At 33.4% G+C, this 144,179-nt stretch overlaps 4 protein-coding genes and 3 long non-coding RNA genes across 26 annotated transcripts in view; 5 read left to right on the plus strand and 2 right to left on the minus strand.

The window, feature by feature from the left end:
- Window positions 1–284: 284 nt before the first annotated feature.
- On the plus strand, window positions 285–14,869 carry LOC145305938 (uncharacterized). Of its 3 annotated transcripts, none has more exons than XM_080147835.1 (20): window positions 285–340; window positions 721–863; window positions 2,188–2,305; window positions 2,857–3,076; window positions 3,470–3,594; window positions 4,081–4,336; window positions 5,286–5,369; window positions 5,744–5,803; window positions 6,780–6,903; window positions 7,086–7,175; window positions 8,075–8,147; window positions 8,586–8,648; window positions 8,907–9,007; window positions 9,287–9,346; window positions 9,748–9,857; window positions 10,639–10,705; window positions 12,362–12,398; window positions 13,181–13,277; window positions 13,854–13,937; window positions 14,470–14,869. In XM_080147835.1, exons 2-20 carry the CDS (start codon window positions 735–737, stop codon window positions 14,504–14,506), a joined length of 1,935 nt encoding a protein of 644 aa, XP_080003961.1. In that variant the 5' UTR covers window positions 285–340; window positions 721–734; the 3' UTR covers window positions 14,507–14,869. The 3 variants fall into 3 exon arrangements, with proteins under 3 accessions (XP_080003961.1, XP_080003962.1, XP_080003963.1); XM_080147836.1 differs by having other exon boundaries at window positions 294–340; window positions 745–863; XM_080147837.1 differs by lacking the exons at window positions 2,188–2,305; window positions 2,857–3,076; window positions 3,470–3,594; window positions 4,081–4,336 and having other exon boundaries at window positions 294–340.
- Window positions 14,862–44,038, plus strand: LOC145305935 (uncharacterized). 3 transcript variants are annotated; one of them, XM_080147817.1, is made up of 28 exons: window positions 14,862–14,920; window positions 15,571–15,658; window positions 16,127–16,220; window positions 17,943–18,059; window positions 18,294–18,363; window positions 18,752–18,803; window positions 19,071–19,172; window positions 19,521–19,628; window positions 20,545–20,638; window positions 21,147–21,274; window positions 21,645–21,799; window positions 21,996–22,079; window positions 22,580–22,725; window positions 24,356–24,513; window positions 25,430–25,547; window positions 26,055–26,136; window positions 27,233–28,185; window positions 28,493–28,622; window positions 29,283–29,336; window positions 30,105–30,213; window positions 30,564–30,626; window positions 31,510–31,664; window positions 32,045–32,084; window positions 37,756–37,898; window positions 38,745–38,781; window positions 39,512–39,608; window positions 40,043–40,126; window positions 41,195–44,038. In XM_080147817.1, the coding sequence occupies exons 2-28, from the start codon at window positions 15,631–15,633 to the stop codon at window positions 41,232–41,234; spliced, it is 3,441 nt and encodes a 1,146-aa protein (XP_080003943.1). In that variant the 5' UTR covers window positions 14,862–14,920; window positions 15,571–15,630; the 3' UTR covers window positions 41,235–44,038. The 3 variants fall into 3 exon arrangements, with proteins under 3 accessions (XP_080003943.1, XP_080003945.1, XP_080003944.1); XM_080147819.1 differs by having other exon boundaries at window positions 24,368–24,513; XM_080147818.1 differs by having other exon boundaries at window positions 20,548–20,638.
- Window positions 44,039–44,605: 567 nt separating this feature from the next.
- On the plus strand, window positions 44,606–83,625 carry LOC145305937 (uncharacterized). 13 transcript variants are annotated; one of them, XM_080147831.1, is made up of 35 exons: window positions 44,606–44,724; window positions 46,057–46,153; window positions 57,334–57,397; window positions 57,755–57,801; window positions 58,532–58,628; window positions 59,408–59,500; window positions 59,898–59,929; window positions 60,885–60,984; window positions 61,275–61,370; window positions 61,808–61,895; window positions 62,364–62,438; window positions 62,820–62,863; window positions 64,245–64,282; window positions 64,675–64,705; window positions 64,966–65,005; window positions 65,636–65,678; window positions 66,077–66,120; window positions 66,296–66,361; window positions 67,433–67,525; window positions 67,711–67,762; window positions 69,177–69,271; window positions 69,928–69,994; window positions 70,785–70,861; window positions 71,362–71,455; window positions 72,015–72,099; window positions 72,570–72,626; window positions 73,028–73,078; window positions 76,605–76,710; window positions 77,067–77,112; window positions 77,838–78,040; window positions 78,679–78,793; window positions 79,137–79,213; window positions 79,800–79,840; window positions 81,828–81,899; window positions 82,177–83,625. In XM_080147831.1, exons 1-31 carry the CDS (start codon window positions 44,679–44,681, stop codon window positions 78,762–78,764), a joined length of 2,253 nt encoding a protein of 750 aa, XP_080003957.1. In that variant the 5' UTR covers window positions 44,606–44,678; the 3' UTR covers window positions 78,765–78,793; window positions 79,137–79,213; window positions 79,800–79,840; window positions 81,828–81,899; window positions 82,177–83,625. The 13 variants fall into 13 exon arrangements, with proteins under 13 accessions (XP_080003957.1, XP_080003946.1, XP_080003950.1 ...); XM_080147820.1 differs by having other exon boundaries at window positions 77,838–77,958; window positions 78,679–78,804; XM_080147824.1 differs by having other exon boundaries at window positions 77,838–77,958; window positions 78,679–78,796.
- LOC145305941 (uncharacterized) lies at window positions 46,238–47,729 on the minus strand. Its single transcript, XR_013874840.1, has 5 exons — window positions 46,949–47,729; window positions 46,826–46,878; window positions 46,687–46,745; window positions 46,549–46,607; window positions 46,238–46,379 (listed from the first exon to the last, which is right to left on the minus strand). It is a non-coding gene; the product is annotated as an uncharacterized LOC145305941 (long non-coding RNA).
- On the minus strand, window positions 54,604–56,584 carry LOC145305940 (uncharacterized). The gene is made up of 5 exons (XR_013874839.1): window positions 55,804–56,584; window positions 55,681–55,733; window positions 55,542–55,600; window positions 55,404–55,462; window positions 54,604–55,233 (listed from the first exon to the last, which is right to left on the minus strand). It is a non-coding gene; the product is annotated as an uncharacterized LOC145305940 (long non-coding RNA).
- On the plus strand, window positions 83,617–92,152 carry LOC145305939 (uncharacterized). Of its 3 annotated transcripts, XR_013874837.1 has the most exons (6): window positions 83,617–83,657; window positions 84,154–84,210; window positions 88,136–88,178; window positions 89,147–89,230; window positions 89,971–90,001; window positions 91,480–92,152. It is a non-coding gene; the product is annotated as an uncharacterized LOC145305939 (long non-coding RNA). The 3 variants fall into 3 exon arrangements; XR_013874838.1 differs by lacking the exon at window positions 88,136–88,178 and having other exon boundaries at window positions 83,623–83,657; XR_013874836.1 differs by lacking the exons at window positions 83,617–83,657; window positions 84,154–84,210 and adding an exon at window positions 87,327–87,471.
- A 7,953-nt stretch (window positions 92,153–100,105) lies between these two features.
- Window positions 100,106–144,179, plus strand: part of LOC145305942 (uncharacterized) — a 46,712-nt gene continuing 2,638 nt past the window's right edge. The window contains exons 1-25 of one of the 2 annotated variants that reach the window (XM_080147839.1): window positions 100,106–100,216; window positions 101,051–101,123; window positions 111,455–111,537; window positions 111,990–112,040; window positions 112,377–112,472; window positions 114,507–114,549; window positions 115,123–115,196; window positions 118,447–118,522; window positions 119,870–119,974; window positions 120,525–120,571; window positions 121,819–121,884; window positions 122,711–122,794; window positions 123,828–123,897; window positions 125,323–125,392; window positions 126,354–126,441; window positions 127,218–127,310; window positions 128,841–128,956; window positions 131,862–131,923; window positions 134,289–134,370; window positions 135,911–135,990; window positions 136,297–136,397; window positions 137,222–137,333; window positions 137,865–137,981; window positions 138,450–138,524; window positions 139,112–139,209. In XM_080147839.1, the coding sequence (XP_080003965.1) occupies window positions 100,116–100,216; window positions 101,051–101,123; window positions 111,455–111,537; window positions 111,990–112,040; window positions 112,377–112,472; window positions 114,507–114,549; window positions 115,123–115,196; window positions 118,447–118,522; window positions 119,870–119,974; window positions 120,525–120,571; window positions 121,819–121,884; window positions 122,711–122,794; window positions 123,828–123,897; window positions 125,323–125,392; window positions 126,354–126,441; window positions 127,218–127,310; window positions 128,841–128,956; window positions 131,862–131,923; window positions 134,289–134,370; window positions 135,911–135,990; window positions 136,297–136,397; window positions 137,222–137,333; window positions 137,865–137,981; window positions 138,450–138,524; window positions 139,112–139,209 (2,063 nt within the window). In that variant the 5' untranslated portion in view covers window positions 100,106–100,115. The remainder of the gene's footprint in view (window positions 100,217–101,050; window positions 101,124–111,454; window positions 111,538–111,989; window positions 112,041–112,376; window positions 112,473–114,506; window positions 114,550–115,122; window positions 115,197–118,446; window positions 118,523–119,869; window positions 119,975–120,524; window positions 120,572–121,818; window positions 121,885–122,710; window positions 122,795–123,827; window positions 123,898–125,322; window positions 125,393–126,353; window positions 126,442–127,217; window positions 127,311–128,840; window positions 128,957–131,861; window positions 131,924–134,288; window positions 134,371–135,910; window positions 135,991–136,296; window positions 136,398–137,221; window positions 137,334–137,864; window positions 137,982–138,449; window positions 138,525–139,111; window positions 139,210–144,179) is intronic. The other variant, XM_080147840.1, reaches the window with a different exon arrangement.

Consider the following 144,179-nt stretch of genomic DNA (forward strand, 5'->3'; position numbering starts at 1 on the left):
CAGTCATATAAGAGCTTTTACAAAAAGAATTAGGTCGATAACTATAAACACAAGCCCACACGTCCCTCCCAAAATTTGATACTGAATTTCATTTCCTATAAGTGTACAAACTTCCCCCCCCCTTATACATATAAACTAGTAAGGATATTTTGTTTAGCTTAATATTTTATGAATAACTAAACCTATTGAAATCTCTTTACATAGCTTAGGTTCAGGGATTGTTTAGGTTATTTAGTTTTTATACAATTGTCGCATTTGATTTTTTAAAGATTAAACAAAAATTTTTTTATTTCAGAAAACATGACATTTACATAGCAACAAATCAGAATTACGAATTAAAGTGAGTTTTATTTTTCTTAAAGAAGTTGGGATAGCCTATTAGACAGAAAACAGCACAAGATCTTATTATCTGAACCAAATCTTATTCAATGATGAGGATGGTTATACGCCAAATATCCTTTAGATAACCATAACCAACTCTTTGATTGCAGGACGTTTGTACCAAAAAGTTTTTCTGTGATTTAAATTGTCCCTACGTTTTTATGTTCGTCAAAAACTCTTAGAGTTAAATATTTAATTAAATTTAATTACAAATTAGGATAAATAATAGGATTTCTAGAGGGATTATTTTTTAATCTGTTATTTCCAATATTTCCAAGATACTCTTAAAGATACCTCACATGAAATGTTCTGGTTTTTTTTATAAATTCTTTATCCTAGTTACCTTCTCGAAAATGTCTGTAGAAGATACTCTGAACTGCCTCAGCGCTGAGAAGGCAATGTTTCCTGTTAATTCACCTGAGACACCCTTGAGTGTGATTAGCCAGAGTACTGAAGGTTGTGATAGCTGCTCTGAAAACCAGGTAAACATTTTCCAATACGGATTCGGTGGGTATATGATAAGAATAAATCATTACCCCTGCTTAATTAGAAAATTGGTGCAAATAAAAAGGTAGTTTTACGAAATGCATTAGAACTTAATTTAGTGAACCGCATATTTTTTGCTAGTTAATGGGTTAAACTACATTTATATGGCAAATATTTGAAAGAATTTAATTTTTCTACTACGTAGTTTTTAAAATATCAAGACTTGAAATCGTCTTTTTAATTGCATATATCACAAAAAGACGATTTTCAAAATTAAGTTCAAATGCATTTCGTGAAACTACCAATTCATCAAACTTAGATCAATAAATCTACCAGCCCCAAGTGGTAAAGACACTTTTCGAATACTAGCAAATTGCTTTCTGTTCTTATGTAGGGACTCGGCTGTGTTTTATTTCCCATTACAAAATAGGGATAGGGTCCCCGATCTGTGGGCTGAGTTTCATTTAGCTCACTCATGCCCAGGGGCGTCCAAGCTTTTTATTTTGGGGGGGGGTAAAATTTTTTAAAGGGGGGTTAATTCGTTTTTGGGGGGTTAAAATGGCGCGCGAAGCGCGCCGCAAATTTTTTTTACCCCCCCCCAAAATTTTTACCCTGGGGGTAAAATTTGCTTGGGGGGGGGTAATTACCCCCCCTGAAATCTGTTGGCAGGGGTAAAATTTGTTTACCCCCCCCAAAATTTACCCCCGGGGTAAAACTTTTGGGGGGGGTAATTTAAATTTTTTTAAAAATTTAGTATTAAAAATGCGCGCGAAGCGCGCAAAAATTTTTTTTGTTAGAGATTTTTTATTTTGGGGGGGGTATTTACCTTCCCAAAAATGTTTTGGGGGGGTAAAATTTTTACCCCGGGGGAAAAAATTTGCTTGGGGGGGGGGGGTAATTACCCCCCCTGAAATCTGTTGGCAGGGGTAAAATTTGTTTACCCCCCCCCAAAATTTACCACCGGGGTAAAACTTTGGGGGGGTGAATTTAAATTTCATTAAAAATTTAGTATTAAAAATGCGCAAAAATTTTTTTTGTTAGAGATTTTTTATTTTGGGGGGGGGGTATTTACCTTCCCAAAATTGTTTGGGGGGGGTAAATACCCCCTCCTTAATGGTTGGGGGACCCTACGGCACCCCCAGGGTAGGGATAAATTTTAAATGGGGGGGGGGGGTAAAATGAAAAAAATTTTGGGGATAGGCACCCCAAATTCGTTTGGGGGGGGTAATCGCCCCATTATCCCCCCCCCCCCCTTGGACGTCTATGCTCATGCCCCCTCTGTTCTTTTGCTTTAATCTACAAACATCCTTTTTTCATTAGGCAAACCATAAGACTGAAAAAAGCAACAGGGACTATTTTGACCTACTTGTCCAACAAAATGAAATAATAAAACAACAAGAAAGACTTATTCAACAACAAAAACAACAAATTGAACTTCAGGAACACAGATTTCATAAATTTTTTTATTACTTAGCAATTATCTTCTTTTGATAATTTGCAAATGGGCCCTGGGATCGATTATCTATAAAACTGTATAAACTTTGTTTATCCTGTACATCCTTATTAGTTTAAGGCCTATATAAACTGGACTAGCCAAGATCCAATGATGTACAAGGAAAGGATTAACTTAAGAAAACGCGCGCAAAATAAGTGTTTTTTGTTATTATGTGTGTTGTGAGTTAATTGTGCATTATACTATTTCATTATTTGTAAACTCTCTTTTGTTAGTTATGTACAAGCATCGTATAGGTATACTTTGAACCGTCTGGCCATTAAAGTTTATTGATTTTCGGAGTTAATCGATATCAGCAATTTTTTTCCTTATTTTGTTTCTTAAAATTGCAAATAAAAAACTAAATGCATGATTTTACAATTATAATTCAATAACTAAAAAAAAAAGTGATTTAAAATTTTTATAAACCACCCCTCAAGACTCTTATATTAAATTCTCTACAAAACCTGTTAATGAAATGTGTGTTCAAATATTCTAGTTTTCATTTATGAAGCAAAATTTTCATAAAAACATTACCCAGACCAACCAAGAAACTTCAAAACTTGCCCCATACAATTGTACAGATACTGAAAATTCTTCTTTCGTTGGTGATCACTTGCAATCTGAAGAAACCAATAAAAGCAATGATTTTATGCACAATCAAATTAAAGAAGCTGAGATTTTATATAGTCCAGCATGTAGTGACCAATATCAAAGGTATTGTTTCATCAAGAGGATTGCATAAAAAATCAGTGTTCCTGAGCATAATGTTGTTTAATTATATATTTTAATATATGACGTTTTTGAGATACCTTGGTCTAAAGTTGTACCCATTTATTCTTATACGTACATTATACTCATTGTTTCATGCAATTTAAAAATAATACTAGCCTAAAACCATCCCAGAACTTTTGTGAAGTGAGAAGAGAAACAACAAAAAGAAACCTTTTCTTCAAGTTCTATATCATATATGTAAACAAGTTCTCAAATTAGTTGGCTTTAAAACTACTTTTATTGAGTTTACACTTTTCCACCAATAATCGTAAATTTTGAACATCAATTTAAATAGCAAAACTCTTGAATAACCTCAATGAAACTATATCGTACCAGCAATCAACAAGTGAACCAAAGTTATGATATCCATCCTGTAATCCAACAGACATGTCTATCTGATTCAACAAACCCATCTAATTTGCCTTTTCAAGAAAGATGTTCACTAAAAGTATCTTCACATGAGGGATGAAAATTAGAATTATAGAAATTTTAAAGAATTGCAAATTATTAGGAGATAAGTTAAGTAAAATATTTTTTGGCCAGTTAAAATATTGTTTTTTTTTTGTTAGGATATACCTAGATAGTCAATTTTCAGGAACTAAGTGGAGTGCCTAATATCCTTCAGGGCTTTATTTCTTTTCTTACTAAACATAACTTTAAAAAGAGGCTTTTAAAAAAAATCAAATGGGTAGTGGTTGGGGGAGTTATTGGTTATTCACCCACTGGTTCTAAAGCTATGAAAGTTCTTGAATTCTTTCTTTTGGTATATAGAAGATACTCTACAACTCATCTGTCCTTCTGTTCCCATTTCCTCCTTAATGCTGGTTTCTATTCGGTTCTTCAATTGTCAATGTATGCTCTTATAATCAGCTGATCATTTTAAGTAAGCATCAATACTATTGGACATAATTGAACTTGTTAATAATTCTAATACTGTCTTCAACCTTAGTACAATGAATATGCCGAACAAGCACAAATAAATGTACAGCTACACCCAGCCAACAATGATTATGCCCTCCAGAAATCCCAAATTATTGCAGCTAGCACTTACCATAATGAAACTCCAAATAAAAGCCTTTACTGTGAAACAGAAATAGTTCCTAATGCTGCTACTAATTTATCTGAACTAGATATAGAAATATTTTCACCAATGGAAAACATGTTAACTGAAGATTTCTCTGATACTTATCCCAAAAAAAGAAGGTAATAAATTTTTTTGTACAAAAACTGAATTTATGGATACCTAGATTTTGACATAATCAATAATTTTAATTTTGAAACATTTTTAAATGGCTTATATTAAACCATATTACGTCTCAAATGTATTTTAGTTTCAACTACCTCTATCTTTCTTTTTACTCCCTTATTTTGCAAATTCTGTTTTTCTTCTTGCTTTACTCTAAAGGGGGAGGGGGATGTGCCACTTTTTAAAACCAAAAGTAAAGCGCGCATGATCTCAACCCCTAAAAGAGTTACAGCTCTAAAATTCGGCACTATAGTATTTTTTTTGCCTTTTTTTCGCCAAATTAGACTGTTCTGTGATAAATTTTTTTTTCTCATAATATTTCCCTTAGGTATATTTTCACGTGACACTTGTAATATTTCAAACATGTCAATAAAAAAATTGCCTTGGCCCAAAAACAGGCGCAACTCACTACCATGCACAGTTAGGACCTCTCAGACAAAGGTCATGCAATCAAAGGGTTTGTTGTCAGATGGGTGTTGATACCCTAGGCGATTGAGCGTGTTACATTGCAATTTAAAACGCAGAGTATGTTCAAAGTTGACGTGGAGAGGACCACGCCCCTAGAGTCAATAGTCAAGGAGTAGCGCCTATTTTGGGCCTTGGCATTCCCCCTACTCTGACTATTAATTTTGCGTACCTGATTCGAACCTATCACCTCCCCGACGACGAGCGAATGCGCTACGTGTTTAGCCACGGTCGCGGATAATTTACATTGTTATCCTCCCATTTGCAAATATCAGTTTAAAAATCTACTGATAATAGTTTTTTTTGTTACAACCAGCAGAAATTTAGTCTGTTTTCAGCAGAATCTTGCGGATATGCTGACAAATAATACTCCTACCATTGATAAAATATTTATACATTCAATCACCATTAGTTTTAGTTTTTACAGAAACTTTTTTTCAGGATGGAGAATATAGAAAGTGTGGACACTGACAGGTTGGATCTAGATGAGATTCCTGTATCAAATTTGATCACAAATATTAGCTGGTACAAGAATCAGGATTACAAACAAAAAATCCATAAAATTAAAGCCCATTCTTGCTTAATGCTCAATTGTTAAGCATATGCAATTGCAAGCTTTATGAAAAATTCCAGAATATGGTAATGAATTTTTTACTAGTTTTTACTTTTTAGGAACATAGATTTCAGTATTTGTCTATTATTATTATTCCTTGAAAATGGATTTATTATTACTTGGAGCTAACACCAGATTATCATGTAATCTAATAAAGTGAAACATGTAGCTTGCTAAAATAACGACCCCCCCCCCTTTTACCACATGCCTTTCTCTCCTTCTGGATGAACGATTTGACCAATAAGTTATGTCCATGTCATGTAAATCCTGATCCTGTTTTATTCAGTACAAATACATTTGAACCCCAAGCCTATATCTTTACTGAGACAAGTGACAAGGAGGCAAAAGGGATAGTTCTATTGAGAGCTTTTGACACAATGCATATTTTAACAAGGATGACAACATTCATAAAAGCGGAGCTTCACAAATCAGAAAGTCAGATAAACGAATCTTAAGAAATATAGAGTAACAACGAACTTATTTAGAATTAATCTATCCAATTGTACAATTCATTATGCTTAATATGAACATATTTACATTTTTAAGACTTGATAATAGAGAAACTTAAAGGGGACTATGCACGAACGAGAGCAAGTGATTCTAAGCACCTTTCAGCAGAGATACTTAATAATTTTTTTATGTGAATTTACTAGGGTTATGTTTTGTATAAAAAAATTATGTTTCACTGGTTTTCAATGAATAAAACTTTGAAAAGTTAAGCATTGAAATATCATCAAATGTTTTGTCGAGTTCAAAGATTAAAATAGATAATAATTAAATGCTGTAAATTATGAAAGAACACTTAAAAAATGTTTTACTATATTACAAGTTACTACCCCTTTTTTAAATTAACATTTTTTATCGCAAAAGTTTATATACTTTTGTGTCATAGCAGTTTGAACTCAATAAAACATTCGATGATATATAGCCCATAAATGCCTAATATTTCAAAAAAATTTCATACAAAACCATTGTGAAACTTAAATTTTTAAAATTGATATAACGATATTAAACTTTTACTTAACCCTATTATATTCACAAAAAAAAACATTTAGAATCACTGCTATAATGTGCTTAGAATCATTTGCTCTCGTTCGTGCATACTCCTCTTTAATATTAATATAAAATTTTAATATTTTTTTAAAGGAAATAATCATCATGTTTAAATAAACATATAAACTTTCTGGTATTTATTATAGAGTTGCTATGCTTTCTTAACTTACGGACCGACCTAAATTTTAGTAAAGCTTTGCTGTTAAAAATTGGAAATGATACCTAGGTAACATCCTGTTAACTAAATTATCTTAATGGAACTATCTATTAGAGAAAAATTCAGCTCAAACTTCAAAAAGTGATAAAAAATGCTCGAAAAAACAAAGTTCAGAGTTGGTCGCCGTAAGATCCAAGAAAAGACCGTTTAGTATGACCTGCATAAAAACTATGAAGGTCAGTTTTAATTTTTAAATCAAAGTAAGAGTATGTCATGTTTGGCTCTGTATCTGAATAGCTTAGAAATCACGTAATTTTAATAGCTACATATTATGATTTAGCAGGGGAACTTGTGAAGAATAAACACCCCCTTTTTGATTTTTTAAACCTGACAGACAATAATGATGCGTATGTTATAGGGACCATACCTGGAGTTTAATGTGGAGGAAGAATTTCTGTTGACCCAGCTCACCTTGGTCAAGGATCAGCTCAGCAATGATGTCGTCAAGGTCAGGGCTGGCGTGCATGATAAGGGCCCAGTGGATATTGCAATTTATGTAAGGATCTAATATAAAGGGATAAGAGAATTGCAGATGATGCACAAAATTACGCCTTCTGTAGATTACAATTAGTGGTTAAAAACGTTTGAACATTTAACTTAATAAACCAACTAATCTAAATGCACTAAAGCTTCCAAAGTTATTAAGCTAACGAATAAGAATACACTTTTATAAACTTATGGGGACTAGTGTAATAAACAGCTCATTGTCGCCTCTCTCTATGAATTTATATCATACATAAAAATAACAGGATGTCTGTAATTTTTATGTATCTGAAGATCTCGCTAACCACCTAAACCAACGTGGTTTTCCTTTAAAGTAAAGCTTCTTTTTAGTCCAGGGAAGGTTTATAAATATTTTGTTAGAGGGCTGGACCTCCAAGTGCCCAAGAGAAATCGCCACTGGAAAAAATATATCTCCTCTCTCCCACCTAAAAAGTGTGTTTTTTTTAAACTAAACTGGAAAATTGAGCGTAGACCTATTTGGAATCAACCAGTCAAATTCTTCTCTCAAAGTAGGACCTGAATTTCTATATTTAAAAAAAAACAGGGAGGGAAGGGACATTGTGCTGTTTATTACTTTGATCCCCAAAGTCTTATAATTGCGTTTTCTTATTCGTAGACTTACCAACCATGGGGACTTTTATTGAATTTTGATTGGTTGGTTTATTTATTAGATTGTCCAAACGTTCCAATCACTATTTATAATGTACAGAAGGGGTAATTTTGTGTATCATCATTGGGTTATGGTATGTACATCAAATTGTATCGGCCATTGTCTTATCCATTTAGGTCCCTGAACAAAACCCCTTTTATTTGGTTAATGTGCACGCTCTACTCATGATCTAGGAGATGAGGGTCAACGAAGAAGACAAATATTTCAAATATTGCGATGTTTTTCTGGATATTGTTGAAGGAAAAGGTAAGTTTCTGCGTTTAGAACATTCCGCTGGACATTAAATAGCCTGAAACCGACGTTTTCAGTCTCAATGATTATAAAGGATAAATTTCAATATCAGGGTTAATAAAAAGTGGAAACATTTTTGATAAAAATAACATGGTCTCAAATGATTCCAAATCGTCTAATTTGGAGATAAATGCAAAAAATTGGGGCAATTACCTTTTGACTCACCCAAAAAGATTTTACCCAATTATCTCTAAATCTAAGGGAGTAGCACCAAAATTAAATATTTTGTTGGCGTAGAATTGGCGTAAAACTTGTTTTTTGATATAGCTGAAGGGAAGTGAGTAAGAAGGGTAGAAATAAGAGAAGATGGCTGTGGGGAAATGTTCACTTAGAAATGTTTGTCTGAATCACATTCCCTAGTCCCTGATGATATCCTTCTTACTCTTTCCTTAGAAAGTTCGTGGAGGAAGTATAAGGGACCTCCCGACGAAGGAAAAGAAGTGCTCATGAAGATTGGTAAGTTCATTAAGTTTATAAATTCAATAAGTTATGTTTTCGACATGTTTTAAATGGACGTACGTCGTACATACTTTCTGGTAACGATTATAGAGTTTGTAATTCATAGGACAATTCTAACATGCCCAATTTAGATAGACGGCTGCAATATGGTTATGCACTAGGTTATCATGACTTCTTAGGGGTATGATTTTTGACGTCGCTACTTATTGATGTTGTCATCCTTGTTTGATTATTTCTAACAGACATACTTTTTAGTGAAAGGTTATGGCAACAGTTTAATCCCAACAAGATTTGGAAGATTTCCAGAAAATTTTCTAGTCAAAGTCTTGGAATACTCATATGATATAGCGTGTCAGGTATTGAAATTGAACTGGTAGGTGCCCAAAGTTTATTAATTTTTTATAGATGGCTTTAAAAACTTTGGATACTTTTATTTAATCGTAATTGGTTGTTTCAAACTTGCTATGCTCAAATTTTTCAACCAATTTTTTTTTCTGCTGAAGGGGTAATTTGCATCATCATTCTTAATTGTACAATAAAGAAACTTATATTATTAAATTATGAACTCTTTATTTTGAATTTATTATTACTTACAGGCTACAGTTTATTAAGTTAAAATTATTTTTATTTATTAGATTGATCAAGCGGTATTTTTCTCCATGGATACCAAAGGATACGCTGACCTTTATTCCCAGGCAACAATTAAAAACTTATTTTGGGACATCTGTCAATTTTAACAACAAAGGATAACTAAGAGAAGCCAATATCTCATTTTCTGTTTCAACACCCTATGTATAAGATTAAGTAACACCCAACAAAGACATTTGTCTGTCAGTCCTAACTGTGGATGTTAATGAGTTTTGCATCTTTTGGCCCAAGGCATTTATCCTACTTTAACTAGAATGATGCATATATGAAGGAGCAGCAATAGGAATCACATGTGACGGCTTTAGTTATAACATCAAACATCACCGCCTCAACGACGAGCAGATGCACTAAATGTTAAGCCACAGTCAGGGTTAAAATAATAAGTTTTTTAGAATATTTTACAGGTTGTTTTATTTGAAGTTTAATTGTTTTCTTTTTAAATGCACAGAACATGGATAACATTTGTTGGAGCGAGGAGAATAAAGAATTTATTGAAGAAAAACTGAGTCATTTCAAGAATTATCCTCCAGTTGAACCAGAAAGTCTAGTTTGCTTCAAGTAAGTAATATATCTAGGATTTGGGGAGTGGGGGGGGGGGGGAGGAATAAGCCATGTTTCTGTCCTTGCACTTATTAGCCAATGGAAATTAAAAGTCTTGTCCATTATATAGTCCCTCTTTAACCATAAATTTTTCAATTAAGTTTTAAATTTGGGGTAGGGAGGCTGGTATCTGCCAGGGTTTAAGATTAACAAAATCGGAATTTATCCCATAATTTTTAATTCTTGTGTCTGATTACAATTGAATTACAATCAGGGCCATGGAATGATATTCTGACAAACAATTATAAAGGAAAATTTCCCCACAACCCCATTCCCCTTTCCTCTCCTTCTTACCCACCCCTCTTCACTTACATGAGAAAACAAATTATGCTTCTAAATACTTTAGAAGGTTTCGTGATTTTTTTTGTAGAGTTTATTGTTACAATAGCTACCCCTGATTACTAGAATCTCGTCCTTTCTTATATTATAAAGTAGTAAGCATTTTTTGTCTGTTGCGAAGGTTCTCGCTAACCTCTGAACCGATATGGTTATCTTTTACAATGAAGCTTTTTATAGGCTTAGAGATGGTTTTTATCTATTGTTGGGGAGGGTATCTCCACCCTCCCAATAATGATTCAACCCTCCAAAATTTTTGTTTTTGTTTTAATTTTTAAAACTTAAATTGAAAATGTAGGGTGGGAGGTCGACTGCTCCTTATCTTAAGTGCTCCTAGAGGCCTCTAGGGGCGTAGCCTCTAGTATTTAAAAACTACATCATGATAACATATTTAATTATTAAGATCCCCGTGGTGTTCTTCCTATGATGATGAAATATTTTACATGGACACAATGAGATCTTTAGGACAGGTAGATTTTTTTTGCAGCCAAACTTCAAAATCGTATTTGGGTCGGTTCTTGTCCCCTCTGTTGAAATAATGATGCATTAGAATTATCTTTCCCAATTCATATGTTTTTATACAGGGTGTTTCAAATAAAACTGCGTTTTCCGGTTTTGGGAAACAACTAGTAGGAGTATGAAAAAATAATAATAATAATAATAATGTTTATTTGGTGCTGCCAAGTACCCCCTAGCTTAGGAGATAGCACATACAATACTCTAAATTGCTGCTATCTATCGACAATTTAGAGTTTACATTATGATGTTTAGTCTCATACAAAATAAAATAATATATACTAAGAGATTAATTATTAACTAAATATAAATTGGTGGAAAAGAAGTAAAATTTTCAGGATATGCACCAGGAGCTACAGGAGTACTATCTTGACCAAAATGGGGATAGTGTATTTGATTCCTGAAGCCCCTTTTTAAAGAAGACGAAAAGAAAAAAAAGAATATAAAACAAATTAAATATGGATCAATTTTATAAAAGGTGTTTTTTAATATCTCTTAAAACAATAGTACTTTTTAGAGCTTCAAGAATTCAAAATGTATGTGTGTTGCTTTATTCTTGCAGAATTTAGGGCTATAACGTCCAATTAAATTCTTTTTTACTTGAAAACGACATTATAGCATGCTCAACCAAATATAATTATTCTAATAATTACATTTAAATTTAATTCAATAATGCTTTTTTTAAGAATAAATAACCAAGTTTATTTTTGCTTTAGTTACAATTCAATTATGATCATACAATTATGATCTCATAACCGCTCCTCTTGCCCCTTCCCTTTTAATCTCTTAATCCCTTTTGATTTGACAATTGTGACATATTAACCTAACATAATATAATTAGAAGCACTTTTAACGACATTTTCAAACTAAGATAGCTTGCTTTTTTTTTTGAAGATATTGAAATGAATTAAAAAGTTACTTGTTTTATTTTTAAATGCGCATGGAATTAAAAGAGATTTTTTATGAAAAATGCCTTTGCAATAGAGAAATAGAAAAAACTAAATTCTGAAGAACCTAAAAAGCACTTTGCATGTAGCCAAAAAAAGAAAATATGTAAAAAATCTCAAATGGGGACATTGATTTAACCTTTGATTAATTAAATATTGTACTTTTCAACCTATATGTTGCAAAAAAATAAATTAATTGAATTTAATTGTTGTCACAGATTTAGGATCAGGCATTTTTAACCTACATGTACCTATCAGTACAGCCACATTTTTAGAGATATCGAAAAACACCTTAAGTAAATCAAAATGTTATGTACATTTTTACAGAGAATATGGACCTATAATTTATTTTTTCATGCTCCTTCTGGTTGATTCCCAAAATTGGAAAACGCAGTTTTTTCTGAAACACATTGTATATATTTTTTTCTCTTCACGTTTTCTGTATAATTTTCACCTTTTTGTGTTAGATAACATTAGGGACCTTTATTACATCTTGAAGAGTTGCTTGAAACTGTGTCCAAACTTATCAACGAATATTTAAGTTAAAGAAGGGGTAATTTTTATTGTCCATTGTCTTGTACCTTACGATTATGGTATGGACAAATTATAATTTTAGATTAGGTTCAATTTTTATATTGTCTCAATTAAAATATTTTTTTTCAGAAATATAGGAAGTATCCTAAACTCATCGGAATTACAAGTAAGATTTTTTATAACAAGGATAACAACGTCTGTAAAAGCGAAGCCTATGAAATTTAAAAATCCAAAAAGCAATAACAGATACTTACCTAATAGTGCTTTTAATATTTTATTTTAAACAATAAAATGATAAATTAATATTATGTTGTGACCTATCAGAAAATTGATTGTAAAAAGAATCATATCTGTCCAGCGGATAGCGACATCACATAGACAGAAAGTTATTATATTACTTTTATATCAATTTATTGTTAGTTTGACTTTCTCAAAGCCTTTGATTGTATTTATTTCAATGTAAACAAAGTGTGTAAATCTATGTCAAAATAATTGGATCAACTGCAGTTCACGGTAAAATATTCCTGGTAACGAATATTTTTAAAGGCTGCTAGCTGCCAAACGACTGAACGTACAGATCATACCCGCACATTATTTTAAGCGGCATAAGAAGGCCTACAAATAATCTGGAATAGCCAAGATCCAATGATGCACAGGAAAGGCTTCACTGAAGAACAAACGCGTAAACTAGGTCTTTTTCGCGCATTTCTCTGCACTGCGAGTTAATCATGCATTATTTATTTATGGCTATTCCAGATTATTTGTAGGCCTTCTTATGCCGCTTATAACAGTGTGCGGGCATGATCGGTACTTTCAGCCGTTTCGCAGCTAGTAGCCATTAAAATTCATAGATTTTTGGAAATATTCGTTACCAGGAATATTTTACCGTGAACTGCAGTTGATCCAAATAATTATATACAAAATGCTTGACGTATCCCTTTAATTAAGTGATGATGTGTTGTATTCTGCAGCCAGAGAATTCTCCATTTGCCAAGAACAAAAATCTGCAAAGATTCATGAAAGAACTTGCCACCCTCATGAACAGGTTAATATAATGACAACATCCATAAATCCGAAGCTCTAAAATCAACCGGTAGAACAAACGAACACTAATAAATTGTACGAACTTAATAAACACAATATTGATGTCTTTGGAATCATTATTCCAAAACTCAGATGAATAGAATATTTATATCATAAATTAATGAAAATCAGTATGTTTTGATTAGACGTAAGACTTCCTGGAAATGATTATACAGTTGCTATGCTTTCTAAATTGCACCTTGACAAGAATCGATTTGATATCGAAAAATTAACGAAAGAGCTAACCTTTACGTATGGACGGAGGTATAGACCCAAATTAAAGAACACCTTCGCAACTTGAGGTATAAGAAACCCCGTGACTTCAGTATGCGTAATATTTTGACAATTACCAAGTCAAGTAATGACAAAGCTTTTTGAATATGCAATAGCACATAAACTTGTTCAAGTATGGCTTCGTAACTTGTAAATATCCACTGGATTAAAACCGATTCTGAGCAATATCAAACAATTATGTATCATATACAATTACAGTCAATACGTTGTCATAAAGAACTATTACAAGATTTTTTTTTTTTAGATATATAACATCAGTAAATCCTGATCCAGCTGAGGCCAGTCAAGAAACAGAGGAGATTATCAGTCTTGTAATGAACATGGGAAGGTAAATGGATGGTAAAACAGATCTACAGACGGACGGACAGACATACAGATAAAAAGCATATTGTATAATGATAAACATGAAGAGACTAGCATGTAGGTCGACGGATGACCAGACGTAATAACGGTCTACAAAACAGATTAACAGAAAGTTTGGGGATAAATAGCTAGAAAGACTCTCACAGATAGGCAGGCATAGAGACATACAGACAAATGACCATTGAACATAGACATACAGATAGACAGCCAGATATACAGAAATATATTTAAGCAAATATTGCTAAATCAACATGACCGACAAACAGATAAAATGAGTCAATAATTTAGACAGCCATAATTCAAATTACAGAGCTAAATATACACATAAATAAATACAGAAAACAGGTACAGTAAAACGGCCAGATAGATCCACAAGCAGACACTCAGTTTCAATACAAAAAAAGTATTAGGCATAGCTACTGGCAAATTGAATAGAAAACACACAAACTAACTTAAAGACATAAAAACATATTGTTTTAAATCATTTTTCTTTTTAGGTGTGCCGATATATTTATTAACAAGACACTTGAATAAGTAGAAAGGTTACATTAAAGATTATCATGAAAATGTTAAACGCCAAAGCGGGAATAAAAATAATGATAATCAAATTAATTCTTTTGTAGATTAAAAACATTTTAAAGCAACATAACAACTAATTTCTACTTTTTTTTCTCTTAAATCATCTTGGTCAAAGATTTATTAAATAGTTACCTTAAGAACAAAAAAATAAACTTCTGTAATTTCTTTTAGCATGTTCTATACCTATATTTTAAGTATTATAGGTATTTTTATTTATATTTGTTAGGTATGATAAATAATATAATTTCTATGTATTATATATGTATTAAATTGATTAACTACAGTACAAAAAGACCTCTTTAAACATTTCAGACAAAATGTCCTGAAATCTTTGGATCTAGAAATTTTAGATAAGAATTTAGAATTATGGTAAGTCTTTTTTCTCACCAAAAAATCAGCATAAAAACTTATTTGAGACCATTTTGTCCTTAATTTCTTAGTTATTAAAACAATTGGTAATCATTTCCACATTGTATCTATAATATAAACTATTAAAGCAACTGCTATGCCACATTCCAGTGTTGTTACTCCTTTAAAATTCGAGTTCACTAAAAAGCACTTACACCCTTTCCTTTCCTTTTATGGGAATCAGGGTTGTATATATTCTGCACAAGATTTATTTTTTTCCCTGGCTACAATTTATTTTTATTTTTTTCCCCTCCTAGTTTTTTCTAGCAAGGAAGGGGATAAAATGGAAAAATATTTTCAGAACTCTTTAGGTATTTTATTCATATTATGCCCCCTTCCACATATTTTTTAGTTTTTTTTCACCAAAGAGGGGAGAAAAATAGAAAAAAATGCTTTCAGTCCTCTTAATTTTTACATTTTTTCCCCCCAAACCACATATTTTTTATTTCACCCCCCCCCCCCCCCCCCCTTCATCCGGGTCAAATTTGAAAATATACACCCCTGATGGGAATTGAAAGCATTTTGAATATTTTGACAAGAGCTTTTTTTGAATGAATTATAAACAAACTTTCATCTTTTGACGCATTTTTAATTGAATTTTTTATTTCTAGAACTCAAGTTTGGTTGTACGACAATTTTTATAAATCTGAAATTCACTGTTGCCTAGCGAAATGCCACGAGATTCTAAAATTAACGAAGGTAAAATAAACAATATATGTAAACAAAAGTCTACACTTAAATTTTGAAAAGAAATAAAGCTGAAGAAATTGTAAGTTGGATTATGGAAAATAACATTTTAAATGGTTTTTGAAATTTAATCATAATAACAACAGAATATATTCAAAAACATAAAAAAAAATGTTTTTAAAAATTAAGATTGTCAATTTGTTGAAGATCTTTTCCAGTACGGCTTTGAAACCGATTATTATCCCCTGGAATAGAACCGGTTCTCAGCCATACTTAAAATTCATGTATAGCATCGTATTACAGACGTTTTCCCACAAATATTAAATTAAAAATCAAAGAATTAATACCAGTTTTGTTAGCCCTGGTCTTCGGCCTCTCGGTGCCAACAAAGCTGGTTTTAATCATATAATTTTTCATTATAATACCATCGTAAAGCTGTCAATAATACGATGAGACAAATATATCTTTAATTTAGTTTAGCTCGGCGGCTGCAGCTAACAAGGTCATGCTTGGTTTGTGGAAGTCCGGCCAGACCTCATCAACACTACGGGGCCATCTGCTGTTATTCTTGCAGGTTAATACTATACCTATAGCTATTAGTTAGGGTTTTAGAACAAATGGGACTATGCACGAACGAGATCAATTGCTTTTAAGCACCTTCCAGCATTGAACCTGAGTATTTTTGAGAAATACACTAGGTTTATGCTTAATATAGTTATATCGACTAAAAAATTAGGTTTCACTTTTTTTTTTATGAAAAAAATTGAAATTATTAAAAAAATTATTAAATATCATCATTAATGTCATTTGCAGAAAAACTTTAAAGGGGTTAAGGAGTTACAATTTTTTTTATGAGGTGGTTGTCCCTCCTTATTATAAAATAGCCTTAAACCACAACAGCACCAGAAGGTATATTCCTGAAAAAGCACAATCCAATCATTTCAAATCAGGGAGTAAGGGAGGGGACAATGGATCGAATATTCAATTTTTAGGAGACTTAGACTTTGGGGACTGGCTTAAAGGGAACATGCAAGAATTTAGCAGTTTCTAACCAATCTTGGGTACCAATTGTGAATGACGTCACGCAAAATCATGCATAATCTCGCGGCAAACTAGCGCGTCAACAAAAAGATAAACAATAACAAGCAGACAGAATATTTTGATTTTGAAAATTATTTTGTAAATTGGATCATTACATTTTTATATCTAATTCTTGTTTAATGTTAATTAATTCCGATTAATGCGTTTTAAAAAGAAATTATATTAAGATTATTAGTTATTATGAGGAAAGCCTTCCTATAATTAGGTCCCGCACATTTGTACGTCCGTAACAGTTAGCTCTTTTCGTTACTTTAGACATGTTAGATGTTTCTTATTGTTTTAATGTAAAAGCAAAAGTTTTTTGTCTTTAGCTTAATATTTCTGTAATTAATGATCCGATTAATTTCAAAATTTTAGGGAAAATTCACGAAGTCCTGAGTTGTTCAAGGTTTGTTTATCATTAAAATCTCAAGATGGTGTTATTTTATTTTTCTGTCCTGGATGCTAGGAGCGCAGCTACCAGTTATCCTAAAATATGTAACTTAAACCTTAAGATCTTTAAAATTAAGATGTACTTATGTTCTCAACTATTTTATTTATGTAGTATGAAATTTTGACGCAAGGTATCTCATTTTTATTTCGTTAAATGAAATAACTTGAGTTAAAAGTTCTGTAGGAAGGTAATTGTTTTAGTAAGTTTTGTAATATAATTATTTAAAGGCTTTTTCATGTCTAAGCTTTTTAATAAATACAATAAAAAAATTTGGGTAAAAGAAGTTGTAAAAGTAAAATGGTCTGTTTCCTTAATTTTCCGAAGTTTAAATAATAACAATTATGGAAATGAATTGTAAACAAAGGTTATGATCTCTAGAATCAAAGGCTTGTAGTAAAGCATCAGTTTAAGGATGGTGCATTTCGAATTAAAAACAATTCAAAAAGTCAAAAATTTCCACTAAAGGTTGCTACATTGCAAATACTTGTTTTATCTGGAAACTAGCCTCTAGGGGCTTTGCCCCAAGAGGTGATAAAAAAAAATTTTTTATCTGGAAATATCTGGGTTTTCAACCTTAAAGGATGACAACTATAAAATTGAATTAACTGCCCATTGTCCCCTCCCTTACTCCCTGATTTCAAATACATATACATAGATGCCTTTTTAAATAATTCTCACTGAGAGGACAACAGACAAACATACCTACAAAATTACTTTGTGTCTAAAGCTTCGCTACTACAACTAATACAATTATATATTTAGGGCTTTTTTCCGAAGAAATCTGTTGAACAAATATACATGTGTGGCCAAGAATAATGTGGGACACTGTTTAATTACTGAATCTACAAGAACTGCTTGCAAACAATGTAGACTGAAAAAGTAAGTAAATACTAGAAAAAACGCATGGTTTCGAAGTTTTAACGCCTTGTCCGATAGTTTTGCTAATAATTCTTATTCGTTGGCTTATTTAAAATTGAAAATTAAACGGTTTGTGTATTGACTCTAATTTTTTCCCATTTCTTTAACATTCATGATAAAGTGCACTTAAACGGAATTTTACCCTCTTATACATCAGCTTTGGACCAACCCTGATATGTTTTTTTCCATGTTCAGATGCTTGGATATTGGTATGAGGCCTGATTTGGTAGATTTGGGATCCTTAGACAAAAATGAAGCAAACAATGTAAGTTTTTATAAAATCTATGAAATCATCAAACTTTTTAAAACTTTTCATAAAACGTAATTTTTTTTTTGATTATTGAATGATTTTCTTTAGTTTAGATAGTAATTACAACTCTATATTGTACACTAGTGGCTTCGCCAAAATAAGTGATGGGAAAAATTAATGTAAAAAATAGGGGGGAAGGGGTGGACGGAAACGTTTTTTTTGTGGGGTCGATAGTGTCGTACCCCCCAAGAGAATAGCTTAGATCTATGATTGCAGTACCTTTTGCTATATTCCCTGCAAAGAAGAGCTGTTACCAAGATCTTAAGCTTCTTACAGAAGACAGACAGATGGAAGGACAGCCATCGTTTTACTTTGTAGTACAGATGCAAAAATATTCATTTAGATTGAGACTGAAGAAAAAACTAATGTCGAAACGATGGAAGTGCCTTTACAAGGTAGATTTATGTTATGTGTTTTGGTTTTTATTTAGTGATAAAATAAATGTATTAAGTATATGCGTATAACATAGACAATTAACTGGGTCTCTGTGTTGGTGACCTTTTTCGTATGCACTTTTTTAGCATTTTGAATTAGATTTTGAGTTAGATTCTAAAATTTAATTAATAGCCCATGTTCCCATTCCTATAATCCTTGAAAATACTGAAAAAATACCAATATCTAAACTTTATACCTATTACGAAGTTTAGATTCCTTTTTTTTAGGAGAGGAGAACGTAGAAACGCAATATTTTGTTTACAGTCCACTGACACAAAGTTATCAACCAATCACTTCTATCAACCATGCGGCTAAACCTGGAGCTGAAGGTAATTTTTTTTAAAGCGAAACCACTCGTTTAATAGGGTATGTATATAAGTAAAGTATACACTATACAATATACATACGTTGGTATATGTATTTAAATTTGAGCAATTTTTCAATTTTTTACGTGTTTAAATCTCAATTTTTGCTCTCGTATTCTATATATTTTGTTATGGATATTAAAGCATAATCGTATCCTAAATACTGAAAATATACTGGTCCCCCAAATTTAATTAACACGTATTTTCATTTGTTGGCCTAGAAACTTGTGTAATTAAAGTTAGCAGTGTCTAAACTTTTAAGAACTGTTATTCTACAAAAGGGCTAATTTTGTTTATGAATTATTTTTGTAGAAAGTTGTATGGAAACACTAGCAGGTCAGCAGCCCCCGCCCGCACACATGAACCATCCAGCAATTTTACCTGGGGCACCATTTCACATCTTTGAAAATCAACATTCAGGTATAAATGTATACCTATGACTATCTAGTATTTACCTAAAGCGTGAGGGAGGTGACATTAGACTCTTATTTAAGATAATATCAAAAGTTTTTTAAAAACGAGTTATTTTATTCATTGGAAAATAAACTTAGGGTATTCTTTTTAAAAGCGAAGCTTTTCTATATTAGGGTCGGTCCGTCCGTCCGTACGTCCGTCACAGAGAGTTAGCTCTTTTCGTTAATTTCAACAGGTTAGAATTGTCCTATCGATTCCAAACTTTGCATGATAATTCCTGTAGTAGTTAGGTATGATTTAGAAAGCGTAGCAACTCTATTATCAATACCAGAATGTCCGTACGTCAATTTGAAACATGTCGTTTTTTTACTTTTTTGACAACAAATTTTTGTATGTTAAAATTATCCGATTCTTCTGATTTTTTGAAAACTGCTTCCTATTATAACAAGGTACAATGATATAAGCAAAGCATCTCTATAAACAAGTCCCAAAAATGTAAGAATGTCCTTAAACAGTATCATCTATTTATGCAGTTTTGCAACAAATATACTTACAATATTGCTAATTCAGTTCTTACAATCTACAAGTGTTAATGTCCGTTTGTCCTACCGTTTCAGTGCTTCGCTTTTATGGATGTTGTCATCCTTGTTTTGATTGGTTTCTGTATTAGCTATTCAACCAACAATTTTGCTCTACAGAAAGGGGTATTATGATAATCATCAATGGGAATTGAGAACAAAAAAAGTGGGAGCTATTTTTTTAGCAATATGTCAATTTCGATTTTCAATTAGGAGTCTTTTTGTCTAGAAAGCTTTTAAGTTTAGCCTGATTGGTTGTTTCTTAAAGTCCTCTAAGCCTTTGAAGTCCACAATTCATTAAAAAAACCTAAAGATTACTTATATTCATTGATCCATGCTATAAGTAGGAACTATGAATGTAGAATACAACGGAGATTTCAATAATATAAAAGAGGAAAAAGTTTGTGTAAAATACAACCAAGATGACGAAGGGCACAGGTCAGATTTTTATAAGGGGTGGGAGGGGGGGGGGGGTGAAGTATCTTGTGATGAGGAGATAGTAACATACCAAATAGGACCGTATATTTTGACTTAACAGAGCATTGTAGCATACTTTATTTAGCAGCTAAGAGTAGACAACATGTTTTGATTCTCAAAGATTTTTAATGTTAAGTGATATCTATTCCTCCTTGGTTGCAGGATCTGTACAATAGACTTCCCATCCATAGAATTATGTGAATTAATAACAGATAACAAATTCTTTGCTTGCTCGACCTTTGTCTAAAAGTCCAGCAGTGCCTGATTATGGTGGTATTGATTATGACACTATAATAATATAATCTTACTATTAATGTCACATGTCAGGCCTAGCAGTGTTAGGTTACATGTTTAAAATCTTAAGCTTGACGCGGTGTGTTCAAGATTTGTACCTGACACCTTACAACATGCGAGCTTCCTAACAATAAGGCTATTACCATGCGTTACGAGCCAAACAAATTTTGTTTAGGTTGGTTTGCGAGTTTCTTCAGATGCAAAGAGAAATGAGTTATGAAGAACACAGAGCTTTAAATAATGAAAATTATAATCAATATGATAGAGAGAGTAAACAAGAATACAACATAAAAAATCAATTAGGTTCAGTCATTTAGATTTTCGTTGAAAAAAAGTGGTTTATGGTATTAACTTATAGATCTTCTGTCAAGATTCCACACATCGATTAATATTTGCCTTACCATGTCAGTATAATAAAAAAAGCAATTTTAAATTCCAGTTACATTTGACAAAAAGATTTAGTAAAATATGTAAAAATTACCACAAAGTTTAGTTTTTGGGTAAAATAGTTATTCTTGAAATGAAATATTCTAATCCCCTCAAAGATGTATGTCTTTTACTCCTAAACCATTATTTTAATATTTGTTTTTCTTTTAAATTTTGTATTGAGTATCTGTGAAACATTAGGTTTATGATATTAATTTGCAAAACCTAAATGACTCCTTTTCTATAGATACAAATGAAACTTCAGCTGAGAACAATCTTAATGTTAATGATAATGATGCTATTGATAACAATCTGACTACTGAAGAAAATTATGATTACAATGAAACAATTGAAACTTTAAAGATGTCTATTATTAGAGATGCCCAACTAATTAGGGAACAGGTTAGTTTTGTTCTTTAAATTTCATTTGTACAAACATGAACAAAGAATTTTTTTTGCTCTAAGTTCCAAAAAATTAAAATCTACCAAGGCAAAATTCTAGTGAATAATTTAAAATTATAATAGTAAGTTATTAGTTATAAAACAAAATACACATTTCTTAAATTTTTTTAAAGAATTAGATTTTCATTTTTCTTAGGAGGAAGAAAAGTGTTGTATTGAGATAAGCAAGATTTTTGATGCAGTTTTTGAAGAAGAAAAACAGAGAAAATTGAAAGAAAAGGTAAATTAGTTTGACATGAATAAAAAAAAACATTTTTGGTTTTGAATTATTTCTAAACAGCTTTAAAACTGATTTTGTCCTTAATTTTGAAATTGATGGCTGTTAATTTCTGTGCAACTTACCTTTTTACCTCAAATGGTTGCGGCTACTGTCCGTCCATGTCACTTTAACGTCAGTTTAACGTCACAGGACTAATAACCCAGGATAACTAAAGGAGCCAAATTTCCTTCCTTTCTGTCTTAACACCCACACCCATCAGCCAACCAACTCTTTGATTGCACGACCTTTGGCTGGAAGTCCTAACTGAGCATGGTAGTGAGTTGCGCCTGTTTTGGACCAAGGCATTCTCATATTCTAACTATTTATGTAGAGCACATGACATAGCAGCAGTAGGAACCAATTTTTAACGTCTTTATTTATGGCGCGGTTTTAAGCAGAGATTAGCACCTATCTCCCCGACGACGAGCGGATACAACTTACATAAAACGGTTTTTTTTTAGAAGAAGCCAGTGTCAGTTGTGAGGCCATACAGTAGAGAATCAAGCGTTAATAAAAGCAATAAAAACAAATCTACAGATGGAAATCAATCATTATTTATCATAAGAAATATAAATGGAAGTAATCCTGTTAGAAATAGTGGAAACAGGTAAGGAGTTGATTATCTTACATTTGGCCTTATTTCCATAAAACTCATGAGTATGACTCAAACTGGTTTCTATGCTTAAATTGTTAGCATTAAGTAAATTATCATGGTAACGTTTTCAAAACTAATCTTCTTCAAATTGCTCCTAAAGGCGTAATTTGGTTTAGCAACCCCTTAAAGGGAACTATGCACGAACGAGAGCAAGTGCTTCTAATCACCTTCCAGCAGTGATTCTAAATGTTTTTTTTCTAAATATATACTGGGGTTTTGTTTGATAGTGTTATACCAAATAAAAAAAATTATTTTCACCATGGTTTTGTATGAATAAAACTTTAAAATGTAAAGCATTTTTGGTGCTTGCTTACATGTGAAGACCGGAGCACCGAAAACCCCCCCCCCCCCCGCTTAGTTTTGACAAAAATCAAAAATAAGGGGGGGGGTAGTTTTTAACCCCCCGCTTAGTTTTGACAAAAATCAAAAATAAGGGGGGGGGGGTAGTTTTTAACCCCCCCCTTAATTTTGAAGAAAATCAAAAATAAGGGGGGGGGTAGTTTTTTCACTGTACAACACGCCAGAAAGTTGAGTGAGGTAAATCAAGTAAATCCAGTATACCAGAGGGGAAACCTTATTACAGGGATATTCATGTTTTGGGGCATAATTTCCTTATCTATTGACTGATTTTAGTAAAAGGTTTTAATTTTGCACAGTGAAAAAACTACCCCCCCCCCTTATTTTTGATTTTCTTCAAAATTAAGGGGGGGGTTAAGTCTTTGCCTTGCTGAGCTTTTTTCCTCCTTGCCGTTTTCCAGACATTAAAAAACTACCCCCCCCTTATTTTTGATTTTTGTCAAAACTAAGCGGGGGGGTGGGGGTTTTCGGTGCTCCAGTCTACCACATGTAAGCAAGTACCGCATTTTTTGATGAAATATCATCAAATATTTTGTTGAGTTCGAAGGTTTAAATAAAATAACACGCTAAAACACACAAATAAAATTGTTTACAGTATTACCAGTTACCATCTCTTTTTCTAGATTAATATTTTTCATTAAAAAAGTATTGTGTCACAACAGTTTGAACTCTACAAAACAGTTGATGATATATAGTCACAAAATGTCTAACATTTCAAAGTTTTTTCATATAAAACTATGATGAAACTTATTTTTAAAAATTGATATCCTTATACTGAAGTAACAGGATGTTTGTATGTCTGTGTATCTGTGTGTCTGTACCGAAGGATCTCGCTTACCACTGAACCGATCGGGTTCTCCTAAACAGGGAAGATTCTCATAGGTCCTGGGAAGGTTTATAACTATTTTGGGGGAGGGTACCACCACCCTTCCAAGAGAAATCGAAAAAAAATGAAATATTCTTGCCGCATAGTGTCGCTAGGGTATAAATGTCTCTACGTAGTGTAGTGGCGCTGCGTAGAGACATGAATTTAAGAATTTAACAGCTGATTGACCATAGACAAATTATTTCTCAAATTAGATATTTAAATTTAAAAAAACATTTAAATGCCACTAGATGCCTCTAGGGGCGTAGCCGCTAGTAACGATATAAAACATAACCCTAGTATATTCACCAAAAAACATTAAGAATCACTTGCTCTCGTTCGTGCATAGTCCCCTTTCAGATTAACTGTTAGTCCAAGGAACATGGCAACATCAAGTGTACCACCATCACCACTGTCAATTAAATCAACATCAAGTGTACCTTCATCACCACTATCAAATGCATCTACTCATCCAACTTTACTTTCTCCTCCATTATCAAATCCTCCTCATAATATACAGGAATAGAATAGAAATTATTAATATTAGCGCAGCTACTCTAACTAAAGTATCTCAATCAATGTCTCAAGTTTAACTACTTTGGCTTTCAAGGTTTTGTAATTTGTATAACTATTTTAATTATACTTTGTTTTCTGAACTTTTTTACTGAAGCTAATGTTAACTTCTAATGGTTTGATACTCTATAGGCATCTTATAGAAAGATTTGGGGTGGAGGGCATTATCTTATATTAAAGTTTCAGAAATGGGTATTTATCTTTTTTTTAACTAAGGGGGGGGGGGGGTTTAATGCAACCATCTCGTAATCAATGTATAAATAGCACTTAAAATTCGAATTTTGATCTGAAATTTTGCATGAGTAATCCTTGGTAGATCTATTTTCCCTAAATCGAAAAAAAAGTTGAAAAAGTAACGGCTAACGGCTCAGCCGTTTAGCCGTTTTTTGGCTATTTTTAGGGCAAATCTGTCATAAATTACGTAGAAATCAACTTTTTGAAACATATTTTTGCTTTAATTCATGTGAAATGATACAAAAAAAACATTTTTTAGATTTCTAGTACCAGCAACTACCGGCTAGAACCGTTTGAAAACGTTTTGGATCGGAAAAAGAGCATTATGTGGAGAGAGGTTTCGTGATGGATTTCGCTTGAAAATACCCAACAAATGGCTAAACGGATGAGACGCCAGCCGTTAGCCGCTACTTTTCCAACTTTTTGTTCGATTTAGGGAAAATAGACCTACCAAGGATTACTCATGCAAAATTTCAGATCAAAATTCGAATTCTAAGTGCCATTTATACATTCATTACGAGATGGTTGCATTACCCCCCCCCCCCCCCCCCCCCCCTTTACTAAAAGCCTAATTTGAAAAGGACTAGCTGAGATCCTATTTTAATACTTGAACTATTCTATTTGACTAGGCAAATGAGGCATCACTATCATCGATACCACTAACCGTACCAGAAGCCTCGAGTTTCTTGACAACTGTAGCACAAAGAGCTTTGTTAACAGCGTCCCCGTCTTCTCTGGCACACAGGCAGGGCTCACATCCCTTATTTTTTTCAAATGGAGCAGATGTTTAGTTGACATTAAAAATGAGAGAAAATCATGTAATAAGAATTTCTTTGCTTTTAGAGCATTAACGGCAGACGGGCGGTAAAAAAAACATAAAGACTAGATGCGCACTGGTCATAGCATTTTTCACTAAAAATTTCAGTTGTCTCTCTTATAAAGCAGCCAAGAAAATCACATTTTCTCCTTAGAGTTACGGACGGACGGAAAACTAAATAAGTAACTTCTTAAGTAGCGCAGCTAATCTATAATTAATTATTTCTGTCTATCTGTTCTTATTTAAGGCTAACTGTTTCAGAAAAGTAATCCTTTGCGTGTATTTTTTTCCACCTGTAACTTCAGCAATGTTGTTCCCACTATGGGGATAAGACTTCTTATATTCTACTTCATACAAATAGTCTACTCTGAATTTTCTATTAAATTTAATTAGAATAATTGGTGTTTTTAAAAAATAAGGGAAATAACACCATAGGCATTTAATGACGTCACCTCATCAAATAACAAAATCTACTTCAAGTCCAAGAACAAATATTGGTCAAGTTGTTCTATCCAGGAATGAGAATTATAATAAATAAAGTCAGGGATAGAGAGATGGGACAATGGATCTAAGATTCATTTTCTTGGCTGTCCTAGACTTAGGATACTGGAACTAATGCAACTTTTCTTATTTGGGCCAATTTTAAAGACTTTCGGAACTAGCTTACATAATGCCGCTGAATTTGTTATCAACTTAGCAGACATAAATCAATGAAAATAATCAACACAATTTTTAGCAGACAGATAATTTATATTATTCCTGTATCCCTGAAGTGTGGCTTCGAAACTATTATTATCTGCTTGATTAGAACCAGCTATACTGAAAAACATAAATAGCATTTTTTTACAGACATTTTTCTACGAATACAAAAATGAAAAATCATAAAATTGATACCAGTATTTTTAGCGCGGGTCTTTTGCCCCCTAAAGGTTAACAAAACTGGTTTACTTCTTATAATTTTTCATTTTTTAAATTCGCGGAAAACTGTCTACAAGACGTTGCGATAATAAGTAATAAATGAACACTTAATTGATTTAATAGTGATGAAGTAAAAGTTGCTAAAAAAAGAATAAAATAATAATAAACTAAAGATTCTTAAACAAACATCCATTTCATACTTATATTTACAAATTTTACATACATACATTATGACATTTAGGTAGATATTTTAATGTGAGGGGGAGATTTGAAATCTGCGTCAAATTTTAAGGATTTTTTTTATAAAATTCGTTTTTTGTATAATTCTTTATCTAAAAGCGGAAATGCATTTTAAGTTAACTAATTTTGACCAATAGGATAGGTGGATTTTAAACTACCTGCGCTGTAATTGGTTGAATGATGTACGACATCCAATCAGAGCGCAGATTTTTTAAATCCACCAATCACAGATGCCAAAATTAATTAATTTAAATTGCATTTCCGCTCTTAGATAAAGAATTATAGAAAAAACGAATTTTATAAAAAATTCTTAAAATTTGATGCAGATTTCAAATCTCTCCCTAACTTTAAAATTCCGGAAAACTTATATATCTTACTGTGCCTGTTTATGAGATTAGTCCAAAAGGGATTTTTAAGAATTTTTACCTAATAATCTCATTGACACGTTACGCAGTAGATCCGCGCCAGTTAGTGAAATGCCGTCATCACCTGTTTTAAGAACAGCGGTTACATCATCTCCTGTTCAATCTTCAGCTTCTTCATCAAATAATCATTCTCTTGACCTTATTAGACAGCAGCATGAGATAATACGACAACAAGAGCAGCTCATACTACAGCAGAGAAAACAGATTGAGGTACAGCTGGCCATTTTACAACGTCAACAGGAGGCTACAAATGAAGAGAAGAATGATCGTCAAAACAGCCAAGAAGTGAGTTCTGCTTCTGATTTATCACAGCAATTAGATATTGATCAGCAAAGTCAAGTTTCGGCGAATAATCTTGATTATTCGACCTCTCCAAGTCAATTGTCACAATCAAGTCAAGATACTCAATTAGCTTCGCCTCAACATTCAATGATGGCAACTTCACAACAGCTAACAAGCTCAATGGCACAAGATCACCTGTTGCAATCAATCAATCAACCTGATCAGCTGTCTCAAACAGTCAATCAACAAGAACAGCTGTTGCAATCAATCTATCAACCTGATCAGCTGTCGCAATCTATTAATCAGCAGGATCAGATTTCGCAATCAAACAAGCAACAAGATGAGCTGTTGCAATCAATCAATCAGCAAGATCAGCAGTCCCAATCAATAAATCAACAAGATCAGCTGATACTGAATCCTATAAGGATAGATGAATACAAAAACCAAGGACTGTTTTTAAATAGTCACATAAATCCACAGCAGTCTCACAATCTTGATATTCAGGAACATTTCAAAAATGTAGAGAACATGGAGAGTTCAATTAAAAATGAAGGCAATATTGTTCATCGTGCTCTTGAATCTGTGGGTAATATTCATCTGGATCCTCTTGAAGGATGTTCAACATTTGATAAACAAGTAGATAGAAATGTACTGAGGAAAAGATCACATTCTGAAGACTTATATACAATAAAAAAACTAAGGTTATTTTTTAGATTTTGATCAAACAAAAAGACAAAAGTTTTTTTACACTCTCCCCCTCATGTTATGAAGGATTGCATTTAGAATATATTTAGGTACTAAATAACTAAATAATTGGAGGATATTACATAAACGCTCAAGGGTGGGTGGGGGGGGGGGGGGATTAAGGGGTGTTTACCCCCCTCAAACTTTAAAAGTTATTAAAATACATTAGATTACCCCACTCAAAATTTTAAAACCCCGCATTTTACCCCCTCAAAAAAAGCTTGGACGTCCTCTAGATAGTATCAATTATGGCTTATTTCCTAGGACTGAAAACGAGGAGGAAAAAGAGGAGATAGAAATTGAAGAAGTGGAAAGACACGCTACAAGTACAATGACCATACTTCAAACTAAGAAAGCTGGAAAGGTCGTTGTGCCAAAATTTAGAAAATTTAAGGTTGGTAAATTGGTTCTTTTTTTATAAATTATGTTTTTTGTTTTAAAGTAGATCACTCTTGATGTTCAATTTACCGTAGGTAGTATATAGTATCTTATCTTACACTTTTAAAAAGATGTTCTATAATTTTTGTTTTTTCGACATTTCGAAAAAAAAAGAATTGATCTCTAAAGGTTGGTCTCCAAATACCTAGTCAATAAGTTTACCTAATTGTTTCAATTATTTTTGTACATTTGCACTAGTAGCCTCTAGGAATAAAGCCCAAAAGCACCCCTGAAACATTTATAAAGATTCTCTGAAAAAGTACAACCCTAACGGACCAGCAATTTCCAAGATAGTTTACTCTAGACAGAAAAACTTTACTACTGTATTGTTTAGAACTAGCTGCTCCTCTCCTAAAGGCCTTTAGGTGCACTTGAGAAGGGAGGGGTGGGGGATGGGTTTAATTCGACACCCCACCCTTTTTTGATTTTAGCTTAAAATTTTGTGGAGGTTATTTTTTGAGGAAAGGGAAGGGGGAGAGGTTTTTTTTATCTAGGGATGATCTCATAGGAGGATTGTGGGTGGAACCTCCTCCAAAATAGTTATAAACTCTAAGAGTTCCTGATACAGACAGACAGACACATATCCTGTTACTTTTATATAAGGATAATTTTTCAGGTACCCTACCTGGAGTTTACAGTTGAAGAAGAATTCTTAGTTACACACATGATTGTACGTACATTTCTATTTAATTTTTTCTCTTAAGTAGCGAAGCTGCTCTTTTAAGTATGTCCGTCCGTAACGCTATGGCGTAAATGTGATTTTTCTTGGCTGCTTTGTAAGATATACAGCTGAAAAAAGACTGCTGCAGGTTCCAGGTTGCCCTGTTCATTCCAGTTTTGTCTTTTCTGGCCTCCTGGTCGGTTAGCCATCCGGATGGATGTTCCCGCTTGGACCACGTGGAGGTCCGACCATACCCCAAGCTTAATGATTTGCTTTGCTTCATATAGATGTTGTCATCCTCGTTTCTTGTTTGTCTAATTTCCCTAAATTGAACAAAAAATTGGAAAAGTATTTTTTTGCTATTTTCAGGGCGAATCTATCATTAATTATGTTGGAATCAGCTTATTGAAACATATTTTTGTTTTGATTCATAATAAATGATACTTATTAAAAACATTTTTTTAAATTTCTAGTACCAGCCGCTTACCGGCTACTCTAGATCCCGCTGAAAACGGCTGGGAGCTGCCAAGAGTAGATTGTGTAGATAGGGCTTGTGACGGATTTGCACTAAAAATAGCCAAAAAAAATGTATAAAAGGCTCATCCGTTAGCCGTTACTTTTCAAACTTTTTGTTCGATTTAGTGAAAATAGGATTAGGTACTCATGCCAAGTTTCATGAACAAAATTTGGATTCTAAGTGCCGTTTAAGTGCTATGTACGAGATAGTTGCGTTACCCCCCCCCCCCCCGCTCCCTATTAAAACTTGATGATTTATAGGAAGCCAGGAATATGCTGAGTAATGAAGAAATGTCCTACTATATCAATATAAAACCTGAAACTATTTTTGAATTCAATAATGTCTGGACTGAAATTGTAGACAACACAGGTATTTATGTATTTACAGAAAATCATTATAGAAACTAAATGGTTTTTTTATCGGGTTTGAAAGCAAAAGCTTTAAAAAGGGGAAATTTTTAGGAGCACATCCACTCTATAACTAAGGTATGTCGAGCTTCTCTTGTAGCTCTAAACGTAAAAAGAAAAGAAAAATATATTTTAGGTTTTAGGGGGCCGGGGTTTTCTATTTTAGATAAGATTCTCTAGGGAGGCTCGAGTTATTCACTATTCACTCTTCCCAGAAAATTATATCACTGCTCTGGACATATATGCAATAAGCTTCACTAATTGATATAAGAAATGTGAATTTATGTTTATTTGACCACTTTCTTATTTTAGCACCTTCCTTGAACAAGTATATAAGCGTGCTGGATAAATTAAAACTTGTTTCAATGAAAATCTGTAAGTATTTTTGTAAAGTTATTCTGTAAAAAAAAATTGGATCATGGAAAGGAAACGAAGTAGCGGATTTAGTCGTATTTTCACAGTATCTTTTCTCCTATTTTAGCTATTCTAGCTAGCTAGTGTGTTAGTGGCGTTTGTTAGTTCATCTACTGGGAATCATCCTTGAATACTAGGTTGACTGAAAAAGTCCCTAGGATTTGATGTGACTTCATTGTGTCGTTGTCAAAACAGCGCCACGTCCTGTGCCTTGGTTGCATTAAAAGTCGCAATAATATCGTGGCAAAAATCACGAAACCTTAACTCCCCATCCATAAGGTTGAAGTGTAAATTACCCACAAGCCCTAATTAAAGTGTCAAGGGAAATGATGGGAAGAATGCAAACTCGAATCCGCGTCATACTAAAGACGTTAAAATGGTACCTACCTGCTCTGTTCGGCACAGGACATCAAATAGTTTGAGTAGGGGGAATGCATTGGCCCCAAACAGGCGCAACTCACTACCATGCACAGTTAGGATCTCCAGACAAAGATCGTGCAGTCAAAGGGTTGGTTGTCTGCAATGGGTATGAGGTGAAGGACCAAGAGTCTGGCCTTGAGTTGACAAGTTGACTGTTCAGTCCAAGTGCAACTTACCCACACGACATTGACATTGACATATCCCTAATCAACCTAGCAAAAGCAAATGTGAAAATACTGCGAAACCCGCTACTTCGTTTTCTTTCCATTATACAAAAATTCATATTTTTCTTTGGTTTCTCTGTAAATTATATCTTTTTATTTTTACACAAACCAGATTGTTTGCTTATTTTTTTAATATTATAATTTCTAATGGTTGTTGTAAAAAAATAACTCTGGCTCAATTTTTAAAATTAATTTTTCAGTGTCTAAAAACCAGCACACCCTGATTCCGAAAAGCTTTGGCAAGTTTCCCGCCAATTTTCTGACGAACCTGATTGAGTACTCCATCGACAGCTGTGTTCAACTGGAACATGCTATTTTCTTCTCCGACAAAACCTCCCCGGACCTATATACACAGGCACAATAGTCACTCTTTACCTGAAGGGGAATAGATTGATTGAGCACTTGATTTTTTTTGTAATTATAATAGATATATTATACCTAGATAATCCATCTGACCCCATTATTTGTCAATCTTAAACAGGGATATTTTTGAAGACAAAAATCTTTGTTTACAATTTGTTATACCTATACGAGTTAGAGGCGACGAAATTTGAGTATATTTTTTTCGACGATAGAATTTTTAATAAAATATTTATAAATAACTTAGGTATAAGTTTTGTCATTTTACAAGGGAAGAAATTTTTACACGAAATAAGAAAATATTTCTCTAGAGTATCTCTATTGTAATTATTTTGTTATTTAAACTTGAAATGTGAACTATTGCGCTGTTATCAGGAGCTTTATGGGCATCTTGTGGATTTATCTCCCGAATTTAGTAAGCGTTTCCCTTTTTTATTTCTAGTACACACCCTGCCTTAACCATTTAAAGGATAGAAAAAAATTACCATCAAAACGGACAATGCAGCATTTAAATAGGACCAAGAGCCAAGTAGAATCCATTGAGAATGAAATCCTAGCTGCTCCTTCTTGGCAGATATTTCTTTTTTTAAATTTAAGGTGAAAAACATTAAATTCACTGAATATACCAGGTAATTCTACTTTTAATACAGGAAGATAAGATGTGTTTCTGTAAATTGTGCTTGATAGAATACTTTTGTAACACAGATAAAATTTTATTAAAGTGAAATTAATGAAGCAGTTGTGATTTGACTTGAATTTGGTTAACTTGTCTTGTGATTTAATCGTTTTCTTTTTAATCTCAAACATTAGGGTATAGAATTCTTTACATATTGTGCATGTGCTTCAAATAGAGATAAACTAGAAAAACATTCTCTCAATCAACCAATAGGATTACTGTGGAAGAGAAATCTGGCTATTTTATTTGTTGATATGTGTACAGATTTTTGCATGGAAGATATAGATTTTTTCATTTCTTCCCTTGTTTAAAGTAAAGCATATAAGAAAACATATATATGATAAAGAAAGCCTTCTAAAAATCATATTGTTTAAATTTCTTTTCTGTATTACTTAAATGGATCATACATAACAAAAAATAAACACAGGTAATTGTTTTAAAGAATTTTGATGGATTATAGGACCTATTTGACAAACTAGATATACTTTATCTATTTGGCTAAGATATGATTTACAGGTTATTTGAATGCTGTATGATAATCCATGGAGCTAATTTTCTATTACTTCAAAAAGTACTCTTTAAAATGAAAATGGAAATTTAAACCTGCCTTTTTTTTAACAAACCCCTAGTCCAGGTTATTGTATACAGAGAAGCTTAGGGTTTAACACAAATCACTCTAGTAGTTAGTGAGAATCTAGTTTACCTAAATGCATGTTTAAAATCATCAACCAGGCTCTCATCTCTTCAGATGTCAGCTGGTTTTGAGCTTAAACTAGTATTAATTACTTTTTCAAAGGTTTGTTTATGATCAATGTACAATTCAAATTTGACTTAAACCTCAGCTTTGTCAAGTTCAGATTGTATTACCTAATGAACTTCTGTATCTCCAAAAAATTCATATTATTTATATAAGCTTTACCTTGAAAGGTTGTACCATGATAACCTTTTGAAGAAAAAAAAAACACTTTAGCAAAGGGTTGTTTAACTACAAGACTTGCTTTTGCTGTGCTGTAGCAATGTTTATTGTGCTTGAGATCTTCAGTGAATTGAATCTCTAAATGGTACCAAACATTGAGGACAGGGAAATGAACTTCTGATGTCTGAAGAACTACAGCAATCAAATTGCTTTGTAATCAGACACTCTCCAACTAGGGCTGTGCAAAACCCGGGTTTTTTTAAAAATACCCCGGGGTCGTGGAAAATAGGGGTTTTACCCGGGTTTTAGGGGTTTCTTGGGTTTTTTGGGGTATTTTGGGTTTTTATAGTTTTTATACTGTAAAAGCTTGAATAATATATTATATATAATTATATAATATGTAATAGACGATTCTTTCTATGGCGCAGCGAGTTTCATAGTATTTTCACTAGGGTTGGGCCGGATACTTTTTTGGCCGGATACCGGATATCCGGCTGATTTCAAACGCCGGATATCCGGTAACCGGCCGGATATCCGGCAAATATCCGGTTTTCCGGCCAAATTACCGGATATCCGGCCGGATAACCGGCCAAATTACCAGATACTAAAGTAGCAAAAAAAAATTTCTTCAGAAATCTTATATAAATTTACATAAAGGTAAACTTGTTCAGAAAAAATGTTCTTCTAGCTTCAATAATAAGAAAATTATACCTAGCCATTTAAAATTTTAAAAAGCAGAGATTTTTGGTGTAAAGTATAAAAAATATAGAGCCAGATATCCGGCCGGATAGTTTCAATATCCGGTATCCGGCCGGATATTGAAAATGGCCGGATATCCGGCCCAACCCTAATTTTCACAGTAGCTTTTCTCTTATTTCTACCCCTGCGGGGCAATCATTACCCCTTAACTAACCTAACCTAAAATAACCTATTAATAGCTACTATAAAAATACAAAGAAAACCACTGTGCCATGAAACCAATTAGGTCCATTCTTTTAATATTTAGAAACAGGCTAGGACATAAGAAAGATGAAAAGTTGGCTGCTATTTACAGGAAAAATAGAAAAAATGCAAAAATCTAAAGATCCTAAAACTGAACGTGCTTTCCTTGCTGGTATATCTCTTCCTGAGCCCGTGACAATGGCAAAATCAAGCACAGCAGTCTATTCCTTTGTTAAATACATGCAAGGGGTCAATGAAAAACATATTTTTTTTATATAAACAATGAAAAATAAACTTATTTTTGAAACAATTTTACTTTATTTTAATAAAACCCCAAAAACCTAAAACCCCTTGGGTTTTTTAAGGTGGGTTAAAGGGCAAAAAAACCGTGTGGGTTTTGGGGTGGGTTTTTTATCTGCCAACCCTGTCTCCAACTAAAGGTAACTTCCTTAGATCAAATATAAATCAAAAGTTGCTGTCTGATTCTGGAACAAGATCTTGTAGATGCTGTAGGTTGGGGCTTATTGCTATGAAACATTAATAAGATTTAATTTGTGTTAGAAAAGTATCCTATTGAGCACAATTTACAGAAACACATCTTATATTCCTGTATTTAAAGTAGAATTACCTTGTATATTCAGTGAATTTGGTGTTTTTCACCTTAAATCTTAAAAATGAAATATCTGCCAAGAAGGAGCAGCTAGGATTTCATTATCAATGGATTCTACTTGACTCTTGGTCCTATTTAAATAATGCATTGTCCGTTTTGATGGTAATTTTTTTCTATCCTTAAAATGGTTAAGGCAGGGTGTGAGTATCAAAGTTACTCTTGAATTTATTGGTTTCTAAAGTTTTACTAAAAATAAGAAAATTTAATATTGTTTTATTCCTGTAAAGGTCCTTTATGTACTATTAGCGGCTATGTCCTAAGAGGCCTCAAGGGGCACTTTAGTAAGGGGAAAGGGGGTTGCTGGGTTTTTGAATTTATTATTTTAAAAGTAAAATTAATTTGGTTGACGAATAAATTTATAGTATAGATGTATAAAGAGCTTACTATTTGATTTCCAATTGCAAAGACCTAGAGCGTTGCAGACGAAAATTAATTTCATTAAACTTTGCTTTCTAATTTCAGCTGTTAAATGCTTTCTTCTGCTTTTTGAAAAAGAAAGGGACAATTTTTGTGTAAAATTGCCATTTCTGTCTAAACTTCAGTGAAGTATTTAAAACTGCCATTATCAATTTCTCACAACTAGGCTCCTGACTATACAATTATATTCATAATCATCTTTTCCGATTTACAATTGTCTTAACCATAACACTTTGGTTAAGTGTGACTTCCGAATTTGCGGGAAGTTCTAGAGATCTTAGTCTTACAAGGCAAAACCCCCAACACCAGGAACCATCAAGTTTCAACAGCAGGTTTGAGTATAGATTTATTGACACAAACTATTTCAAAGTCCTGAAATTACAAAATCAATTAATACAAAATTCCAGTTTTTATATCCACACAATATTATTTGCTTTTTAAAAATCTTTTTTTCTACGGTTAAAGAATCTTTGGGTACGTTGGCTTTAAAGGAAAATTATTTGGTTTAATAGATCATTGTCAAATGCATAAATATAAGCACATAAAAATTACTTAAACATAATATTTGAATAATAATAAAGTTCCACGTGTAGCTGGCTAAAGCCTTAAAACTTAATAAATCCGTCCTATATGCCATACAATTTATATAAAAAATGAAGAAAAAACTACCTGAAGTTCTTATGGTTTAAGCACCTGGCATACTAGGGTTATTCACGCACTATGAGACCAATGATAGGCCTGACTCAATTCTCCGAATGTCCTTATCCACACACATGTAATTCAGAAGTAACGTGGAGAGACCCAAACATAAACAACAATCTTACAATGCCGCAACTCTTTAGGAAAAATTAAACAAAGACGACATTTTTTCTGGATTGGAATTATAGAATAAGGAAATTAATTTCGATCTTGATAAACACAAAGCTTCCTCGAAAAGAGGTTAAGACAACAATACTGCATTTTTAAACCTAGTTATTTGTGATTAATACAACATTTTTCCTAATGATGTGAATACTTTGTTGCAAATCAAAATTATCAAGTTTTTAGTGACATCTAGCGACAAATGTAGAACTAATATATTGCAGATGTTCCCAAATTTATTTTTTGCCTGAATTTACGTTGTTTTCAATTATTTTTCCATAAAGGGTTGAGCTCTCTGTCAGGTGGTGGCAAATTAACTATGTCCTTATTTTAAGTAATTGGGTTATTGTCAGTTTTATGAGATCAGTAGATATTTTTAAAAATATTATTCAACAATTGAATAGTATTTAGACAATGCAAAACAAATTCAACTAGGATGAATGCAAATATCATTGCAGCTCATACATAGACGTCCAAGAAAAGGGGTAAAGGGGTGTTCACCCATTTAGACTTTGAAACCCCACAAGTTTTTTAAAAACACGTTAGATTTCTCCCCTGAAACGTATGGAACCCCTCATTCAAAGTAAAAAGCTTGGGCGTCCTTGTGTTCACATTAGTTTCCAATATGCTCTTTGTTCTTTTGCCAGCACCCGGTTGTATTTACATTTTTGAAAGATTCAGCTGATTTGAAAGACCCAACCCACAGAAGGTACAAGGCCTTTGAGAAAGGAACAGGGTTACAAATACTATTTATCACTCTATATATATTACTTTAATGGTTGAAGTGTGTGAGACTTTCAAACCTTGTACTGTAGGGAGGCAGGGAGTAAGGGAGGGGACAATGGGCAATTAATTCAATTTAAGAGTTATCGCTAAAAGACTATGAAATCCAGAATAATCCGGAAAATATGAAGGAAATTGTAAAGGGAGAGGCAGAAAACTATAGAATAAGAAAAGAGTTCCAAGAAAAAAGCATTCATTTGAAAATTAGATTACAAGCAAATCAAACTGGCATAATCATTCTGTAATTAATAACTATAAAAATCTCCCTGGAACCCATTCAACCCATCGCCCAATAACCCAAAATTTAATTGGGTTCTTAGAATGGTTATTAAACAAATATCACGATAAAGTTTTTATCTATGAAATGATATTTTCAAATGAGAAATGAGAGAAAAAAATTGTTAAAATCAGCCACATCATAACAAATTAAGTTTATTGATACTTTTCTGCTAGATATTCAAAACTAACACACGAGTTGCGGCATTGGTTGCGCAAGTACCCAAAGTCAGCCAGAAACTGCTAAATTCTTGTACATTCCAGTTAAGCCAGTACCCAAAGCCTGAGACTCGAAAAAATTGAATATTCCATCCATTGTCCCCTCCCTTACTCCCTGGTAGGGAGGGGGTGTAACTTTTTTGTATGGTTTATTTCTCCTGGATAATCCCAAAAGAGATTTAAACCTTATCGGTCCAATGAGATACACACAGATACATCTTATTACTTCAATATGAGGGTTATCTCAGCCTTAGAAATCTATAATCACAGGGGTCTTATTCACTTCACTATTTTTATCTAGCCTTGATTTATTTTTCATTTTTCAGAGGTATTTTATGAGAAACACTTCCAGTGCAAGAAGCAATATCCTGCCATATCCATGAACAGTTTGTCCCTACTGAAGAGTCCTTGGTGCTCGTCCTACGAGGATGAACAATTCTACGTGAATACCATCAGTCAATTGGGCGAGGTTAGACAATTGGATCATGGAAAGTAAACGTAAAGCGGGTTCCGTCGTATCTTCACAATAGTTTTTGATAGGTTACTTAAGGTTAGGTAAATGTTAATGATTGCCCCGCAGGGTTAGAGCCCCCCTGCATTGGCTAGATATAGGAGAAAGGCTACTGTGAAATATGACGAAACTGCTACTTCGTTTTCTTTTCATCGTCTTTTATTTTTTATGCTAATTAAATTACCTTATTCAATGAATATCTATACAAGCCAATGATTCGATTGAGCTCTGAAAAAAAAGAAATTATTTATGGTTTTACAAACGGCTTTCCGAGGATATAGAAAGTACAATTATAAGATTAAAACCGAGGTTATATTCGTAGAAAGCTGGATATAATACAATGCTAGACATAGTTTTTTCGTATGGATGAGAACCGGTTCCTATCCACCGGATTCGAATGAATACGAGAAAAATAAGGAAAGTTTTATAGAACAGATTTATTACCAAAGATGGTACCTATATCAGTAAAAATAATCCGTCCCACTCCCAACATAAAAATGAAATTCTTTGTTAATATTACATGAATCAATCCAAAAATACGAACAACAAAATTTTTTACGATATATTTTCTTAAAGCAAAGTTTTATCTTCAGAAAAATATTACTTTTATACCTTTTTTAGTTATTGGATTTTTTCCTTCGTTGTGTTCCCATTGGTACAATAAATTGATTAAACATCTATACTTTCTTAATCTATTAGTAGAATAAGAAAAAATACTCATGACGGAATGACAGACAAACCGACAAAGACAACATGTACCTTTAAAGTAAAGTACCTTTGATATTTATTGATTGTTTTTTTTAGATGATGCAAAAGTACCCAAGACTTATTGGAATATCAGGTACCCATTAAATTCATTATACTAATTTTTTTAATGGGCTGCCAAGAAAATAGACCCCAAAGTTGTTGAGTCAAACGAATAAGAAAACTTTAGGGAATAGTCCCTTTCGTGGCAACGCTCCTTAAGGGGCGAGATATGTCGTATTTTGAAAATTGCTTTTTATAGGTTATTTTAGGTTATATTGGGTTAGATGATTGTCCCACAGGGATAGGCAATTGGCCCCGCAGGGTTAGAGCCCAACGCAGGGGCTAGAAATAGGAGAAAAGCTACTGTGAAAAATACGTATAATCGCCCCTTAAAGTGCGTTTCCACGAAAGGGACTATACCCAAACTTTATTATTCAACTAATAATTTTAAAATAATTGAAGGGATTTTTTGTTTATCATCTATTGGGGATGATTATATATCTATTTAACGTCAATTGTTTTACCTCCTAAGATCCATGATTTATTTTAAAGAGAACGCGTAGTGTCCTTATAGAAGATATATAATACGTAGGCTTGGCAATCCGAATCCAGAATTTCCAGCTGGCTAATTTAACGATACTATCCCTCCCCCCACATCCACTCCTTTACCAATGGCCCTCCCCTCCTCCTACTGTAGGAAACTGACCGATAAACGAGGGCTAAAGTAGCAACCTAAATAACAAACAAAATGTACCCTGTCATAGAAGTCAAAGATACTCAGATCTCGACAACTATTCCCTTTCTAAATCAAATCCTAATTTCAGCAATCTTATCGTTGTTGGTTCAACCTAAAACGTCGCCATTTGCCAAATCCAAGAACTTACAGCGGCTGTTCAAATCTTTTGCCACCCTTATGAACAGGTAAAAAATTGCATCAAAAAATAAACTTAATCTAATAGTTTAAAACTAGTTGCACGAAATGCATTTAAACTTGAAATTAGTGAACTGCATAATTTTTCTTGTTCAATGGTTTAAACTAGATTTATATGGCCTAGGATATTTAATGGAATTTCAATTTTCTACCATATAGTTTTCAAAAAAAAGATTAGTGATGTGTAATTAGTTGTTATTTATTGTAATACAAAATATATATGTTTGATGGCACACTTGTAATCATTTTCTGATAATCACTTTATGCAACTACTCTTTCAATTTTTGGCGCTAAAGGCGCTCTGAAATAAATTCAAATCGATCTATGCAGTTAGATTTTGCGCATCTCGAACATTTTATCTTTTTTGGGGGGGCCGAGTATTTTTGCTGAATTGTTTGTTTATAGGTAATCTTTTTTTACTTAGGTATTTGGTGACTGTTAGTGAAAATTCCAGAATTGCTGGCGAACATTGTGAAAATATTGTCAACCTTATTATGAAACTACCCAGGTAAACTTTTAGAATGTTTCGAATTTTATATAAATTACTAGAGGCCTCTAGAGGCACTTGAGGAGGGGGGAGTAGAATTAGGTTTTGGGGTGGTAGGTAATTTTTTTCCTAGGGGCGATTTCTCTTGGGAGGGAGGTTATACCTTACTGGGACCTTTAAGAAGCTTCTATTCTTATGAAGAACCATAACGGTTCAGCGGTTAGCAAGATCATGCGGTACAGACAAACAGACAGACATCCTGTTACTTTATTTTAAGGATTATATTTTCCTTAAAAGGGGACTATGTACGAGAACAAGTATTGCTAAGCACCTTCCAGCAGTAATGTAGGGCATTTTGTTTTGGTTAATTTACATGATTTCTGTAATATAAAGCTAAATGAAGGAAAAAATTCTACCAATGGTCTTGACTAAAATATGAAAATATATGATGAATTAAAATTAGAAGCCATCAAATGCTTTGACTCAGAAGTATACTTTTTCGATGAAAAACGTATATTTAGCAAAACGGATGGTAAATTATTTTTAAGAGTTTGATTAATTTAATTTAACTTAGGCATTTTACAGCATTTGATGAGTTTTTGTCATGGTTATTTAATTTGTACTTTGAACTCAACAAAACATTTAATAGTTTAATATCAACTAGCGGCTTCGCCCCTAGCCTCTAGGGGCTTTGCCCCAAGAGATAATTTAAAAAAAATACTACTGGTGCTGCTCATAGTCTAATGTGTTCAACAACAAAAAAAATTTGTGGGGGGGGTGTCCCACCCCCAAAGAAAATTATTAGCTTAAAACCACCACAGGACCAATAGGTATATACCCTGAAGAGTAGAATCCAATTGGTTCAGTGGTTACCGAGATCTTAAGGTACAGGCGGACAAACGGACAGACAGTTCTACTTTGTATTATAGATTAAAGAAATACTCAAGATCACTGAGAGAAGGTGCTTAAAATCACTTGCTCTCGTTCGTGCATAGTTCCCTTTAAATTAATTGTAATATTTGCTGCTATTTGACAATCGCCTTTGCTTTAGTGTAAAAACTAAAATTAAACCCATAATCTTGTATTTAGATGTTCTGAGATATTTCTGAAAAAGAGGCTAGAATTTTGAACAAAATACTACCCACGGCAGAATTTATATATGGAAAAAGAAAATGTGCTGATATATTTTGATGTGTGGTAACCTGGTGTCTTTGAATTCGTGAGTGGTGCTTACAAGAATGAGTCAGTTAATCTTCGTGCTTGGTGTATATTTTCATATTTTTATTATGTATGTACGAATTATAAAATGAAATAAATCTGTGGTTTCCCTCAAAATGCCTACACAGTAGGTACAGAATCTTCGACTATCTCATTTTTGAAATAAACTGGAAAAAAGGATTTGTTAGTTTAATTTTCGTTTGCAGGTATACTGTGTACTTAATATAACCTAACCAAGCCTGAGCTAAGTAGAATAGAAAGTAGGAAAAGCTAAACCTTCTATCTGATTTCAAAATAAGGGGGAGTGGGTTTTCTACTTGACATTGCACTTTGAGGAAAACCGCCAGAAAGCTTTGAAAATCTATGAATGCTTAAACTAAAAGGATGTTTCCAAGAAGGTATTCTAACACGTTTAGTTTCTTATTTATCCATTAAAATTCTTTTCATATCTGGCAACTAAGTAAATTTTATATCAATTACTTGTCTAACCCTTTTAATGGATTCATCCCTTCTAAAATCTATTTTTTAGACGGTTATATTAGGGTGGGTTCATATTGGAATTAGACAAAGCGGGGATATGCAACAGATAAAATTAACCTTAAAAACATTTCTGACCGAAAAAGAATTTTAAAAAATTGAGTTTTAGAACACGACCACTTAAAAATATAATTCATTACTTATTAGTATGCAAAGACGACATTCAAAAATTTTTTTGAATCAGAACTATGGCTTCATGGTGCTCCCTGGAAAGGCCTTGAGGAGCTGAATCAGGAACTTTTGTCTGTTTCAAAATATCTCGTTCCTAACCTTAGAAATCACTAAAAAACTAAAAAAATTTAAAGGTTTATTGAGAATTGTCCAATTTGTAGAGGTTTTTTAGATTTTCTCAGGCTAGGAACGAGATTTTTTGAAACGGACAAAAGTTCCTGACTCAGCTCCTCAAGGCATTTCCAGGGAGCACCATGAAGCCATAGTTCTGATTCAATAAATTTTTGACTCCCATTTACAAATAGCTATACAATTGAATGTCTGGTCGTCAGCGGTTTTAAGACTTAGGATAAATTTTTAATCATCCAGAGGTGTATTATATCTATATAAATTGAGTGCAGATCCCCGCTTTGGCCTCAGAAAAAAAAATGTCCAAAATCGACCCAACCTATTATATTTTGATTTTTATGTATTTGTTTGTTTGAAATTGCATTTATCATATTTTATCGTTATAATTAATAATCTTTTTTATAATATATATGATATCCTCGTATATTACGATTTACATAATATTTATGTATCTGATTTTTTTAACGTTGCATTGTAATGAAACTAGTTAATTGCTTGTTTCAAAATTGATATTTTTTTTATATATAAATTCATGTATTATAAATAAATTTTAAAAAGATTTTAAGCTATATGTTAATGTAAGTTTAAAATCTTTTCCTTACTTAAATTTATGGATAAAAATCCTTTTCTAAATTGCCTCTTTGGTTACTGTAATTGCTTTAAATTGTACAAATATGGCAAGAAATACAAATTTTATTATTTTTGATTACTAAACATTTTTTTCACCAAAAAAACGCTAATTAAAGTTTCTTGTGTCGACAGGGAACTTAATGGATAAGGCAAAGTAATCCATATCCCAAATATTGATAAATAAATTTAAATTACTTTTTTTGCAGATTAAAATTTTTGGTTGAAAAGGGTGTTTGTCTGTCTGTGTGTCTGTTGTACCGAAGGATCACGCTAACCGCTGAACCGATCGTTTTTTTTTAATAGGGTAGCTTCTCATAGGTCCTGGGAAGGTTTATATCTATTTTGGGGGAGGTTACCGCCACCCTCCCAAGAGAAATCGCCCCTAGAAAAAAATTACCCCCCCCAAAAAAAAAAAAATTTCCCCTCCCCCAAAATTTATTTTTACTTTTTCTTTTAGAATCTAAAAAAGAAATTGGGTTATCAAATTCGACTTCCCCCTCCTCAAGTACCCCTAGATTCCTCTAGGGGCGTAGCCGCTAGTTGGAAATAATGCGTGGGGAAGATAATTGACATCTTACGGATTATTTTGTTTAAATCTTGTGCCTTAAAACTACCTTAAATTCGTAACTAAAGTACAACTCTCGAAGTAAAGACTAAAAAAATCTATCTAACTTGGAAATGAAAATAGTTTTTTATAAAGTTAAATATTTTTTCATATCCTATATGTATTTCTTATGTAAATATTGATGTGTATTCAAATATTAAAAATCAGCCTTGAATAAAGTAGAAGTTAAATATGGATTAGGCTCTTGAATATTAAATTCTTTTGGTATCGATTATCTCCAAAAAATCTGCCAAACGGCTGAATGTACCAAGCCCGCACACTCTGTTTAGCCGCATAAGAGGGGCTAAAAAGTATGTGAAAAAGATCCAATGATGCACAGGGAAAGCTTCACTGAAGAAAATATAAGCCTTTTTCTCACATATTTTTATAATCCTAGTTACGCCGTTTTATTAATAGATTTTTTAAAGATAATTGTTAAATTAGAATGATTGAATAAGTCTAAACCTGGACTTTTCAATCTTTATTGTCGCTTTGATTACTGTTATAATTAAAATTTACACAAAACTTTATGTACAATTATTGCATGTTTTTTTTTATAAAATATTATGATAAAAGAAATTTATATTTTATGTATTATTAGTTATTAATTATGTATTATAACCATTAATAAATAAATAAAACTAGTTGTTTATTTAATTAAAATGTCAAATTACCTCAAATTTAATGTTTCCGCTTAGATATATTTCAGATACCTGTTCAGTTATTTACATACTAGCGACTATTCCCTATACGCCCCTAGAGGCACTTGGGTGTAGGGGGTAAGGATGAGAAGTCACCCTTCACTTTCCATTTTAAAGTTTTTTTATGGGAGCTATTTTCCAGGGGCGATTTCTCTTGGGATGTGGAGTGCCCCTTCTCCAAAAATAGTTATAAGGGCCTATTAAGGGAACCATTTTAGTCTATATAGCGGTTAGTTAGGTCTCAAGCCAGAAATAGACATCCTGTTACTTTTATACAGTCAAACATAAACTGTTCTAATAATCTATTCTAACTAACGTAGAATTGCTCTTAATGTTTATAATACATATAATTACACGGGTATAGTCCTATAAAGTTAATTTAATTTACCCTTGCTTCCACCACAGCAGTTAGTTGCAGTTTTGATGGTATTTTTGTTCCTAGGATAATACCATGTTTTCTTCGTGTCTACCTAAATAAAAATTTAGGTGTGGGAATAAACTGTTTTAAGCACGATTTTAAGGGACCTTACCATTAAAGATTTCAGATTTTTTAAAAAGAATGATTTAAAATCCTCATATTATAATGGGTAAAGTCAGGAATAATTCCTCTGAAACACCAAGGACATCAGGTGAGCTTTCTTTGGATGTTTTTCACAAGTAGCCGACTGAGTCCTGACTCCTGATTCCTTCCCCCCCCCCCTCTCCTTATTTTGTTATAATAAATTGCACAAAGTGGTGAGGCTAGTTTTTTCCTGTACCTCCCCCATTTATTTTCAAATTATTTCTAAATGAGGGAGGGTATATCAGTGCACAAGAGAATAATTTGTGTAATAGTGTCACTTTCTAAAGTGAAATAATTTTAATTAGTTGGGCAAATTATTTTGCTATTGCACCTTACTGATTATTTTTCCGTAGGTCGATTTGAGCATAAATGTTTATTACCTACTCTAAGGGATAGTTGTGTTTTTTATCATTGGGGATGCATATCAATTTAAGTACCTAAGTCTTATTCCCTAAGATTCCTCATAATTAAACCCATAAATTTTTTATGCACTTTAAATTTAGCAAAGCATTTGATATATAGTAATTTCAAATGTAAAATATACATGTAATGCTTTTTTAAACTAGCGGGTGCGTCCCTTGAAACTACGACGGGTCGATTATTCGAAAAACAGCCTTAAACAATCCCAGGGGTGTATATTCTGCACAAGATTCAATTTTCCCCCCTGCTGCAAATTTTAAAATTTTTTTTTTCTCCTAGTTTTTTCCAGCAAGGATGGATAAATAATTTCAGAACTCTTTATCTTATTCATATTATGCCCCCTTCCACATATTTTTTTTTCACCAAAGAGGTGAGAAAAACAGGAAAAAAAAAGGTGTCAATCCTCTTAATTTTTACATTAATCCCCCCCCCCCCTTAGCAGGGTAAAATTTGCAGAATATACACCCCTGAACAATCCTGAGTCTTAAATAGAGCTTCACAAAAATTGAAAATCTAAGTAGTGTGGTATAATTTTTCAACGGATAAACAATATGGATTACAAAGGGGGGGGGGGGGGGAAATGTGGTGACTCGTGCCACGACATACCAGCAATTTTATTTTGGGTGCTACTCCCTTAGTTTTAGAGATAATTGGATGAAATCTTTTGGGCTGGGTCAGTAATTACCCCAACTATTGGTATCTTTCAACAAAAAACGGCGGCGGGACCGCCGCGCCTGCCGCCGTCGTATATCAAGGTATATCCTAAATACAGTACTTCTCCTGTGATTTTAAGATATAAACAAAATCTTTTTAGGTTGGTAAGTAAAAAATGAAATGAAACTAAAACTACCCTTTCTTACCAAAAATCTGTATTATTACCAATAATATGGTCAGATTTTTACTCCATTGTTTTCCTATTGGCCCAATTCCCCAAGTATAATCGAGATCTTCAATAATTTTATCTTTATGAACTTACCAGGTGGTCGAGTTATGAGTTTAAATGCCACGTGTCGCGTATGCAACGGTCCTTCAGCTGCCCACACTCACTATGGAGCTGTCTGCTGTTATTCGTGCAGGTGATGATTTCTCATTGGTTGAAAATGTTTTCATGATAGCCTAATTTGATGCCATTGGTTGTGTAGCAGCCGTGAAAAAAGAGTGGCTGCTATTAAGAACAAGAACAAGACTACCTGAGAAGAGGTAGCCCAAAAAACAGTAACTGAGAAGTCACAAGTGTGGGTTCATACTTATCTCTGCAAATATAGTTACACTACAGTCATGTACACATAGGTAACAATTTACCTAAAATAAAAATACTATTTAGAATATTTAAATTAAATATTAAGTTAAATATTCTTTACAATTTACAAAATATTTAGTAAACATTAATAACTGGAAAAGAAGTTAAAAATAAAATTGATGGTTCCTATTTTTTTAGACTAGCTACTTTAATATATATAATTAAACTTACTGCGGAAGTATGGTTTGCAATGTTAATTTCCAGCCACTTTATCCACTATTCCATTCCTACTGGAAATAGTTTACATTATTATTATAGGTAGTGTTAAGATGTGTTCTTAATAATTCAAAGAATATGTGTTCATCTCACCTTGACCAATTCTGCTTAAAGAGGCACCAAGCACGAGAACAGTAACTGGTTTCTTTTGACTAAACACAGTAATTGTGAGCTTTGGCAGAAGAGCAAATTAGGTGTTTGAAAAATGAAATGAATTATGAATTATTAGTACCTATGGAATCAGCTCCATTGGGGTGCTTGGGAAAGAACACAGAAGGAACACTCCTATTATTAATAATATTCATTAGCTTTGATGTATTGTGTTAACTAATTATTTATTTGGAAATGTTTTTACCTTGGTGTCACTTTGTGTTCGATTTATCACTTAGTAGCATAGCATAGCATTTTACTTCTGAATACCATCAATTTATATATATAAGACTTATGGAAAAGAAGTTACATTTAATAGTCATTGAGACTAAAAGTAAATAAAATTCGGAAATTTTATATGACTTTAAACATTTAATGAAATTAATAAGTTATATGATTCAATAACTATTAACTCAACTGGTTAACAAAATAAATCATTAAAGGAAAATATTTTGTTCAACTTAAACAATGATAAAAAAAATTAAAAATTTTTTTTTTTTTTAAATATAAAACTTAAAAAATTACAAGTTTTTTTAATCAATTTACTTTATATAAAAAAGTAAAAGATTTAAAATTAACATAAACATATATTAATATAAAACTTAAAGTTACAAGTTTAATCATTTTACTTTATATAAAAAAAGTAAAAGATTTTTTAAAATTAACTTAAACACATTAATATAGCCAATTATTATAAAAGAATAAAGGGCTAAACAACATTAAGCTATTATTACATTTACAATAATAATAGTTAATAAATTTAAACTTAAAACTATAAAAACAGTTTAAAACTATAAAATCACTTAATTACTAGAGAACCAATCTGCTGAACAGATTGATTTATACTGAATTATATTATAATATTCCATAGAATTACAATTTGTAAACAATGTACTAGCAATACATGTGCAAATTACCACATTGGAAATATTTGGTTGGGCAGAGCACAAAAAATAAATTGCGGCATTTAAGTCTCTTTCCATGTAAGTAGGACAAATACTTCTCTGCATAAAAAATCCCGATTTGGGGGAAATTTGTGTAAAAAAAGAAAATCTCAGATTTTTACAAAAACAACAATTTAAGATATTTTATGGGAACTTTACATAAAATAACATATATATAAGTACTAAATCTTCTTATAAAGCTGGTTCTGGTGCCGTTGGAGGTCTCCAAATCTATCTTCTTATACTGTACAGTCACCAACTCTCATTACAGAGAAACCTGCCTTTATGATGTTGAATGCTGCGCTTGGTACATACTTGATTATTACACTCCGCCAGGAAGAAAAAGCAGCTTCAACACATGTATTTATTTGTTTGTTTTATTTGAGAGATGGTATTTTAAGTGAGATTTATTTCAGGAAATTGGCAGCCTGACGAATGCATTCCTTGGAGAGATCAGCAACAAAATCAACATCAACTTCACGCATGATAACAGCTACTTGCCTAGCAGCTCTCCTGGTTGTGCGAAGAACCTTTTCCTGGAAGTTGCGGTATTCAACAACAACAACACGATCAACACCATCCTTAGAGGTTTCAACCTCTTTAACCCGACCAATCCTCCATGTACTGGTAGTAATGGTATTGGAAGGTTCTCTGGGGAACACAACTATGTCGCCTCGAACTACCACATCCACAGATTTGTGCCACTTATTAGCACGAGGAACATAATCATTGATTTTAAGTCGTTTCCAAGACTCCCACCAAGCTTCCTCAAGAAGAGCCATTTGCTCAAGAATTGGACCTGGATTATCCCGTTTGACACGGCCAATGGGAGCTCTCTTGTTATTACGACCAAGCAGGAGCCTGCTTGGTGTAATGAGATCAAGTGTTTCAAGGTTTGTGTACCTTGACCCAAGACAAAGAGGGAGACTGTTAAGCTCATTGGTTATGTAACCCAGAGCAGTTTCAAAAGACAGGGGATCAAACTTAATTCCCTTGAAAACAGAGCATAACAGTTCTCGAATGGATTTTATAGAACGCTCAACTACACCATTGTAGTTGTGGCTTTGAACAGGACAGATATGGAATTTTATCTTTTCCACCTGTCCAGCATTAATTCCTTGGATAATATCTGTCCACTCAAAATCAGTGTCAGAAAAAGCACTGACAAGGTTGGGTCCAGCATCAATAAAGACTTCAACTGGTAAACCATACCTGTTGGTGTGTCTGGAGAAGCTTTGAAGAAAAGAGTCTGTGTCATACTTTGTCATGCAGTATGCAGCAACAGCAAGAGTAGTGGGGCATTTGATCACAACACCCCATAGCTTCATATTAGTACGATGATTTGGACCACATTTACCATCAATAGGACCAAACAGATCAATTTGGACAACATTGAAAGCTGGAGCAACCCGTAAACGGTTCTCATGAACAGGACCCATTTCTACCTGGATCATTTTCTGTTTGTAACGAATACAGTAGAGACAGCCATCTCTAACCTCGTTAGCAAGAGTCTTACCATTCAAGATGAAGCATATTTCCCTGGATGCACGAAGACAGGAGATGGCCCCACCATGGTTACAGACCTGGATGTGAACATAAGTCATGACAGAATATGCCACTGGGCTATGACGATCAACAATAATTTTAGCAAATGCAAGCCTGTCTAAGTCAAGCATAGAGTCTGCAATTAAGGCATCCATGCCTGCCAGAATTCGACCTTGGAACATTAGAATGCCATCTTGCATTTTACCTAGGTTTTTCAGCTTTTTAGAACTGTTGAATCTTACAACCTCCAGAGTGGTTTTAGAGAAAATGTACTTCTTTGCCTTTTCCACACATGAATCAGGAAGATTGATGATAGAAGAACCTTCCATAGGAGGAACAGGAGTTGCTGGTTTCTTGTAATCCTTCCAGTGATTATCAAGAACAAAGAAAATCATGGCAATTCGGCTGACAAACTTAGGCCATGGAAGATCAACAGGGTTTACAAGAAAATCATTGAAATCAGACCTGGATGAGTTTTTGAAGAAAGGTTTACAAGTGAGCACAATACCTTGGAGATCATTCTGACGAATCTCTTTCATTGCCATTTTCTTTTCTTCTGTTGACAAAGAAATCTGGTCAATGGAAACAATTGGCATATCCTCTGAAGGTCCTCTCATCCAGGCACGACCACACTGCCAGTCACTGTCATCTAAAATGGAGGAGATGTCAGTTGGCCTGGTGGCAATATCACAGACATTGTGACGAGACTCTGTATGATACCATAGAGAAGGAGTAGTGAATCTACGGATTTCAATGATTAGGTTGCGAATACCTGTTTGTAAAGGACGAGTGTCACACTTCAACCACCACAAACTGATCATGCTGTCAGTGACGTAGAATATACGTGTGACAAGATCATCAAAGCTTTTGGATACAAGAGAACCAAGAACTGCACCCATTTGGCAGGCTTTCAATTCACCCTTGGGGATGGTAGCCTTGGTGACAAGTTTGCTTTTAGAGGCAATTAGGAGACAGGCAAATTCACCAGACAGCAACCTTATTCTTGCATGAACACAAGCTGCAGCAATGAGTTGAGAAGAATCAGTGGATACAATGAGTTCCACACCAAATTCTGTATCATAAGAAAGAGATAACAGAGACCTAGGAACAGATAATGCAGCCAATTCCTGCATTAATTGCAAATTGCTTACCCAAAGATCAAGCAATGCTTCTGGAAGAAGTTCATCCCAGCCTAACCTAAGCTGACAGATGTTGGAAAGATCAATCTTAAACTTGGCAGTGACTGGCAAAGCAAGTCCCAAAGGATCAAAATTACAGGCAACCTTACCTGTAATGATCCGTTTGGTGAACATGGGAGATAAAGCAGACTTTATATCTCCAATTATAAGAGGTGGCAACTTACCTCTTTTTGATTTTCCAAGGTATAGAGGTTTAATGTCAAGTTTGATACGATCATTGACTACCTCCCATCGGTATCCAACAAGACCAACATGAACACCATCATGGCTAACTCTCTCATCTGGCTTATGACCACTGCGTGTGACAGATTTAACAGACTGGTGTCCATATGATAGGACTTTAGGTATGGCAGCAGAAGCCAAGTCCCGAAGAGCAGTGGTAAGGAAAGAAGAAATAATGTCATCAACATAAATTTTCTTTTTAAAGAGTTCAGCACCAATAGCAAGTTCAGGTTCACATTTAGAAGCATGGTCAGCAACTAAAGCAAAACCAACTGCAGTTTGTTGACCTGAGGGTCTTATCCCATAAATGAGGGTGCAGACAATCCATATGGCAACAATACCACAAGAAGTGAGGTCATCCACCCACAGAAACTTCTGGTACTTATAATGAGCAGGATCAAGTTTGATAGAGTTGTAGGCCATTGACACATCTGATGTCAAGGCCGAAGCACCAACTCTAAAAGAAACTAACAAGTGAAAAAGAGATGCCAACCTGTTATGACCCTTGGCCAGACAGTCATTCAAACTGAGACCAGTTTTGGTTCTTGAAGAACCATCAAAAACTACCCGCGTAGGTGTGGACAAAGATCCAGTTTTTGTAACTGTTCTCCAGGGAATTGTGTAAGACTCCGAAGCCATGCAAGCTTCCTGTTGTTCACTAGAAAGTGAGTCTAATCTTGCCACAAAGTTATTATCCTTTAACTTTTGGAAACTGGCCAATATGTCTTGCCTAGAATCAGGATTCTTTTCAATGAGTTTCAACTGTGTTTGAAGAATCTTTTTAGCTACATATTGATTATCAATCAATGAAGACTCAGGCGGAACAATAAAGGGAAGAGATGCAACACAAACCTTGTTTTCCTCATCCAGATGAACACTCTTCTCAATTAAATATTGCTCCTTATCTTCTTGTAAAGAAGACATTTCAATTTCCTCTCCCTTGCGACAATTGTTGCAATTGCGACAATCAATGCACCTGTATCCAATTTCGGAACCAATCTCTTCTAGAAGCTGAAACTCTTTCAACTGTTTTGAAGGTCCTGCAGAGAAAAGAAATTGGATGTAAGAGTAAGGTTCATCGATGAAAGGGTTTGACAGAAGATGACACTCACAACTGCATTCAATGGAGGTAGAACTAGAAGACTCTACTGGAGACTGATGAAAACTGGAGAGCACAGAGGCAAGATCATCAGTGGGAAGAATAGGAACTGGAAAAGAGTCATCTACATCCTTGAAAGGAGGAGGACAAGGAAGACATTTAAATGTGTCTTCATGAATCAGAGAAGGGATGTCACGGAGTGTGCTACAATGCATTTTAAATGCTCTTAGTTCAGCAGTTAAAAATGCACATGGTCCCATTAGATTAGAGGAAATCAAAACATGTTCCCAACAAGGATGGGGACCCCCCAGAACTCCTTGTATACCATTAAATCCTTTAAATTTACTATTGTAAATTGTAAGTCCACTCGGAAGAGAGTATAGAGCAATGGGAAAATAGGTCTGATACCTAATTCCAACCATGATATCCACACTGCCTCCCCCAATTGAGTCAGTGACTTCAGGAAGAGAGGGAGGACAAGGTTCAGTGTGGAGAGTGTTGTAAGCCATATTCAGTTCTTCCCAAACCTCCACAAGAGGCCATTCAGGAAAAGAACTTGAAACTTCATCCATATGAAGGCCAGTGAGTTCAGCATACTTACGCTGGTTGGAATTACCTTCCAGTTCTAGATAGAACTGCTCATCACCATAAGGAACTTCAATGGAGTGAGCACCGGCTACTTCAAGCCTAGTTGGACCTGGACGAACAGATTGCGTGTGAAGAGAGGCAACTGCTCTAGAATTGATAACACTGCCCCAGCAGCCACTATCAAAGAACAACAGCAATTTGGAATTGTCCTGTCCTGGAATATACTGAAGTAAGTATATGGGATTATGCTGAATGTCTGACACTATTTCAACATTAGCTCCACTGTTTAGGATAGCAACAGGAGTAGGAGCAGGGTTAGAAGAATGTGCAGCCACATAACTGGTTAGGAAACCCTTTTCATTGGCAACTGGTTTAAATCCCTTGAGTGTCCTTTGAAAGTCATTGTCAAGAGACTTATTCTTGTCAATATGAGAGGAGCACAGAAGATAACAAAGCTGTTTAAACTCAGGTTTATCACTACAATTACTAATCTTACAGACCCATTTGTCTGTACAGAAAGGTTTGTGTGTCTGAAACCATGCTTCTCTGTCAGTGAAATCAAGACCAACATCTAGACGAAGACACCTGGGGCAACCCTGGGTATACAAACATCGCTTGAAGCGAGCATTTGGTTTGGTTTTGCGAAATTCAGAGCAATAAAAAAGATGAGTATGCTCCTTTTTGCAAAGACGACAAGAAACATATTTTGGAGTCTCACTTTTATTCATTGGTGCAGCAGGTGGATAGGTTTTGACAGGTTGACTCTTTCCATCTGGTTTATTGATCACATGGGCTTGGCTAACCCCCATGGGTGGAATCGAATCAGGCAAAGAGGAGCATTGGTCATTAAGCAGGAGAGGAGTTTCCTTAGAAAGATCAAGGTTGCTTAGATTCATCCCTGAGCAAAAAGTAGAAGAGCTAGAACTGTTGGACTGATCAATGGGTAATGACTGATGAGCAGCAGAAGATCTTCCTTTAATGGGCTTTAGAACATCCATGCAAGATCTGTAAGAAGAAGTCAGAGCATAGTCAAGCTCTGTTGATGCATCTGTAGAAAGACGATCTAGAAAGCTGGAGAGTTCAGAATACAAGAACCTTTTTGAAATGGTGAAACTAGGGTTTTCACGACGCTTCTTCTTGATGAGTTCCCTAAACTCTTCATGGTCACGATCTCTCATTAGAGTCTGGAGAATTTGCATGATATTGGAACTATCAAGCAAATCCTCTAGTTTATGTTGGACAGTCAATGCTGATAAGGATCTGAGCAATTCCTTAACCGTGAGCAACCATTCCCTGCGTTCAACAACGCCTTCAGGACACTTGTTGCAGTTGCGCAATTCATTTTGCCTGGAGAGGAACAGAAGGTTAGCCTTACCAAAGTTAACCTTTAAAAGATCCATGCATTTTGAATAAAGCTCTTCCAAACCAACACAGGCCAATGCTTGGCCACCCAAACAATCAGTTTTAAGCTTTAACCCTCGGTCAAAGTCGCTATAGAGCCCAACAACAGAAAAATACTTGACAATCTCAGATTCAAAAGTGAAATAGTCAAGAGACTTTGGAGTCAAGGATCCATCAAAGAAGGGAGACTTAAATTTAACCCTGTTAACTCCTGTGTCACTAATGCCAGGTAATATACCAAGCTTGGTATGGGCATTAGCAACATGAAGTCTGGAGGCAGATTTGGATTCATTTAAGAGAAGAGTGAAACCATCCAAACGACGTACAGAATTATTATCTCCAGCAGTGGTAGCACTGCGAACAAGATCAGTAACCTGTTTTTGAATTTCAAGTGCCTGATCGCTGTATTGTTTAAGCAGAACTTCACCAGATTTAACCTCAAATGAAGTGGAGTAGGTTGCATGCAGTAGACTCTTGAAGTTTTGAGCACATGCCCTGACCTGGTCATCTAGAGACTGGATTAAGTCCATGACTCTCTGTTGGGCAATCAAAACATTGATTCCATTTCCTGGTGTAGCAGAATCAAGACCTGTATCTGAATGAGTGGACTGCACTGGAGGTTCATTATCTCTGGCCATTAAAGCCCTATAAAAGGTCTTACAATTATCCTTGAGAGTAATTGCATTAGCCAACATTGTTTCATCAAAGTCTTCCTTTAGATTTCCAGTGAATGTGTCAATAACACCTCTAAACCCTCTCATCAAATCATTGGAGAGCTCCAAATAAAAGGTGGTTCTGTTAGGAGATATCATTACAGGAGACAGACCTTCAATTTCATCTTCATAGGAGGATATCGAGCTAAAGTACGAAGAAATAGACTTCTTTTGAAGAGCTGTGGACGCCATTCTAACAGTGCTAATGGATAGAACTGACTTTGACCTGCTCGAATGGCTCCCTGAAAAGCTTTCCTCTGAAGAAACAGATTGATGATTAACTGAAGTGTTAATCCTTTCAACTCCAGGTAGAGATAAAAAAGAATCTGGGTCTACACGTTGGTCTACACCAGCTTGACTAAAAACAGTGGAAAGAGAAGAAAACCTTGGTGGATGACAATCAGGAGGAGAATCCTGGCTAAGATGATCAGTACAAGAAAAATCCCATTCCTCATCAACTGGAAGTGGGGAATTTATAGCACCTGAGTGGATAAGAGAAATAATATTATCCACTTTATGAGAAAGTGCAATAGCACGATCAACCTCAGCTGTATCAAATCCTTTAAGGGGGCTGGAAGAGGTCATTTACCTAAGGACCTAGACTAAATTGTTACTGTAGCAGCCGTGAAAAAAGAGTGGCTGCTATTAAGAACAAGAACAAGACTACCTGAGAAGAGGTAGCCCAAAAAACAGTAACTGAGAAGTCACAAGTGTGGGTTCATACTTATCTCTGCAAATATAGTTACACTACAGTCATGTACACATAGGTAACAATTTACCTAAAATAAAAAATACTATTTAGAATATTTAAATTAAATATTAAGTTAAATATTCTTTACAATTTACAAAATATTTAGTAAACATTAATAACTGGAAAAGAAGTTAAAAATAAAATTGATGGTTCCTATTTTTTTAGACTAGCTACTTTAATATATATAATTAAACTTACTGCGGAAGTATGGTTTGCAATGTTAATTTCCAGCCACTTTATCCACTATTCCATTCCTACTGGAAATAGTTTACATTATTATTATAGGTAGTGTTAAGATGTGTTCTTAATAATTCAAAGAATATGTGTTCATCTCACCTTGACCAATTCTGCTTAAAGAGGCACCAAGCACGAGAACAGTAACTGGTTTCTTTTGACTAAACACAGTAATTGTGAGCTTTGGCAGAAGAGCAAATTAGGTGTTTGAAAAATGAAATGAATTATGAATTATTAGTACCTATGGAATCAGCTCCATTGGGGTGCTTGGGAAAGAACACAGAAGGAACACTCCTATTATTAATAATATTCATTAGCTTTGATGTATTGTGTTAACTAATTATTTATTTGGAAATGTTTTTACCTTGGTGTCACTTTGTGTTCGATTTATCACTTAGTAGCATAGCATAGCATTTTACTTCTGAATACCATCAATTTATATATATAAGACTTATGGAAAAGAAGTTACATTTAATAGTCATTGAGACTAAAAGTAAATAAAATTCGGAAATTTTATATGACTTTAAACATTTAATGAAATTAATAAGTTATATGATTCAATAACTATTAACTCAACTGGTTAACAAAATAAATCATTAAAGGAAAATATTTTGTTCAACTTAAACAATGATAAAAAAAATTAAAAATTTTTTTTTTTTTTAAATATAAAACTTAAAAAATTACAAGTTTTTTTAATCAATTTACTTTATATAAAAAAGTAAAAGATTTAAAATTAACATAAACATATATTAATATAAAACTTAAAGTTACAAGTTTAATCATTTTACTTTATATAAAAAAAGTAAAAGATTTTTTAAAATTAACTTAAACACATTAATATAGCCAATTATTATAAAAGAATAAAGGGCTAAACAACATTAAGCTATTATTACATTTACAATAATAATAGTTAATAAATTTAAACTTAAAACTATAAAAACAGTTTAAAACTATAAAATCACTTAATTACTAGAGAACCAATCTGCTGAACAGATTGATTTATACTGAATTATATTATAATATTCCATAGAATTACAATTTGTAAACAATGTACTAGCAATACATGTGCAAATTACCACATTGGAAATATTTGGTTGGGCAGAGCACAAAAAATAAATTGCGGCATTTAAGTCTCTTTCCATGTAAGTAGGACAAATACTTCTCTGCATAAAAAATCCCGATTTGGGGGAAATTTGTGTAAAAAAAGAAAATCTCAGATTTTTACAAAAACAACAATTTAAGATATTTTATGGGAACTTTACATAAAATAACATATATATAAGTACTAAATCTTCTTATAAAGCTGGTTCTGGTGCCGTTGGAGGTCTCCAAATCTATCTTCTTATACTGTACAGTCACCAACTCTCATTACAGAGAAACCTGCCTTTATGATGTTGAATGCTGCGCTTGGTACATACTTGATTATTACAGGTTGTAATGATTTCGTATTTTAAATAGAGGTGCAAATTTATAAATAAGTAAATTAAAATCTAGTTATATCTGAACAATAACAGCTGCATATATTTGAAAAAATTTAGTATTCCATGTGTAGTTATTATTCAGACTTAAATGCCATATCCTTGTAATTCATGCAATTACTAGCGGCTATGCCCCTAATTGGTACGTTTTCTATTGGGAGGGTTGTTTTATCCTCCCCCAAAATAGTTATATACCTTCACAGGATCTATGAGAAGCTAGAAAGTAAAAGGAAACCATAAGGAAGTCTTAAGTCTTGGTACACACAGACTGACACACATCCTGTTACTTTCATATAAGGATATTTTTTTCTAAATGAACATAATTTTGAAAAGTTTGGGAACTGTTTTAAAAATGTCAATGCACTTAGTGAAAATATCCCCTTTTCGAGATATTGCAAAAAATTGTATTCTTTCAGGGCATTTTTCCGACGCGGCATTCACCGTAGCTATCAATGTGTACAAGGAGATGGTCAATGTCAGGTAATGTATTTAATCAATAACTTGCCTATGTGCTAGAGCGGGAAGGAGATGATATTGGACTGTAACTAGTCCCCAAAGTTTTATGAACATGCTCTATCGTTTCTTTTAAATCTTTAGGAACTAGCCAAAAGATCTAAAAAATTTTCAAGTTGGTAGTAATTTTAATCTGCAGAAGGGGTAATTTTGTTTCTTAACATTGAGGGTGTAAATCAAAAACAACTGATATACCTTATACCTGTTTTTTATATATTATTCTACCTAGAGATTTTGTTGAGAGAAATGATAATGAATGTTTCACTGGATTTGTCCATGAAAACAACTTTTAGCACACAAGTGTAAATTCATTATTTATTTAAGGTGAACAGCATAAACAGAACTAATTGTAAAAGGTGTAGATTCGACAGGTAAATATAAGGGGCAAGGATATAGCACTGAGAAAAAAAACAGGTTTCTTTGAAAGGATTTTTATGTTTTTGATATTGGATTCTTTATATGATATCTTGATTGAATTATACAAACTTTCAGTGTGTTTTCCACTAAAATAATTTTAATCTAATTAAGGGGAACATTATACTTGTACTTTATCGTTCATTTTCATCTCTGTGATTTTCATGAATGAATTTACCTATTATTGTAGTTACCTTGTAGAATGATATTTATAAACTTCATATTTAAAAGGGCTAATTTTTTAGGGATTCCCATTTAACATTAGTCATTTATAGCTATGTACCACATTATATACTAGCCGGAGTGCCTCTAGAGGCCTTCAGGGGTCCTTGATGTGGAGGGGGGAGGAGTCGACCCCCCTCCTTTCAATTGTAGTTTTAGAAAAGAAAAGTAAATAAAATGGGGGAGGGGGGGATTTTTATCTAGGGATGAAACCTCATGGGAGGAGGGTGGTAGTAACCTCCCCAAAAATAAGTATAAACCTTCCAAGGACCAATTGAAAAGCTACTATTTAAAGAAGAACCATGTTGATTCAGTGGTTAACAAGATCCTTTGGTACACAGACATTCAGATCCTGTTACTTTATTACAAGGATTTATAATACACAATTCTTTCTTGAAAGCTATATTCAAGAAGTAAGCTTTCTAGTATGTCATAGTAAATTAGAAAATATTTCTTTGTGTCAAGATGTCTGCTTGTTGGTATGAACCCGAACCTAGTTGATGCTTCCCTTAAGAAAAAGAATGAACCTGGAGACTCCATCACTATCAACATTAAACCAATGGTACTATTATTACATTAGATATTTTAAATAGCATGTCTGTTTGTCTGCCGCATGAAGTTTAAGATCTCGGCAACCACTGAACACTTGAACAGCCTGTACTCTACTTTTTAGTGAATACTTAATATACCTAGTATTTACTTGTCTATGGATGATTTGGACCCTTTCACAGATCTTATGGGCAAAAATACTGCATTTACTGTATGTACGTTATTCTATAAGTGACACAATCAGAAATAAACATTACGAAGGGAGGGGACATAGGACTATTATACTGTTTCAAATAGTTTTATAACGTTCTCTTATTTATTCGATGGCTTTAAATCTTTTGGCACTTTAGTTTAAGCTTAGATTGATGGTACAAATTATCAGTATCTTAACTGTTCCACCAATTAACTTAATCTACATAAGGGTTCATTTTTTTTATTGGAGATGTGCATCAATCAATTCTACAATCCTGTTATATAAAGTACTAGACTTTTTTCTCTGTAACGAAGGATCTCACTACTCGCTGAACCGATTTAGTTCTCCTTTTCAAGGTATCTTCAAATATGTTCTCGGATGGTTTTAGGCTATTTTATTTCAGGATTTATGTCTAGGGATGATTTTAGGCCATTTTTTGCCATTTCCTAGCTCTTGAAATACAGAGCCCCTAGATGCCAGGGGCGCAGCGGCTAGTTTATCATCTATTGTCATATCCCTTAAAACCCCTGTATGTAATCAAACGCATGTATGTTGAAAACCTACACTGCTTATGAACGTTACCTTCCTTATTTTTTTAGAAAAGTTTATTGGACATGACCACTAACGGATTGACCGAAGAACAGCTGAGAAATATAGTGGACCCATTCAGGCTCATCAACCAGCTTTCACAGGTTTATAAAAAAGCACATTAGTTCCAAGGAGGGAGGTACCCAAAGTTTTAGAACCACTAAAAATTTATTAATTTGCTGAGAAAAAAAAATTATTTGTTGAATCCTAACTTGTAGTATCCGAATTTTTCAATCAAATATTATAATCTACAGAACGGCTAATTTTGATTATCATCATTGGGGAACTATATTATATCAATTTGTCCATTTTATCCATAGGATCCCTGAGAATACACCGAAGGCCCGGGATAACAAAACTTGTATTAATTTTATGATTTTTAGTTTAATATTTATGTAAAATTCATGCTATACATGATTTTTCAGAATTGCTGAGAACCGATTCTAATCCATCGGATATTAATTGGTTTGTAAGCCATATTTATAAATGTTTTCTTTTCAGGAATTGGGTAATCAGTTTATTATTGAACAACATCAGGAATTTAATAAGTCTTTCATTTATAACATTTTACTAAAGGGGAGGGGGGGGGGGGCAATGCAACCATCTCGTAATCAATTGCACTTAGAATCCGAATTTCAGGATGAAATTTGGCATGAGTAATCCTTGGTAGGTCTATCTTCCCTAAATTGAAAAAAAAAATGGAAAAGTAAAGGCTGACGGCTGCCAGCTCAGCCGTTCAGCCGTTTTAAGACTTTTTTAGGGAAAAATTATCGATGATAATACAAATAAAATTCTAGTATTAGCTGCTTAACATCTAGAACCGACTGAAAAAGGTTAGTAGAAGCTAGAAAATGCCTAGAATATCATTTTTATACCAAATAATGTTAAACCATCATTCAAAAAGTTGATTCCTTTGGAATTAATGATTGATTTGTCCTGAAAATAGCCAAAAACCAGCTTAACGGCTGAGCCGCCAGTAGTTACTTTTCCAACTTTTTTTTTCGATTTAGGGAAAATTAACCTTCCAAAGATTACTCATACCAAGTGTCATTTGCGCATTGATTACGAGATGGTTGCATTGCCCCCCCCCCCCCATTTTTCTAAACATGGTAACCTGCTCAATGAATTTTATTCCTAACCTATGGTTGGCTTGGCTAGCTATCAAATTTATCAATTTTAACTTTATAAAGGCAACAGTTCTTTGTAATCCAACGAGGAAGGGGACATTTGAAAGTTTTATAATAATGTTTTCTTATTCGTTGGCTTAACAACTTTGGAGACTCTAGTTGAAATTTAATTGATTGGTTCATTAAGTTGAGTGTACAAACGTTTCAACCACTAATTGTTATTTACAAAAGGGGTAATTTTGTATAATATCATTGGGGATGTACGTCAGATTTATCGGCAATTGTCCTAACCCTTTGGGTCCCTGGCTAATCCCCCATAATTTTTTTTTCGAAATGTTTAAAGACTTTTTTGTTATCAACTTCAGGCGCATCATATTCCACAGCTAAATCAACAACAATTATATCAGCAACAACAACTTTTGCAGCTACAGAGAGAGCAACAGCAATTGCAAATCAAACAGGCAATTCTTAAAATTATTATATCAGAGCTCAAAGATTCCTTTTCATTCCACTTCTAATTGTGATTTTAATTTTTTGGGGGGGTTTCAATGGGCGATTTTTCCTGGGTGAGGTGGGTGGAGTTATAAAGCTTTCCTGGCCATATGAGAATCTTCAATGAAATGGAGAACTAAATTGGTTAAGCAAAATCTTTCGCTGTAGAAGGAAAGACATCTTGTTACTTTTGTAAAAAGATTCACATTTTAGCATTCTTTTACATTTAAAAAGTCAATTAAGAATTCATCAAAAAAAGGAGGTTATTGAAGAGGAACATCATCAAGATACACAAAGAAATCATCACCAGCAATATGGCAATGATCACCACAATAATCAAGCACGCCGTACTCAGCAGGGAAGGAGATTAAGTTAAACTAATATACATAGACAACTTTAATAGTTTAGTAGTGTTCTTTAGAGTGCCTCAGGTTTAGGTCATGTCCGAGCACAAAAACCTGACCTTTAAAAAACTATAATCCTATCTGAATAAGATATTTTTTCAGCAATCCTTTCTCAAAGATTCTCGACTTGATGTGAACCTTAAAACATTAGAACCTTCCAAAATCCCGTTAACCCACTCTTAACATATATAAAGACTTTGAAGGTTTAGATTACTAACACTTTTATAACTATTTCAAAATCTCTCAAAATATGTATTTGGGTTTAAACATGACCTCTGCGTTGAGCATTGCTTTGAATTAAGCTCTTGAAAATACCGTTTATTTTGTTTTGCTTGGGTAATCCTTATAACACCCACCCCCAACCCAATTAAATCTCCACTTCTATAAACAGCCAATACAAACTGCAGACTATAACCATCCAACAAATAAGAAATCACTCAAAGATCAAAATAAGAATAGAAAAGTTACTGAACAAGGTAAGATTCACTTATTACATTATATACAGAGTATTCAATAAGTTTTAACAATCTCCACATGTTTAATCAGAGCTCTAGAAAGATTTTTATTAACATTAGGTATTAGATGTTTTCATTGGAGGATTTATTTTTCAATGTTTTTTAGTTCGAAGGTTTTTTTATCTGGTAGGTTATCCTTGTTTTTTTGTCAATAAAGCTTAATATTTCAATAACTACTGTTCCGATTGAGCTGTTTTTATGGAAGCTTCACATCGGTCCCGGAATGGTTTTAGGCTACTTTATTTTAAATTCTAAGTCTTTGACAGGTTTTATTTTTTTTTCTGCCCCTTAGTGTCAAGACAAAAATGTCGCCTTTTTTTTAAACAATCAATTAAAAGTCTCGTTAAACTGTGCTATTAAGATTTTAAATCATTGATCTAAATGCAGACAACTTTTTTGTTGTAAAAACGCAGTGCTTATTTTTATTAGAACGCGGAGATGAAGAGCTAAACCCACTGATAGTTCCTGAAAGTGTAGAACATGAAACTGAACATTTACTCAATCAGGAATCATTTTCATTTGCAATTTTTACATGCAGAAAATATTTAATTTTAATTAAAATGGTAGTATTTCACATCTTATAACAATGGAAGGAAGGTAAATTGAGGACTTTTATAAAATATGAATGTGTTATTAACAACTAAGTATTTTCACAGGAGTTCTTCAAAGTTTCTTGGAGATCTGCAGGATCATACCTGGACACTAAAATTGGCCTGGAAATAGGCTTCAAAACTTTCAACCAATGATTTAATTTTACAAAATGGTCAAGTTTATTGACCATTATCGTAGCCCTTATTTATTATAGTAAGGAAGGCGGTTTTGCCACTATCCCCCTCCCCCCCACTGGTCAAAATATTAAAAAAATACTGAAAATGAATTTTCAATAGTTGGAGGAATGTGATGATCAACTAATGCTTATTGACACTCAGGTTATCTATGATACTAAATAGAATGATGTTTGTGTGGTAGGGTGAAGCGTTTCAACCCTACAACACGAGTTCGATTCAAAAGAGCCCCTAGCCTTAAAGATTCGGATCTACTGCAGTTCACGGTAAAATATTGCTGGTAACGAATATTGCTAAAAATTTATAAATTTTAAAGGCTGCTAGCTGCCAAACGGCTGAACGTACAGATAATACCTGCACACCATTTTAAGCGGTATAAGAAGGAATACAAATAATCTGAAATAGCCAAGATCCAATGATGCACAGGGAAAGCTTCACTGAAGAAAAACCGCGAAAAATAGGTCTTTTTCGCGCATTTCTCTGCACTGCGAGATAATTAGGCATTATTGATTTATTGCTATTCCAGATTATTTGTAGTCCTTCTTACACCGCTTAAAACAGTGTGCAAGATTGATCTGTACGTTCAGCCGTATGGCAGCTAGCAGCCTTTAAAATTCATAAATTTTTAGCAATATTCGTTACCAGCAATATTTTACCGTGAACTGCAGTAGATCCAAAGATTCTATCAATAAAGAACTACAAGTAGTAACTGTTAAAGAGATATATTTGAACTGAATGCATTTATAATAAGGTTTCTAGTTTATATACAAAATAGATGATAAATAGGTTAGGTAGAAAGGGTGTGGGGGAGATGGGGCGGAGCCCCATTCAGGTGAGCAGTAGAGTGGTAGGCTCCCATAAAGGGGGAAGGTAGACATCTCCCGGAAAAGGGTAGGTTGCTGGGGGCATGAAGGAGAGAGGGGCAGCGCCCCTCCCACTATCGGCGGTGTAATAAGTTGACCGCCACTTCTGATGTGTAGACAATGCCCAGAGGGGGCTGGATAGAATGGTGATAAGCTGGGATTAGCGCCGGGGTGTGATTTGATAAGCACGAAGCATAGCATACTCTGTAAAAGGCTTGTCCGTATGCCGCCTACCACATTTGTCTGTCAGTCAGTTTTTATTCCCTTTTTATTGAAACCTCCCCCTCAAAAATTCAAAGTTTTGCTATAGTATTAAGAAATATTCAATTTAAAATATATATACAGATCTAAGCTTTTTTACAATGAGGGTCGTTCTTATCATTATTTGCGCATGTTAGAGTTGTCCTATCAATTTATAAAACTTTTCATTATGATTTCTGAAATACTACAAATTAGAGAGCGTTGCAACTTTATAATCGCTTGCCAGTAGCGTTGAAACTATGATAATCATTTGTCATCATCATGTTTTTAGGATGTTGATTCATAGTACGATTAGTTTTGATCAGATTTAGGATTATTTCTCTATGTTTGTCAACTTTCCTTTTCTATCTGATTTTTTGAAATTCACTTTTAAAGATGTTGTAATCCTTGTTTTATTTTAGTTCATCAATGAAATAGCGAGTATGGATGATGAGTCAAATAGGAAAATTATTATTTTGTTTTCATACATCTTAGATAGATTTTGAAGAGTTTTGGAAAAAAATTCTTGTTTCCTCAAAGTACCTAGTTAAGCACAGAACCCCCTCCCTCCCACCTTTATTGGGAAATAAATTGAAAATAAGGGGAAGGGGTAGTTTTGCGTTTGTAGCTAGTATCATTCACTAAGTTACCTTGATAAAGATGACCCTACATGTAAGTATTATTTTCTTTTAAAGTATTTATGTATAAAATTTTCTTAAAACTGTGATAGAATTGGTAAAACATATTTTTGAAATTAGTATCTTACCGGGTTATAGAAATAATTTAAGACACCTTGACTTTATGAAAGTATTTAACTATCAAGATGAAATAATAATATGATTATATGATCTTTAGTGCCAGTACGGAAAGTGCTTTTAGCCAGGTAAAATTTCGTTTTCATTAAGAAAACTAGCATAAAACCATCCCAAGTCCTAAACCTTTAGATAGAATATGATATCCTAAAACCATCTCAGATTCTATGTAAAGCTTCTATTAAATCTAGAAATGAATCCGTCTAGTGGTTAATGGATCTTTACGGACAAGCAAAAAGTATTACTCAGTTTTAAATAACTTTTTGTTTTTTTTCTACATTAATCTTTTTCTACCTAAATATTTACCAATACATTTTCTTTCTTTTTTTAGGGTAGCTTAGAAAATGAGGCTGACTTAGAATTGAATGAAGGTATAATAATTTCAATTTAAAAATTTTCTGGTGGATTCTTATATAGAAATCCATATAATAGGGTCTTTTATGTAAATATTACAAATAAATTGTAGAAACATTAACTTTAACGATCAAAAATTGGTTTTACGCAGCTTAACTTGTAAAGCACACCATATGTAATGATCCATTTTGTCAAATTTATCCTTGCCTGATAGATACACTTCATGAAATAATCCCTTTTATTAGATTAATTCTTGCCTGATAGATACACTTTATGGAATAATCCCCTTTGTTATATTTATCCTTACATTAAATATACACTTAATGGAATTATCCCTTTTTAGATTTAACCTTGCATGATAGATGCAATTCAAGGAATAATCCCCTTTGTTAGATTTATCTTTGCATGATAAATACTTTTCATGAAACAATCCCTTTTGTTAGATTTAACCTTGCCTAAATGATACACTTCATGGAGTAATCCCTTTCGTTAATTAGATTTAACCTTGCCTGATAGATACACTTCATTAAATAATCCTGTTTGTAAGATTTATCTTTCTATGATTAATACACTTCATGAAACAATCCCTTTTGTTAGATTTAACCTTGCATAATAGATACTTTTCATGGAATTATCCGTTTTGTTAGATTTAACCTTGCCTGATGGAACTGGCCTTGTTGACGATTCAGGGTAAGAACATTTGGATTTCTGGTAGCAAGCAGTAATTAACAATGTGTCTTTATGCTGTCGAAGTTTTCTGGTTTTAATCTGGACCAAATCTCCTCACACTAAAGACGTTAAAAGTGTGACCTAATGCTGCCATGCCAGGCCCTTAATATTAGTAGTCAAAGTAGGTAGAATGTATTGGCCAATAAACAGACACTAAAATATCTTCCTTAACAATTTAAACAGCTTAACTTCTATTGGAGATAGGTACTCTTTCTGATTTTAAACAAGGGAAATAACGTACATTAATAGCGTTGCAATGTCAGAGAAAAGCTGTAAAAAATACAAAAAAAAATTGCCATGATGAAAAGTTCAATTTAAACAAATTGATTAATTAAGAACATAACGAATGTCTTCTTCAGATTTGAAGATTTGCTATTGTATCCGTATGGCAGCCAGGACGATTATCAGGAAAAAGAGATTTTCAAAACAAAAAAAAACAGAAAGTGGGAGGGGTAGATTAAACCGAAAGAGAATAGTTTGGTGAGATTTTGACACAGGGCATCTAGATTTTTTTTTATATAACAAGTTACAAACGAAACAAATATTTATTTGATAAATTTTAAAAATCCTTGAAAAAAATCAGCTGGTGGGGCTAGAGGATGATGGTGGAGAAATAGTGGAACTTTGTGGAGTTAATGACAAAGGTACTTATAATTGGGACGTTATGGAAAATCATTTATTCACTCAGAGGACTTTGGACTGTATTTATGTTAATCTTTTTTTACTATTACCTCGTAAGGGTGGGATTCTCCTTCGATTTAAGTGATCATCTAGAGAATCCAGAGCATCATCCACGTGTAATAGGATGCGATACTCTAACACCCAAGGATATTAGGTTAAGACAACCAACCCTTTGATTGCACGACCCTTGTCTGAGAAGTCCTAACTGTGCATGGTAGTGAGTTGCGCCTGTTAATGGGCCAATACATTCCCTCTTCTATTTATGTCGCGCACCTGACAAAGCAGCACTTGGAACCATTTTTAACGTCTTTAGTTATGATGCGGTGTCAGCCCGAGATTCGAACCTATCACCTCCCCGGCGACGAGCGGATGCGCTACGTGTTGAGCCACGATCGCGGGTTATGTTATACTTTTACTTTTAATCTCTGCAGGCAGACCACTTCATGACTTTCATTAGCCTCCTTGGTGTTTTATGTTTTTAAAAAGCGAAGCTACTCTATGATTCATTTTGTCCGTCAGGTAGTAACATTAAGGGGGGAAATGTCATTTTCTCGGCAGATTGAAAAGATAGAGGGCTGATTTTTTGTGTGAAGATTCCCTATACCAGTTGAATTAGCATCGAGTATGTTATTGGTCCGTAATTTTGTCAGTAATGCCACAAAAATATGAATTCATGAATGACCGATTGTAAAAGCTTTCGTTATTTATGTATATGATTGTATTCTTGATTTATGACCACTACGCGTCTTCTCTTAAAATCACGCTGTCCGTAATTCCAATTCAGCCAATTAATTCCATTTGAAATTCCCGAAAATCAAATATTTTTTGGAGTATAGTTGGAGTAAAACTTGTTTTTTGGTGTAACTGAAAGAAAAGTGGATAAGAAAGGGGGTTGAGGGGAATTTTCAATTAGAATTGTTTGTCAAAATCACATTTCCTTTTCCCTGCATACCTGATTTTTTGTGCTTCGCTACTTATGGATGTTGCTATCCATGTTTTAGTATTTCTCAGTTAGTAAGTTATTACTTTTTTAGGGGCTTCAGATGAAATTGCTAAGGATGTAAATAATAAAAGTTCTCACATTGAGAATTCAATACAACAAGAGAATAGTTCCAACACAGGTTTAGGTTTATTAATCAATCAACTAGTTTTAAATAATTTTGCAACTGGTTTTTTTTTTAGGAAATAGTCCAAAATATATGTTTGTTTTTTCTAAAAAGGCAAATTTTGCAAGGTTATTTTCCACTTATATTCCTAAGGATATTTTAGATTTCAATATTCTCAATTGATTAGTTGATTGATTGATTATAAGGAAATTCAGCAGCTCCAGTGGCATTCGCGAATGAGGAAGATCTAACATATGTGTAAGTTTTATTTCTCAATTTTTTTCCTAAACTTTGAATGTTTCTTCTGTTTTAACATATTTAAAGGGGAGGGATACTTAAACCTAAAACACAAAGGGCAACATAATCAAAAAGAGTAACAGCACTAAGATTTGATATGGCATTTAGTTGAGCACTGAGCAGTTTTTAAAAGCTTTTTAGTTTAGTTTTTTAGCTTTTTTCGTTAATTTAGGCATGTTAGAATTGTCCTATCGATTTAAAATTTTGCATGGTGATTCCTTTAATAGTTAGGTACGATTTAGAAAGCGTAGAAACTCTATAATCATCACCAAAATGTCCGTACGTCTATTTTAAACATGTTAATTTTTTACTTTTTTAACAACTAATTTTTATGTGATCTAATCATCCGATTGATCTGATTTTTGTTACACTGATTCCTGGTACAACAAAGTACAATATTATAAGCGAAATAACTCTATAATCAAGTCCTAAAAATATAAGTATGTCCATAAACATTATTCTGTATCAAGCAGTTTTTGAACAAATTTACTTACAATTTTGTTTCGACTCATTTATATTATGATTATTCAGTTCTGACACTATACAAGTGTTAATGTCCGTTTGTCCTACCGTTTCAGTGCTTCGCTTTTATGGATGTTGTCATCCTTGTTTTTTTACAGTTTCACATTGTATCCATCAAAAAAACTGTCATGTCAAACCCATGTGCTATCACTATTTTTTTGGGTTAAGTTCTTTTGTGTTTTAAGTTTGGTTACAAAAAGTTGTACTAAACTCCCACCACCCCAACCCCTTCCTCCTCCCTCCTTTATTTAAGCTTAATGCTTTTTCGTCATTTGTATTATAAATAAGACAAAAAATCAACTCAACCAGTGTATGATTTTAAAAAGCATGTTCTAAAAGTATAATCATATTCGAGATTTCCATATTACATCAGTTTAAACATTCAATTTACAAATAAGAGAAATAATCACCACCTGCTATGTAGGTTTTGTGTGTCTCTTATTTTCAGATAGGCTTTGTGAGTCTTAGTAAAGTTTTCGTGACTTAATATTAATATATTATCAATTTACTGTTAGTTTGACTTTATCGGAGCCTTTGGTGGTCAGTATATATGGTTCTTCTTGCTTATCTAAATGGAAGAATGATATATTTGAATACTATCTTCGGGGAAAAATTGGCGTCAATTTAGGTTGCCATTTCCAATGTCATTTATTAGTCATCCAGTGGGAGGTGAGTTGGGGAATCGTTATTTTAGCCCTCTACAAGTTTTACTTTATTAGAGTACATGATATATAATCTGGCGTTAGATCCAAGTAGTAATAAATCCATTGTTATCTGATTAATGATAAGAGTATGTTCCATTGATTGCTGAGGAATATTGGGATTCAGATTCTCTGTACTTGGGCATTTTTAGGTATCCTGTTATTGAAGAGGAAACCTTGAATCCTATCCATGGTGTAATGGCAGAAGTACCCATAGTCAATAATCCTCCCACTCCCACATCAGTATCAGGAATCAAGATGTTACAAAATTATAATTATGAAATAGTAGTTTTTTGTTCTGTACTTTAAAATTGAGATAATTTCTAAACTGATTGAGTTCTCCATCTTAGGGAAGTTTCACTTATGTCCCGATGTGGTTTTATGCTATTACTTTCCCTACTTTTTGAATACAGAGCTTTAAATGCCAGAGGCACAACTTATTTTTTTAATGAAACTACTTTACAAGTCATTTAATAGGTTGGTTACATAGTAAGTGAATGTGTTCTTGCGTGACAGGCTTTTCATCCAGGGATCTTAAATTGATTTACATCCCCAATGATAATAAACAAAATTAATCCTTCTTTCGGTCACAATTAGTGGTTGAAACGTTTAATCACTCAACTTAATAAACCAACCAATCAAAATTCATTTGAAGTTCCCAAAGTTGTTAAGCCAACAAATAAGAGAACGTTATTATAAAACTTTGGTGACTTAGTAATAGACAGCCTAATGTCCTCTCCCTCCCTACTTGGATCACAAACACCTTAGAAAATCCTTGACGAGACAACAAACGATAAATTGATGACCACACCCAATTGTGATGAACAAACATATTAAATTAACCCATTTAGTAGATTACAATTATTTGGAAAAAAAGATTGTTAAATCTTGATATCTAATGACCAGGAAAAGAGGATTCCTGTGTTGATCCCGCCTACATAGCATACATTGAGGCATACAGCGGGATTGCAGGAAGAGACCATTTTATTTTCAATAATACATTTCATTTGCATTAAATTCACCATTTTTAAAAAACAATTAATCCATGTGTGTGTGTGTGTGTGTGTGTGTGTAGCCATAGTTTCTTAGTGTTTGGACCTAAGTAGTCATGGAGAAGGACGAGACACTTTTGTATAGCCATGAGGGATATCAAGCTCCACGCTCTAGTACATTATGCCTTGACCCGCTGTCTCAAGGGAGCTACTCTTTATTACCTCACCCTCGCCGAGTATTGCAGGTGTCCCAAATTAGGTCACCGTATTGAATGACGCTCTCCGCAGAGGAGCTTGGAATCAGGGTTGTACAGATATTATGTACGTGACTATTAAGTATCCAAACCACTCAATAATCTCCCTTTTTACACAACCAGGGGAAGTTGCGTGAACTTATTCAACTGAGAAATTCGAGTTGCCACATGGGGACTTGAACTCGAGCTCTCATCACCGTAACCCAGTGCTTACCACTGAGATACGATGCCCCTATCAATTAATCCATTAAATGTGTTGGTCCAGGGCAGGCTTTAAGCTATTTAACAGACGTTGCACCAATGCACACTACACACACACATCCATTTTTACTTTAGTTTTGGTATATTGAAGTAAGACATGGAAGATTATATTTTTATAAATCTGAAAAAATTATATTTCAATCCGTCGTAAAAAAAACCTTAAATGCTTAATGTGGATACACTTGCATGTCGATATATAGAAGCAGTGAAGCCTAATCGTATTAGGAGTCATTATATAAAAATCCACTCTCTTAGTATCAACAGTGTTAAATGCGACGCAGTCAGAAAACCAGTCTCAAACTAATAACACAGCTTCTAAATTAACTTCAGGCAATTTTCTTATAACTGCAAAAATATTTTTTTCTATTAATATGTATATGGAATATGGATAGATAAATGATGGAGAAAAATCTTTTTTTAGTAAAATGTTGTTTGATTGTTTAGTTTTATATAGAGTGAAATATTTGAAAGAATTTTTGTATTTATGCTACATTTTATTTTCCAATTTACTTACTTCATTTATCATTACTTGAGGTCTTACTCTTTAGTCTTTACGCTAAAGAGCTTTGTATTATACACAAACTGAAATTACTTGACCAGTTTTCTAGATAATTATTATATCTAAAACTAGCGGCCTCTAGGGGCGCTGTATTCAAAGAGGCAAAGGGGGGCGCTAAAAAAAGTTGAAACCCATTCCAATAATTAAACCTGAAAATAGAAAGGTTCAGTAGTTATAAGGATCTTAAGCTTCAGACAAAAAGCCCTTATTACTTTATTTAATAGGATTGTTGTTGCATTTGCTATAAATGGTTATAAAGATAAATTAAAAGAACCTTCAACAACTGAATCTGAATCTGCTGATCTGAACACAACCACGCTTGTTGGAAAGATCACACAAGGAGCTGATGATAATTTAGATAATCAAGGAATAATGTTTAGCCATTTAAATTAAATTATAAGTAATTTGAGTAATGGTTAATTTTTCATCTCATCTTTAAAATGACCTAGCTAATATTGTTTGGCTCACACAAAGGACAAAATGAAATGAGAATTAGTGCTAAAATCGAAATATATCTTCAAGTCTTTGGACATTTTTAATTAAAATAGGTTGAAAAACATTCTAATTTACAAACTACTAATCTTTCAATTACTCTTTTAATAAATGCAATTTATTAAAACAAATCATTTGATATTAAAGCTTTTTATTTTGTGTACCTATTTTAAAACTGTAATTTCCGCAATATTAATGAAGTAAACTTACGTAATGAACTACCTATTAAATTAAAAACTTTAGGGGTCAATATTAATGGAAAAAGATTTTCTGTAGTTCTGGCTGCTTTGTCTTTATGAACAATGTACATGAAGGGGACGGGACAGTCATCTTATTTTATTTTTAAAAGTTTCCAAACTTATTTCATTTAAAGTTGATGAGGGGGGGGGGGGAGAATGATGAATCTATTGCTAAAAATGGTTAAGTATTTTTAGATGATGCACCAGATGTTGGATGTGATGATAATTATGTAGATAATGATGCCATATGTATCCAGGACAATTCTTTCCACAACAAGGTTAGTCATAGCAATCTACTCTAATAAAATGTTCCTTTCAGCTGGCTAATATAACGACCTTTTTACCCAACCCCTCCCCTTCTACTAGAGGAAAGTACTTATTAATACATTAGGACTTAAGTCGTAACCTATATTGATGACAATGTTACCCCTGTCATAATATCCACGTATATTATATCCATTGTCAAGACGTAAGCTTAGATTTTAAAAAAATGAAATGCTACATCTGGAATTTATAAGAAGTGTAAATAAATAAAGTGTGTGAGTTCATAAACATATTTTGTATCATCTAAAAGTCACAAAGCTATTCTATAAGTCAAAGTCTGACCGTCAGTCTGATAATCTCACAAGTTATTCTGGTTAAAAGAAGAGGAGAATACTATAGTTTAAAAGACTGACAGACTTTCAAGCTTGACATGTAGCGTAGATTTTCATAAAAATGTATGAATAACAATTGCTATTACTTTCAGCAGTATTCCTGGGTCACTTGTGAAAACAACAACAATGGTAGATCTATGCCAGCTGATAAGGAAACATAAAACTAATTACACAATATCTTTGCTGCCCATCAACAATAACAACGGATCTTGCGCATTTCAAAGAAATAACAACTATTAATGCTGCTATCTACCATTCTGCTTAATGTACATCTAATGCACTAACATTGTTATAAGCAGCATAAAAATGGTCTATAAATAATCTTGCAAGGTCCACTGATACTCATTTAAAATAATCGCGCATTTATGCTTGCAAACTTTGCATTATTGAGTATTTAGTATTTCAGATTATGTCGGTTACAGTTCTAACAATCTACCTTGAACTAAACTGAGATGTACTTATTGTAAGAGATAATTGTAAAAAAAAATTACGATTGCTGTGCTACCCAGCAAATTTTAAAATTATCGTTAATGTTTTTTTTGTTATTGTAAAGATGATAGCAACGCCATCACCATCTAGACAACAAGGACAAATAACATGCAGGAGTGTTCAACACACAATAACTTAAACATCACTGAGAAATTAATTTTCCAGTATATGCTAATTTAATATGTAATATTATGAAGAGTAGAATCTCTACAAGTGTCCTTTCCCTCATTGAATAAGGGGGGGTAAGTTTATAAAACAACATAACCTTCTTTTAATATATCATTTAAATATTTGAAGAAAAAATTACAATTGGCCTCCAGGTTCAGGTGCTGGAGGCCTCCTGGTGGCCTCTGGACAGGTAAAAAATCTAAATTTACTTATTTGAACAGTTAGAGGTAAGTTTATAAAACAACAAAACCTTCTTTTAATATATTATTTAAATATTTCAAGAAAAATTACAATTGGCCTCCAGGTTCAGGTGCTGGAGGCCTCCAGGTGGCCTCTGGACAGGTAAAAAATCAAAATTTCTTATTTGAACAGTTAGAGGTAAGTTTATAAAACAACATAACCTTCTTTTAATATATTATTTAAATATTTCAAGAAAAAATTACAATTGGCCTCCAGGTTCAGGTGCTGAAGGCCTCCAGGTGGCCTCTGGACAGGTAAAAAATCTAAATTTCTTATTTGAACAGTTAGAGGTAAGTTTATAAAACAACATAACCTTCTTTTAATATATTATTTAAATATTTCAAGAAAAAATTACAATTGGCCTCCAGGTTCAGGTGCTGGAGGCCTCCAGGTGGCCTCTGGACAGGTAAAAAATCAAAATTTCTTATTTGAACAGTTAGAGGTAAGTTTATAAAACAACATAACCTTCTTTTAATATATTATTTAAATATTTCAAGAAAAAATTACAATTGGCCTCCAGGTTCAGGTGCTGGAGGCCTCCAGGTGGCCTCTGGACAGGTAAAAAATCAAAATTAAAGGTCAACTTATAAAACAACATAACCTTCTTTTAATATATTATTTATTATATTATTATTGATTCCCAACGGTCCCTAGTATAAAATATGGAAGGTAATTTGAATTTTTGATATCAATGAGGTAGGTAAGTAATATAATAAAAAAATATGTTTATTTTCAATTATTGAGGTAAATATTTTTAAGGTTATACCTGAAATACATAAATAACATTTGAAAATATGCTTACTTTGTTTTACAAGTTTACCTCTAACTGTTCAAACAAGAAATTTTGATTTTTTACCTGTCCAGAGGCCACCTGGAGGCCTGCACCACCTGAACCTGGAGGCCAATAGTAATTTTGTCTTCAAATATTTAAGTAACATATTAAAAGAAGGTTATTTTGTTTTATAAACTTACTTTTAACTGTTCAAATAAGAAATTTTGATTTTTTACCTGTCCAGAGGCCACCTGGAGGCCTGCAGCAGCTGAACCTGGTGGCCGATTGTAAATTTTCTCCAAATATGTAAGTAATATATTAAAAAAAAGGTTATTTTGTTTTTTAAACTTACTTCTAACTGTTCAAATAAGAAATTTTGATTTTTTACCTGTCCAGAGGCCACCTGGAGGCCTGCAGCAGCTGAACCTGGAGGCCGATTGTAATTTTTTCTCCAAATATGTAAGTAATATATTAAAAAAAGGTTATTTTGTTTTATAAACTTACCTCTAACTGTTCAAATATGAAATTTTGATTTTTTACCTGTCCAGAGGCCACCTGGAGGCCTGCACCACCTGAACCTGGAGGCTGATCTTAATTTTTTCTTCAAATATGTAAGTAATATATTAAAAGAAGGTTATGTTGTTTTATAAACTTACCTCTGACTGTTTTAATAAGAAATTTAGATTTTTTACCTGTCCAGAGGCCATCTGGAGGCCTGCAGCACCAGAACCTGGAAGCCGATTGTAATTTTTTCTTCAAATATATGAATAATATATTAAAAGAAGCTTATGTTGTTTAATAAACTTACCTCTAACTGTTCAAATTAGAAATTTTTATTTTTTACCTGTCCAGAGGCCACCTGGAGGCCTGCAGCACCTGAACCTGGAGGCCGATTGTAATTTTTTCTTCAAATATGTAAGTAATATATTAAAAGAAGGTTATGTTGTTTTATAAACTTACCTCTAACTGTTTTAATAAGAAATTTAGATTTTTTACCTGTCCAGAGGCCATCTGGAGGCCTGCAGCACCTGAACCTGGAAGCCGATTGTAATTTTTTCTTCAAATATTTTAATAATATATTAAAAGAAGCTTATGTTGTTTAATAAACTTACCTCTAACTGTTCAAATAAGAAATTTTGATTTTTTACCTGTCCAGAGGCCACCTGGAGGCCTCCAGCACCTGAACCTGAAGGCTGATCCTAATTTTTTCTTTAAATATGTAAATAATATATTAAAAGAAGGTTATGTTGTTTTGTAAACTTACCTCTAACTGTTTTACTAAGAAATTTAGATTTTTTACCTGTCCAGAGGCCATCTGGAGGCCTGCAGCACCTGAACCTGGAGGCCGATTGTAATTTTTTCTTCAAATATTTAAATAATATATTAAAAGAAGGTAATGTTGTTTTATAAACTTACCTCTAACTGTTCAAATTAGAAATTTTGATTTTTTACCTGTCCAGAGGCCACCTGGAGGCCTGCAGCACCTGAACCTGGAGGCCGATTCTAATTTTTTCTTCAAATATGTAAATAATATAGTAAAAGAAGCTTATGTTGTTTTGTAAACTTACCTCTAACTGTATAAATAAGAAATTTTGATTTTTTACCTGTCCAGAGGTCATCTGGAGGCCTCCAGCACCTGAACCTGGAGGCCGATTGTAATTTTTTCTTCAAATATGTAAATAATATATTAGAAGAAGGTTATGTTGTTTTATAAACTTACCTCTAACTGTCCAAATAAGAAATTTTGATTTTTTACCTGTCCAGAGGCCACCTGGAGGCCTCCAGCACCTGAACCTGGAGGCCGATTGTAATTTTTTCTTCAAATATGTAAATAATATATTAAAAGAAGGTTATGTTATTTTATAAACTTACCTCTAACTGTCCAAATAAGAAATTTTTTATTTTTTTACCTGTCCAGAGACCACCTGGAGGCCTGGAGCTCCGGAACCTGGAGGCCTATCCAAAAAATCTTAAAACTTCGTGAAATTCATCATATAAGAATAATTTTATCCCTAATAACCTACCCTCTTAGTCCAAAGATAAAGCCAGGGTGCCAGGTTTACGCAAATGTGTCAAAACTTCCCCCCCCCTTGATTCTTTCTTTCTCCTAGTAGGTATAGAAATGATTCTTATCCTTATAAAAAAGTAACAGGATGTCTTTATGTGTGCAGCAAAGGATTTTGTCATGGCTTTCCTTTCCAATGTATCTTCTCATAAATCCAGGGAAGGTCTTTAACTATTTTTGGTGAGGGTACCTCCACCCTCCAATGGTGAATCACTTAAAATAAAATGTATTTTTCAAATCTAAAATTAAAAGTATATTTTCGACATCCTCCTACCTCTCATTCTAGTGTCCCTTGTGTCATCAAGGGTTGTAGCCTCTAGTTACAAATATTGCTTCTATAAACAGTCTAAATGCATCTAAAACTTTTTGTGTTCTTGTTGAATGAACACACATAGTAGATTGTATACAAACAGTTCTGTTCCATTATCAACAAATTACACCTCACCATCTCAGAAAGCCACCACAACTAATGGTTTCCATCCCTATTCATCTGATACAGGTAAGAAAATAAAAATTCTTTTTTTAGAAGCAAAGCTACTCTGTAATTCACTTTGCCTGTCCAGCCTGCACTCCGTTAGTCTGATCGTAACGTTATGGCAGTATTGAGATTATCGCGGATGCTATTCAACCCAACTGCATCCGTCGGTATATTAGTCATGCTAAAAAATATGAATGTAAAAATATATGTCAAAGGTTTCATAATTAAAAAAATATTCTTGATTTATAACCTTTAGATATCTTCTCTTATAATTGTTTGTGAGTATTACCTTTATGTTTTTTTTTGTGTTTTGCTACTCATGGATATTGTCATCCTCATTTTGTAATGATATTTTATAAAAATATCAAAACTTTAAGGTGAAACTGGACCAAGGTGTAAGATGAAGCCAACTTGTTTAACGTACAGGAATGAGAAATTTTTAGAAGCAAAGTAGCTTATACATTGTGTAAGTATGTCTGATGCTCTGTCTGTAATCAGTATGCCCATTATTTGTTTTCTCCAATGTTTGGATAACTTACAAAAACGCAAATGACAAGAATGACAACATCCATTAAAGCAGAGATCAACAAATCAGAGGACAAAATCCACGAGTTGAGTATGTAAAAGCATAAAAAATCATGATTAGACAACCTATTAAAAGGAGTTTTAAAGGTGATGATTAGTGGTCATAAAATAAGGGGAAAGAAAAAAGAAAATATTAATATTAGATACCTAATCACAAAACTTTCACATATCATAACAAATCTTTCAAAATATTTCATAAAGTTAAATTTAGAAAAAGTTGTCGCTCATTTAAGTATAGAATAAATGTATTTTGTAGCTTGACTGACAGAATGAAGGACCATGTAAGTTGAATACTGGATTTTCTTTGGTAAATGGTATCTTCAAAGAAAAAAATGTGCAGTCTATCTAACTTGAAGAGCAGCCAAGAAAATAGTTTATGGGCTGACGGAACGCGGACGAAGTTAATTATAACTTTTTTAACGTATTTTATTATAACGCGTTGAAGGATCGAGATTCGAACCTATCACCTCCCTGAGGATGAGCGGATGCGCAATGTGTTGAGCCACGGTCGCGGGTCCTAATTAATGCATAGATAATACACATCTAAAAATTCATAATTTAATCAGAGAAAATCCAGGATATCTACCGCGGCAACTAAACAGGGAGTCCGTAACAAGTCAGGCACAATCATTATCTCCTCACCAAAACTATCCAATACATTCTCCATATCCTACTTATACCCAGGTAATCTATAACAACTCAGGCACAAACATTATCCCCTCACCACAACTATCCAATACATTCTCAATATCCTACTTATACCCAGGTAACCATGCCTATAATTCTATTTTATATACATACTAGCGGCTTTGCCCCTTGCCTCTAGGGGCTTTGCCCCAAGAGTTAAAAAACTGTGGTGTTGGTAATGCAGCACCAATATTTTAATTACCTGCCTGAAAAAAAAAATTGTGGTAGTGGTGCTGCAGCACCATTGTACCAATGTTTTAAATAACCTGCCTTAAAAAAATTAGGTTTTTTTTTGTTTTTTTTTGGGGAATGAAGGTGTCTCACCCCAAGAAAATAGCCTAAAACCACCACAGGACCAGTAAATGTATTCCCTGAAGAGTAGAATCCAATCGGTTCAGAGGTTACCGAGATCTTAAGCTTCAGACGGACGGACGGAGAGACATCAAGCTACTTTGTATTATAGATTAAGACCTTGGATTATTATGCCTTTGGGCCTTATAAGGGTCAAAAATATTGTCGAGCAAAACTTGAAAAAATCGCTCAACTTGTTCGGACATCCTAGAAAATTCAATTGATAAATAAAATAAATTTTATATCCAAATGATAACATATATTTCAATTAAGGAATAGCAAAGATATATATCTTTTAGACGTAAAAAAGTAATTTTAAATTCCAGTTAACTATTATTTTGTCTAAACAAGTAACTGTTGTTTTAGGTTCTTCCAACAATATCGCCACAAAGACGTCACATGGACTTTGTTCCTATACCCTACGGCGGTGGTGGACAGTCATTTCTGTATAATGACGGCAATTCGTCTTCACATAACGGAGGCAGGAGTAAAGTGAGGAGTAAATGGCACAAATTAAAATATATGAGTATTGCCTCTACTTACTCATACTTATGTAAAAGTAACAGGATGTATGTAATTCTGTGTGAAGAATCTTGCAAACCGCTGAATCTATTAGAATCTACTTTACAGTGAAGATTTCTACATGTCCAAAAACTGTTTAAAGCTATTATAGAAGCCCATTACCTCACCAAAAAAAAAAATTTAAAGTGTTATTTGTGTTGTGGTTTTAAAAAAATTTAAAAGTTTTTTTTTTTTGTTGCACTTTACATGGACTTATTATGTTCTAGAAAGTCGTTTACTTATTCCTTTATTCTGTAACCAAGGATTTACTTCTTTTGGGCACGGCGGTAGACTCACCATTGGCCAACAAAGAAGGCCCACAAACATGTTTTTGCAGCAGGCATTCATACAATAATTAACCCGCGAATTTACCACAATGTTATCTGTGTTTTGATTGGATTCAGTCTTGGTCCAAACAGCTTTATATTAAGAAATTAGGCTATGCTACAGGTTGGGGAAAAACCCAGGGTTTTTTTAAAAAGCCAAGCCCAACCCAACCCAAAAACCCTTAAAAACCCAGGGTTTTAAGGGTTTTTATGGGGGTTTTATTGGTTTTTTTAAAAAAAACCCTGGGTGGGTTTTTTGGGTGGGCTTTTTGTATGCCCACCCTGCTATGCTATGGCCCACAAACTAGCATTGCTTGCTTATAACTATCTGCCTTACTTAGGATTTGCAATCAAAGGGTCTTGGATAGCCCTGCAGGGTTAGGGAACCACAAGTAAAGGCCCTACAGGGTTAGGGCCCTAACTGGCACAGCTAGACATATGGAAAAACTTATACCCCCCATATATTTGTAGATTATTTTAAACAAGGGGGATTCATTGCTCGACTTGCTTCAAAAGGGAAAGCACCAAATTACGAGTAACAGCTTACTTTCTTACAAACTTAATTATACTGAATAGGTATTTTATGAATATTTGTAATAGAGAAATTCAAAGATGAAGTAAAGAAATGCTAAATCTAACAGGTTAAAAGTGTGCTTTAAATTTACATTGCTTTTTATGAAATTATGAAAAAGGTATGCAGCTTTTTATATCCATACATAATATTAGGAGATAATTGTCAATTTTTTACAGAATTTTCATTTTTTATGCTAAAAGCTTTAGTATTTAACTTCCAATCGTACCTTGAAGTTATTGGAAATCTATATGCTAAAGTAGTTGGATGTATGTCTGAGTGTCTGTCTAAATACAAACTTGCGCATCTTCGCCTTTTTTTCTCAGATTTTCAATTTCTATACGTTATGTGGGGTTTTTGCCAGGGAGTAAGGGAGGGGACAATGGGCAATTAATTCAATTTAAGAGGGTTCGCTGAAAAGCAATAAAAACCAGATTTTTCAAGAAAATTTTACCAAAATTGTTAAGGGATCATGGTAACCAAATTTAGAACAAAATTAGTTCTAAGAAAAAAATCATTTACTTGAAAATTAAATTATCAACACATCACAATGTAGTAAACATTCTGTAATTAACCACTAGAAAAATCTTGTTTAGAACTACCACAACCCTTCTTATATATTTATAACTGACCCCAAAATTCAAGCGGTTCTTAGATTATTTAATACATAAATATCACAGTAGAGTTTCTACAGCATGACCCTCAAAAAAGTATTTTTAAGCATCTGCAGCCCTTATTTCTCAATGAATTATAAAAAAATGCATATGTCCTTGTTCTCCATAGTATTCCACATAAGTAGATATAAAAATATTATTTTTACCTCCATTAACACCGGAGATTTTTAGAGCTAAAGTTTTGAAAAAGTGACTGAGGAAAGAGTAACTTTTAACATGAAATGACTTTTTTAGCAAAATTAAGGTAGAAATCCTTTTATTTTTGTTACTAGCAGAAATTTTATACAAAAATGAAATAAAAAATTTAGTTTTTGAGTAATAAGCATTTTTTTACACATATTTTTTGAGTCTTTTTAGTTTAATGATATTTTGAAAAACTTACTTATTAGGCAAAATTGTTTAAGATTAAAAAACCAAATAAATCTTTATGAATATAGCAGGAAAATTGTTTTTGTTTCACAATCCTAACTTTAATAACAAAAAAGTTATAAAGAAAATAAAATTAAAACATAATGATTTTTTTGTCTAAAAAGCTTAATTAACCCCCTATTAAATTATTGAGATGTCAGAAAAGTAGGCGGAGCAACTGTCATAATTAATCCTTTTCTCAAATAAGGGTTAATAAATAACCTAAAATTTGCAAATAATCAATTCATTCAGTAGTATTTTTTGCCATTAAAAATTTATATTTTTTGGTGGAATAAAAAAGAAATAATTAGTTAACTTGTTTTTCTTTGTGTATCATTATTCAGTTGCCAGAAAAACATAATATAACCATCCAAAAAATAAGAGAAACAAAAAAAAATTCTTTTTCTCAGTCACTTTTTCAAAACTTTAGCTCTAAAAATCTCCGGTGTTAATGGAGGTAAAAAAAATATTTTTATATCTACTTATGTGGAATACTATGGAGAACAAGGACATAAGCATTTTTTTATAATTCATTGAGAAATAAGGGCTGCAGATGCTTAAAAATACTTTTTTGAGGGTCATGCTGTATACATGAAAAGACATTTTCTTGGGAAAAAATATTTGTTAAAACCAGCGATAAATAACAAACTTTTCTGTCTGCATATTCAAAACTAGCTCAGCTAGTTAGCGGGGCATTGATGCGCAAGTCCCCAAAATCAGTAAGAATCTGCTGTATTCGTGCACATTCCCTTTAAGCCAGTCCCCAAAGTCTGAGACTTCTTAAAAATTGAATTTTCGATCCATTGTCCCCTCCCTTACTCCCTGGGTTTTTGCGTCTCTTCCATGAACAAGCATTTCTTTAATTTATAAAAACAAATCTTTATGATATGTACTTAGGTATATTTTTGGTAACTTAAAAGTATGCTTTTTTTCAACAGACGCTTTGTGGTAAAGCACCCATTTTGCATTTTTTAGGTAAACAAATGAAAAATTCGAGACAAACAGCAGCTAAACCAAGCCAAAGAAGGATATTTGCAGCTTTTTAAGGTACGTTTTATCTAAAAACCTCTGTCTGCCAGAAATTCCTTTTTAAGTGGGTCGCATTGCTGTGTTTGAGACACCATCTAGAATATTAAATTTATTATTTCAAATAAAGTATTAGTTCTTTTACTTGTGTTGAATATATCCCTTTAATAATCTGAAATAAACTATTTTAAAGCTACTCTAAAAATGGGGACTGAGATCTTATTGGACACACAGACAGACAGACATACGTCATGTATGTTTTTTTTATACATTATCTACAAAATTTTATTATTTTTAGGCGAGTCTCAAAGAATTAAAAGAAAAAGAAATCTGTTATTATGCTTTTAGCATAATTACCAAATACCAATTAATTGAAATATTGTATAATAATTTTGTTAAATATCACGTACCAAGTTAAGTATCCATTGATGCCATTAAAACATTTTGGCATGACACTAATAAAAGACAAATTTACTTTCTTCTAAAGAATTTGTAATTGAACAAAACTCGGTTTTGAAATTTTGATATTTGGTGCAATCTCTCCTAGTGCCAATAGAGCACTGAACTCCCACCTCCTCCTTATTTTTTTTAATTAGTTGAAAATAATGTGGAGTAATTTTTTATGTCTGACCCTTGAAGGGTCTATTCTGCGGTGCCCTAACCCTGCAGGGATACCTGGCAACTAATATAACCCAACCTAACATGTCATAAAGTAATAAATAACCAATGTAAAAATAATTCCTATCCATTATTTTCAATTTATATCACAATAAGGGGGGGGGGGAGGTTCTTTGTTCTCGACTAAGCAATTTGAGGACCATCAACTATTTTCTGAAGACAAAGATTATTTTGACGTGGTGGATACCAAAATGTTTAAACAGCATTAAGATACGGCATACTTTTTTCAAAATTGCTGTGTAATATAAAAAAAATAAACCTAGTTTAAAAATGTAAAATAAAAAACTCAAGAGTTTTAAAGTTGATATTACTTTTATTACTCTTAAAAAGAGCAAAAAACTTTTACTTTTTACCCATTGTAATAATTATCTAAAATTGTAACACTATTGTATTATTGAAATCGATTATTGTAAACTGAAGGTAATTGGATAGGTAACTAAGCATTTTTCCTCCAAACAACTTTGGATGTCCCCTACTCCCTCCGAATTGTATCAGCCTAGCCAATCTAAAATTAGGATATCTTCGAGTTGTTAGTTTATCCGTTGAGATCTAGCTAACCACTTTACAGATTGAATTCTCCATTTTATGTAAGATCCTCATGTCAGAGTTATAGGTTTTAGGATTTTTTACTTCGTGGGGTCGTAAAACCATTAGGGGGTAAAGAAAGGTAGGCAGACCTTTCATGTTTCATATTTATGGATGGGATTACAGTATTTTTATAATGAAACCACCCCCCCCCCCCCCGCCCCCACCTCATTTTTTGTTTTGATTTTCTAACTCATTAAATAGCATTTAAAAAATATTATGATGTTTGAAAGTACCAGGTTTTTAAAATTGACTGGTAAAAAAGTTTTCCTACAGTTGCCCGCCCATGCCATACACCCTACCAATTATCAAGCCAAAAATAAACCAACTATTAAACCAAAAATATTGATTTTTCCAAAGATATTGTTGAATTAATTCTGTTATGAACTTATGTCCTATAATATGTACTATATCTATGCTTGTGGTTATTTTTTTAATCATTTACAACTTTTCAAATTTTTTTTTGTATTTTTTCAGATAAAAATGCGGGATTAGAAAGTTTAAATATGCAAACAGGTAAATTGGAGGGGGGGGCCCGGGGGGTGTTAGCCAGCTCGGAGAAATATTTTATCAGGGTATGCAAGAATCTCTCACAATATCCACGTATTCTGTGTCTATTTTTATTTTTGATTATTGAAATTTATTAATGACTGCAATATATTAATTACTAGCGACTTCGCCACCAGCCTCTAGGGGCGTTGTCCAAAAGGTTTGATCTATGGATAGCGGCTACGCCCCAAGACAGTAGCACTTTTTTTTCAATCGATATCATACATGTTTACAGATTTTTGCTATGTTGCGTTGAAGTTTTTAAGAATATAATTTTTTTTGGATATTTTTGTGATTTCTCTTGGGAGGGTGTTGGTACCCTTCCCCAAAATAGTTATAAGCCCTCCCGGGACCTGTTATGGAGAACAGTATCGGTTCAGTGGTTAGCGAGATCCTTCGGTACAAACAAACAGATTGATAGGCAGACAGGCTGTGTCATTATCTAAATATTTTTTACTTTTAGCATGGTTAGTGATTAAAATTGACACCCGAACTAATGGTTCAAAATTTAAGAGGCCAGGTTCGTTCCCTCTAAATTACCTTAGAGAAATGATACTTCCCCCCCTTCACCCATCAAAAAATAGATTGAAAGTAAGAGAAGAAATTTTGTCCTTATATCTAACTACTGGGGAAAGCCTTAACCCTGCATGGGCTACCCACAACCAAATAAACTTGGCATAAAGAACAAAATTGAAAGAGGTGGCGATTTCTGCTCGACTAGGCGCTTTGAGGGAAACCACCGAAGGACACTTTCATTTTTTCCTGCCTTACTATGGTTATATTCTTCTCCTACAATTAAGAACACTAGTCAACACACTAATAACAAGGATGACAACATCCATTAAATCGAAGTAGTATTTATCTATTATTTAGGATATCAAAAACATAAAAAGTAAAAGATTTCATTTATTATGAATATTTGTTAGGTACCATTTTCAACAATAACAATATTTTTTTTAAAAGCATAAAAATAATAAATTTGATACCGCCGCGCTTTTTGTTTTATTCGCTGAAAACTTATTCGATGAAAATACAAAGAATATTTTTTATTTGATTTATTATATACAACCGAGATAACAAACATATGGATTAGTTAATATTTAGACTGAAAAGTAGTAAAATAAATATATAATTATAATTTTACAATAACATATAATGTACAACAGTCAATGAATAGGTACTATTAAATATTGTTAGGTATTCTCTTCAAACTGAAACGGAAAACTAAAATCAACACTTAATTCATCTTTAAAATCTTGCATAAATTGGTTACTGGTGACATATGTTGCGTAGTTGTCGTCTTAGTAATTCTTCAAAGTTGACACTTTCCTCCAACGCTTTAAGGGTATAAAACTCCGGGTTGGTTAGGTTGGAGTCCGCAGGGCTGGAGTTGCTTGTAACAGCAGCCGGTTGTCCATTTACATTGGCCAGGCTGTATTGACTATTTGTCGCGGGTTGTTGATGGTGGCTGGGGGTAGGTCCGTTGGTGGTGTAAATGACGGGTTTGCTCATCATCACGACCTGGCTATTGCTGCTATTGAGCTGCAGTCTGGCTAGATCGGCAGCTGCTTGCCTAATCGTCTCCTTCTTGAATCCTTTTGGGGGGGTAAATACCCTCCCCAAAATAAAAAATCTCTAATAAAAAAATTTTTGCGCGCTTCGCGCGCATTTTTAATACTATATATTTAATAAAATTTAGTTTACCCCCCCCAAAAAATTTTACCCCGGAGGTAAATTTTGGGGGGGGTAAACTAAATTTACACCTGCCAACAGATTTCAGGGGGGTAATTACCCCCCCCCCCCCCAAGCAAATTTTACCCCCGGGGTAAAAATTTTTAGGGGGGTAAAAAAATTTGCGGGGGGGTAAAAAAATTTGCGGCGCGCTTCGCGCGCCATTTTACCCCCCCCCCTTCAAAAATTTTTACCCCCCCCAAAATAAAAAGCTTGGACGCCCCTGTCCCCCTACCAACATATTTAAACCTAACTCCGCCCATTTTTCGGATTTAAGGCTTGTTTTTAAATAATTTAAAGAAATTTTAAATAAAATTAAAACTTAATTTTTAACATTTATAGGTATAATCTTTTATTAGAAATTTTTATTTAAAAGAGAAATTAAACAATTATTTATAAAATTAATATTAATTTTTCAGTATGACTTCGAAACCGATTAATATCCGCTTGATTAGAACCGGCTCTAGGCCATACTGAAAGATTATGTATCTTATCGTTTTAAAGCCAGTTTTCTATGAATATTAAAATAAAAAAAAATAAAAAATACCAGTTTTGCTAGCCCGAGCCTTGTTTTAATCTTTTAATTGTTCATTTTCATATCAGTGGAGAGCTACTTATCTATAATACGATGCGAAAAATACCCATTATTATGATTTTACATACAAGTACATATACGAAATATTATTAACTCTCTAAGTAAATTTAGTAAACTAAATTATATTTGTAACTTCATCACAGCTTAGCCCCTGTTTTTATCTTGATAGCTCTTTTCACAGGACACTGTTAGATTTGTCCCATCGATTTCAATCTTGCATAATGATTCATATACAATTAGGTAGAATTTAGGAAGCAGAAAGTCCGTACGTCAATTTAAAACATGCTAATTTTTAACTTTTTGACTTCACTTATCCCATTCATCTGATTTTTTGAATAATGGCTTCTAGAAGAACAAATATTAGCAAGGCATCTCTATTATTAAATCATAAAAACTAAAGTATGTCCTTTTACAGATCCTGTATTTCCGCATTTTGCAACAAATTTATGTTACAATTTAATGTTCTGCTTATCCTCTACAAGAGTCGTTGTTCGTTTGTCCTTAATTCTGATTTTAGAGCTTCGCTGTTATGGAGGTGGTCATCCTTGTTTTTACCTAATTGCAACGTAATTTTTAACAGGTGTATTTAATATGCAAGTTTAATTAGGGACATCTCAAATTAAGGGATAAGTTTTCAATTTTCTTCACTTTAAATAAGAGATAAGGTTTCTATTTATTATCTTATAATGCAGTTTCTTTAATAAATTCAAGTAATATCTCCCTGATATCCATGGCTTATCATAAGATAAGAAATAATGTATTATTTGTCGCATGGAAGAAATCATATTGTTTAAGATAATATTATTTTTCAGTATGACTTCTAAACCGATTAATGTCCGCTGGATTAAAACCGGTTCTCAGCTATACTGAATAATCATGTATAGCATCATATTAAAGACAATAGTCTATGAATATTAAAATAAAAATCATAAAACTAATAATAGTATGGTTAGCCTGGGCTTTTGGCACCTCGGGGCTAACAAAACTGGTTTAAATCTTATATTCTTTTTCTTTTTATATCAGCAGAAAGATGTGCGTTAAATAACGATTGTATTTTAAACGATGGGAATTATTGAAAGAATAAAGAAATATAGTAAAATCTTAAAAATCTGATTTTTGTCATCAATAAGGTTTGGATAGATAATGAAATTCAAACACAAGGGATAATTAATTTACAATTAATTTACATCCTTATGTATCATCAAAAGGTTAAATTTTGAATGAAAGCTTTACCCAAATTATTTTCCATGCAATAATGTCCTCATTATCAACTATAATACGATAGAATAATATTATTATCTCTTGTACTTGAGTTTAGTTTAAATTTAACAATTAAAAAGAGATAAACAGGACATACTTGCATATTTTGGTAAAATGCCAACTTTAATAGAGAATCCCATCTTTGTGTTATTTTCAAATTTCATTCTACTTTTTACAATTCTCAAACATAGCCAGGTACAAAAATTCTCCAAAATATTTCTTTAAAAAATTCGCCAGAAACACGTGTAGTGGTAAAGAGCTATACTGCTAGGTAGGGAAGGGACAACGGAGTGTAAATTAAACTGTTATCTAATATTATTATTATATTCTCACATTCCTTGGCTCTAAATTGTTGGGTAAAAATTTATTTTAATCTTTTGACTGTGTAATTTTGTTTATCATCAGTGGCAATGTTTGTATTAAACTTGAAATGGTCAGTTTGTGTCTGGCGTTTTTGTTAGTAAAATTCAGTTATAAAGCAGAGGTTCGGTGGTCATAATAAGAAAACGAAAGTGAGAGTATATGTGATTAGTTAACAATAGAAAAGCAGAAAATCTTTCAAAAAAAAGTCTCTATGTCTTTTGTATGCTGTATGCTCTTTGTCAAAAGGTGAATCTTCACCAAAAAAGCAGCCGAAAAAATCATTTTCCCCCAATAGAGTTACGGAACAGGAAGGGAGGTGACATTACAATAGTCCCCAAAGTTTAAAATTCTTATTCGTTGGCTTAGCAACTTTGGTGACTTATTGAACTTTTGATTGGTTGGTGTATTAGGTTGAATATCCAAACGTTTCAACCACTAATTGTAATCTAAAGAAGTGGTTATTTTGTTTATCATTAATATAATAATTGTTATTCAGGGAAGTTACCTTGTTTACCTTCTTTGCTCTATTGTTGCTACAGGTACAATACAAAAGAACGTGTCCTAACTTTTGTGATTAAAAAAAATAGCTAGTCGGTGCTTTTAGTAAGTAGTAGATGTATAAGGATCCATAGAATTTAGATATGCAATCGTTTTTTGGTAGACCTCTTATTTTTGAAGCAATTTAATTTTTTTAAAATTAAGTTGGTTTTAAGGTACTAAAACTCAACAAAAAAAGAAGACAATTGCCATTATGAACAAAAATAGCAAGATGATTTTTAATTTGACACCTTACTTTTTTAATTATGTTGAGTAATATTTGAAGAAAAATTTTTTTTAACCCCGTCGAATCAAAACTTTGAACTTTGGGAGCTCGTCACGAATGGGTTGACAAAAAATCACAAAAGTTAGGACACGTTCTTTGGCGATTTTACACAAAGCTCAAGAGGGGGGGGGGGGGGGAGGGTGTCAGTGTTAGTTTTTTGTTTGTGTATTCCTTTAGATTAGGTTAGGTTATATAGAGTAGCTGAGTGGCTCCGCAGGGCAAATGACCCACATAGGAAAAAAAACGACACCTCCCATCTCTTATTTTAATTTTTATGTTGGGGTGGGGGAAATTTGAAAAATGGAATAATAGTTTTTTCTCGCATCGTATTATAAACAGCTTTCCACGGATATAGTATGTACAATTATAAGATAAAAAACTGGTTTTAATCTTATGATTGTACATTTTTATATTCGTAGAAAGCTAAATATAATACGATGCTAGACATAGTTTTTTCGTATGTATGAGAACCGGTTCTATCCACCGGATTCGACAGAATACGAGAAAAAAATAATTTAACTCAAATAAATGGCTGATAATTGTGGCTCAAATTTAATTTTGAGGTTTGATGAACAAGAACCCGTTATAAACCGGTATTGAAATACATGTTTGGTTTTATAGAAAATTTTCAACGAATACCATTCCATTTATGAAAGATTTAACATTAGAATTCATTTGTTTTAGTTCTGATAGTAGCCAGCAAGAGAAATGCTTCTATTGGACTTCATAGTATTTCAACAGCAATTGCTGTCCTCATTCAAACTTTAGGTAAGTCATTTATTTTTTTTAAGCCTCAAATATCTAGGTATATTATTAGGGTAATATCACCTAAGTTACTTTGTGTTTGGAGCAAAAAAAGGTATTAAGAATTAGATTTAAAACGTTGTAGGCACCTTTTAAAATTTACCTGGATTTTTATATGGCTCCTATGGCCGCCAGAATTAATGGATCATAAAAAGTTTACAAAAAGTTGCATATTTGTGCAATTAAAAGTCAGAAAATTTTGTAACTGTACCTTTCACACAATTATAATGGAAGGCAAAAAATCTTCCTTAAAAGGCGGGGTTCTTTAACGTCCCCAGCCTCTTTTTAAAACCTTTTGTATGACGTGAATGTAATGTACTTAAATTTTTAATGTATAGTTGAACGAAGTGCATTTAAACTTGAATTTAGTGAACTGCATATTCTTTTCTGTTCAATAGTTTAAACTACATCTATGGGACATTTATTTGAAAGAATTAGAATTTTCTACCAGGTAGTTTTAAAAATATCAAGACTTGAAATTCATATTTTTTGGATATATGCAATTTCTATGGCTGTTCTGTTTAATAGAAAAACCAGCATGATGATTATTTTGGTGGTGCTATTTATTGTAAAGCAAAATTATACATATATGTTGGATGTTGTTCTTGTAATTTATGCTTGCAATCAAACTCGTTAAATGCACTTCATGCAACTTTTGGCAGCTTATTAATAATTTTTTTGTAAAAAATACCTATTTATTTCAGGTTCTCCTCTACTTATGGATTTTCCATATTGGTAAGTATATTTTTCAAAGCGAAGCTTTTCTATAATTAGGGTCCGTCCGTCCGCCCGTACGTCCGTCCGTAACGGATAGCTTTTTTCGTTAATTTAGGCATGTTAGAATTGTCCTATCGATTTCAAATTTTGCATGGTGATTCCTTTAGTAGATAGGTATACATTTATATTCTGATTATTCAGATTTGACACTATATAAGTGTTAATGTCCGTTTGTCCTACCGTTTCAGTGCTTCGCTTTTATTAATGTTGTCATCCTTGTTTTATTTATGAATTAGTTTATTATCTTAGTTTTATTTTATTTAGCTACACAGCTACACTAAGTTGTAACTTATTGAGGATCTACGTTGATTTTTATCTATGAAAACAAAGTATTCTTTCTCAATTAGTCTTTTTGTAGCTTATACCTACAAACAAAGAAATTAATTCGGGAAAAAATCACGAAACTTATAGGTGTTTTTCAGCTGTTGTTGGGGGCAACACATAATTAAATTGACGACCTCTCCATCTGCCCCCCAAATATTATTTATTTCGCTTGTTGGTTATACCATTTATCTGGTCTTTTTGTATTAAAACAAGGATGACAACATCCATAAAAGCGAAGCACTGAAACGGTAGGACAAACAGACATTAACACTTGTATAGTGTAAGAACTGAATAATCGGATTATAAATGTATAAGAGTCGAAGCAAAATTGTAAGTAAATTTGTTGAAAAACTGCTTGATACAGAATGATGAATATGGACATACTTCCATTTTTAGGATTGATTATATAATTGCTTCGCTTATAATATTGTTCTTTGTTGTCACAGGAATCAATATACCAAAAATCAGATCAAACGGATAATTAGATCACATAAAAAATTGTTGTTAAAAAAGTAGAAAAATTAACATGTTTAAAATGGACGTACGGACATTCTGGAAATGATTATAGAGTTGCTATGCTTTCTAAATCGTACCTAACTACTACAGGAATCATCATGCAAAGTTTGAAATCGATAGGACAATTCTAACATGCCTAAATGAACGAATAAAAGCTATCTATCTCGGACGGACGTACGGACGGACGGACCGACCCTAATTATAGAAAAGCTTCGCTTTTAATAATGAAAATGAAATTCTATTATAAAATATCTCTATTACCTATATGTTCTTATAATTTTCTTTTGTTATGAGCTTTCCTTCTATGGATGTTGATATTCTTGCCCTTTTTTATATTTTTGTATATGATTCTGATATTTAAGATAATAATTACTATTGTCGCCTCTTAAGGGGCGTTCCGTCGAATTTTCACTGTAGCTTTTGATTCGTTATTTTAGGCTAGGTTAAGTAAATGTTAATAATTGCTCCGCAGGGTTAGAACCCCCCTGCAGGGGCTAGAAATAGAAGAAAAGCTACTGTAAAAATACGACGAAACGAACCTTTAGAGGCGAAGACACGAAACCGACAATACCCATTACCCATATTTTTTGTTTCAGTCTTGCAGCCTCCCCAGTTGTAACAATGGTCCAGTGTTTTCTTGCCATACCTGTCTGATTCATTAGTTCCTAGTATAGCTACTCAGGGATCTAAAGGGATAAGACAATGGCCGATAAATTGATGTATATATATGTATTTATGTGCACAAAATTATCCTTTCTGTAGCTTAAAATTATAGGTTGAAACATTTGAACACTCAACAAAATAAACAAACCAATCAAAATTCACTAAAGTCTCCAAAATTTTTAAGCCAACGAATAAGAAAACGTTATTGTAAAACTTAAGGACATTGGGCTGTTTATTATACTAGTCCCTAAAGTTTTGTAATACTATTTTCTTATTCGTTGGCTTGACAACTTTGAGGACTTTTACTGAAATTTTATGGACTGGTTCATTAGGCTGAGTGTCAAAACATTTCAACCACGAATTGTAGTCTACAGAAGGGGTAATTTTGAGTCACATTGTTTTGAATGTACATCAATTTATTGGCCATTGTGGTATTCCTATAGATCCTTGGTATAGTCATCTGCAATATAATGAGCTTGTTTTGGTTGCGCTTGTTTTTGTAAAATTACTTCATTTGTGATATTATTCACTAAAAAGATACTCTTTTAATTTATGCAAAAGGATTTTTATTTGTAAATTTTGACTTCAATAAACGAATACCTTACATCAGTCTATGCAACTATCATTTGAGCTCATTACACATAGATTAAAGGAACCCTGCAAGAAATACAATGCTTTAACTGCTGTAAGACTGCCACAAGTAGACCCAATACCCCAAATTTGAAGCCTTCAGGTTCAATAACAAAAAAAGTTCTAGGCATTTCAAATTACATTTTATGTACAATGAAAATTTTGAAAGATTTCCATTGCTCATAATAAAAATTACAGTATTAAATCACGTCGCCTAGACACAAAATTATAAAACTATCAGAAACTTAGGTTGCCGGTAACTGATTACTTTTTTACAATAAAACCACCACTTTTCATAGTCAAAATCTCTAGAAAAAAATCAGTGTAAAATCATAACGGAAACAAATGAAACTATTACATCTCATTGGAAATACTACAGTACTCTCCATACAACGTAAATTAAACTTAATTTTTTTAATGATTTTGACTATAAAAATGAGTTTTTTTTATTGTAAAAACATAATCAGTTACTAGCAACCTAAATTTATGACAAAAATAAGATTATAATTTTGTTTCTAGGCTACGTAGTTTAATTTCAAAATTTTTATTATGAGCAATGAGTATCTTTCAAAATTTTCATTGTACATAAAATGTTATTTTGAAATGCCTAGAACTTTTTTGTTATTAAAGCTTAAGGCTTTAAATTTGGGGTATTGGATCTACTTGTGGAAGTCTTTCAGCAGTTAGATCGGTGCATTTCTTGCAGGGTTCTTTTAAGAACTATAAAAATGAACTTACTATAGTTACTCTAATATTTTCCCATTTTCATTTGAATATAATCAATGAAATGTTTTTTTTTATTTAATAGTGTATTCTTGTCCTTGTAGTTTTTATATTTTATGTAATTTATAATTGCGCTCCTTTTGAACATTGTTATGCTTTTTCAACATTAATTTAGTTTTTATTTAAAAAAATAATTTTTACTATGTATTTTTGAATAAAATAAAATTACCTTGTATTAATAATTTTATGTTTAATTTAAGTTAAAGGATGTTTGTCTGTCTGTGTTTATGTTTGTACCGAAGGATCTAACTGCTGAACTGAAAGTATATTTTTTTTTTGGGGGGGGGGGGGAGCTAGGCTAAGTCTTGTCATGGTTTTAAGCTATATTCTCACCCTCTAAAACAGAGACCCTTAGATACTAGGAGCATAGTCTCTAGTATATTATACAATAATAATTTACATCCTCTCAAAATTACTTATTTTAGGAAGGAATAGTGCATAGCAAATTTTTTTTGCGCATCCCATAGAAAAAAAATTATGGAACCGATTAAAACCACTAAAAATCTATTAAAAATAGGGAAATTATGATTGGTCCCAAAAGTTTATAAACTCGTTCTACCATTTGTTGGCTTAGAAAATTTGGTGATGTGGTTAATTTGTGATTTGTCTATACAAAAAAATAGTTTAAATACATTTCTACCAATAGTTTAAATCTGCAGAAGGTATTTGTCTTCTTTGTTAGTACATTAATTTCTCGTCCATTGTACCATCCCTGAAAGAATAAGAATAACATGCATTATCCACTTACCATTTCAATTCCCTTTCTTTTACACTTCTCCCCTTTTGTTTCACTTGCCCTCCCTCACTACAGTAAGGAACACAGTGGAAATAAAAGAAAAATACTTCAAATAAGGAAAGGCCATGCTTTTTAAAAGCGAAGCTTTTCTATAATTAGGGTATGTACGTTCGTGACGGATAGCTCTTTTCGTTAATTTAGACACGTTAAAATTGTCCTATCGATGTAAAGTATTGCATGGTGTTCCCTGTAGTAGTTCGGTACAATTTAGAAAGCGTAGCAACTCTATAATCATTACCAAAATGTAAGTATGTTCTGAAATCCTGCATCAAGCAATTTTTCAACAAATTTACTTTCAATTTTGCTTCGAATCTTATACATTTACATTCTGATTATTCAGTTCTGACATTATACAAGTGTTAATGTCATTTTGTCCTTTTGCTTTCATGGATGTTGTCATCCTTGTTAATTAGTAATGAACAAGTGTATGGTGACAATAACTTAGACGTTTAGAATGGATAAAATTAAAGCCGTTTTATTATAATTACTAACTAAAGGTAACATTTTAATATTTGTAAGTCGTAATATCCATAGAGGATTTATTCTCAAACAATATAACAATTTAAAAACTTACATCATAAAAGGCAGCTCATACCAATAACGAAATTAATTCGGAAGAAAATCACGAAACCTATACGTGTTTTTCAGCTGTCGTTGGGGGGCAACACATCGTAAAATTGACGACCTCTCCATTTGCCCCCCAAATATTATTTTAGATTTATTTTGCTTGTTGGTTATACCTTATTCCTGCATAAAAGGACTTATAAAAAATTATAGTTATATCAGTGTGGGAGGTAACATGAAATGTTAATTAACATTAACAAAGTTACACGATCGCATTTTCTTATTCGTTAAATCTAAAACTGGTTGGTTCATTTTAAACTATGTCCAAATGTTTCAACCAATAATTTTGCATGCCGCAGGAGTACTTTGTTTATCAACATTGGGTATGTATACATTAGTTAATCGTCCATTGTCTTACACCTTAAAGATCCCTGAGTTAAAAGGAAAACTAGTGTATAGTGATAGACAAATGTTTTGTTGAGGTCTAACCTACATAAATATAGAGTAAAGCTGTAAAGCTTTCAAAAAGACGTATTCTAAAAAAATTATAAAGTTTACTTTCATAAAACTCCCTTAATATTTGCTAGTGTGGCTTGAATCATTGAACATAAGAAGTGGTGCTTGAATCAAAGCACTATAATATCCCCTTTTTTACTTTTTACCATAATAGAGTTTGTTAGAATAAACTTATGACAAATATTGCAGCAAAAATTTAGTGTTAAAACTTCATATAATTTAGAATAGTTCATTGTAATAATATTTTGGAGAGAAAGAACGTTAACTAAAGTTTTAAGCTTGTTAAATCGTCCTATCGATTTTAACCTTTCAAGAGGATTCCTGTATTAATTAGGCAATAAGTGCTTAGCGTAGCTGTTTAATAAAAGTAAAAACAATAAAACCCGTACGTTCATTTAAACACATTAAATTAGCTTTTTATTCAACTAGCAGCTACGTCCCTAGAGGCCTCAATGGGCCTTTGAGGGGGTGCGGTAAGGTGCAAGTCGTTAATTTGGGGTAATTTTGCTAGAGAATCATCTCTATAATTAGGTGTTAATATATTTTATTATTCTTAAAGTCTAATTTATTAAGCTTTTTTCATTTATGGTTTTTTTTATAGTTTCAAAGGTTTTCCTTATGATTTCCTTGTAAAAAACTAATTATGATTACTCTAGAGACGAATTAAAATAACTTGATGATAATAATATAAGAAGGGCTGCAATAAAGAGGGGGTCTTCATTTCTTATTGATCTAACATAGTAAACCCTTCAGGGGAGATAGGGAAAATAAGAAAGGGAAAAAGAAAGAGAGTGATAGAGAGAGAGAGAGCGGGGGGGGGGGGTAAAAAGAAAAGTATGAAACTTTAATGGCGAACCATAAGAAATGGGAAAAGGGAAAGAAAATCACAAAATTGAATCAGAATTAAGGGAATTTTATTACAAATGGAGGAAGATAGGGGTAATAGAAAAAGGGGAAAAATGAAGGTGGGGGAAAAATGCAAGTGTCTGTATTATTTTATTTTATATAATAAACAGGTTCTAATAAACATTAAATAATACCAAAAATTGTTAAAATAAGTGATTTTTGTTATAATTTGTTAGAAATTCAATAAATTAATGGGTAGAATATTGTTATTTTTGTATAATTACCCAGGACGTACTTTGTAAAAAGTTTTGGAAAGTATTTTATTCAAAACAAAAAGCCGGCTGAAGCTTGTTTTTCATTTGTTATGAGGACAAATTAATTCAATCTATTGAAAGCAAAGCTTTTATACATTTTGGATGTTTTTGTCTATTCTACGCCAATTTATTATCGTTCTATCTATTTAAACTGAACACAAAGATTTTAGTATAATTAAAGAATGATTTATGTATTTTAATGAATTTTTAATAGGTTATTAGTATTAATACTCGAATGACCATTTTATTTTTTGTTGAGCCTCTATGGATGTTATCGTTATTATTTTATTTAAGGATGCTGCGCAAAATGGTACAAAAAAATTGACGTCATATGATAAAATAACCAATGAGAGGCGAGTATATATTTTACCATTGTTCAATTACAATGTATACTGGCCTTCATTGGACAACTTTATAGTATGGCGTCATTTTTTTTGTACCATTTTGCACAGCATCCTATTTAAGTCTTCGTCTGTTTTTTTTATAAGCGAAGCTTTTCTATAATTAGGGTCGGTCCGTACGTCCGTAACGGATAGCTTTCATGTGTAATTTAGGCACGTTAGAATTGTCCTATCGACTTCAAATTTTGCATTATGATCTCTGTAGTAGTTAGGTACAATTTAGAAAGCGTAGCAACTCTATAATTGGTACCAGAATGTCCTTATGTCCATTTTCGAAACGTTGATTTTTTTAACAACAAATTTTTATGTGATCTAATATCCGATTGATATGATTTTTAAAAGCGAAGCTTTTCTATAATTAGGGTCGGTCCGTCCGTCCGTACGTCCGTACGTCCGTACGTCCGTAACGGATAGCTTTTTTCGTTAATTTAGACATGTTAGAATTGTCCTATCGATTTCAAATTTTGCATGGTGATTCCTTTAGTAGTTAGGTACGATTTAGAAAGCGTAGCAACTCTATAATCATTACCAAAATGTCCGTACGTCCATTTTTAACATATTGATTTTTTTACTTTTTTAAATAGGTTTTTTCGGTAATTAAGGCATGTTAGAATTGTCCTATCGATTTCAAATTTTGCATGGTGATTCCTGTAATAGTTAGGTACGAGTTAGAAAGCGTAGCAACTCTATAATCATTACCAGAATGTCCGTACGTCCATTTTAAACATGTTGATGTTTTACATTTTTAACAACAATTTTGTATGTGACCTAATTATCCGATTGGTCTGATTTTTGGTATACTGATTCCTGGGACAACAAAGTACAATTTTATAAGCGAAGCAACTCTATAATCAAGTCCTAGAAATGTAAGTATGTCCATAAACATTATCCTGTATCAAGCAGTTTTTCAACAAATTTACTTACAATTTTGCTTTGACTCTTATACATTCGCATTCTGATTATTCAGTTCTGACATTATACAAGTGTTAATGTCCGTTTGTCCTACCGTTTCAGAGCTTCGCTTTTATGGATGTTGTCATCCTTGTTGGTATACGGATTCCTGGGACAACAAAGTACAATAATATAAGCGAAGAAACTCTATAATCAAGTCCAAAAATATAAGTATGTCCATAAACATTATCCTGTATCAAGCAGTTTTTCTACTTAAAATTTTGCTTCGACTCTTATTCATTTATTTTCTGATAATTCAGTTCTGACACTCAACAAGTGTTAATGTCCGTTTGTCCTACCGTTTCAGTGCTTCATTTTTATGTATGTTGTCATCCTTGTTTTTTTTTTATAGAGAAGCTACTTTAAATTCATTTTGTATGTCCGTCCGACACGTATTCCTTAGGTCCATAATGCCTAAGTGGAAATATGATGTTCATAGCTGCTATTTGAGATTAACAGCTAAGATTTTCAGTGAAGATTCCTCTGGCCTGAGCGCAACTAGTCTGTCTGCTCTGTAACTCACTTTGTTTGTTTGTCTATTATATTTTATATGGCTTCTATATTTTTCATGGCTTCTATACTTAACTTATGAATGTTGTCAAGAATCAACTTGTGCTGATTTTTATTGAATCTTCTTGCGGCGGATTCCCTCAAAGTTGTGCACAGAAACCCCCTCCCTCACTTTGCAATTAATCAGAAATAAAGGCAGTTTTTAGTTTAATTGTTTATTAATTTAGATCGGGTTAGTTTAGTTTATATTCAGAACTTGGTAGCCCTGCAGGGTTAGTGCACCTCAGTTTGGGCCCTACAGGGTTAGACAGGGGCCTCCTCAGTGATTAAGCATAGGAAAACAGGGATGACAACATTCACAAGTAGCGAAGCTCAAAATTTATTGATAGACATCTGGAAAAAAAAATCTTTTAAGTATGATAAATAGACATAAATTAAATAAATCACGAAACCTTTTAAAAATGTATAATATCTTTTGAAGCATTAAGCTAAGAAGAAAAACGTAAAATCTAGAAATCGATGTTGCACCCCAACCAATTATCATATCTTAAGAAAACTTTGTAGAAATGTGTAGAATGTTGACTTAATTAATTAATCCCTAAAAATTCTAACTGTTTATCTTGTACAGGAGTTGAGTTACTCATGGAAACTTGAAAAACTAGGAATCGATCTAGCACCCCAATCAATATACAAATCTTAATAAAACTTAGTAAAATTTATGTAGGATGCAAATTTACTTAATCCCTGAAAATTTCAGTCGTCTGTCTTGCAATGGAGTCGAGAAAATTACGAAAACAAAAATATCTAGGAATCGATCTAGCACCCCAATTGACAAACATATGGACAAAACAATGTATAGATTAGATGCGCATATGTCACAGGAATCTTCACTATGAATTTCAGGTGTCTATCTTTAAGAGGAGCCGAGAAAATCACGTTTCCCCCACCTTGTCTCTAACAGACGGACGGACGGACAGACGGACATTTCGAATTATAAAGTAGCTTCGCTACAAAAAACTACCCCACCCTAATTTTATTAAAATCCTTAAGGTGACTTTAGTACTCGTTATGTAATTTAAGGAAAATCGTTCTTTATACTTCAAATTGGTTCGGAAGATGATTAAAGTCCCTCCACAGATTATGACGCCATACGATGGAATAGCCAATGAGAGGCCAGTATACATTGTAATTAACCAATGGTAAAATTTATGCTGGCCTCTCATTGGTTATTCTATCGCATGAAGTCATAATCTGTGGAGGGACTTTAATCATCTTCTTAGTTCGTCCTCGAAATGAAAATTTAATTTACTTAATTATTTGGTCTTCTGTATAATATGAATCTGTTTTAACTTGTTAAATGGCTGCGCTACATATAATGATGTCCTTGTTTTCAGATGACTAGCTTGTGATCTGTTCCATCTTTACCATCAAAACAGATCAAAACAAAACGAAGAAGACAACGTTTTTATCTTTTACCATTTCTAGGCATAATAAAGTTTATCTTGAATAGAATTTAGGATTTTTAAAAACTCAACAAGGTTGATTACAGCCAATAGAAGCAGGAAAAGAGGGGAGATTGACCTTTAAATTCTAATGGTACCCAAGGTTTTTAATCATGTTATCTTATTCGTTTGGTCAAAAACTTTGGATACTTTTATTAAATTTTGATTTGTTAATTTCAAACTAATAGTGTTCAAACTTTTCAACCTATTATTTTAATCTACAGAGAGGGTAAGTTTTCTCTTCATAAGTACATAAATTTATCGTCCATTGTCTAATATCCCTTTAGATACCTGAATTTTAGCAAGCTAACTCATATGATTATGGCAAATATGATACAGATTTGCATAATTATGGTATTATTGACCCTTAACTTAACCTAATCAAACCTAAAATAAACATCATACAATTTAATAACAGCTTTGATAAAAAAACGGAAGTTGATTAAATTTTAAAAAATACATAAACTTAGTTTATTTATAGAATAAAAAAATTTGTAGAAACACGAAACCTTGTAAGAAAGGACGTCCAAGAATTTGTTGAAGGGGGATAAATTGAAAGGTTTCACAGGTTTAAATGTTATAATCTAATATATATTTTTTTAATTTTGGCGGGTTAATAACAAGTTACAAAGTTTGTTGGGGGTTTAACACCTTCCCCTTAGACGTCTATGCTTGTAAGCTACAGTAGTAGTTTGAGGGAGTTATTAACTTAATTCAAGATAAATTTTGATTCTTTACCAAGGTGTAGTACTAGAGATGTCTATAAAGATGAGCCTGTCTGAAAAGATGCGCAATGATTTCTGCCAATCAAAATTCTATAAAGATTGGAACAGAGACTTTCTTGCTGATTATAATAGGTTAGTTTTCTTTTAAAGGGCAGCGAAGTTTAGCTACTCTATAAGTAACATTGTCTGTCTGTTCATAATTTATTCAGGTGCTATTAAATGTAAGCGCCTGATAGTAACTGATATTAAATAACTTTGTACGTAAGTCCTTTAGTTATGCATGAAACTATTATGGTAGAAATTTTTTTTGAATGTACATCAAATCTTTAAACACAAATATGTAAATACGCTAATCATTTAATGATATTTCGTCAAAAATATCTAACATTTCAAAGTTTTATTTGTAGAAATCCATGGTAAAATAGTCAGTATAACGATATTAAACATAACATATTCACTAAAAAAACATTTAAAATCACTACTGGAAGTTGCTTAAAATCATTTGCTCTTGTTCGTGGATACTCCCCTTTTGTAAAGTAGTGGAAATTTATATTTAAATCATCCTTATAATAAAGTAAAAGGATTTCAGTCTGTCTATACCAAAGGATCCCGCTAACCGCTGAACCGATATTGTTCTCCTTTACAAGGTAGCTTCTCATAGGTCCTAGGAAGATTTATAATTATTTTGAGGAGGGTACAAGTAGTACCCTGTTAAGATAAATCGCCCCAAGAAAAAAACAACCCCCCTCCAAAAATTAAAAAAAAAACTTTTTCTTTTAAATCTAGATTTAAAAATTGGGTTGTCGAAATCAACCCTTCACCTTCAAGTGTTCCTAGAGGCCTCTAAAGGGGTAGCTGCTTGTATTGGATAAATTAACAAATTATCGTATTTTATCTTTGTTGATTGAACAATTGAATTGGTTATGTTTAAATGTTGAAAAATAATTAATATTTTCTTAATTTCAGTGTACAAGATCGACATTTACGGCAGTATTTTCAGCAACCTGGCAAAAAGGCGGCGCTACTCAAATCAAAACAGGTAAGCAAATATAGTATAGGTATGGTTTTATAGACAGATGTCCGCAGATAGGAAAATAAAAATTATTGAATTATTTTCATTTTTATTGTTCCCGAGTATATCATAGGCCGGGGCCTACAAATGGGAGACTAATCCTTTCATTTAAAAAAAATCGATGAACAAACTTTACGAGATATGTGTTTTCATCACGTTTTACACCGTTTTTTTTGTTGTCCAAAATTGAATAATGGAAGGAGATTTAAAGTTTACAAAATTTTTGCCAATTTGCTGATGACATCTATAAACATAAAACACAAATTAATTATAGTACTAAGTACGAAAAAATAATAAATTTAATGTGTTAAATTCTAAATTGTTTTATAGACACTTTTTTTTTGATTTTGAATGTTTCAGAAATTTGGTCAATTCTATTAAGTCTTAATTTAATGGTTCAAACAATTGTTTTGAACCTAATAATAGTGTGTAACTTTTTATCTTTGTGACGTAATAAAAATCCATCTCTTTTTTAGGGGTTTCCTTTCCCACCTCCCCTCTCATCCTTCGATTTTTGTTACGTAACAAAGATAAAAAGTTAGACACTATCCAACATAATAATATCCATAAAGAGCTCAAAAATTATGAATGGATATCGGGAAAAATGTACTATAGAGCAGTGTCATACAATAAACATTAAACTTGATAAAATAGAAAAATAACGAAACCTTTAAAATCACGAAAAATTAAAAGTCTAGGAATCGATCCAGCACCGCAATTAATGGACAAATGAAACTTGATGGAAATATGTAAAATATGGGTATATTTATTCCTTGATAATTTCAGCCATAAATCCTGAATAGGAATCGAAAAAATCTTTAAAAATTAAAAATCTAGGAATCGATCTAGCACCCCAATTAATATACAAATCTTGATAAAACTTGGTGAACATATGTTAATTGTAAAATCAATTAATCCCTGAAAAATTCAGCTTTCTATTTTAAAAAAGAAATTGAGAAAATCACGAAAACTTAAAATCTAGGAATCGATCTAGCACCCAAAATAACAGACAGATGGACAAAACAATGTATAGATTAGATGGACATATGTCATAGGAATCTTCCCTAAAAATTTCATCTGTCTATCTTGAATAAGAGCCGAGAAAATCACGTATCCCCCAATTCATTGATTACGGACAGACTGACAGACGGACGGACATTTGGAATAATAGAGTAGCTTCGCTACTAAAAATTAAAGAAAACTTGTTAAACTAAGTTGAATAAACAAGAAGGAGGAAATTAAATATTGTTATTTTATTGAATTACTTTTTGCTAAATTCTATTAATAATGTCATCTATAAGTCAAAACATTTTTGTTTTATTATTTTTGTAGTAATTTTTTTATTTAGAAGCTAATCTATTTTATAATTATAAAGTGTCAGTTATTATCAGTTAAAAATGCTAAAAAACAGTTAAAATGCATGAATTAAAAAAAATATTAAAGATTTCTTGTAAAAATTGTAAAATCAAATTACCATTTTTTGCGAAGCCTTGTACAGCTGGATTGGACTACCACAAGGTTAAGGCCCCCACATGGGCTAGAGGATTGGTTGCAGTTTTAAGATGCAATCCTTTGCGAGTAAATGCAATTTTTAAATGATAAATTTTATGTTTAACGTAAAGGGATTTTTGGCAAAAGGGGAATAAGATATTAGGCCAATGATTATTCAGGGGTAGATACATAAATTCCATAAGAATAGGACAGAAATATTCATGACTTGACTAGTGGAGCAAAAATAAATTTTCCTAAACTTTAACTGAATTCATTCAAGGCATATTTACTAGAATTTTTTTTAACCCGCGATCGTGGCTCAACACGCAGCGCATCCGCTCGTCACCGGGGAGGTGATAGGTTCGAATCTCAGGATCACACCGCGTCATAAGTAAAGACGTTAAAAATGGTTCCTACTGCTGCTATGTCAGATGCGCGACATTAATAGTAAGAGTAGGGAAATGCCTTGGCCCATAAACAGGCGCAACTCAATACCATGCACAGTTAGGACTTCTCAGACAAAAGTCGTGCAATCAAAGAGTTGGTTGTCTGATGGATGTTACTTAACCTATTATCCTTGGGTGTTCACATTCCATTACACATGGATGATGCTCTGGAATCTCTAGATGATCACTTAAATCGAAGGAGAATCCCGCCCTTACGAGGTAATGTAACAGGATATTTGTCTGTCTGTGTACACCGAAGGATCTCGCTAACCGCTGAACCGATTTAATTCTTCTTTACAATGTAGCTTCTCAAATATCTAGGGAAGATTTATATTTTCATGTTTTTGGAAGGGGGAGAGATTACCACAACCCTACTAATAAAACTCATACAATTTTCTTTCGACCTTTTCCTTTTTAAAACTAGAATTTAAAATTGTATAGGGTTGACTTCCCGCTCTCCACCTGTAGTCTATCTGTAAGTATGAATGTCTGTAGCCTAATATCTTGCTAAATGCTGGACCTACATGTTTCTTTCTTACAGTGAAGATTCCAATAGGTCCAGGGAAGGTTCATAACTATTTGGAAGGAAGTTACCTTAACCCATCCCAAGATATATCGCCACGGGAAAATGTTTTTCTTTAAAAACTATTTTAATGCATGGCCTTATAATATAGGCCTTTCACTTTAAGTTGGTCTCTTGATTACCCTGATTGATGAAAAGCTTTAATAAGATTTAAAATTTCAAAATTGTTTAATTAAAACTATAGTCGTCTTAAGGATCTTAAAAACAGATTGACAGACATCCTTCTACTTTTTATTTTACATAACTTATAACTATTCTTGTTTTTAATCATGAAATTGATATAAAATTGTATGCTATTAATTACCAATTGTAGATATGAAATATTATTTATATCAATTACATTTTCATTTCCCGAAATACATTATTGTAACATTTCTATATTAAACTTGTGACTATGCATCTAGCCTATAAGAGATTTTATAAGTAGGTTTAAAAAAAAATTGCTCTATTACAACCAACCCTTTGTTATCTTAACATTTATCTTTAAGTTCTATTGAATTACACTTAACCCATACTCTAACCATTTGATCTGCCATAGCAACAGGAAATACAAATTTTAACGTCTTTGGCATAGTTTGGATCAAAATTAGGACTCATTTTCCCTCGCATCAAACATAAGCAGTTTACGAATGGATATAAATTATCCGGATATTGTGACAGGGTGATTTATCGTCAATTTAGGTTCCTAATATAGTCCTCAAATAATGGTCAATGCGTAACTCCATGCTAAGGAGAGGGAAAATGGGGGTAGCGTTATATTAGCCAGCGAATAGAAATATTTTATCAGTGTATGCGAGAATCCATCACAATATCCACGTATTACATATCCAAAATTATTGTTTGGCGTCTTAGTCTAAATTGTAAGTAAATTTTTTGAAAAACTGCTTAATATAGGATAATGTTTATGGAAATACTTACATTTTTAGGACTGGATTATAGAGTTGCTTCGCTTATAATATTGTTCTTTGTTGTCCCAGGAATCGATATACCAAAAATCAGATCAAACGGAAAATTAGATCACATAAAAATTTGTTGTTAAAAAAGTAGAAAAATCAACATGTTTAAAATGGACGTACGGACATTCTGGTAATGATTAAAGAGTTGCTACGCTTACTAAATCGTACCCAACTACTACAGGAATCATCATGCAAAGTTTGAAATGAATAGAACAATTCTAACATGCCTAAATTAACGAATAAAAGCTATTTATTTACGGACGGACCGACCCTAATTATAGAAAAGCTTCGCTTTTAAAAATAATTCAACAATTATTTTCTCTGTTTCCTACAATGTTGAAGTTTATTTGTAGTCCTGGGATTCTTGTTCTATATTCTAGCGTGGACATTCATTTTGAAAATTTATTAGTTATAAAGAACAGTTATTTATCGTATTTATAAAAAGCCTTCCACGGATATCAAAATGAAAGATTTTAAGATTAAAACCAGTTTTGTAAGCTCCGAGAGGCTGAAGGCCCGGCCTAACAAAATTGATATTAAACTTATATTTTTTATTTTAATACTCGTGGAAAATTGTCTGTAATACAATTCCATACATGATTTTTCAGTATGGTTGAAAACAGGTTCTAATCCAGCGGATTTTAATCGGTTTCGAAGCTGCATTGAAAATATTATTGCAAAAAGATTATTTAAAGCATAGCTTTTCAATATATATAAGGTTTGTCTGACATGCGTCTGTATTGATACCTCTCATCTTTAAGTTAAATGTTAGACTCGATCTATTGATTTAATTCCTGTAAAGGTTATTCTATTTTCACTTTTTTTTATATAATATGTGTCTATTTGACCATCTAGGTAATAAATCTATATTTTTTTTAGAACAACAAATAGATACAGTTTTCATAAAATAATTTACCTTATTGTCCTAGGTATCAATGTTCCACAAATCAAATCGATTATACGCTTTCCAACTAATATAGGAATCCTCATACGGACGGACGTACAATCCCTAGTTATAAAATAATACTTTTTCTATAAAATTGTATAAATGTCCCCCAACCTATTTCTGATTGCATGAATCATAAACACAACTTTGTAAGGGAATAAACCAGTAGGGTAAATAAACTCACATTCATTTTTGTGCAGTGAAAATTTATTATAATTTTCATGTAATTCTGTTCTTTCATCCTTTTCAATGTAAGCAGCAAAAATGTCCAAAATCTCTGAAACCTACCTTGATTTTTTTATTGTTATGGTAAAAGCCTTGGTTTTTATATTTTTTTCAAATCAGGTGAATTGGGGACATTTCGTATGTCATTATGTAGGTTTTACTCCACTCCCAAAAATAATTAAAGATGGAGGGGAGGGGCTTTTTACATTATCAACCCCAAAAAAATCCCATGTCTTAAATAAACAGTTGTAAAAAAACCTTCGTTAATATTTCCGTCTTATAATTCAAATAAATTTTTCACCCAAATATACCACTCCATGTTTATTTACCTAACTGTATTATTGTCCCTGGATTCACAAAAGTGTATTCACTTCAAAATCATAGGTTAGGGAAAGTTTTAGCAAAAAATATTTTAGCAAGGATGATCACGTTCTTGAATAGTGAAGCTCCTAAACTTCAAAACAAAATTAAGCCATCTATATCTAATAACCACTAAGAAAATTACATTTTCTTATGTTTTATGTACTTCAGATCATTACAGATTGATATTTAAAGAAAGTTATATAGTAGATGCCCTTTAGTCAGCTTTATATTTACAGAAAATAGCCGACTATCTCTCATAACAGCTGAGTAAATCATATTTCCCCTTTTAAAAGTTATTATCATTACGACAGACCAACGGACCAAGAAAGTTGCCCAATAGTTGTCCATTGCTAAGGAGAATCTTCACGACAAAATTCAGCCATCTATCTATCTATAGAAAAGTAATTCACATTTACCCTATAACGTTATGGACTAACTGACGGACAGACAAAGTAAGATATGGATTCATTTCTTTACTAAAATTAAGACAGAACCTATAAGAACTGTATAATTTTAATAATCAACAATTATGGGGTTTCCAAAAAAAATTTTAAAGTTGAATTTCTAAATCTGCTATTATAAAATATTTCTTGCAGAAAAAAGGTTTTCAGAAAACTTTATCTTTTTCTTTGAATATTTTTTTTGAAAGCTTTTATTTGCTATTGTTATGAAGGACACATAATAAAGTTATATTTGTATTATGGATATGATTTGAATAGAACGAATGTTTTTTTTCCCTTTATAAGTTTTTAATATATCCGTTCGAAGACGAAGAAAGTACCTCAAAAAAAATTCTGACGTCATCAAAGGAGGGATTTGGAGAGGAGGAGTGGGAAAGAAATCCCCGAAAAATGAGATGGATAATCCCTCATGTTTATTACGTCACATTAAGCAACTTTTTAATAATAAAGTAGCATGTCTTTGGTAGGTTTATAACTATTTTGGGGAAGGGTAACAACACCCTCTAAGGAGTAATAGCCCCTAGAAAAAAATAATCCCTCCTAAAATTTTTATTGTTTTATTTTTATAACTAAAGTTGAAAATTGGGGAGGTGTTTTTTTTACATTTTCTTTTTAAATCTAAAATAAACATTTGGGTTATCGAGTTCAACTCCCCCTTTCTTAAGTGCCCCTAAAGGCTTTTAGGGGGCATAGCCGCTAGTAAATGATATAGCAGCTACACTCCTTAAAAAACTCAATTATGTAACAAAAACCAATGCTAAAAGTGAAACAAATAAAAATGTCATTTTTATCAGGATTCAAGGTATTATCGTTATACATTAGTAACAGGATGTCTGCGAGTCTATCTATCTCTGTGCATTGCTGTATGTTTTTACCACTGAACCGTTATGGTTCTCCTTTACAATGTAGCTTCTCATAGGACATGGAAAGGTTTATAATTATTTTGAGAGGACGGTCTTCTTCGATCCAAAGAGAAATCGCCATAAAAAAAATGACCCTCAAAAAGAGGGAAAGGGTTGAATCACCCCCCTTTCCTCAAACATTCTAGGGCGTAGCCACCAGAACAGTAACAATAATTTATTTTTTCTTTAAATTACTTATTTTGAAAGAAAATTTAAGTAGTTTTGTGGGCTTTTTTTAAATTAAAAAGTATGATAACTTGAACCTACAGTTGGACCCGTAACATCTACATTTAGTAATACTTCTTTTAAAAATGTAGTTTAAGCCCCTGCAGGGACTAATCTCTTAAAGCGTTGGTGAAATTGCATCATTAAACCCCTACCTCCCTGGTTTTTTTTTATAAAATAGTTAACTACGTGAGTTATCTAACAACTAAAGTCATGCTCATAAAACGCATTTTTTCTGACAATTTTTAGCGGTGTTTGCAACTTCGACTGAAAAGTTGATTTTTGTCGCCTTTTATATTGAAAATGAAAAAAAATTTATAGATAAACGAATGACATATATTCTTTATTTTCAACGCTTGCAAAAAGATGTAAATTTTTTAAATTGAACTATAGACAGTGTCTTGTATTTAAAATATTTTTGTTGTGATTTAAATCTCTAAATTAGCAGCAATTAGATATAAACAAAGTGTTTGACAGTTAGCTTTTCTTGTGACCTTTACAATTCTTAATCCCTCCCCTCTCCCAACCTACCAAAGTATTATAAACATTTCATGAAAGCTTTTTCGTCCATTGACATTTAAATCCCTTAACTAAAGTAACACGATGTTTGTGTGTCTATGTGTTTGTATGTTTGTGTGTTTGTGTCTTTGTTTGTACCGAAGCATCTCGCTAACCGCTGAACCGATCGGGTTCTCCTTAACAGGGTAGCTTCTCATAGGTCCCGGGAAGGTTTATAACTATTTTCTTGGAGGGTGAGACACCCCCAACCTTCCCAAAAAGAAAAAATATAATTTTTTTTACTATTTTTTAAATCTAAAATAAGAATTTGGGTTATCAAATTCGACTCTCCCCATTCTCAAGCGCCCCTAGAGGCCTCTAGGGGCGTAGCCGCTAGTTCATTTACATAAAGAGGTAAGGTTTTGTCTGATCCGATGATGTTCTAAATTTGATGAAAGCTTTACAAATTTCCCGGGATGATTTGAGGCTGCTTTCCTTATCTTTGAATACAGAGCTCCTAGATACTAGGGGCGCAACCGCAATACTATTTATTTTCTCCTATTTAAATGCGAAATCTTACATAAACAACCTAAAGGTTTAATTTTAAATTATGTTTAGGAGCAGATTAATTTATTATCCATTTTATACCTGTTTTAAAGTGCATTATTATTTTCGCAGTATTTATTAAAATGCAAACCTTAAATTTCTAGTGTCTTTAACGAAGGAAAATGACAATAAATCTAAAAAAACAAACTATTACACAAAAAATATTAATTTTGGCCCGAAAAAAGGACTCTTAATTGCCTAGAATTATATATTTTACTAAGAAATCAGCCGTCTCTCAAAAATGTAAAGACGGACAGACGACATAATTTTCAGAGTAGCTACGATGCTAATATCTAGTTGCATAACCCAATAACAAATAATTTCCCTACTTTTACTCTCTCTGTTGTTGAATATCCCAGCAGCCATTAATTGCAGGGAATTAAAGGGATAAGACAACAGCTGATAAATTGATTTACATCCCCATTGTTGATACACAAAATTACCCCTACTGAAGATTACAAAGAGAAGTTGAAACGTTGAACCAACCCATCAAAATTCAATAAAAGTCCCCAAGGTTTTTAAGTCAACGAATAATAAAACAATTTTGTAAAACTTTGGGGACTAGTGTAATGAATTCCCCATCCCCTCCCTCCCTGCATTAATTGCCTCCATAGAGTTGCCACTGCCACTTCTATTCTCCTTAACCTTATTTTACAAATTTTCCTTTCCCTCCGATTTTTCCTCAACTTTTGATTTACACAATAGACGTAGCTTTCGACTAATCAGTATACATGATATAAACTGATTAACTGATAACCTGATTAATACCACAGGAAACAGCTGATTGAAACATAGGCCGTGCTAGACCTTTAAAGTTGGTTCAATTCAATGGCACTAATGTCCCATCTATTTGATTGCACGAACTTTGTCTTGAGGTCCCAACTGTGCATTAATGAGTTTCGCCTCTTCTGTGCAAAAGAACACCCCCGGGCCCACCCCCCTAAGAGGGGTAAGGAATTGACCTTAAAACAGGCACAACTAATTACCATGTAATCTTGTATCTTGTAATTCTATTTGTGCAACCATTCTAAAATAATTCTATTACTTCCCTCTAATCCTGAAGCATAATGCTTAAGCAAAAGTTTGTTTAGTCTTGAGCAAAACTTCATTGTCGTTGTTATTAAGTTACAAGTACAAATATTCAACTATAATCCCGTGATGTACACTGTCAAATACCTTTTTACATCAGAATACGTTTTTCTCTAAAAAAAAAAATATTTTGAAAATTATGATTTGAAGGACATAAAATATTTTTTTAAATACTTCAAATGTGATAATTTTTAACAGAAACTAAATTGAAATATCATATAATGGTTGGATCAAGTTTAGCTTTTCAAGTAAAAATAACGAATTTTAAAGTGAAATCACATTAAATTGAAATATAAGACCACACTAATTTTGAAAAGGATCATGAAAATGTTGATTGATACTATCTAGAATCAACACAGTATGACAAAGTAATTATGCCTACTTATTATATGGCTCCAAGGACCTTTAAAACATTGGCCTTAAAAAAATTTTTGTGTGTGTCTCACACTTTTCAAAAGAACCCTGCAAGCTTCTTTTACATCCCTAGAATGATTCTTTTTAAATTCCAATTTTTCAAAATGTATTGTATGTCTACATGAAAGGTCGCACATCTTGACCATTTTTCATATTTTCATTATTTTAGCTTTAGGACTAGTAGACGTTCTATTTAGTTTGGATGTCTGTACAAGAAAGGCATAAGTTTTTATGAAATCTAATTTTAGCCTATCTAACTCGAGCTATAACATAACAATTGAAAACTAAAATAAATAATACTTTTAAAAGAAAAATTAAACATTTACAGCTTATGATTTCTTATTAAATATTTTGATAATGACTTTTATTTCAGAAGAAAAAATATCTGTTAAAATTAGATTAATGAATAGTGACTGTTATCAATATAAGTCTTAGTGAATATATATTTTTTATTCAAAAATAAAGATAGAAAAAGTGATTAATGGTGAAATTAAAAAATAATACAATTGGTGTTCTAAATGATTACTATGTACTCATGTGTAAGTTTTACAAGCTTTATCATAAAAATTCAATGATTTTTGTTTTTGTATAAATCATAAATTTGTTAAAGGTGCCTTTTGCTAATGGGTTAGTGAATGAAGCAACAGAATTTGCCTGTCAATGAATGTAAAAAGTCTAGATCCCCAATCCTTAACTTAGACTAATAGAAAAACATTGTAGGAAAAATCTGACAATATAAATGGTTAAAAAGTGTACACAGTTTGGTAAGAAATAGCCATCATTATATTTGAAAGTACGTTCATATAAGTCAGCTATAAAAATAATTGAATTTCCTAAGTTAATCTTTTGCTTTGGGAAATGAAATCATCAAAAATATTCTGAACATGAAAAAGTATCTTATTCTGTTGAATTTCCTGGGACAGATTTGATTATCTATGGTAATACTTTTATTTTGCTGTCTAAACGACAATGAGTAAAATAATCATTGTTTTCTTCTATAAGAATAAGTTTATTACCATCTCTGTATGTTGTGTTAAAGCACTACTAAAGTCCCTTAATGATGGGCTGCACTTTTGAGGGTTTTTTTTCCTAGATGACAACGGACGGGCGGCCAATACCTGAGAAGGAATGGAGACGGATGAACTTAGAATGGGAGAGGAGAAGAAGAGATGCCAGGTAGATACATAAATTGATTAATTGATAATTTAGAGAGGAAGACGACTATTCAATTGATTGATTGATAATTTAGAGAGGAAGATGACTATTATATTAATTGATTGATAATTTAGAGAAAATTGTGAATGTTCAGTTGATTGATATTGCGAGACAAAGGGATGATTTAATTGATTAATTGATGATTTAGAAAGGAAGATGACTTTTAAATTGATTGATTGATTATTTAAAGTGAAATTCGACCATTTAATGGATTGATTGATTATTTAGAGAGGAAGATGACTATTATACTTATTAATTGATAAAAGAGAAAAAAAGCGAATATTTTATTGATTGGTATTGTGAGAAAATGTGATTATTTAATTGATTGATTTATAATTTAGAGAGGAAAATGACTTTTAAATTGATTGCCATGGATGACGACCACTTAATTGATTTATTGATTTATAATTTAGAGAGGAAGACGACCGACGACGGCGGAGAGAGGAGGAGGAGAGAAAACACAGGTAATTAGCTGTTACTAAGGTTAATAAGGTGGGAGTTGAAATATTTGAAAAGCTTAGCCATAGAGAGACAGAGAGAAAGAAAGAGATCCAGTGTTGAAGACCTTTTTCGTCTGCTAGCAAAATGCTTTCTGCTTTTTTGTAGCGACTTGGCTGTGTTAATATTATCGACGCTATTAGCTGACATTCAAAGACCCAATTGAAAGTCGGCCCAGGGTCCACGGGATGGGGACTTACACACTTAACCCCTTCACCCTCTATTGTTTTATATTAATAATTTACCCTTATCTGAAAACTGTTCTAAGATCTTACAGGACACATAACTGAGTATTATTTTAGAATGGAGCTACGACAAATGGCCAAACAAGAAGAGATGGAAAGGAGAAAAGTGGAGGAGAGAAGAAGAAAAGAGAGAGAAAGTGCAGCAGGCCTCAGGTAAAATAGATAGAATAATAGAATTAGAATCAATGATAGGTAGATAGATAAAAAGAAAGAAAGAATGATAGATAAAGGGTGTTTAAAAAAAAACCAATCGCTTCACTTTTTTCAATATAAACCTTACAGTTTTGGTCCAAAACTAATAAAAAATAGTACAATTCATGCCCAAGCAATGACAATAATAAAACAATATTGAATTTTAAATCTACTCACCCTTCCAGAGCACTAGAGTTCGAAACCTAGCCCTTGCAGAGAAATTTGCCCTACGCCGAAAGTGCATATTTTATAATAAAATTAAGACAAATTTGTCTCTTTAAAAAAAGAACAAACCGTCTTAAGTACTTGAAATCTTGTAGATAGACCCCATAATGGTTGGGGTTTTTGATGGGGCATGTAGAGACCTTTCTATAGACACCTTAACAAGGTTTCTAACATAATCCTAGCCAATTTGGCATCAAAAAGAAACACCTGACAAACATCAAGAACTAGATTTAAACAGAGCCGCCATGCCTCAATGTTGGATGGGTCTGCCTTTTTTATCCCAAATCGGCTAGGATTGAGGTAGAAACCTGTTTAAGGTGTCTAAAGAAAGGTTTTTACATGCCCCATCAAAAACTCTAAACATTATGGGGTCTATCTCCAAGATTTGAAGTACTTATGGTGGTTCAAATTGTGAGCGATTGGTTTTTTTTTAAACACCCTTTAGATATCAACTTAATATTTTCTGTTAAGGTACACCTATAATTTTGCTCTTGACAGATAGAATGGTAGATAAATAGGTAGATAGATAGAAATATTGATAGGTAAATAGAATAATAGACAGATACATACAAAAATTAATAGATAGGTAGATATTTATAATCTAATAAGTAGAATTATGTCTGTCTGTCCGTATGTCCCTTAAAATCTCGGTAACCACTCAACCGATCGGATTATACTCTTTAGGGATTATACCTACTGGTCCTGTGGTGGTTTTAGGCTATTTTCTTGAGGGGTGGGACACCCCCCACCCCCCAAAAAACAAAAAATCCCCCCGCCATTTCAAAAAAAATTATTTAAAATAGTGGTGGAGAGGGGGATCTCCAGGTAATAAAAGATGTAATCATACCTCTTGGGGCAAAGCCGCTAGTATGTATAAATAGAAAGAGAGAATGATAGATAAATAGAAAAAATAATAATAATTAAAAAAATAAATAGAAAGAAAGATATACAGATTCACAGATTGACAGATAAATAGGAAGATATATTTTTAGGTAGATAGATACATAGATATTTCAACTTTAAATGTTCCAACACATAATTTTAACTGAATGACTTTTTTGCGTCATTTTTGGGTTCTATTACAAATAATATTTTGAATTTACAAACAGAAAAAAAATAACGGGAGGTTGAATGGAGCAGTCTTAAACATTAAATAATTAACAATTACTATTACAATTATTAGTATTAAGGTGGGATGATTAAATGGCACTTAGAATTCTAATTTCGATCTGAAATTTTTCATGAATAATCCTTGGTAGGTCTATTTTCCCTAAATCAAACAAAAAGTTGAAAAAGTTACGGCTGGCGGCTCATCCGTTTAGCCGTTTTTTGCCTATTTTAAATTCATCATTAATTACGTTGGAATCAACTTTTTAAAACATATTTTTAGTTTAATTCATGTCAAATTCATTGGTTTAAATGATAGCAATAACCATTTTTAAAATTTCTAGTACCAACAGCTACCAACTAGAACCGTTTGATAAGGTTTTTGAGCGACAAAAAGTACTATGTAGATATAGGTTTCGTGACTAATTTGCTTTTAAGATAGCCCAAAAATAGCAAAACGGCTGAGCTGCCAGCCGTTAGCCGTTACTTTTCCAACTTTCCAACCAATGATTATTCATGCAAAATTTCAGATAAAAATTCGAATTCTAAGTGCCATTAGTGCCATTTAATCATTGATTACGAGATGGTTGCATTAAACCCCCCTCCCCCCCCCTTAATTCTAATAAAGGTAGAAAAAATTAACAATAATATGAAAATGTTCAGAGATGTGATGTACAACAACACCGCTCCAAAACTGGATCCACAGGTAATTCTTTTTTTTATCAACCTGTGAAATAATTAGATTGTTATGTGTTACTGTCTGTCTATCACATTCAGTGAAAACCATTGAAAAGATTGGTTCTAATAGCTAGCTATTTATATAAACATCCAGTTTTTTTAGATGAATGAAAGACAAAAGGCATCTAAAAATATTACTCTCTATTTTTAAGAACTATCGGCAACGCCCCTTATAGAGAACTAGGGGCACTTGAAGGGGGAAATAGAAAGAAAAGGCCACACCACTTTCAATTAAAGTTTTTTTTTTGGGGGGGGGGGTGAGCAGGGGAATTACATTTTGTCTAACGAATATTTGTGGAGGGAGGTTGTAACATCCTAAAAAAATAAAAACTTACCAGGAACTATGAGAAGCTTCACTGTAAAGCAGAATCTAATCAGTCAAGTAGTTAGAGATCGTTTGGTACAGACAAACAGACAGACACACACACTCACAGACTAACATCCTGTTACTTTTTAAAAGGATAGGTGATTTATTTAAGAAGAATTGAATAAAAAAAGCTGAGGACTAAATCGATATTATCGTGTTTTTTTTTTCATTTAGGAAATGAAGAAAATTGTAGACATGATAAATTATGAAATAGAATATGTTCTACGGCCTACGTCTGCACCATCAAAGTAAGTTGCTAAGAAGCTTTGCTTTTCCATAAATAATATTGACGGCGTACCTTTTTACTCCTTTCCTCTAGATCATAAATGCGATGATTGCAATATTTTTTAATTCGCTTCGATGTAAAGATGCATTTTTTTCAAAGCGCGAAAACTAAGATATAAAATTTGCGTCACCCTTCCAATATGGCGTATAATCTGCGTCAATTTTTAAAGCGGCATATGTTCTCCAAGTGGAATGGGGAAACAGATTAAAACCATTCCTGAACTAAAATTTAAAATAATATAGCCAAAAACCATTCCGGGATCTATGCGAAGCATCCCTAAAATATAGATAGCACCCGTAATAATCTGAAGCAAATTTCGCATTTTCCAAAAGGTGCCTGTGTAGTAGCGGCCGCAGTCATCAGCCGTTACTGAGTTCGGATATTACGGCGGTGGGAACAGACGTGGACAAGCGTTATTATAGAGGAGCTGTGCTTCTCTATGTTTCACCAATAACAGCTAGAATATCAGTTAAGATGTGGATTTATAAAGGTTCACAAAGTACTAACTATAATACAACAAAATGCTAAATACATGGATTGGAATAATTAATAATCAAAATCAGAGGTTAAATATATCTGTACAACAACAATAATTGGCAAAAGTTATCCCCCTCCCCGAAAGGGGTGGGGAATGGTAAGATAAATCAGAATAAACACAATAGGGTTGTCAAGCTATAAATACTTTACTACATGGGGGGGTTTGATGGCCCCACCTCCTCCTCAGGGGAGATCACTAGGACCGCCCTTAAATTGGAAGCAAAGCTAATCTACAATTAGGGGCATTGGGTGGCGAATACCACACCTGTTCTTTTTCTACAAATAAATATCCCTTAGTAGCACAACTTAGAATTTAAACCAAAAAGCTTATTGTCTTTTCATCTGTTTAATTTTAATACTATTATTCACAAAAAAAATTTTAATTGGTCTGATAACACAAAATTTTCTTGGAAACATCTTAAAAATAAAAAAAAGCTACATGTCACTTCATCTATAGACACAAAAAACGTCAGAACGACGGAAAATTTGTTTTATATTATTAATCACAAAAAAATAAATTGGACAAAAAACATTAAATTTATATAGAAATCTAATGGACATACGAACGAACTGACGGACGGATTGACGGACAGATGTATCGACATTTTAAATTATAGAATAGCTTGGAATGTTTTTTGTGCTTGGAAAACATAATTAAAAAGTTTTCTTTTATAATACAGTTAATGTTACTTATATAACTATATTTTTACCCACAAAAACTTTCATGGCTGAATTATTACATTATGATTTAACAAGGATGACAACATCCAAGAAAGTGTAGTTAAACAATCAGACGGTCAGACAAACGAACAATAACAATTATAGAGTAACAATTCATTTGATATGCAACATTATTCAGAAGTCTCAAATAAATTCGCTTTAAAATATATTTAAAATTACTTAAATATGGACATACTTACAATTTTGACTTAATCATACGGATGCTTTGCATGGAACATTGCGTCTAATTGTCCCAGGAATCAATAATATAACAAAGCAACAATATTTCAGATTTTAAAAGCCCAACCCTTTATGAAGTTATATAGCTCATAATATAGTATATAGTCGATAAAATGGTAACAAACACCACTTTTGAAATGGCATAAAAATCGTAGAGTATAGATTGCGTAGATATGGTTTAACTATCTTTAGCTGACAAACTGTCAGCTGTACTTACTATCCCAAGTTATCTAAAAGCTTTGCTTCTAAAAATGGAACAAATAAATAACACAATTTTTTTAGATATTTATTTTTCAAATTCCGATATTTAATATTTCCCCCTTTTTTCCTTGTTTGTAAAGTGTTACTTAAAACTGATAAGTTTTTTTTTTGAAAATAAAACAGCAAAATGTAAAGAATAACGTTGCCTGTTGCCTGCTTTCCTCTTTATACATTTTTTAAAGGCGAAGCTTTTCTATAATTAGGGTCGGTCCGTCCGTCCTTCCATCCGTCCTTCCGTACGTCTTTTTTCGTTAATTTAGGCATGTTAGAATTGTCCTATCGATTTCAAACTTTGCGTGGTGATTCCTGTAGTAGTTAGGTACGATTTAGAAAGCGTAGCAACTCTATAATCGTTACTAGAATGTTCGTACGTCCATTTTAAACATGTTGATTTTCAACTTTTTAAACAACAAAGTTTTTATCAGATAAAATTATCATACTGATTCCAAGGACAACAAAGTGCAATATTATAAGCGAAGCATCTCTGTAATCAAGTCCTAAAAATATAAGTATGTCCATAAACATTATCCTGTATCTAGCAGTTTTTCAACAAATTTACTTATAATTTTGCTTCGACTCTTATATATTTATATTCTGGTTATTCAGTTCTGACACTATACAAGTGTTAATGTCCATTTGTCCTACCGTTTCAGTACTTCGCTTTTATGGATGTTGTCATCATTGTTTTGTCTCCAATCCATGAAACCGATAGGAGCCATTACTTTTCACCCAAAGTTTTATTTCTACGCTATATAACTAGTAGGCATAAAAACTTTGGGTACATTTATTAAAACATGAATTTTTAGTTCAAACTATAGTGTCTAAAGTTTTTAACCAGTCATCCTAATCTACGGAAGGTTTAATTTTGTGTATAATCATTGGAGATGTACATCAATTTATCGTTCTTTGTCTTATCCCTTAAGATTACTTATAAAACCCACATTTTTAATTTAATCTACTTAGCCAAAAACATACCTTTTTGCTGTTGTATAGAAAAACTATTTTTGAGAATTTGAAATAAATATTAGGGGATATATACGTACAACATAATAACCTAATTTTACAATTATATGATTGGAAAATATACAAATTCATAGGTTCCTTGTATCTACATAAAATCTTGATTATTTATTTTAGCTTTATTGATATGTAATCAACGTAATCATAAAAATAAAAGTAGTTAGGTATCACTACTAAATAACACTATTTCAATAATGACATTTCAAATATATTGATAAAATAAATGTAAACTAGGGGATGCGTCCCTAGCATCTAGGGGCGACTTAGATTTTACGATAAAAATAGCTTAAAACCTGTCAAAGACCAATATAGTAAGATATTGACGGATAGTTAGTAATCGCATCGTACTATAGAAATCTATATTAAGGACTGGTTCATATCTAACGGAAACTAATCGCGGATTCGAAGCAGGTCTAACTTGTATTTAATTTTAGAAAGACAAGTTCTGCCCCGAAGCCTAAATCAGCGAAACAACGAACACAGAGTTCTACCACCCGTGGCAGGCAACAGGTAAAGTACAGCAGTTGTTTTAGAGTAGTCACGCTTATCTAATAGTGATCGTGTCTGTCTGTTCCTCTGGCTGTCCTTGTGTTTGTACTTTTTTCTGTCTCTCTTTATATCTGTTCGTTTGTCTGTTGTTCTTTCTGTTGTCTGTCTGTCCCTATGTCTTTCCCTCTGTCTGTTGTTCTGTCTGTCCTTTTGTCAGTTGTTCTATTTATCTGTTCTTTTGTCTGTTCTTTTGTATGTCCTTATGTCTGTTCTTCTGTCTGTTCTTCTGTTTGTTCTTCTGTCTGTCCTTCTATCTGTTCTTCTGTCTATTATTTTGTATGTCCTTCTGTCTGTTCTTCTGTCCGTTCTTGTGTCTGTTCTTTTGTCTGTCCCTCTGTCTGTCCATATGTCTATTCTTGTGTCTCTCCTTTTGTCTTTCCTTCTGTTTGTTCTTCTGTATGTTCTTTCTCTCTGTCCTTCTGTCTGTTCTTCTGCCTGTTCTCCTGTCTCTTCTTCTGTCTGTTCTTCTGTCTGTTCTTCTGTCCGTTCTTGTGTCTATTCTTGTGTCTGTTCTTCTCAATCTGTTCTTCAATCTGTTCTTCAATCTGTTCTTCCGTCTGTTCTTCTGTCTGTTCTTCTGTCTGTTCTTTTGTCTGTCCTTCTGTCTGTCCTTCCGTCTGTTCTTCTCTCTGTCCTTCTGTATGTTCTTTTGTATATTCTTCTGTCTGTTCTTCTGTATGTTATTCTGTCTGTCCCTTTGTATGTTATTCTGTCTGTACTTCTGTCTGTTCTACTGTCTGTTATTCTGTCTGTCCTTCTGTCTGTCCTTCTGTCTGTTCTTCTGTCTGTACCTCTGTCTGTATCTCTGTCTATTCTTCTGTCTGTCCTTCTGTCTGTCCATCTGTTTGTTTTCCTGTCTGTTCTTCTGTTTGTTCTTTTGTCTGTTCTTCTGTCTGTCCTTCTGTCTGTCCTTCTGTCTGTTCTTCTGTATCTTCTTCTGTCTGTTCTTATGTCTGTTGTTCTGTCTGTTGTTTTGTATGTTCTTCTGTCTGTTTTTCTGTTTGATTTTTTGTCTGTCTTTCTGTCTGTTTAATCACTCTTTGTCTCTTTTTCTTCTCCTTCCTTCCTGTATATGTATGCCCTTATATTGAGCTTATCAATGCATGTTTATATAATCTTATATAATAATATTAGTTTTCAATCAATTTATGTTTATACTTTGATATAAGTTTTACTTCTAAAGTTTATTCTTTGTGTTCATATCATGCAATAATGATTCAAAGCTACACTGTAACACAAATCTTTTTGTTGTAACAGAATTCCGAAAGACTCTTGTTTCTAAAATAAATTTTAACTCTACTTTGTTAGACGAGTGTGAACGGGTATCCGAAAGTGGCTGCGCCACGCTCCCAGAGTATGCACCCCCTGACAGCTGGAGCTAAATACACTACACAATCATCCAGCACAACACAGGTTACATAGATAGATAGATAGATATATGACAGACAGACAGGCAGGCAGACAGATAGATAGATAGATAGATAGATAGATAGATAGATTTTACCTTAACTAGCCAATTGCCTCGTTGAGGTGGCTATCTCTTTCAATTTTAAGTGATCATCCACTTATAATGGAATTGATTCTTTGTCTGGATGTCCTAACTGTTCAGTCATAGTAATGTGTTGTGTCTGTTTATGGGCCAAGGCATTACCCCTGCTCTTTTTTTGTAACGTCTCTAATATGAATCGTTGTAGATCAGACTCGAACCTAACACCTTCCCGACAGCAAGCAGGCACGATAAAAAGATGGATAGATAGATAGTATAAAGATAGATAGATAGCAGCCAGTAGGGAATGACTAACGGATGGACAGGCAAAGTGAATTTTATGTAGAATTGCTTCGCTACTAAAAAGTATATTAAACTGCATGTTATATTACTAAAACAATGTTTTACCAAAAAGTAACAAAAACTATGAGCATATTTTAAAATCTTTTGACATGCTCAGTAAATATTTTGTTCCAGCAGAAGCGGCCGTTCAGCTCTGGAGATAAGAAAATAAGAAACATAAAGTAAGTTATATTTATACAGTTAGACTACTCTATACTATGATTTGTGGGTAATGCATTTGTTGCGTAATATAATTTTGATATTTACATTCAACACCGCCGACATCTACATAAATAAACAAATAGAAAATAATAGAGCGATGCGAATCTATCATAAATATTGTCCGTATGCCCAACACAATAATTTACTTGAATTAGTTGCAGCAGATTTGTTTAATATATCATTTTCAGGCCATTCACAAAAATTTGCTTGTTTATTGCCTTTCTTTATTACTTAAAGAATGTAAAAAGTGCATATAATTATAATTTAATAGATTATGTTAAAGTAATTAAGCAATTTTGGTTATTTGAAAAACCAAAAATATGCATATTTAAATGTTATCATCAAATTGTGGTATATCAAGTAAATTATTAAAGTAAAATAAAAATATTGTAATAAATTATATAATAATAGTTATTTCTCGCATCGTATTATAAACAGCTTTCCTCGGATATAGAATGTACAATTATAAATTTAAAACCAGTTTTTTTAGCCCCGAGGTGCCGAAGGCACGGGCTAAAAAACTGTTTTAATCTTAAAATTGTACATTTTTATATTCGTAGAAAGCTGGATATTATACGATTCTAGACATAATTTTTTCGTATGGATGATAACCGGTTCCTATCCATCGGATTCGAATGAATACGAGAAAAAATAATACTCTGCTGCGAAGTAAAGCGAGTGAAAAAATTAAGGCCATGAAAGTTTCACTATATATGCATTAACCTCTGCGCCCTTCGATGCCTTTCTTGGGGAGGGTGAGTATTTTTTTCCAGATGCGATTTCGCTTATGAGGTTGGAGTTACCTTTCCACTAATTAGTTATAAACCTTTGATAAATTTTACTTGAAAGGTTTAGAAATTAGAGTCATCTTAATAATGTCCAAACTTTTCCACCGATATTTCTAACCAGGATAAATGTTGAATTTAGGGTTGGGCCGGATACTTTTTTGATTGGATACCGGATATCCGGCTGATTTCTAAACTCGGATATCCGGTTCTGGCCGGGTATCTGGCCAACGTTCGATATCCGGCAAATTACCGGATATCCGGCCGGATAACCGGATTTCCGGCGTCAAAAATCAGCCGGATATCATGTGACCAGATAGTTTTAATATCCGGTATCCGGCCGGATATTGAAAATGACCGGATAACCGGCCAGACCGGATATCCGGCCCAACCCTAATGTTAATAAATTGTTGATTTTAAAGTGTACCTGATACAAGCTTTGGAGGCCAAGAGGCAAGACCTAAAACAGCACCAACCTCCAGCAACAGGTACAATTATTATTTACAAGGATATTAACAACAATTACCACTCTTGGGCAACCCAACAGAAAACCAACCCTTTAATAGCACAATATGGAAGTCCTACCTGTGCATGGTAAGAGTTGCCACTGTTTATGGGCCAAGGCATTCTCATAATATTACTAAAATTTAGAAAGCAACTCTATAATCTTCACATTCAGTAAGGTCCATTTCAAGCCTGATGATTTTTTAACCTAATTGACTACATTTTTTATCCTCGGATTTTCAACATATATCCAAATCGATATCAATAAATATTTTTAAATGTTCGTTTGTCTGGAAGTTTGATTTGTTGAGCTTCACTTTATTAGTGTTGTCATCCTTGTTTGTCAGTTATCTAGCTAAAGGTGTTTTATAAAATACTAGCGGCTTCGCCCCTAGCCTCTAGGGGCTTTGCCCCAATAGGTAATTTAGGGGGGTTAAAATAGCCTAAAACCACCACATGACCAGTAGGTATATTCCCTGAAGAGTAGATCCAGTTGGTTTAGTGGTTACCAAGATCTTAAGGGACGGACAGACAGACGGACGGACAGACATGAAGCTACTTTTTATTATAGATAAATTCTATATTTTCTAATCAATATTCCTAAATTTTCCCTAAAATAGGTATGCGATGATTTGAATTAAATCCTCTGTATCATACCATACGTAGGTCATGGGATACAGATTTGCCATTCTATGTCTAATGTGGAGTTCATAGCAAACACATTCCTTTGGATCCTATTTTTGTATCTGATTCCTATACATGGCACCACTATAATAAACACAATAATACCATTCGTTTTTATTTGTTTAGGGAGGGAAATCATTCAAGCGTGAAACCTGAAAAATATCAACAGAGCATTGTCACTCTCAAATACGTTGGAAACCCTGATCATAGGTAACATTTTTTGGTTAAAGTCCTTTTCGTGACAACGCCTCTTAAGGGGCGTATCTTTGTATTCCCACAGTAGCTTTTGATAGGTTATTTTAGGTTAGGATAGGTAAGGTTATATTAGTTTAGGTGATTGCCTTGCATGGGGCTAGAATAGGAGAAAAGCTACTGTTAAAGTACGAAGAAACGCCCCTTAAGAAGCGTTGTCACGAAGGGGACTATACCCCATTTTTTTCTTAATCTATTAAGTATCTACTAGTGTCTGAGCCCTAACCCCCCCCCCCCAAAATTGGGGAGTGATATTTTTTTCATTGCAGGAAAATAGCCTAAAGCCATCACAAGACCATAAGCTTTTTCCCTAAAGCGTAGAGCCCAATCAGTTCAGCGGTTACAGAGATCTTAAGCTTCAAACGGACAGACAGCCATTCATCGTTTACTTTGTATTATAGACAAGCGAAAATTACCTAGCATCTATGGGATTTGTATTCAAAAAGGTAGACAAAAGCAGAAAAAGCCTAAAACCATCCTAAGGCTCAAATGTAAGGTTATTAGAGCACCACCATGGGACCTAAATGAGACTTACCTAAAATGAAGATCCTAATAATTTAGTAGTAATCGGAATCTTAAGATACTGACATAAACCTTACTACTTTATGTAACATAGAGTGATCAACACAGTTTAATTAAACATGTTATTTTTATTTGATAAGTCCAATACACAGTGTTTCATGTCAAGAACAATCTTCAGTTGGATAAATAAAAATACATGATGCTTTAATGAGCATAAATTCTATACTGTTTATTAAAAACAAAAGATGATTTTTTTCTTGCAGTGGAGGTAAGGAACTAGTGGGGGGGGGGGTTATTTTGCAATTAACTACTGAGCCTGTTATGTTCTGCATATCAAGCTGTTTTTCTTTATGAAGTGGAAAGGTTTATTTATATGAATTATATGAGGAGTCTTGGGCAATCTAAAGTAAACTATTTTGCCCCCTACTTTTCTGCATTTAACATCAGATTAATCTTATATGTCATTTAGAGCCCGAATGAGAAATCCGCAAGTTGGTAAAAGAGGAGAGTCTCCCATAGTTCCAGCCTATCTAGATGAGGTACACAATTTTTTTTACACAATTATTCTTTCCCTGAACCATTTATTCCGTTATTTGTACTTACAGCATATGAAATTACTAGCGACTTCGCCTCTAGAAGCCTCTAGGGGACTTGAGGAGGGGGAGTTAAATCCCAAAACCCAATTTTTAAAATTTAGAATTTTAAAAAAAGTTTAAATTTTTTTTGAGGGGGGGTTTATTTTTTCTAAGGGATATTTCACTTGGAAGGGTGGTGATACCCTCCCCCAAAATAGTTATAAACCTTCCCGGGACTTATGAGAAGCTACCCGGTTAAGGAGAACCCGATCGGTTCAGCGGTTAGCGAGATCCTTCGGTACAACAGACAGACAGAGAGAAAGACATCGTTCTACTTTGTATTATAGAGGGCCGATTTTTCATTCTCTACAGATATACTAAGAGTTCTTTTGACAATTAAAACACAGAGATTAATTTATGTTAGTTTGACTTGTACATAGCATTTGATATTTACACCACAATTGTCCTTTCAATAAATTAAGTTACTTTTATTCAGTAATCAGGAATCTAGATATTGAGACGATGGATAATAATTGTATACAAAATAGGGATGGCAATCCGTCAAATTTTTTGACCGGATTCGGATTCTTACAAGAATCCGTCCAAAAAAAGGTGGATTCCCGCGGATTCAGGATTCTTATTTTTGGCGGTTTCTGGATTCGGATTCCGGATTCTAGCAATATTTTTAAAGGCTTTTTTTTTAAATTTAAGTGCTACATATGTCCTAAAAATTAATGTTCTTGGTGTTCTCAATTATTCACTTCCTAGAATAGAACCAAATTTTAAAAGATATTATATATAATGATGATAATCTTTGCCTTCAAAAAGGGCGAGTTGAAAGAAAAAACTCAAGACGCTAATTTTAGCCTACCAATTAAGAATCCGAATCCGCTATTAAAAAACGGATTCCGGATTCGGATTCCAAAATTGGCTAAAAATTTGGCGGATTCCGGATCCCGGATTCGGATTGCCAACCCTAATACAAATCATAACAAACAAAATAATTTCTGTTTTAGCTTAAACAATTTGTTACTTTGTACCTACCAATTAAGAATTAATATAAGTCTCGAAAAAAAAAATAGAAAAAAAACAACGAATACGTGTTCATAAAATTCTATGAGTAAAAGAAAATTACAGTCCAATGTCCCTTCTAATCCTAAACTAAATAGATTTTTTTGATTAAAAAAGTTTTATTTTTTTGCGTTTATAAATATTGATAAATGAGGCGATGAAAAGTGTCATGTGGACGTCTAAATCAATCTCTTTTTTAGTGGTTTCTTTTCCCATTTCTTCTCTCATCCCTCCTTTTAGACGTATTTTTATGACGTCATACATGATTCTTTTCAGTGCTGCGATAAAACAGTGATGGCAAAGATTTTATAATTGTAGGTTCAAGTTGTTCAGCAGCCTAGAGGAACATATACACTGGAAGTGTTCAAGGGTTACTTGGCCGTTGGAGGTATGTTTTTAAAAGCGAAGCGTTTCTATAATTAGGGTCGGTCCAATGTCCGTCCGAGATAGATAGCTTTTATTCGTTAATTTAGGCATGTTAGAATTGTCCTATCGATTTCAAACTTTGCATAGTGATTTCTTTAGTAGTTACGATTTAGAAAGCGTAGCAACTCTATAATCATTACCAGAATGTCCGTACGTCCATTTTAAACATGTCGATTTTTTTACTTTTTTAACAACAAATTTTCATGCGATCTAATCGTCCGATTGATCTGATTTTTGGTATATTAGTTCCTGGGACAACAAAGTATAATGTTATAAGCGAAGCAACTCTATAATCAAGTCCTAAAAATGTAAATCTGTTCATAAACATTATCCTGTATCCAGCGGTTTTTCAACAAGTTTACTTACAATTTTGCTTCGACTCTTATACATTTATATTTTGATTATTCAGTTCTGACACTATACAAATGTAAATGTCCGTTTGTCCTACCGTTTCAGTGCTGCGCTTTTATGGATGTTGTCATCCTTGTTTTTATATGTCTACATATTATTATGTTATCAAAATTATGTCTGTTAGTCTGCAAAGCTTGCATGCAATACCGTTTCATCCAAAATATCACGGCAAAACATGCATTTCAATTACTTTTATAATCGCAATTCTAAATAGATTATTTCTATATTAATACTGTATAACAGTTAGTTGTTATTCTTCTTTTTGTTTTGTTCTTCTTTAGTGAACAAAAATACGATTTAATGTCATAAAAAAAAAGATTTTAATGACCTTTTACTTGCGAAAAAGATGATTAAAAAGTTTTATGATGATTATGGATGATTACAAGACTACAAGACGGATGGACAGACGAACAGACATGCAAAGTGAGTTATAGAGAAGCTCTGCTATCTAAAATAAATATCGACCACTAAATTATGAATGAGAGACAATATCATTTTTGTTTTATTTCTAGATGAGTTTTGGTTTACGTCGAAACGAGTTGAAAATTTTGCCTTCAGTCTGACAGTGTTTGTAAACAAACAGTGCCACGTGAGACTCAGGTATCCTGTTATACTGCGGGGCTCACATTATATCGACATAAGCGTAATATTGCTTTATAAAATTACTAGCAGCTACGCCCCTAGGGGCACTTGATCAGGGATGCCTTGAATTAGATAACCTAATTTTTTTTCAATTTAAAAAGAAAAAGTAAAAAATAAATTTAAGGGGGGTGCTAATTGTTTTCTAGGGGAGGTATCTCTTGGGAGGGCGGCGGTATCCTTCCACAAAAAAATTATTAACCTTCCCGGGACCCATGAGAAGCTCCATAAAGGAGAACATAACGGTTCAGAGGTTAGCGAGATCCTTCGGTACAGACAAATAGGCACCCTGTTACTTTATTATAAGGATTATTAGTGCTCTATTTTATAACCCGCTATTGTAGCGTAACACGTAGCGCAGCCACTCTTCGGGTGCGAATCTATACGTCATAACTAGAAATGATGAAAAATTTATCTACTTCAGCTATGTCAGATGTGTGACATTAACAGTAAGACATGTGGAATGCCTTGGCCCAAAAAAAGGCGGAACACATCACCATGCATAGACAGTTAAGACTTCTAGACAAACGTTAAGACTTCTAGACAAAGTTTGTGCAAGGAAAGATTGTTTGTCTGCAATAGTTGGGATGTTAGTGCCTAAAAACCTACTAAAAAGGTCTACGTTTTTAGCAACCTTTCCCAAGCGACTATTGACTATTGAGCATCTATGCATCTTACTTTTAAATGTAAGAGCTTCTGTATTTATGGATGTTCTAATCCTTGTTTATGTTATTAAGTGCTTGTTGTGAAAGTAAACGGACCGTGGGAACGCGTCTCGGACAAGGAATGTTTACATTGGTATCTGTGGAAGGGGCGCAGCCGTGTATCAGGTTTTTATGTACCTATTTTAGTCATCTATATGTCTATCTATCTTAGCTATCTTTCTATGGATCCATCTTTAAAACTAATTGTCCATTAGTTCTTTTATCCATTAATCCACCCCACTTTTCATTCATCTATTCATTTATGCATCCATTTACTTATTAATCAAGGCATTTATTCATATATTCTTACATCCATCCATCCATTCATCTATCCATTCATCTATTTATTCATTTATTCACACATCTAAACATCTATCCATTCATCAATCTATTACTACATTAATCCATTTATTTATTCATCTATTTATTTATTCATCTATTTATCCATCCATCCATCCGTTTATCAATCCATTGATCCATTCATCTATCCATGTATCTATTCATTTATTCATCCATGTATCCATCCATATATTTATTTATCCATTCATCTATCTATCCATTCATTCATCCATTTATCCATTTATTTATCCTTTCATTTATCCATGTATCTATTCATTTATCTACCTATTTATTCATCAATTTATTTATCCATCTATTTATTCATCCATTCATCTATTCATTTATCAATCTATTTGTCTGTCTATTCATTTATCCATACCTCCATTAATTTCAAGCAAAACTATTTTCTGTTAAAACAATTATAAAGAATTACTGATTTATGGTTTATAAATAGAAAACAAGAACAATCTGAAACATGTACAACATGTAGCGGAACTCTTGAAACAAATATTTAGCAGTTTGTGTTACTATTTGTTTGTTTTTGTTTTTTTGGGGTTCCTTTTTTATTATATTGATATATTAATAATGGCCTTAATGAAGAATATTTATATGGTAGATAACATGTCATTTATGTCATAAAATTTGTAATCAAGACTAATTAAAAATTGAAAAAATCAACTTGTAAAAAAGCTTCGCAGAAATAGAAACTTTTTTATAAAATTTTCTGAAAGTTGTTTCTTCTATATTTAGAAGAATTGTCAAGTTTTGTCTGTCTGGCTCCCTAACATGAATAAATATTATACAACAAAAAATGATTATATCCGATAATAGCAGTAAGGTTTTTTTTTGAGAAATTAAGTTTTAATTTTGAATTCATTACAACTACTGGAAATTGATAAACAAATATGTTTTAATTTTCTATTCCAAAACATTATGTTTATAAATGCTATCTATTAAATATTTATATTGCCTTTAAAAAGAGATACATTGAAAAAACTCTTGGCCGAAAAATCCCAAATGACGTCATGTTAGAATAATGGACCATTCTAATATAATGGGATACTTCGGCCTAAAGTTTTTCAATTTATCCAATTTTTATTGGCAATATAAGGAGCTCTTGCAGATATCAATAGTTTATTTTTTATATTTAAAAAAATTGTCTCTGTTCTAAAAGAAAATGTAAAATGCCCTGGAATAAATTCTAAGAATTTTATCCTTTTTGCTTTCAGTTGTTTATTCAATTAATATTTATTAATCAACTTATCATTTCTGTAAAGGCTCCGCTATAAGCCTCTATCTATCTATCTATCTATCTAGGTGTATCCTAGAGAAGGACCCTGTAGCTCAGAAGCACCTGGCTAAAATGAAGAAGTACAGAGGACATTATGATGAGTGGGGCAATAGAATCTCTAGAACTACCCTTAGACTACTAGGTACAATATAATAGAATCTCTAGAACTACTCTCAGACTACTAGGTACAATATAATAGAATCTCTAGAACTAACCTCAGACTACTAGGTACTATATAATAGAATCTCTAGAACTACCCTCAGACTACTAGGTACAATATAATAGAATCTCTAGAAATACCCTCAGATTACTAGGTACAATATAATAGAATCTCTAGAACTACCCTCAGACTACTAGGTACAATATAATAGAATCTCTAGAACTACCCTCAGACTACTAGGTACAATATAATATAATCTCTAGAACTACCCTTAGACTACTAGGTACAATATAATAGAATCTCTAGAACTACCCTCAGACTACTAGGTACAATATAATATAATCTCTAGAACTACCCTCAGACTACTAGGTACAATATAATAGAATCTCTAGAACTACCCTCAGACTACTAGGTACAATATAATATAATCTCTAGAACTACCCTTAGACTACTAGGTACAATATAATAGAATCTCTAGAACTACCCTCAGACTACTAGGTACAATATAATATAATCTCTAGAACTACCCTCAGACTACTAGGTACAATATAATAGAATCTCTAGAACTACCCTCAGACTACTAGGTACAATATAATAGAATCTCTAGAACTACCCTCAGACTTCTAGGTACAATATAATAGAATCTCTAGAATTACTCTCAGACTACTAGGTACAATATAATAGAATCTCTAGAACTACCCTCAGACTTCTAGGTACAATATAATACAGTATGACCCTCGAAAAAGTATCTTTAAGGGTATACAGTCCCTATTTCTTAATGTATCACAAAAAATAGCATATGTCCTTGTTCTCTGTACATTTCAACACAAACATATATAAAATTTTTTATTTTACCTCCATTAACACCGGAGATTTTTAGAGCTAAAGTTTTGAAAAAGTGACTGAGAAAAATAATTTTTTTTTGTTTCCCACTATTTTTGGATGGTTACATAATGTCTTTCTGGTAACTGAAGAATGATAAACAAAGAAAAACATGGTAACTAATTATTTCTTTTTATTCCACCAAAAAATATAAATTTTTAAAGGCAAAAAATACTACTGAATAAATTGATTATTTGCAAATTTCAGGCAATTTACTTACCCTTATTTAAGAAAAGGATTAATTATGACAGTTGCTCCGCCCCCTTTTTTGACATCTCAATCACTTAATAGAGGGTTAATTAAGCTTTTTAGACTAAAAAATCATTATAATGTAATTCTATTTTCCTTATAACTTTTTTGTTATTAAAGTTATGATTATGAAACACACCAATATTCCTGCTATATTCATAAAGATTTATTTGGTTTTTTAATCTAAAACAATTTTGCCTCATAAGTAAGTTTTTCAAAATATCATTACACAAGAAAGACTCAAAAATATGTGTAAAAAAAAGACTTTTAACTTAAAACCTAAATTTTTTGCTTCATTTTTGTATAAAGTTTTTGCTAGTAACAAAAATAATAGGATTTCTATCTTAGTTTTGCCAAAAAAGTCAATTTATGTTAAAAGTTACTTTTTGCTCAGTCACTTTTTCAAAACTTTAGCTCTAAAAATCTCCAGTGTTAATGGAGGTAAAATTAATTTTTTTATATATGCTTGTGTAAATGTACAGAGAACAAGGACATATGCTATTTTTGTGATACATTAAGAAATAAGGGCTGTATACCCTTAAAGATACTTTTTCGAGGGTCATACTGTAGAATATCTAGAACTACCCTCAGACTACTAGGTACAATGTTAATAAAGGCTAGGATGTTTGTTTGTCTGTCTGAACAAAGGAAGCCTCTGAAAAGCCATCAATAGGCTTTCATCCGTTTTTTACCAATCAAAGGACAGTTTCGAACAAAAATAACCGTTTCTATTGCTGCAATATCAGTCGCATCACAGCATTTGTAAAGTGTAGATCTAATGTTAAGTTTATACTAGCAAATACGCCCCTAAAAGCCTCTAGGAGCACGTAAAATGTTTTCTTTTCAATCTATGTCAAGATCAGCTGTTTACCAAATAATATTTTTTTCACCGCTAGATGGGGTTAGTTATTTTTTTATTTGTTGTTTTAGCTGTTTATCAAAATATCCTTTAGGCGGTGTTGTTTATTTTTTTCATTTTTGGCGATTTTTCTTTCATTTTTGGTATCCTCCCCCCAAAAAGCTAAAAACCTTCCCAGTAAGGAGAACCATAGCGGTTAGCGACGAAGCCCAATCTGTCCCACTTTTGAGCAAGACGATTCCCTTTTCTCCCATCTCTTTTGAAGAGATTTTTTGCCCCCCTTCCATTTTCCCTTTATATGACGTCATGTATGAATCGTCTTGCTCAAAAGTGGGACAGATTGGGCTTCGTCCGGTTAGCGAGATAATTCGGTACAAACAGACAAACATCCTGTTACTTTACTGTAAGGATATAGACACAACTCAATTGCCATGAACATTAAACATACTTCAGGACAAAGTTTTTTTTATTAAATTGGTTGGTTGTCTGATAGATATAAATTTCACCAATTGCTGCTGTGCATTCAGATCTTGTACATCTTGACTTATATTCTGTCTGTCCGTCCATTTAAATCACAAAATTGCAGTAGATTGATTTGATTCTGGTTTTTATTTGATTCTTGCTATTGCCCTCTCATATTTTCCTATCACACTTCTCTACAGTCTCTGCTTTTTCACGATGTTTGTTTTTAAAAAACAATTAATTGAAATTATGTTCTATAGCATTTTTATGGGCATTTGCGCTTTAAAATTAAAAGCAATGTGTAACTTCTTTAAACAATTAATATAATAAAAAATATATAAAATTAAATTTTACCATATCCACTTTTATGGACGAATCCTTTGGTGGCAAGGGACCAATTTAATCTAAATTAAACATGCTTGTTTTTTTTTGTAGAAGATTCTCCTGAGCACGCTAAGCCAGCTGCAAAGAAAAAGAAGAAAAAGAAACAAATACAGGTATTACAAACAAACAAAAAATAATATGCAAAATCAGGTGTGAAAAATAAAAGCTGCTAAAAATCTGCTTAAAAGCAGTCCGAACGCTACGGATGTTTTATACTTAATTATGCTCCTTATTAATGGGAATGTTGACGAGAAATTTCAGCCTTCTATCTTTAATAGGAGCCGAGAAAATCAAGTTTCCCCCATTTTGTCTCGGACAGACGGACGGACATTGCGCTAATAATAATTAAATGCATCACTTATAGAATATATTTGCTGTAAGAGTGTGTTTATTAGGTGCCTGTGTAATTGTGTGTGTGTGTGTGTTTTAAGGGTATGTTGAATAAATTGTGCAATAAAAAGTAAAAAAAATAGATGAGTATTTTTCCCTAGGAAGGCACAGTGGGATCCAGTGGGACATCCAAAAAAATTCAAATTGACTTTTATCTATCCTAGGAATTAATAATGGCTGTAAGTAGACAGCTAGAAAAGAAATTTTTAAAAAATATTCATTTTTGGCGGATTTATGCCATTTTTAAACAAGGTAGTGAAAAATTTCTTTTCAGTTTTGATGATTTTCCAGATTTTTTTACACAATTTTTTCAAAGCAACAAAAAATACATTTATGTTCATCTTATGAAAATAATTTTTGATTGAGGTACTTTTCAGATACCTGTACCAATGTCTAATTAAAGAAAAATTATAAAAAAAATATTTTTTTGGTGGTGTAAATTGACATTTTGTGAGAAAATTTCACAAAAATATTAAGATTTTTAACCCCAAAAAATCAGTTTTCTCCATTTTACCCAAAAACGGCCAGGATGCCCCGGGTTTTGCAATAATAATATTAATATGCAACATGTATTGTGTTTAAAACAGTTTTCATAACCTTGGGCCTCCCGGCCGTTTTTGAGTAATTGAGCATTTTACATTGCATGGTTTGAACAATTTCGTTCTTGTTAATTTGAAATTTTCCCTCGTTAGAGGGGGAAGAAGTCATTTTAGAGCCCAAAGTCATCTCTGCAATGTTTTCTAACTTTTTAAGGCGGATCTTTCTTTACTTTTGCATTATTTGCCTCCGGCCAACCGTTTCGCCGTTATTTGCCGCCGTAGGTGTGATTTTTAACGATTTTTGCCGTTCATTTAAGGGAACAAGGAGTCCTTAAAAAAAGATGACTTATAAATACTTTTATTTTAGCAATTAAATTTGCTAAATTTCATGTGTTCTGAAAAAAATTGTATTTCTAACTGGTTTTGGTTCAGCAGAAATTCAAATTCGGGGATTATTTATAATATTGCAAAAACATTATATATGCGTCTGAGAGAGAGAGAGAAATATACGTTTGAGAGAGAATATAATATAAGCAATTATGTTTATATTCTTATTCAAACTTTAAATGAAGATAGCTAGACTTAGAATAAAGGTATTAACACAAAATCAAAAGTGTTTTGAAAATTATGTTATTGTTGTTTATATCTGTAAAAAAAACATTAGAAAACATGCCTTATTAGTGTCCTATTTTACTTATACTGGACCTACCTAAAAATGCCGGGACTCGAACTGGGTGCACCTGACGCTATATTCATGTTCACAAACATTGTTTGCATTGAAGAAATATTTACATAGACGTTTATTTTGTTAAAATATTCCTATCCTAACTAAAGTTATGAAGGTTTATAGATTTTTTAAAAATAGGGTAGCTTCGCTCCTCCAAAACCGCCAGACGTACTTACCAAATGCACATTAGAAGTTAACAGGATCAAAATTTATGTTATTTTTGAGTTAAAGCAAAAGAAATTACATTATTTTGTCAAATACAAGCTTTTTTATTGATGTTTACTTTTGTCTACCCTTAATGTCCCGTTTTTTGGCAAAAGATCCCACTGTGGAAGGGTTTTCTATTGTCAGGGTTAAGGTGTTTTCCGCCCCAACCCCTCTGTTACACACTAAGCTGCCATAAGTCATATCGGTTAGCGGGAAAAAGCGTCTCAAAAATCAGCCTTTTGACGTCATAAAAATAAGGGATTATCTATCTCTTTTTTAGGAGTTTTCTCTCATCTCGCTCATTTTTATGACGTCACATGGCTGATTTTTGAGGCATTTTGTCACGATACTATATCGTTTTATCAATTAGTAAAATATTTCGGTATTGACTCTCTGTCAAACATCCTGTTACTTCAATGTTAATAATTGTGATTGTATGAAAGTCTAAGCTGTACATTTTAATGAGACGCGCCTGTTTATGGTCAAAGACATTCCCCATTCACTATTTTTTGCTGAAAAAGCTTTTCGAATAGCTATAACATCTTTAGTATTATACTTTGTGGATTACTGTTTATCACCTCCATGGGGTTACTGCATTAATCTATCTATCTTCAGGATTCTTCAAGCTATGAACTGGAGACACCTAGTGAGGACTTTGATTATTACAGAGACCACTCTCCTGCTGTTCATTTCAAATGTAAGTCAATTTAGTGCTGTTATTCTAGTTAATTTGATCTTTCTCTTCGGTAAATAACTGATTGATCGCTAATCATTTTTAACTTAAAGGGCGAATATAGGTTGAATATGATATGGGCTCAAAAAAACCTTGCCGTTCCATAGATTATAAATAACTTAAAAATATTGACATATTCAATTGTATAAGTCTGTTTATAGCTTAAAACCCGTCAATCTGAAGACAATATTATGTAATTAGTGTGGTTCCCTAAGAACTAAATCACCCTAGCATCACACAAGGCTTCGTGGCAAGGTTGAATTAAAAAGCTTTCGTTAAATGATAGTCGTAATAACGTGGAAACCAATTAATCAGGGTTAAATATACCCTCCTTCTACCTTCATAAAGTAAATTATTTAAAAGTTAAAAAAAAACATCAAATAATGTAAAAAGTAAAAAAAAAATAATCGATAAAATTTTCTTGGAGGAAGAATGATTTCAAATCCCTGTTTTTTTGTGGCCGTGTGTGTGTGTGTTGAAAAAGCGTACTCAAGGGTGTTTATATCATCATGAATTAAACAATGATCTCTGTACAGAAAATAAACTTTAAGACGTATTATTTACCCTGTCAATACTCCTGACGCCCTTCTACACAAATTATTTTTACGCTTTTTAAAAATTTAATAAACTAGTACATAATCTAAAATAATAAACATTTAAATTATCATTTAAGGTGCGTGCCAATGTAATAGTCAATCACACTTAAGCAAAATAGTCAAAAAAAGTCTTGTAAAGGGCTAAAATAAACGATTTTGTCGGTAATCTGATTTATTATATGTTCAATTGAAACAGAAAATTGCAAAATCTACTTAAGGATTTTTTTGAATTTTTAAATAGATATTCTAAAAGTATGTAATAGCACCTTTGATATAAGCTCATATCATATTGAACCTATATTCGCCCTTTAACCCTTTTTTATATTTTTCTATAAAAATGAAAATGTGTAAATAAATTTATCGATCAATCTATTGATCAATTAATCTATCAATCAGTTATCTATCAATCAATTAATATATCAATCAAAAAAAATAATTAATCAATGAATCAATTAATCTATCAGTTAAACATTTAATTTATCAATCAATCATTAAATCTTCAAAACAATCAATCAATTAATCAATCAATTAATCAAGCAATTAATCAATCAATTAATCAATCAAACAATTAATCAATCAATTAACATATCAATTATTCAATTAGTCTATCAATCAATCAATTCATATAACAATCATTCAATTAGTCTATCAATCAGTCACTTAATCTATCAATTAGTTTATCAATCAATCAATTAATCAATTAATTTTTCCTCAAAATAATCAATCAATTAATCCTCAAACATTAATTAAATAATTAATCTATTAATGAATCAATTAATTAATCTATAAATTAATCAATTGTTCTATCAATCAACTAATCTAAAAATCAATCAATTGTTCTATAAATCAATCAATTTATCTATAAATCAATCAATTTATCTATAAATCAATCAATTAATGTATTTAAGGTTCTGATGATGACCTGTCTATGCTTGATAATGGTCCTTTGCTAAGACGTAGAAAAGAATCCCAGAAAGCTGCTGAAAAGGTAAAAAATCGATGCTTGTGTGGAAATGTGATTTTCTCAGCTGCTCTTTTGTATATAGAGCTGAATTTAGCGTAATGATTCCTTGTACCAGTGAGAATCCAGTATTTGGTTTACTTAGTACGTCTGTCTGTTATACATACTATCTACCCATCTACAATCTACATATCAATTTTTCTACCAACCTACCTCTTTATTTTTCTACCTAATTACATATCTTCTCGTCTACCTTTCTTTCTTTCTACCTAACTGACAAATTGCTAAATATTGATTTAGTATCTCTAACTATCTTTCTATCTATCTATTTAGGAGGAAAAAGCAAAGACTAAACAGTCTAAGATGAATTACAAAGACAAATTAGAAGTAGAACACACATACACTGCTATGCGAGGCGATAGACATATTCTAATGTAAGTTTATGTTCTATGTTGTTTTAGTAGCAAAGCTACTCTATAGTTAATTTTAGAGGGTAATAAGGTAGATGCTACCTCATGGTGACGAAGGCCAATCTGTCCAACTTTTGATTCCTGTGACGTCATAAAAATGAGAGAGATGAGAGGAGAAGTGGGAAAGAAAACCCCTTAAAAGAGATGGATAATTGCTCATTTTATGACGCCACAGGAATAAAAAATAGGACAGATTGGGCTTTTCCCTCATGGTTTCCTTCTAATTAGGGACGTGCGAGTGTTTTAAATTAAATTGAAAATAAGGAAAGGTTAATTTTTTCCTCTGTCTAACCCCTTGCGGGTTTACAACAGTACCCTATGTAACCTAACCCGACTGACCTAAAGTAATAAACAAACAAACAAAAACTACATTCAATATTTTCAATTTATTGAACAATAAGGAGATGGGATTCAGTACACTAAAAGAACTTTATGTGAAATTGTCGTGTTACCACCTCTATAAAACAAACATCAGAGGGGACTTTTAACTCAGTCTAGGTTAATACCCCCTGGAAAATGACTGTGCTCGCGCCTGATTCTCACATTAGTGTAAAACAATAGAGGGGGGAAGGGGTTAAATATTTGTATGTCCCTATCCCGAGGACCTTGTGCCGACATTCAATTTGGGTCTTCAATTTATTTAACACAGTCAAGTCGCTACAAAAGAGCAGAAAGCAATTTGCTAGCATACGAAAAATGTCTCCATCAGAGGGATCCAGGTAATTGTCTGGTTATACAGATCTATATTTATAGATTTATTCTCCTCTTATTTAACTAATTTGTATTAGGAAAGACAAGAATAAGGAGAAAGAGAGAAAAATCTCCCCGCAGGTCTCTGTCGAAATATCCAAAACTGACAATGATTACAGCGAAAGTGACTTAGATAGAGATAATTCTAAGGTGAGAATAATTATTTTTTATCGTAGCTACTCTATAAGTGTTAACGTCAGTCTTTAGTTATGCTTTTAGTGTTTAATCTCTCTAATTGTTTCTTGATTTTTATAAATAATATTTTCTTGTTGCCATGAACAAGTTTTCAATTCATTTGAAAAGTTACAGCGGGTTTCTTTCAAAGTGCCTAGTAAGGCATAGACCTCCCACCTCCTTATATTGTAATAATCAGAGTAGGGGGAATGGCTTGTTGATCCAAAAACAGACGCAACTCATTACTGTGCACAGTTAGAACTTTCCTGACAAAGGTAGTGCTATCAAAGGGTTGGTTGTCTGCTAGATATTACTTAACCTAATATCCTTGAAGTATTGCATGCTATTACAAGCGGATGATGCTATGGATTCTCTAGATAATCACTTAAAAATCAAAGGAGAATCCCGCTCTTACGTGGTAAGCTATGTTTGGGTTTAAACAGCATCGCAAAGTAGTAAAGATTTGAATTCTATGGTTGATCCCTCTACAACATTGATATCATTAAGGTTGATCTTGACTACTATGAGGAAGATTTCCATGAAGAGAATCTGTCAGTTACTCCTGCCACTGAGGGCAGAGCTACTGTCATGGAGAAGAATGAATATTATCTGGACCAATTTGAGGTACAAGCTCTTGATAGTGCCTATAAAAATAACGTCATTACTTACTTTAGTTTCATTTTTTCCCGCTATGATTTTACGCTTACAAATGTAATTTAAACCGAATTTTTTAATGAGATTTTGACTATGAAAAGGCGTGTTTTTATTGTAAAGATGTTATCAGTTACTGGCAGCCTAAGTTTCTGATAAAATAGGCTTTTAATTTTGCTTCTAAACGATGTAATTTAATATTGAAATTTCTATCTTGATCAACGAAAATCTTTCAAAATTTTCATTGTACTACAGAAACTATTTTGAAATATCTGTAACTGTTTTGTTCTTGAAGCTGGAGGCTTCAAATTTTGGGCATTGAGTCTACTCGTGGCAGTCTTTCAGCAGTTAAAGCGGTGTATTTCTTGCAGGGTGCCTTTAATCTATTTCTATAGATTTTTATCGATCAATCTTTTTTAATTAATCATTCTTTCTTCCCAGGTTGAAGACTCCTCTCAGCAACAAGATCAAGAAGAATCTGAAGAAGTGAATGCATCTGAGGAGATCAGCGTCAAGGTATGCATGTAGCTGTCTATAGTACCCTAAGAAAATGTGGATATTCTATTTTAGCCTATATCCCATCTCTTTTAAAGGGGGTTTCTTTCCCCTTTCGCTTTCTCTTTCCCTCTACCATGTCAATATAATAGGTAGTCCAAAAGCTGTGACATCTACCCCCATTTCCCTAAGGCACAAAGCACAGCTACAGGTATGTTCCTGCAAAACTATAGTTACAGACATGGCTCCAGAGCCGCGGCAAAGCCTCAATTGGATCCTTTGAATTTTTTTTGAAAAGAATATTCAACATTTTTGAGTTAGGATTAGACTTCTAGCCTATTTAAATAATAGCTGGTTAATTTCCTTAAAGCTTACAAGTGATTGCCAAGCCCTGGGTACAGGGTTAGGACAATAGTTGAAGAATGTATAATAAATATACCGCCAGATTTGATAAACAAAAATACCCATTTGGTAAATTAAATTCATTAAGAAAATATATATTTGTTGTTCTATTATCATATTCTAACCTATATTCCCCCAAAAATGAAAGCCACCATTAAATAGAACAAGTTTTTAATCCAAGAAAGTTAAGCAATATTTTTGTTCAGGAAACCAAAACCAGACACATTGAGTTTTCTGTTGAGGAAGAAGTTGTGGTGGATGAATATGATAATGAATCTTTCCATGAGGATGTAGATTCTGTTAGGTAAGCAAATAATTAGATACAGATGTAACAGATCTATCAACCATATACAAATAACTACCTCCCCAACTTTTTTCAATGACTTATTTCGTCTGCTTGCAAATTGTTTTCTGCTACTTCAAAAACCCAATTGAGAGTCAGCACAAGGTCATTGTGATAGGGAAATACAGTTATTTTACCCCTTTTCCCTCTAGTTTTTTACTCTAATAGGTATTATTTTGAATGTTATATACTATTTAACGCCCCTAGAGGCCGCTAGAAGTCCTTTAGGTGGGTTGGGGTAGGAGGGAGAAGTCAAACTCCCTTTGAATTATAGTTTTTTTAAGAAATAATTTTAGCACCCTTATTAGAAAGGAAATCCAGTATGTCATAATGTTGCGACGTCTAGTGGCACCTTTCTATTGGTATTCTAGGATCGATTGCTCTTGAGAGGGTGGTGGTACCCTCCCCCAAATAGCTATAGCCCTTTCCAGGACATATGGAAAGTTACACTGTAAGCTTATATTGAGATTCTTCGGTACAGACAGACACAGATCCTGTTTATATTGTGGTATGCGGCAACTCTGGACCATGCAGAAACCAAGACATTATAGTGATGCTACGCACCCAGCTAAATCCTGTTATTCTACAATTGTAAAGCCACCTGAAAATATGTCAGATAACGGTATTGATTTCATCTCTCAGTTGTCCTGCAAATGGAGGGAGGGGTGTTACCCCTCCCTCTCCCATCTTAAGCACCGGAACCTTCCCCTTCAACCACCAAGTTATCAGCACCACCTCAACCCTGAGGATAAAGGATCTAAGCCTTCCCTCACCTGATAGAATCACCCCCCACACAGACTGTTGTTGTCACAGAAATCATCAAACCTTCCCTCTTTAGTACCCAGACCTACCACTCAACCCCTCTATGCTTATCTACCTATTGTGCTGTTCCATGGGCTATCCTGCCTTCCCCAGACAGGGATAGCTATCTACCTAACCATTGCAATTATCTATGTTTTACTTGTATGATTTATCTTTAACTATCTTTATTCCTAATCCATATGTATTTATATTATGTTGTACAACTTTAGTAACTCTTAGACCTTCAATAAAGTGACAACTGAAATAGATGTTGATTATTATTTAGTGAATGCTAGAGAAGCGTAGCTTCTCTATAGTAAGGTGTCCACGTCGGTCACACTGCCGTAATCTAATTGAACTCCGGTGTCTGCCATTATCCTCGGCGGATACCACAACTTTTGGTGACAGCTGTGTGAGATTACGGCAAACCACAAGTGTAGAGCAGACGCGCAGCTGAGGCTAAGGTACTCCCAGCAGTGAAACTGGCAAAACTGACACAAGCAACCTGAATTACCCACCCTGGATAGCAAGGTCTAACTCTGCATCCGGCAGTTGTGGAAGTGAAACAGCGAAACTTGACGGAGAACCGCGAGAAGCGCCGACATCTAACGGAGAATTGAGCGCTCAAAAGGCTGAAACAGGCCTGCGGACTGGCTGAAACAAGCCAAATAAGTGCAAACGGCTGAAAATAGGCCAACCTTACTGCAAGAGATAGCAGGATCCGAACCAGCGGCGCTAGCAGGACGGGACATTCCCTGCCGCCATCAGCCGGATTTGGATCAGCGGCGCTAGCAGGACGGGACATTCCCTGCCGCCGATAGACTGAAACAAGCCAAGGATTCGAACCAGCGGCGCTAGCAGGACGGGACATTCCCTGCCGCCAACAGTCGGATTCGGATATACGGCGCTGCAGGACGGGACATTCCCTGCCGCCGATAGGCTGAAACACGCCACATAGCTGCGAGCTGCGAGCCAACATACGAGTGTAGTGCACCAAAGCAGAGAAAACTACGTCAACTCCAAGTATCCTGAGAGGCTACAACGCAGCCACCCATCTAGAAAAACAGATATTATATCACATTGCAGGGATTACCACCCTGGTGTGATGGCTAAACAATAGATTTATGAGCAAAGATTGGCAAACAATTTGTTGTGTTGTGATAAAACTAAAAATAGAACAGGCTTGGATTTATTGTGTATTGTGATAACAACTAAAAATAGAACAGGGTTGGTAAACAAATCTGTTATGTAATTGTGATAAGGACAAAAATAGAAGCTAGATGTAATATAACAAATGCCCTGATACACAATCTAATCACCTCAAGCCTACAGCACAACAACAATACCCCCCTTATTTCAGAGGAAAGGGAGGGGCTCACTCTCCATTGAAGAGAATACAATCAAGGTGATATAACAATAAACCTAGGATTAAGGAGAGAGGGCAACATTACCTCATTACACAGTTACCTCAAACCCACAGCATTCCCCCCTTCCTCACAGGGGGAACGGACGGATTTACCCCGTCCCCTCACGCGCTTCCCCCCTCCTACCCACACTTGACTAAGTCCGCCCACGGTGTGGAGCTAGTGACCGGGAACACATAGCGCCATTTACGGGTAGCGCAACGGAGTGCGGAAATATCATAAAATTCAACGGACAAAGCGGACCAACGAGAGAGCGAGTTGAGGGATAAGTGCGCGTTTTACCTGTGTGCGCGGATTGACGGTGCGTAAGCGCGCTGCAAGGAAAGGAGATTTCACGCACACACACACACACAGGAGAGGGGCCACTCTATAGCATACAACAGAGATATTTTTTTAGGAGAAAAACTTGCAAGCTCCTCCCTCCCTATCTACAGTGTGATAAGGAAAACTAAACCAGTTCCTTAAACCCGCTCAGACCCTCAACATCTTCCTAGCCCTGCCAACCCTACTTCAAAGCTGATTGGTTAGTGAAACAAATATATGTATATATAAATACCCAAGTGATAAATAGTGTTGTTTTTTTGTATCATGGGTGCAAGTAAGTGAATACTAACCTCACCATACAACACTGGAAACTGATATGGTAACTGAACGAAAGTACGCCCACCCTGTGGACATAGCCTGACTTGATGCCCCACACTGGGCAGTGGTGGTGTGTACCTGGACCATCGACCCTCATAGTTGTGAACTATATACAGAGGAAGCATGATTTTTTTGGAGCAAGGAGGAAAGCTAGCTAGCTCTGGGGATATTCCTATACACGTATATATATATATGGGAGTGTAGCCATATATATATAGATAGCCTACCTATCCATATATCTACTAGCGGATACGCTCCTAGAGACATCTAGGGATACCTAACATATTCCCTTTTATCTTTAAGCTAAGATCCGCTGGTTATCACAGAAATCAAGAGCTATACTGGAAAGGAGAACAACTCAGGCTCAACAGTTAAACAAGACGCTGGCACCAACAGACCAACCCCCTGCTACTTATCATGGGGACGCGCCAGCCACAGAAACTCTTGAGCCAGGAGGACCGAGCCTACGGCTACGTGGACTACCACCCTAATTACACAGCTATAGTATTTATACTAGGGGTGAGCCGGCTCGAACCTCCTTGCGGCGCGGCTACTCTACTCTGCTCCTATATCTGCAAGATAAGAAATTGTCAGCCCCTAGCCAGACGTGCGGCAATAGAAGACATTCCTGATTGGGCATCAACTGTGTGCCTAGGCCTGCTGCTGGCACTGTGGTGGACAGAAGTCTTCATTTGGACCAGAACCACCAACATCTGTACCCCACCACTCTCTGCTTCTTCATACAAGATACTGCTTCTGTTATTACTTTGGCCTACTGTGTTGAGTACAGTGAACATCAAACACATGCCAGGTCACAGACCCCTGGTCCCTGAGATGCCCTTGTCTGGAAGGGTGACTGAATGTCCGCTGCACAGCTCCTGTTCAGTTGGTGCTCAACGCACGAGAAATGGCGATACTGGACTGGGGATTGTTGAACCTGTAGGTGTCCTCCTGGGGGTGTTGAACGATGCAACTGAGCCTAATGAGAAGGTGACAAGCTTCAGAGACTTAGTGGCCAGCCCCAAGATGGACACTACCACCAGAACTGAGACTCCAAAGGGGCCCAGCCCTAGGGCCAGTACCACCTGTTCCTGGGGTGGAAAGGTCCTCCCTGACGCTGGCCTCACCCAGCTGGAGGATGGGGAGCTGTCCCAGGGGAATAGGCTCTTCACCCAGATGCCCGACGCGTACCTGGGGGTGGGGGAGCCGCCACCCAAGCCTCCCTGGGAGCCCCCAGGCATGGAACGACTGGGGACCGGCCTAAGGATGGGGAATGGTGACCTGCTGCAGTGGAAGGCTTTACCCAGCACGAAGGGAGCAGGGTTGACCAGCAGCAGTGAGGCTGTTCCCCCACACTCCAAGACCAGATGCCTCTACTCTGTTGAACCACTGCACATGTCCCAGCCAAGACCCCCCATGCTGCTGAAGATGGAGGCCCACCAGGATGCAGAGCTCCAACTAGGGAAGTCAATAAGAAGGCCACCCCCTGCCAAAACCAGAACCACCGCAGGGGCTCCCCACCAGCAGCTGACGGAGCCTGGCAGGGACGCAATACCAGCTGGCAACTCTGGCCCAACTCAGGTGGCTACCAACAGCCTGCTGGCAGTCCAGAATACAGTTCAGGCTACCATCAGTATGGCATCTTCTGGGCCTTGCTGGGTCAACTGTGGGTACCTGTCCACACACTGGCCACAGGTACCCCCCAGAGATCATAGCCCCCCTTCCGACTGGCACCATCAACGGCCTTTGCTACCAACTACCTGGCGTACCCAGAGGCAGGATCCCTCATGTGGAGAAGCACCTGCAGAAGCTAAGGCCGAGGCTGGCCTCGCCACCCAGGAGAGGAGAGCCGCTGTTGGATGGAAGGGACCTGTGTGTATGGGGAGGAGGCTGAATGTAACCAAGGAGCCACCACAAGCAGCCCAGCACCGCCTGACCCCTAGTAGAGGAGACCCTGTTTGTCAGCTGGTGCCCCAACTGGAGGAGGAGAGACCTGGCAGGTTGATACACCCTGGGGAAGCCGGCCTGATGGGACCCAGCTGGACGAAGGGGCGCTGCCGCTTC

The sequence above is a fragment of the Acartia tonsa genome, chromosome 14 (assembly GCF_053477335.1).
Source record: "Acartia tonsa isolate MP-2025a chromosome 14, ASM5347733v1, whole genome shotgun sequence".
NCBI lineage: Eukaryota > Metazoa > Arthropoda > Copepoda > Calanoida > Acartiidae > Acartia > Acartia tonsa.

Coding starts and splice junctions, on each gene's coding strand:
- LOC145305937 (XM_080147820.1), top strand. CDS start 44,679: ATGGGTAAAGTCAGGAATAATTCCTCTGAAACACCAAGGACATCAG. Junction 66,362..67,432: donor TTGTGGAGTTAATGACAAAG/GTACTTATAATT, acceptor TTACTTTTTTAG/GGGCTTCAGATGAAATTGCT. Junction 77,113..77,837: donor AAGCCAACTTGTTTAACGTA/CAGGAATGAGAA, acceptor TCATAATTTAAT/CAGAGAAAATCCAGGATATC.
- LOC145305935 (XM_080147817.1), top strand. CDS start 15,631: ATGCCACGAGATTCTAAAATTAACGAAG. Junction 15,659..16,126: donor AGATTCTAAAATTAACGAAG/GTAAAATAAACA, acceptor AATTTAGTTTAG/CTCGGCGGCTGCAGCTAACA. Junction 26,137..27,232: donor GTCAAGTTGTTCTATCCAGG/AATGAGAATTAT, acceptor ACGTTACGCAGT/AGATCCGCGCCAGTTAGTGA.
- LOC145305938 (XM_080147835.1), top strand. CDS start 735: ATGTCTGTAGAAGATACTCTGAACTGCCTCAGCGCTGAGAAGGCAATG. Junction 5,804..6,779: donor ACAAGTGACAAGGAGGCAAA/AGGGATAGTTCT, acceptor GAACTATCTATT/AGAGAAAAATTCAGCTCAAA. Junction 9,008..9,286: donor CATATGATATAGCGTGTCAG/GTATTGAAATTG, acceptor TTTATTTATTAG/ATTGATCAAGCGGTATTTTT.